Below are 132,713 nucleotides of genomic sequence, written 5' to 3'. Positions count from 1 at the left end.
CGATAGCTGAAAAGTTACGGCCGAAAAACTCATGATTTTCATCGTCATTTCTTTGCTGCTGGTCCTACGCTTATTTTGATGTGTTTTCTGAGTTCCTGGGGGTCGAATTACTCTGGAAATGGTCATACAAATCGATTCAAAGACGACAAATTTTCGGCTTCAAAAATGAGCAAAAAAGCAAGGCTAACCCCTTTGGATTTTTGGCCAAAATTTCGACGACTTTGGAAAGAGCTGCAATATAATAATTCAGGCCCTATTCCGACGTAATTTTGCGAGAGGAATCGATTGAGCGCAGTCCCAATACGCTGCGAGCGATAGCTGAAAAGTTACGGCCGAAAAACTCATGATTTTCATCGTCATTTCTTTGCTGCTGGTCCTACGCTTATTTTGATGTGTTTTCTGAGTTCCTGGGGGTCGAATTACTCTAGAAATGGTCATACAAATCGATTCAAAGACGACAAATTTCCGGCTTCAAAAATGAGCAAAAAAGCAAGGCTAACCCCTTTGGATTTTTGGCCAAAATTTCGACGACTTTGGAAAGTGCTGCAATAAAATCATTCAGGCCCTATTCCGACGTAATTTTGCAAGAGGAATCGATTGAGCGCAGTCCCAATACGCTGCCAGCGATAGCTGAAAAGTTACGGCCGAAAAACTCATGATTTTCATCGTCATTTCTTTGCTGCTGGTCCTACGCTTATTTTGATGTGTTTTCTGAGTTCCTGGGGGTCGAATTACTCTAGAAATGGTCATACAAATCGATTCAAAGACGACAAATTTTCGGCTTCAAAAATGAGCAAAAAAGCAAGGCTAACCCCTTTGGATTTTTGGCCAAAATTTCGACGACTTTGGAAAGTGCTGCAATATAATAATTCAGGCCCTATTCCGACGTAATTTTGCGAGAGGAATCGGTTTAGCGCAGTCCTAATACGCTGCGTGCGATAGCTGAAAAGTTACGGCCGAAAAACTCATGATTCTCTTCGTCATTCCTCTGCTGCTGGTCCTACGCTTATTTTGATGTGTTTTCTGAGTTCCTAGGGGTCGAATTACTCTAGAAATGGTCATACAAATCGATTCAAAGACGACAAATTTTCGGCTTCAAAAATGAGCGAAAAAGCAAGGCTAACCCCTTTGGATTTTTGGCCAAAATTTCGACGACTTTGGAAAGTGCTGCAATAAAATCATTCAGGCCCTATTCCGACGTAATTTTGCGAGAGGAATTGATTGAGCGCAGTCCCAATACGCTGCGAGCGATAGCTGAAAAGTTACGGCCGAAAAACTCATGATTTTCATCGTCATTTCTTTGCTGCTGGTCCTACGCTTATTTTGATGTGTTTTCTGAGTTCCTGGGGGTCGAATTACTCTAGAAATGGTCATACAAATCGATTCAAAGACGACAAATTTTCGGCTTCAAAAATGAGCGAAAAAGCAAGGCTAACCCCTTTGGATTTTTGGCCAAAATTTCGACGACTTTGGAAAGTGCTGCAATAAAATCATTCAGGCCCTATTCCGACGTAATTTTGCGAGAGGAATCGATTGAGCGCAGTCCCAATACGCTGCGAGCGATAGCTGAAAAGTTACGGCCGAAAAAACTCATGATTTTCATCGTCATTCCTTTGCTGCTGGTCCTACGCTTATTTTGATGTGTTTTCTGAGTTCCTGGGGGTCGAATTACCCTAGAAATGGTCATACGAATCGATTCAAAGACGACAAATTTTCGGCTTCAAAAATGAGCAAAAAAGCAAGGCTAACCCCTTTGGATTTTTGGCCAAAATTTCGAAGACTTTGGAAAGTGCTGCAATGAAATCATTCAGGCCCTATTCCGACGTAATTTTGCGAGAGGAATCGATTGAGCGCAGTCCCAATACGCTGCGAGCGATAGCTGAAAAGTTACGGCCGAAAAACTCATGATTTTCATCGTCATTCCTCTGCTGCTGGTCCTACGCTCATTTTGATGTGTTTTCTGAGTTCCTGGGGGTCGAATTACTCTAGGAATGGTCATACAAATCGATTCAAAGACGACAAATTTTCGGCTTCAAAAATGAGCAAAAAAGCAAGGCTAACCCCTTTGGATTTTTGGCCAAAATTTCGACGACTTTGGAAAGTGCTGCAATATAATAATTCAGGCCCTATTCCGACGTAATTTTGCGAGAGGAATCGATTTAGCGCAGTCCCAATACGCTGCGTGCGATAGCTGAAAAGTTACGGCCGAAAAACTCATGATTTTCATCGTCATTTCTTTGCTGCTGGTCCTACGCTTATTTTGATGTGTTTTCTGAGTTCCTGGGGGTCGAATTACTCTAGAAATGGTCATACAAATCGATTCAAAGACGACAAATTTTCGGCTTCAAAAATGAGCAAAAAAGCAAGGCTAACCCCTTTGGATTTTTGGCCAAAATTTCGACGACTTTGGAAAGTGCTGCGATATAATAATTCAGGCCCTATTCCGACGTAATTTTGCGAGAGGAATCGATTGAGCGCAGTCCCAATACGCTGCGTGCGATAGCTGAAAAGTTACGGCCGAAAAACTCATGATTCTCTTCGTCATTTCTCTGCTGCTGGTCCTACGCTTATTTTGATGTGTTTTCTGAGTTCCTGGGGGTCGAATTACTCTGGAAATGGTCATACAAATCGATTCAAAGACGACAAATTTTTGGCTTCAAAAATGAGCAAAAAAGCAAGGCTAACCCCTTTGGATTTTTGGCCAAAATTTCGACGACTTTGGAAAGTGCTGCAATAAAATTATTCAGGCCCTATTCCGACGTAATTTTGCGAGAGGAATCGATTGAGCGCAGTCCCAATACGCTGCGAGCGATAGCTGAAAAGTTACGGCCGAAAAACTCATGATTTTCATCGTCATTTCTTTGCTGCTGGTCCTACGCTTATTTTGATGTGTTTTCTGAGTTCCTGGGGGTCGAATTACTCTAGAAATGGTCATACAAATCGATTCAAAGACGACAAATTTTCGGCTTCAAAAATGAGCAAAAAAGCAAGGCTAACCCCTTTGGATTTTTGGCCAAAATTTCGACGACTTTGGAAAGTGCTGCAATATAATAATTCAGGCCCTATTCCGACGTAATTTTGCGAGAGGAATCGATTGAGCGCAGTCCCAATACGCTGCGTGCGATAGCTGAAAAGTTACGGCCGAAAAACTCATGATTCTCTTCGTCATTCCTCTGCTGCTGGTCCTACGCTTATTTTGATGTGTTTTCTGAGTTCCTGGGGGTCGAATTACTCTAGAAATGGTCATACAAATCGATTCAAAGACGACAAATTTTCGGCTTCAAAAATGAGCAAAAAAGCAAGGCTAACCCCTTTGGATTTTTGGCCAAAATTTCGACGACTTTGGAAAGTGCTGCAATATAATAATTCAGGCCCTATTCCGACGTAATTTTGCGAGAGGAATCGATTGAGCGCAGTCCCAATACGCTGCGTGCGATAGCTGAAAAGTTACGGCCGAAAAACTCATGATTCTCTTCGTCATTCCTCTGCTGCTGGTCCTACGCTTATTTTGATGTGTTTTCTGAGTTCCTGGGGGTCGAATTACTCTAGAAATGGTCATACAAATCGATTCAAAGACGACAAATTTTCGGCTTCAAAAATGAGCAAAAAAGCAAGGCTAACCCCTTTGGATTTTTGGCCAAAATTTCGACGACTTTGGAAAGTGCTGCAATATAATAATTCAGGCCCTATTCCGACGTAATTTTGCGAGAGGAATCGATTTAGCGCAGTCCTAATACGCTGCGTGCGATAGCTGAAAAGTTACGGCCGAAAAACTCATGATTCTCTTCGTCATTCCTCTGCTGCTGGTCCTACGCTTATTTTGATGTGTTTTCTGAGTTCCTAGGGGTCGAATTACTCTAGAAATGGTCATACAAATCGATTCAAAGACGACAAATTTTCGGCTTCAAAAATGAGCGAAAAAGCAAGGCTAACCCCTTTGGATTTTTGGCCAAAATTTCGACGACTTTGGAAAGTGCTGCAATAAAATTATTCAGGCCCTATTCCGACGTAATTTTGCGAGAGGAATCGATTGAGCGCAGTCCCAATACGCTACGAGCGATAGCTGAAAAGTTACGGCCGAAAAACTCATGATTCTCTTCGTCATTTCTCTGCTGCTGGTCCTACGCTTATTTTGATGTGTTTTCTGAGTTCCTGGGGGTCGAATTACTCTGGAAATGGTCATACAAATCGATTCAAAGACGACAAATTTTTGGCTTCAAAAATGAGCGAAAAAGCAAGGCTAACCCCTTTGGATTTTTGGCCAAAATTTCGACGACTTTGGAAAGTGCTGCAATAAAATCATTCAGGCCCTATTCCAACGTAATTTTGCGAGAGGAATCGATTGAGCGCAGTCCCAATACGCTGCGAGCGATAGCTGAAAAGTTACGGCCGAAAAACTCATGATTTTCATCGTCATTTCTTTGCTGCTGGTCCTACGCTTATTTTGATGTGTTTTCTGAGTTCCTGGGGGTCGAATTACTCTGGAAATGGTCATACAAATCGATTCAAAGACGACAAATTTTCGGCTTCAAAAATGAGCAAAAAAGCAAGGCTAACCCCTTTGGATTTTTGGCCAAAATTTCGACGACTTTGGAAAGAGCTGCAATATAATAATTCAGGCCCTATTCCGACGTAATTTTGCGAGAGGAATCGATTGAGCGCAGTCCCAATACGCTGCGAGCGATAGCTGAAAAGTTACGGCCGAAAAACTCATGATTTTCATCGTCATTTCTTTGCTGCTGGTCCTACGCTTATTTTGATGTGTTTTCTGAGTTCCTGGGGGTCGAATTACTCTAGAAATGGTCATACAAATCGATTCAAAGACGACAAATTTCCGGCTTCAAAAATGAGCAAAAAAGCAAGGCTAACCCCTTTGGATTTTTGGCCAAAATTTCGACGACTTTGGAAAGTGCTGCAATAAAATCATTCAGGCCCTATTCCGACGTAATTTTGCGAGAGGAATCGATTGAGCGCAGTCCCAATACGCTGCCAGCGATAGCTGAAAAGTTACGGCCGAAAAACTCATGATTTTCATCGTCATTTCTTTGCTGCTGGTCCTACGCTTATTTTGATGTGTTTTCTGAGTTCCTGGGGGTCGAATTACTCTAGAAATGGTCATACAAATCGATTCAAAGACGACAAATTTTCGGCTTCAAAAATGAGCAAAAAAGCAAGGCTAACCCCTTTGGATTTTTGGCCAAAATTTCGACGACTTTGGAAAGTGCTGCAATATAATAATTCAGGCCCTATTCCGACGTAATTTTGCGAGAGGAATCGATTTAGCGCAGTCCTAATACGCTGCGTGCGATAGCTGAAAAGTTACGGCCGAAAAACTCATGATTCTCTTCGTCATTCCTCTGCTGCTGGTCCTACGCTTATTTTGATGTGTTTTCTGAGTTCCTAGGGGTCGAATTACTCTAGAAATGGTCATACAAATCGATTCAAAGACGACAAATTTTCGGCTTCAAAAATGAGCGAAAAAGCAAGGCTAACCCCTTTGGATTTTTGGCCAAAATTTCGACGACTTTGAAAAGTGCTGCAATAAAATCATTCAGGCCCTATTCCGACGTAATTTTGCGAGAGGAATCGATTGAGCGCAGTCCCAATACGCTGCGAGCGATAGCTGAAAAGTTACGGCCGAAAAACTCATGATTTTCATCGTCATTTCTTTGCTGCTGGTCCTACGCTTATTTTGATGTGTTTTCTGAGTTCCTGGGGGTCGAATTACTCTAGAAATGGTCATACAAATCGATTCAAAGACGACAAATTTTCGGCTTCAAAAATGAGCGAAAAAGCAAGGCTAACCCCTTTGGATTTTTGGCCAAAATTTCGACGACTTTGGAAAGTGCTGCAATAAAATCATTCAGGCCCTATTCCGACGTAATTTTGCGAGAGGAATCGATTGAGCGCAGTCCCAATACGCTGCGAGCGATAGCTGAAAAGTTACGGCCGAAAAAACTCATGATTTTCATCGTCATTCCTTTGCTGCTGGTCCTACGCTTATTTTGATGTGTTTTCTGAGTTCCTGGGGGTCGAATTACCCTAGAAATGGTCATACGAATCGATTCAAAGACGACAAATTTTCGGCTTCAAAAATGAGCAAAAAAGCAAGGCTAACCCCTTTGGATTTTTGGCCAAAATTTCGAAGACTTTGGAAAGTGCTGCAATGAAATCATTCAGGCCCTATTCCGACGTAATTTTGCGAGAGGAATCGATTGAGCGCAGTCCCAATACGCTGCGAGCGATAGCTGAAAAGTTACGGCCGAAAAACTCATGATTTTCATCGTCATTCCTCTGCTGCTGGTCCTACGCTCATTTTGATGTGTTTTCTGAGTTCCTGGGGGTCGAATTACTCTAGGAATGGTCATACAAATCGATTCAAAGACGACAAATTTTCGGCTTCAAAAATGAGCAAAAAAGCAAGGCTAACCCCTTTGGATTTTTGGCCAAAATTTCGACGACTTTGGAAAGTGCTGCAATATAATAATTCAGGCCCTATTCCGACGTAATTTTGCGAGAGGAATCGATTTAGCGCAGTCCCAATACGCTGCGTGCGATAGCTGAAAAGTTACGGCCGAAAAACTCATGATTTTCATCGTCATTTCTTTGCTGCTGGTCCTACGCTTATTTTGATGTGTTTTCTGAGTTCCTGGGGGTCGAATTACTCTAGAAATGGTCATACAAATCGATTCAAAGACGACAAATTTTCGGCTTCAAAAATGAGCAAAAAAGCAAGGCTAACCCCTTTGGATTTTTGGCCAAAATTTCGACGACTTTGGAAAGTGCTGCAATATAATAATTCAGGCCCTATTCCGACGTAATTTTGCGAGAGGAATCGATTGAGCGCAGTCCCAATACGCTGCGTGCGATAGCTGAAAAGTTACGGCCGAAAAACTCATGATTCTCTTCGTCATTTCTCTGCTGCTGGTCCTACGCTTATTTTGATGTGTTTTCTGAGTTCCTGGGGGTCGAATTACTCTGGAAATGGTCATACAAATCGATTCAAAGACGACAAATTTTTGGCTTCAAAAATGAGCAAAAAAGCAAGGCTAACCCCTTTGGATTTTTGGCCAAAATTTCGACGACTTTGGAAAGTGCTGCGATAAAATTATTCAGGCCCTATTCCGACGTAATTTTGCGAGAGGAATCGATTGAGCGCAGTCCCAATACGCTGCGAGCGATAGCTGAAAAGTTACGGCCGAAAAACTCATGATTTTCATCGTCATTTCTTTGCTGCTGGTCCTACGCTTATTTTGATGTGTTTTCTGAGTTCCTGGGGGTCGAATTACTCTAGAAATGGTCATACAAATCGATTCAAAGACGACAAATTTTCGGCTTCAAAAATGAGCAAAAAAGCAAGGCTAACCCCTTTGGATTTTTGGCCAAAATTTCGACGACTTTGGAAAGTGCTGCAATATAATAATTCAGGCCCTATTCCGACGTAATTTTGCGAGAGGAATCGATTGAGCGCAGTCCCAATACGCTGCGTGCGATAGCTGAAAAGTTACGGCCGAAAAACTCATGATTCTCTTCGTCATTCCTCTGCTGCTGGTCCTACGCTTATTTTGATGTGTTTTCTGAGTTCCTGGGGGTCGAATTACTCTAGAAATGGTCATACAAATCGATTCAAAGACGACAAATTTTCGGCTTCAAAAATGAGCGAAAAAGCAAGGCTAACCCCTTTGGATTTTTGGCCAAAATTTCGACGACTTTGGAAAGTGCTGCAATAAAATCATTCAGGCCCTATTCCGACGTAATTTTGCGAGAGGAATCGATTGAGCGCAGTCCCAATACGCTACGAGCGATAGCTGAAAAGTTACGGCCGAAAAACTCATGATTCTCTTCGTCATTTCTCTGCTGCTGGTCCTACGCTTATTTTGATGTGTTTTCTGAGTTCCTGGGGGTCGAATTACTCTGGAAATGGTCATACAAATCGATTCAAAGACGACAAATTTTTGGCTTCAAAAATGAGCGAAAAAGCAAGGCTAACCCCTTTGGATTTTTGGCCAAAATTTCGACGACTTTGGAAAGTGCTGCAATAAAATCATTCAGGCCCTATTCCGACGTAATTTTGCGAGAGGAATCGATTGAGCGCAGTCCCAATACGCTGCGAGCGATAGCTGAAAAGTTACGGCCGAAAAACTCATGATTTTCATCGTCATTTCTTTGCTGCTGGTCCTACGCTTATTTTGATGTGTTTTCTGAGTTCCTGGGGGTCGAATTACTCTGGAAATGGTCATACAAATCGATTCAAAGACGACAAATTTTCAGCTTCAAAAATGAGCAAAAAAGCAAGGCTAACCCCTTTGGATTTTTGGCCAAAATTTCGACGACTTTGGAAAGAGCTGCAATATAATAATTCAGGCCCTATTCCGACGTAATTTTGCGAGAGGAATCGATTGAGCGCAGTCCCAATACGCTGCGAGCGATAGCTGAAAAGTTACGGCCGAAAAACTCATGATTTTCATCGTCATTTCTTTGCTGCTGGTCCTACGCTTATTTTGATGTGTTTTCTGAGTTCCTGGGGGTCGAATTACTCTAGAAATGGTCATACAAATCGATTCAAAGACGACAAATTTCCGGCTTCAAAAATGAGCAAAAAAGCAAGGCTAACCCCTTTGGATTTTTGGCCAAAATTTCGACGACTTTGGAAAGTGCTGCAATAAAATCATTCAGGCCCTATTCCGACGTAATTTTGCGAGAGGAATCGATTGAGCGCAGTCCCAATACGCTGCCAGCGATAGCTGAAAAGTTACGGCCGAAAAACTCATGATTTTCATCGTCATTTCTTTGCTGCTGGTCCTACGCTTATTTTGATGTGTTTTCTGAGTTCCTGGGGGTCGAATTACTCTAGAAATGGTCATACAAATCGATTCAAAGACGACAAATTTTCGGCTTCAAAAATGAGCAAAAAAGCAAGGCTAACCCCTTTGGATTTTTGGCCAAAATTCCGACGACTTTGGAAAGTGCTGCAATATAATAATTCAGGCCCTATTCCGACGTAATTTTGCGAGAGGAATCGATTTAGCGCAGTCCTAATACGCTGCGTGCGATAGCTGAAAAGTTACGGCCGAAAAACTCATGATTCTCTTCGTCATTCCTCTGCTGCTGGTCCTACGCTTATTTTGATGTGTTTTCTGAGTTCCTAGGGGTCGAATTACTCTAGAAATGGTCATACAAATCGATTCAAAGACGACAAATTTTCGGCTTCAAAAATGAGCGAAAAAGCAAGGCTAACCCCTTTGGATTTTTGGCCAAAATTTCGACGACTTTGGAAAGTGCTGCAATAAAATCATTCAGGCCCTATTCCGACGTAATTTTGCGAGAGGAATCGATTGAGCGCAGTCCCAATACGCTGCGAGCGATAGCTGAAAAGTTACGGCCGAAAAACTCATGATTTTCATCGTCATTTCTTTGCTGCTGGTCCTACGCTTATTTTGATGTGTTTTCTGAGTTCCTGGGGGTCGAATTACTCTAGGAATGGTCATACAAATCGATTCAAAGACGACAAATTTTCGGCTTCAAAAACGAGCGAAAAAGCAAGGCTAACCCCTTTGGATTTTTGGCCAAAATTTCGACGACTTTGGAAAGTGCTGCAATAGAATCATTCAGGCCCTATTCCGACGTAATTTTGCGAGAGGAATCGATTGAGCGCAGTCCCAATACGCTGCGAGCGATAGCTGAAAAGTTACGGCCGAAAAAACTCATGATTTTCATCGTCATTCCTTTGCTGCTGGTCCTACGCTTATTTTGATGTGTTTTCTGAGTTCCTGGGGGTCGAATTACCCTAGAAATGGTCATACGAATCGATTCAAAGACGACAAATTTTCGGCTTCAAAAATGATCGAAAAAGCAAGGCTAACCCCTTTGGATTTTTGGCCAAAATTTCGACGACTTTGGAAAGTGCTGCAATAAAATCATTCAGGCCCTATTCCGACGTAATTTTGCGAGAGGAATCGATTGAGCGCAGTCCCAATACGCTGCGAGCGATAGCTGAAAAGTTACGGCCGAAAAACTCATGATTTTCATCGTCATTTCTTTGCTGCTGGTCCTACGCTTATTTTGATGTGTTTTCTGAGTTCCTGGTAGTCGTATTACTCGAGAAATGGTCATACAAATCGATTCAAAGACGACAAATTTTCGGCTCCAAAAACGAGCAAAAAAGCAAGGCTAACCCCTTTGGATTTTTGGCCAAAATTTCGAAGACTTTGGAAAGTGCTGCAATAAAATCATTCAGGCCCTATTCCGACGTAATTTCGCGAGAGGAATCGATTGAGCGCAGTCCCAATACGCTACGAGCGATAGCTGAAAAGTTACGGCCAAAAAACTCATGATTTTCATCGTCATTTCTTTGCTGCTGGTCCTACGCTTATTGTGATGTGTTTTCTGAGTTCCTGGGGGTCGAATTACTGTAGAAATGGTCATACAAATCGATTCAAAGACCACAAATTTTCGGCTCCAAAAATGAGCTAAAAAGCAAGGCTAACCCCTTTGGATTTTTGACCAAAATTTCGAAGACTTTGGAAAGTGCTGCGATAAAATCATTCAGGCCCTATTCCGACGTAATTTTGCGAGAGGAATCGATTGAGCGCAGTCCCAATACGCTGCGAGCGATAGCTGAAAAGTTACGGCCGAAAAACTCATGATTTTCATCTTCATTCCTTTGCTGCTGGTCCTACGCTTATTTTGATGTGTTTTCTGAGTTCCTGGGGGTCGAATTACTCTAGAAATGGTCATACAAATCGATTCAAAGACGACAAATTTTCGGCTTCAAAAATAAGCAAAGAAGCAAGGCTAACCCCTTTGGATTTTTGGCCAAAATTTCGACGACTTCGGAAAGTGCTGTAATAAAATCATTCAGGCCCTATTTCGACGTACCTCTGCGAGAGGAATCGATTGAGCGCAGTCCCAATACGCTGCGAGCGATAGCTGAAAAGTTACGGCCGAAAAACTCATGATTTTCATCTTCATTCCTCTGCTGCTGGTCCTACGCTTATTTTGATGTGTTTTCTGAGTTCCTGGTGGTCGTATTACTCTAGAAATGGTCATACAAAACGATTCAAAGACGACAAATTTTCGGCTCCAAAAACGAGCAAAAAAGCAAGGCTAACCCCTTTGGATTTTTGACCAAAATTTTGAAGACTTTGGAAAGTGCTGCAATGAAATCATTCAGGCCCTATTCCGACGTAATTTTCCGGAAGGAATCGATTGAGCGCAGTCCCAATACGCTGCGAGCGATAGCTGAAAAGTTACGGCCAAAAAACTCATGATTTCCATCGTCATTTCTTTGCTGCTGGTCCTACGCTTATTATGATGTGTTTTCTGAGTTCCTGGGGGTCGAATTACTCTAGAAATGGTCATACAAAACGATTCAAAGACGACAAATTTTCGGCTCCAAAAACGAGCAAAAAAGCAAGGCTAACCCCTTTGGATTTTTGACCAAAATTTTGAAGACTTTGGAAAGTGCTGCAATAAAATCATTCAGGCCCTATTCCGACGTAACTTTGCGAGAGAAATCGATTGAGCGCAGTCCCAATACGCTGCGAGCGATAGCTGAAAAGTTACGGCCGAAAAAACTCATGATTTTCATCGTCATTCCTTTGCTGCTGGTCCTACGCTTATTTTGATGTGTTTTCTGAGTTCCTGGGGGTCGAATTACCCTAGAAATGGTCATACGAATCGATTCAAAGACGACAAATTTTCGGCTTCAAAAATGAGCAAAAAAGCAAGGCTAACCCCTTTGGATTTTTGGCCAAAATTTCGAAGACTTTGGAAAGTGCTGCAATGAAATCATTCAGGCCCTATTCCGACGTAATTTTGCGAGAGGAATCGATTGAGCGCAGTCCCAATACGCTGCGAGCGATAGCTGAAAAGTTACGGCCGAAAAACTCATGATTTTCATCTTCATTCCTCTGCTGCTGGTCCTACGCTCATTTTGATGTGTTTTCTGAGTTCCTGGGGGTCAAATTACTCTAGGAATGGTCATACAAATCGATTCAAAGACGACAAATTTTCGGCTTCAAAAATGAGCAAAAAAGCAAGGCTAACCCCTTTGGATTTTTGGCCAAAATTTCGACGACTTTGGAAAGTGCTGCAATATAATAATTCAGGCCCTATTCCGACGTAATTTTGCGAGAGGAATCGATTTAGCGCACTCCCAATACGCTGCGTGCGATAGCTGAAAAGTTACGGCCGAAAAACTCATGATTCTCTTCGTCATTCCTCTGCTGCTGGTCCTACGCTTATTTTGATGTGTTTTCTGAGTTCCTGGGGGTCGAATTACTCTAGAAATGGTCATACAAATCGATTCAAAGACGACAAATTTTCGGCTTCAAAAATGAGCGAAAAAGCAAGGCTAACCCCTTTGGATTTTTGGCCAAAATTTCGACGACTATGGAAAGTGCTGCAATAAAATCATTCAGGCCCTATTCCGACGTAATTTTGCAAGAGGAATCGATTGAGCGCAGTCCCAATACGCTGCGAGCGATAGCTGAAAAGTTACGGCCGAAAAACTCATGATTTTCATCGTCATTCCTTTGCTGCTGGTCCTACGCTTATTTTGATGTGTTTTCTGAGTTCCTGGGGGTCGAATTACCCTAAAAATGGTCATACGAATCGATTCAAAGACGACAAATTTTCGGCTTCAAAAATGAGCAAAAAAGCAAGGCTAACCCCTTTGGATTTTTGGCCAAAATTTCGAAGACTTTGGAAAGTGCTGCAATGAAATCATTCAGGCCCTATTCCGACGTAATTTTGCGAGAGGAATCGATTGAGCGCAGTCCCAATACGCTGCGAGCGATAGCTGAAAAGTTACGGCCGAAAAACTCATGATTTTCATCTTCATTCCTCTGCTGCTGGTCCTACGCTTATTTTGATGTGTTTTCTGAGTTCCTGGGGGTCGAATTACTCTAGGAATGGTCATACAAATCGATTCAAAGACGACAAATTTTCGGTTTCAAAAATGAGCAAAAAAGCAAGGCTAACCCCTTTGGATTTTTGGCCAAAATTTCGACGACTTTGGAAAGTGCTGCAATATAATAATTCAGGCCCTATTCCGACGTAATTTTGCGAGAGGAATCGATTGAGCGCAGTCCCAATACGCTGCGAGCGATAGCTGAAAAGTTACGGCCGAAAAACTCATGATTTTCATCTTCATTCCTCTGCTGCTGGTCCTACGCTTATTTTGATGTGTTTTCTGAGTTCCTGGTAGTCGTATTACTCGAGAAATGGTCATACAAATCGATTCAAAGACGACAAATTTTCGGCTTCAAAAACGAGCAAAAAAGCAAGGCTAACCCCTTTGGATTTTTGGCCAAAATTTCGAAGACTTTGGAAAGTGCTGCAATAAAATCATTCAGGCCCTATTCCGACGTAATTTCGCGAGAGGAATCGATTGAGCGCAGTCCCAATACGCTACGAGCGATAGCTGAAAAGTTACGGCCAAAAAACTCATGATTTTCATCGTCATTTCTTTGCTGCTGGTCCTACGCTTATTGTGATGTGTTTTCTGAGTTCCTGGGGGTCGAATTACTCTGGAAATGGTCATACAAATCGATTCAAAGACGACAAATTTTTGGCTTCAAAAATGAGCAAAAAAGCAAGGCTAACCCCTTTGGATTTTTGGCAAAAATTTCGACGACTTTGGAAAGTGCTGCAATAAAATCATTCGGGCCCTATTCCGACGTAGTTTTGCGAGAGGAATCGATTGAGCGCAGTCCCAATACGCTGCGAGCGATAGCTGAAAAGTTACGGCCAAAAAACTCATGATTTTCATCGTCATTTCTTTCCTGCTGGTCCTACGCTTATTGTGATGTGTTTTCTGAGTTCCTGGGGGTCGAATTACTCTGGAAATGGTCATACAAATCGATTCAAAGACGACAAATTTTTGGCTTCAAAAATGAGCAAAAAAGCAAGGCTAACCCCTTTGGATTTTTGGCCAAAATTTCGAAGACTTCGGAAAGTGCTGCAACATAATCATTCAGGCCCTATTCCGACGTAATTTTGCGAGAGGAATCGATTGAGCGCAGTCCTAATACGCTGCGAGCGATAGCTGAAAAGTTACGGCCGAAAAACTCATGATTCTCTTCGTCATTTCTCTGCTGATGGTCCAACGCTTATTTTGATGTGTTTTCTGAGTTCCTGGGGGTCGAATTACTCTAGAAATGGTCATACAAATCGATTCAAAGACGACAAATTTTCGGCTCCAAAAATGAGCAAAAAAGCAAGGCTAACCCATTTGGATTTTTGGCCAAAATTTCGAAGACTTTGGAAAGTGCTGCAATAAAATCATTCAGGCCCTATTCCGACGTAATTTTGCACTAGGAATCGATTGAGCGCAGTCCCAATACGCTGCGAGCGATAGCTGAAAAGTTACGGCCAAAAAACTCATGATTTTCATCGTCATTTCTTTGCTGCTGGTCCTACGCTTAATTTGATGTGTTTTCTGAGTTCCTGGGGGTCGAATTACTGTAGAAATGGTCATACAAATCGATTCAAAGACCACAAATTTTCGGCTCCAAAAATGAGCTAAAAAGCAAGGCTAACCCCTTTGGATTTTTGACCAAAATTTCGAAGACTTTGGAAAGTGCTGCGATAAAATCATTCAGGCCCTATTCCGACGTAATTTTGCGAGAGGAATCGATTGAGCGCAGTCCCAATACGCTGCGAGCGATAGCTGAAAAGTTACGGCCGAAAAACTCATGATTTTCATCTTCATTCCTTTGCTGCTGGTCCTACGCTTATTTTGATGTGTTTTCTGAGTTCCTGGGGGTCGAATTACTCTAGAAATGGTCATACAAATCGATTCAAAGACGACAAATTTTCGGCTTCAAAAATAAGCAAAGAAGCAAGGCTAACCCCTTTGGATTTTTGGCCAAAATTTCGACGACTTCGGAAAGTGCTGTAATAAAATCATTCAGGCCCTATTTCGACGTACCTCTGCGAGAGGAATCGATTGAGCGCAGTCCCAATACGCTGCGAGCGATAGCTGAAAAGTTACGGCCGAAAAACTCATGATTTTCATCTTCATTCCTCTGCTGCTGGTCCTACGCTTATTTTGATGTGTTTTCTGAGTTCCTGGTGGTCGTATTACTCTAGAAATGGTCATACAAAACGATTCAAAGACGACAAATTTTCGGCTCCAAAAACGAGCAAAAAAGCAAGGCTAACCCCTTTGGATTTTTGACCAAAATTTTGAAGACTTTGGAAAGTGCTGCAATGAAATCATTCAGGCCCTATTCCGACGTAATTTTCCGGAAGGAATCGATTGAGCGCAGTCCCAATACGCTGCGAGCGATAGTTGAAAAGTTACGGCCAAAAAACTCATGATTTCCATCGTCATTTCTTTGCTGCTGGTCCTACGCTTATTGTGATGTGTTTTCTGAGTTCCTGGGGGTCGAATTACTCTAGAAATGGTCATACAGAACGATTCAAAGACGACAAATTTTCGGCTCCAAAAACGAGCAAAAAAGCAAGGCTAACCCCTTTGGATTTTTGACCAAAATTTTGAAGACTTTGGAAAGTGCTGCAATAAAATCATTCAGGCCCTATTCCGACGTAACTTTGCGAGAGAAATCGATTGAGCGCAGTCCCAATACGCTGCGAGCGATAGCTGAAAAGTTACGGCCGAAAAACTCATGATTTTCATCGTCATTTCTGTGCTGCTGGTCCTACGCTTATTGTGATGTGTTTTCTGAGTTCCTGGGGGTCGAATTACTCTGGAAATGGTCATACAAATCGATTCAAAGACGACAAATTTTCGGCTCCGAAAACGAGCAAAAAAGCAAGGCTAACCCCTTTGGATTTTTGGCCAAAATTTCGAAGACTTTGGAAAGTGCTGCAATAAAATCATTAAGGCCCTATTCCGACGTAATCTAGCGAGAGGAATCGATTGAGCGCAGTCCCAATACGCTACGAGCAATAGCTGAAAAGTTACGTCCGAAAAACTCATGATTCTCTTCGTCATTTCTCTGCTGCTGGTCCTACGCTTATTTTGATGTGTTTTCTGAGTTCCTGGGGGTCGAATTACTCTAGAAATGGTCATACAAATCGATTCAAAGACGACAAATTTTCGGCTTCAAAAATGAGCGAAAAAGCAAGGCTAACCCCTTTGGATTTTTGGCCAAAATTTCGACGACTTTGGAAAGTGCTGCAATAAAATCATTCAGGCCCTATTCCGACGTAATTTTGCGAGAGGAATCGATTGAGCGCAGTCCCAATACGCTGCGAGCGATAGCTGAAAAGTTACGGCCGAAAAACTCATGATTTTCATCGTCATTTCTTTGCTGCTGGTCCTACGCTTATTTTGATGTGTTTTCTGAGTTCCTGGGGGTCGAATTACTCTAGAAATGGTCATACAAATCGATTCAAAGACGACAAATTTTCGGCTTCAAAAATGAGCGAAAAAGCAAGGCTAACCCCTTTGGATTTTTGGCCAAAATTTCGACGACTTTGGAAAGTGCTGCAATAAAATCATTCAGGCCCTATTCCGACGTAATTTTGCGAGAGGAATCGATTGAGCGCAGTCCCAATACGCTGCGAACGATAGCTGAAAAGTTACGGCCGAAAAACTCATGATTTTCATCGTCATTTCTTTGCTGCTGGTCCTACGCTTATTTTGATGTGTTTTCTGAGTTCCTGGGGGTCGAATTAGCCTAGAAATGGTCATACGAATCGATTCAAAGACGACAAATTTTCGGCTTCAAAAATGAGCAAAAAAGCAAGGCTAACCCCTTTGGATTTTTGGCCAAAATTTCGAAGACTTTGGAAAGTGCTGCAATGAAATCATTCAGGCCCTATTCCGACGTAATTTTGCGAGAGGAATCGATTGAGCGCAGTCCCAATACGCTGCGAGCGATAGCTGAAAAGTTACGGCCGAAAAACTCATGATTTTCATCTTCATTCCTCTGCTGCTGGTCCTACGCTTATTTTGATGTGTTTTCTGAGTTCCTGGGGGTCGAATTACTCTAGAAATGGTAATACAAATCGATTCAAAGACGACAAATTTTCGGCTTCAAAAATGAGCAAAAAAGCAAGGCTAACCCCTTTGGATTTTTGGCCAAAATTTCGACGACTTTGGAAAGTGCTGCAATATAATAATTCAGGCCCTATTCCGACGTAATTTTGCGAGAGGAATCGATTGAGCGCAGTCCCAATACGCTGCGTGCGATAGCTGAAAAGTTACGGCCGAAAAACTCATGATTCTCTTCGTCATTCCTCTGCTGCTGGTCCTACGCTTATTTTGATGTGTCTTCTGAGTTCCTGGGGGTCGAATTACTCTAGAAATGGTCATACAAATCGATTCAAAGACGAAAAATTTCCGGCTTCAAAAATGAGCGAAAAAGCAAGGCTAACCCCTTTGGATTTTTGGCCAAAATTTCGACGACTTTGGAAAGTGCTGCAATAAAATCATTCAGGCCCTATTCCGACGTAATTTTGCGAGAGGAATCGATTGAGCGCAGTTCCAATACGCTGCGAGCGATAGCTGAAAAGTTACGGCCGAAAAACTCATGATTTTCATCGTCATTTCTTTGCTGCTGGTCCTACGCTTATTTTGATGTGTTTTCTGAGTTCCTGGGGGTCGAATTACTCTGGAAATGATCATACAAATCGATTCGAAGACGACAAATTTTCGGCTTCAAAAATGAGCGAAAAAGCAAGGCTAACCCCTTTGGATTTTTGGCCAAAATTTCGACGACTTTGGAAAGTGCTGCAATAAAATCATTCAGGCCCTATTCCGACGTAATTTTGCGAGAGGAATCGATTGAGCGCAGTCCCAATACGCTGCGAGCGATAGCTGAAAAGTTACGGCCGAAAAACTCATGATTTTCATCGTCATTTCTTTGCTGCTGGTCCTACGCTTATTTTGATGTGTTTTCTGAGTTCCTGGGGGTCGAATTACCCTAGAAATGGTCATACGAATCGATTCAAAGACGACAAATTTTCGGCTTCAAAAATGAGCAAAAAAGCAAGGCTAACCCCTTTGGATTTTTGGCCAAAATTTCGAAGACTTTGGAAAGTGCTGCAATGAAATCATTCAGGCCCTATTCCGACGTAATTTTGCGAGAGGAATCGATTGAGCGCAGTCCCAATACGCTGCGAGCGATAGCTGAAAAGTTACGGCCGAAAAACTCATGATTTTCATCGTCATTTCTTTGCTGCTGGTCCTACGCTTATTTTGATGTGTTTTCTGAGTTCCTGGGGGTCGAATTACTCTAGAAATGGTCATACAAATCGATTCAAAGACGACAAATTTTCGGCTTCAAAAATGAGCGAAAAAGCAAGGCTAACCCCTTTGGATTTTTGGCCAAAATTTCGACGACTTTGGAAAGTGCTGCAATAAAATCATTCAGGCCCTATTCCGACGTAATTTTGCGAGAGGAATCGATTGAGCGCAGTCCCAATACGCTGCGAGCGAGAGCTGAAAAGTTACGGCCGAAAAACTCATGATTTTCATCTTCATTCCTCTGCTGCTGGTCCTACGCTTATTTTGATGTGTTTTCTGAGTTCCTGGGGGTCGAATTACTCTAGGAATGGTCATACAAATCGATTCAAAGACGACAAATTTTCGGCTTCAAAAATGAGCAAAAAAGCAAGGCTAACCCCTTTGGATTTTTGGCCAAAATTTCGACGACTTTGGAAAGTGCTGCAATATAATAATTCAGGCCCTATTTCGACGTAATTTTGCGAGAGGAATCGATTGAGCGCAGTCCCAATACGCTGCGAGCGATAGCTGAAAAGTTACGGCCGAAAAACTCATGATTTTCATCGTCATTTCTTTGCTGCTGGTCCTACGCTTATTTTGATGTGTTTTCTGAGTTCCTGGGGGTCGAATTACTCTAGAAATGGTCATACAAATCGATTCAAAGACGACAAATTTCCGGCTTCAAAAATGAGCAAAAAAGCAAGGCTAACCCCTTTGGATTTTTGGCCAAAATTTCGACGACTTTGGAAAGTGCTGCAATAAAATCATTCAGGCCCTATTCCGACGTAATTTTGCGAGAGGAATCGATTGAGCGCAGTCCGATTACGCTGCGAGCGATAGCTGAAAAGTTACGGCCGAAAAACTCATGATTTTCATCGTCATTTCTTTGCTGCTGGTCCTACGCTTATTTTGATGTGTTTTCTGAGTTCCTGGGGGTCGAATTACTCTAGTAATGGTCATACAAATCGATTCAAAGACGACAAATTTTCGGCTTCAAAAATGAGCAAAAAAGCTAGGCTAACCCCTTTGGATTTTTGGCCAAAATTTCGACGACTTTGGAAAGTGCTGCAATATGATAAATCAGGCCCTATTCCGACGTAATTTTGCGAGAGGAATCGATTGAGCGCAGTCCCAATACGCTGCGTGCGATAGCTGAAAAGTTACGGCCGAAAAACTCATGATTCTCTTCGTCATTCCTCTGCTGCTGGTCCTACGCTTATTTTGATGTGTTTTCTGAGTTCCTGGGGGTCGAATTACTCTAGAAATGGTCATACAAATCGATTCAAAGACGACAAATTTTCGGCTCCAAAAACGAGCAAAAAAGCAAGGCTAACCCCTTTGGATTTTTGGCCAAAATTTCGAAGACTTTGGAAAGTGCTGCAATAAAATCATTCAGGCCCTATTCCGACGTAATTTTGCGAGAGGAATCGATTGAGCGCAGTCCCAATACGCTGCGTGCGATAGCTGAAAAGTTACGGCCGAAAAACTCATGATTCTCTTCGTCATTCCTCTGCTGCTGGTCCTACGCTTATTTTGATGTGTTTTCTGAGTTCCTGGGGGTCGAATTACTCTAGAAATGGTCATACAAATCGATTCAAAGACGACAAATTTTCGGCTTCAAAAATGAGCGAAAAAGCAAGGCTAACCCCTTTGGATTTTTGGCCAAAATTTCGACGACTTTGGAAAGTGCTGCAATGAAATCATTCAGGCCCTATTCCGACGTAATTTTGCGAGAGGAATCGATTGAGCGCAGTCCCAATACGCTGCGAGCGATAGCTGAAAAGTTACGGCCGAAAAACTCATGATTTTCATCGTCATTTCTTTGCTGCTGGTCCTACGCTTATTTTGATGTGTTTTCTGAGTTCCTGGGGGTCGAATTACCCTAGAAATGGTCATACGAATCGATTCAAAGACGACAAATTTTCGGCTTCAAAAATGAGCAAAAAAGCAAGGCTAACCCCTTTGGATTTTTGGCCAAAATTTCGAAGACTTTGGAAAGTGCTGCAATGAAATCATTCAGGCCCTATTCCGACGTAATTTTGCGAAAGGAATCGATTGAGCGCAGTCCCAATACGCTGCGAGCGATAGCTGAAAAGTTACGGCCGAAAAACTCATGATTTTCATCGTCATTTCTTTGCTGCTGGTCCTACGCTTATTTTGATGTGTTTTCTGAGTTCCTGGGGGTCGAATTACTCTAGAAATGGTCATACAAATCGATTCAAAGACGACAAATTTTCGGCTTCAAAAATGAGCAAAAAAGCAAGGCTAACCCCTTTGGATTTTTGGCCAAAATTTCGAAGACTTTGGAAAGTGCCGCAATGAAATCATTCAGAACCTATTCCGACGTAATTTTGCGAGAGGAATCGATTGAGCGCAGTCCCAATACGCTGCGAGCGATAGCTGAAAAGTTACGGCCGAAAAACTCATGATTTTCATCTTCATTCCTCTGCTGCTGGTCCTACGCTTATTTTGATGTGTTTTCTGAGTTCCTGGGAGTCGAATTACTCTAGGAATGGTCATACAAATTGATTCAAAGACGACAAATTTTCGGCTTCAAAAATGAGCAAAAAAGCAAGGCTAACCCCTTTGGATTTTTGGCCAAAATTTCGACGACTTTGGAAAGTGCTGCAATATAATAATTCAGGCCCTATTCCGACGTAATTTTGCGAGAGGAATCGATTGAGCGCAGTCCCAATACGCTGCGAGCGATAGCTGGAAAGTTACGGCCGAAAAACTCATGATTTTCATCGTCATTTCTTTGCTGCTGGTCCTACGCTTATTTTGATGTGTTTTCTGAGTTCCCGGGGGTCGAATTACTCTAGAAATGGTCATACAAATCGATTCAAAGACGACAAATTTTCGGCTTCAAAAATGAGCGAAAAAGCAAGGCTAACCCCTTTGGATTTTTGGCCAAAATTTCGACGACTTTGGAAAGTGCTGCAATAAAATCATTCAGGCCCTATTCCGACGTAATTTTGCGAGAGGAATCGATTGAGCGCAGTCCCAATACGCTGCGAGCGATAGCTGAAAAGTTACGGCCGAAAAACTCATGATTTTCATCGTCATTTCTTTGCTGCAGGTCCTACGCTTATTTTGATGTGTTTTCTGAGTTCCTGGGGGTCGAATTACCCTAGAAATGGTCATACGAATCGATTCAAAGACGACAAATTTTCGGCTTCAAAAATGAGCGAAAAAGCAAGGCTAACCCCTTTGGATTTTTGGCCAAAATTTCGACGACTTTGGAAAGTGCTGCAATAAAATCATTCAGGCCCTATTCCGACGTAATTTTGCGAGAGGAATCGATTGAGCGCAGTCCCAATACGCTGCGAGCGATAGCTGAAAAGTTACGGCCGAAAAACTCATGATTTTCATCGTCATTTCTTTGCTGCTGGTCCTACGCTTATTTTGATGTGTTTTCTGAGTTCCTGGGGGTCGAATTACCCTAGAAATGGTCATACGAATCGATTCATAGACGACAAATTTTCGGCTTCAAAAATGAGCAAAAAAGCAAGGCTAACCCCTTTGGATTTTTGGCCAAAATTTCGAAGACTTTGGAAAGTGCTGCAATGAAATCATTCAGGCCCTATTCCGACGTAATTTTGCGAAAGGAATCGATTGAGCGCAGTCCCAATACGCTGCGAGCGATAGCTGAAAAGTTACGGCCGAAAAACTCATGATTTTCATCGTCATTTCTTTGCTGCTGGTCCTACGCTTATTTTGATGTGTTTTCTGAGTTCCTGGGGGTCGAATTACTCTAGAAATGGTCATACAAATCGATTCAAAGACGACAAATTTTCGGCTTCAAAAATGAGCAAAAAAGCAAGGCTAACCCCTTTGGATTTTTGGCCAAAATTTCGAAGACTTTGGAAAGTGCCGCAATGAAATCATTCAGAACCTATTCCGACGTAATTTTGCGAGAGGAATCGATTGAGCGCAGTCCCAATACGCTGCGAGCGATAGCTGAAAAGTTACGGCCGAAAAACTCATGATTTTCATCTTCATTCCTCTGCTGCTGGTCCTACGCTTATTTTGATGTGTTTTCTGAGTTCCTGGGAGTCGAATTACTCTAGGAATGGTCATACAAATTGATTCAAAGACGACAAATTTTCGGCTTCAAAAATGAGCAAAAAAGCAAGGCTAACCCCTTTGGATTTTTGGCCAAAATTTCGACGACTTTGGAAAGTGCTGCAATATAATAATTCAGGCCCTATTCCGACGTAATTTTGCGAGAGGAATCGATTGAGCGCAGTCCCAATACGCTGCGAGCGATAGCTGGAAAGTTACGGCCGAAAAACTCATGATTTTCATCGTCATTTCTTTGCTGCTGGTCCTACGCTTATTTTGATGTGTTTTCTGAGTTCCCGGGGGTCGAATTACTCTAGAAATGGTCATACAAATCGATTCAAAGACGACAAATTTTCGGCTTCAAAAATGAGCGAAAAAGCAAGGCTAACCCCTTTGGATTTTTGGCCAAAATTTCGACGACTTTGGAAAGTGCTGCAATAAAATCATTCAGGCCCTATTCCGACGTAATTTTGCGAGAGGAATCGATTGAGCGCAGTCCCTATACGCTGCGAGCGATAGCTGAAAAGTTACGGCCGAAAAACTCATGATTTTCATCGTCATTTCTTTGCTGCAGGTCCTACGCTTATTTTGATGTGTTTTCTGAGTTCCTGGGGGTCGAATTACCCTAGAAATGGTCATACGAATCGATTCAAAGACGACAAATTTTCGGCTTCAAAAATGAGCAAAAAAGCAAGGCTAACCCCTTTGGATTTTTGGCCAAAATTCCGAAGACTTTGGAAAGTGCTGCAATAAAATCATTCAGGCCCTATTCCGACGTAATTTTGCGAGAGGAATCGATTGAGCGCAGTCCCAATACGCTGCGAGCGATAGCTGAAAAGTTACGGCCGAAAAACTCATGATTTTCATCGTCATTTCTTTGCTGCAGGTCCTACGCTTATTTTGATGTGTTTTCTGAGTTCCTGGGGGTCGAATTACCCTAGAAATGGTCATACGAATCGATTCAAAGACGACAAATTTTCGGCTTCAAAAATGAGCGAAAAAGCAAGGCTAACCCCTTTGGATTTTTGGCCAAAATTTCGACGACTTTGGAAAGTGCTGCAATAAAATCATTCAGGCCCTATTCCGACGTAATTTTGCGAGAGGAATCGATTGAGCGCAGTCCCAATACGCTGCGAGCGATAGCTGAAAAGTTACGGCCGAAAAACTCATGATTTTCATCGTCATTTCTTTGCTGCTGGTCCTACGCTTATTTTGATGTGTTTTCTGAGTTCCTGGGGGTCGAATTACCCTAGAAATGGTCATACGAATCGATTCATAGACGACAAATTTTCGGCTTCAAAAATGAGCAAAAAAGCAAGGCTAACCCCTTTGGATTTTTGGCCAAAATTTCGAAGACTTTGGAAAGTGCTGCAATGAAATCATTCAGGCCCTATTCCGACGTAATTTTGCGAAAGGAATCGATTGAGCGCAGTCCCAATACGCTGCGAGCGATAGCTGAAAAGTTACGGCCGAAAAACTCATGATTTTCATCGTCATTTCTTTGCTGCTGGTCCTACGCTTATTTTGATGTGTTTTCTGAGTTCCTGGGGGTCGAATTACTCTAGAAATGGTCATACAAATCGATTCAAAGACGACAAATTTTCGGCTTCAAAAATGAGCGAAAAAGCAAGGCTAACCCCTTTGGATTTTTGGCCAAAATTTCGACGACTTTGGAAAGTGCTGCAATAAAATCATTCAGGCCCTATTCCGACGTAATTTTGCGAGAGGAATCGATTGAGCGCAGTCCCAATACGCTGCGAGCGATAGCTGAAAAGTTACGGCCGAAAAACTCATGATTTTCATCGTCATTTCTTTGCTGCTGGTCCTACGCTTATTTTGATGTGTTTTCTGAGTTCCTGGGGGTCGAATTACTCTAGAAATGGTCATACAAATCGATTCAAAGACGACAAATTTTCGGCTTCAAAAATGAGCGAAAAAGCAAGGCTAACCCCTTTGGATTTTTGGCCAAAATTTCGACGACTTCGGAAAGTGCTGCAATAAAATCATTCAGGCCCTATTCCGACGTAATTTTGCGAGAGGAATCGATTGAGCGCAGTCCCAATACGCTGCGAGCGATAGCTGAAAAGTTACGGCCGAAAAACTCATGATTTTCATCGTCATTTCTTTGCTGCTGGTCCTACGCTTATTTTGATGTGTTTTCTGAGTTCCTGGGGGTCGAATTACTCTAGAAATGGTCATACAAATCGATTCAAAGACGACAAATTTTCGGCTTCAAAAATGAGCAAAAAAGCAAGGCTAACCCCTTTGGATTTTTGGCCAAAATTTCGACGACTTTGGAAAGTGCTGCAATATAATAATTCAGGCCCTATTCCGACGTAATTTTGCGAGAGGAATCGATTGAGCGCAGTCCCAATACGCTGCGAGCGATAGCTGAAAAGTTACGGCCGAAAAACTCATGATTCTCTTCGTCATTTCTCTGCTGCTGGTCCTACGCTTATTTTGATGTGTTTTCTGAGTTCCTGGGGGTCAAATTACTCTAGAAATGGTCATACAAATCGATTCAAAGACGACAAATTTTCGGCTTCAAATATGAGCGAAAAAGCAAGGCTAACCCCTTTGGATTTTTGGCCAAAATTTCGACGACTTTGGAAAGTGCTGCAATAAAATCATTCAGGCCCTATTCCGACGTAATTTTGCGAGAGGAATCGATTGAGCGCAGTCCCAATACGCTGCGAGCGATAGCTGAAAAGTTACGGCCGAAAAACTCATGATTTTCATCGTCATTTCTTTGCTGCTGGTCCTACGCTTATTTTGATGTATTTTCTGAGTTCCTGGGGGTCGAATTACTCTAGAAATGGTCATACAAATCGATTCAAAGACGACAAATTTTCGGCTTCAAAAATGAGCGAAAAAGCAAGGCTAACCCCTTTGGATTTTTGGCCAAAATTTCGACGACTTTGGAAAGTGCTGCAATAAAATCATTCAGGCCCTATTCCGACGTAATTTTGCGAGAGGAATCGATTGAGCGCAGTCCCAATACGCTGCGAGCGATAGCTAAAAAGTTACGGCCGAAAAACTCATGATTTTCATCGTCATTTCTTTGCTGCTGGTCCTACGCTTATTTTGATGTGTTTTCTGAGTTCCTGGGGGTCGAATTACCCTAGAAATGGTCATACGAATCGATTCAAAGACGACAAATTTTCGGCTTCAAAAATGAGCAAAAAAGCAAGGCTAACCCCTTTGGATTTTTGGCCAATTTCGAAGACTTTGGAAAGTGCTGCAATGAAATCATTCAGGCCCTATTCCGACGTAATTTTGCGAGAGGAATCGATTGAGCGCAGTCCCAATACGCTGCGAGCGATAGCTGAAAAGTTACGGCCGGAAAACTCATGATTTTCATCTTCATTCCTCTGCTGCTGGTCCTACGCTTATTTTGATGTGTTTTCTGAGTTCCTGGTGGTCGTATTACTCTAGAAATGGTCATACAAAACGATTCAAAGACGACAAATTTTCGGCTCCAAAAACGAGCAAAAAAGCAAGGCTAACCCCTTTGGATTTTTGGCCAAAATTTCGAAGACTTTGGAAAGTGCTGCAATAAAATCATTCAGGCCCTATTCCGACGTAATTTCGCGAGAGGAATCGATTGAGCGCAGTCCCAATACGCTACGAGCAATAGCTGAAAAGTTACGGCCGAAAAACTCATGATTCTCTTCGTCATTTCTCTGCTGCTGGTCCTACGCTAATTTTGATGTGTTTTCCGAGTTCCTGGGGGTCGAATTACTCTAGAAATGGTCATACAAATCGATTCAAAGACGACAAATTTTCAGCTTCAAAAATGAGCGAAAAAGCAAGGCTAACCCCTTTGGATTTTTGGCCAAAATTTCGACGACTTTGGAAAGTGCTGCAATAAAATCATTCAGGCCCTATTCCGACGTAATTTTGCGAGAGGAATCGATTGAGCGCAGTCCCAATACGCTGCGAGCGATAGCTGAAAAGTTACGGCCGAAAAACTCATGATTTTCATCGTCATTTCTTTGCTGCTGGTCCTACGCTTATTTTGATGTGTTTTCTGAGTTCCTGGGGGTCGAATTACTCTAGAAATGGTCATACAAATCGATTCGAAGACGACAAATTTTCGGCTTCAAAAATGAGCAAAAAAGCAAGGCTAACCCCTTTGGATTTTTGGCCAAAATTTCGACGACTTTGGAAAGTGCTGCAATATAATAATTCAGGCCCTATTCCGACGTAATTTTGCGAGAGGAATCGATTGAGCGCAGTCCCAATACGCTGCGAGCGATAGCTGAAAAGTTACGGCCGAAAAACTCATGATTCTCTTCGTCATTCCTCTGCTGCTGGTCCTACGCTTATTTTGATGTGTTTTCTGAGTTCCTGGGGGTCGAATTACTCTAGAAATGGTCATACAAATCGATTCAAAGACGACAAATTTTCGGCTTCAAAAATGAGCGAAAAAGCAAGGCTAACCCCTTTGGATTTTTGGCCAAAATTTCGACGACTTTGGAAAGTGCTGCAATAAAATCATTCAGGCCCTATTCCGACGTAATTTTGCGAGAGGAATCGATTGAGCGCAGTCCCAATACGCTGCGAGCGATAGCTGAAAAGTTACGGCCGAAAAACTCATGATTTTCATCGTCATTTCTTTGCTGCTGGTCCTACGCTTATTTTGATGTGTTTTCTGAGTTCCTGGGGGTCGAATTACTCTAGAAATGGTCATACAAATCGATTCAAAGACGACAAATTTTCGGCTTCAAAAATGAGCGAAAAAGCAAGGCTAACCCCTTTGGATTTTTGGCCAAAATTTCGACGACTTTGGAAAGTGCTGCAATAAAATCATTCAGGCCCTATTCCGACGTAATTTTGCGAGAGGAATCGATTGAGCGCAGTCCCAATACGCTGCGAGCGATAGCTGAAAAGTTACGGCCGAAAAACTCATGATTTTCATCGTCATTTCTTTGCTGCTGGTCCTACGCTTATTTTGATGTGTTTTCTGAGTTCCTGGGGGTCGAATTACCCTAGAAATGGTCATACGAATCGATTCAAAGACTACAAATTTTCGGCTTCAAAAATGAGCAAAAAAGCAAGGCTAACCCCTTTGGATTTTTGGCCAAAATTTCGAAGACTTTGGAAAGTGCTGCAATGAAATCATTCAGGCCCTATTCCGACGTAATTTTGCGAGAGGAATCGATTGAGCGCAGTCCCAATACGCTGCGAGCGACAGCTGAAAAGTTACGGCCGGAAAACTCATGATTTTCATCTTCATTCCTCTGCTGCTGGTCCTACGCTTATTTTGATGTGTTTTCTGAGTTCCTGGTGGTCGTATTACTCTAGAAATGGTCATACAAAACGATTCAAAGACGACAAATTTTCGGCTCCAAAAACGAGCAAAAAAGCAAGGCTAACCCCTTTGGATTTTTGGCCAAAATTTCGAAGACTTTGGAAAGTGCTGCAATAAAATCATTCAGGCCCTATTCCGACGTAATTTCGCGAGAGGAATCGATTGAGCGCAGTCCCAATACGCTACGAGCAATAGCTGAAAAGTTACGGCCGAAAAACTCATGATTCTCTTCGTCATTTCTCTGCTGCTGGTCCTACGCTAATTTTGATGTGTTTTCCGAGTTCCTGGGGGTCGAATTACTCTAGAAATGGTCATACAAATCGATTCAAAGACGACAAATTTTCAGCTTCAAAAATGAGCGAAAAAGCAAGGCTAACCCCTTTGGATTTTTGGCCAAAATTTCGACGACTTTGGAAAGTGCTGCAATAAAATCATTCAGGCCCTATTCCGACGTAATTTTGCGAGAGGAATCGATTGAGCGCAGTCCCAATACGCTGCGAGCGATAGCTGAAAAGTTACGGCCGAAAAACTCATGATTTTCATCGTCATTTCTTTGCTGCTGGTCCTACGCTTATTTTGATGTGTTTTCTGAGTTCCTGGGGGTCAAATTACTCTAGAAATGGTCATACAAATCGATTCAAAGACGACAAATTTTCGGCTTCAAAAATGAGCAAAAAAGCAAGGCTAACCCCTTTGGATTTTTGGCCAAAATTTCGACGACTTTGGAAAGTGCTGCAACATAATAATTCAGGCCCTATTCCGACGTAATTTTGCGAGAGGAATCGATTGAGCGCAGTCCCAATACGCTGCGAGCGATAGCTGAAAAGTTACGGCCGAAAAACTCATGATTTTCATCGTCATTTCTTTGCTGCTGGTCCTACGCTTATTTTGATGTGTTTTCTGAGTTCCTGGGGGTCGAATTACTCTAGAAATGGTCATACGAATCGATTCAAAGACGACAAATTTTCGGCTTCAAAAATGAGCAAAAAAGCAAGGCTAACCCCTTTGGATTTTTGGCCAAAATTTCGACGACTTTGGAAAGTGCTGCAATATAATAATTCAGGCCCCATTCCGACGTAATTTTGCGAGAGGAATCGATTGAGCGCAGTCCCAATACGCTACGAGCAATAGCTGAAAAGTTACGGCCGAAAAACTCATGATTCTCTTCGTCATTTCTCTGCTGCTGGTCCTACGCTAATTTTGATGTGTTTTCCGAGTTCCTGGGGGTCGAATTACTCTAGAAATGGTCATACAAATCGATTCAAAGACGACAAATTTTCAGCTTCAAAAATGAGCGAAAAAGCAAGGCTAACCCCTTTGGATTTTTGGCCAAAATTTCGACGACTTTGGAAAGTGCTGCAATAAAATCATTCAGGCCCTATTCCGACGTAATTTTGCGAGAGGAATCGATTGAGCGCAGTCCCAATACGCTGCGAGCGATAGCTGAAAAGTTACGGCCGAAAAACTCATGATTTTCATCGTCATTTCTTTGCTGCTGGTCCTACGCTTATTTTGATGTGTTTTCTGAGTTCCTGGGGGTCAAATTACTCTAGAAATGGTCATACAAATCGATTCAAAGACGACAAATTTTCGGCTTCAAAAATGAGCAAAAAAGCAAGGCTAACCCCTTTGGATTTTTGGCCAAAATTTCGACGACTTTGGAAAGTGCTGCAACATAATAATTCAGGCCCTATTCCGACGTAATTTTGCGAGAGGAATCGATTGAGCGCAGTCCCAATACGCTGCGAGCGATAGCTGAAAAGTTACGGCCGAAAAACTCATGATTTTCATCGTCATTTCTTTGCTGCTGGTCCTACGCTTATTTTGATGTGTTTTCTGAGTTCCTGGGGGTCGAATTACTCTAGAAATGGTCATACGAATCGATTCAAAGACGACAAATTTTCGGCTTCAAAAATGAGCAAAAAAGCAAGGCTAACCCCTTTGGATTTTTGGCCAAAATTTCGACGACTTTGGAAAGTGCTGCAATATAATAATTCAGGCCCCATTCCGACGTAATTTTGCGAGAGGAATCGATTGAGCGCAGTCCCAATACGCTGCGAGCGATAGCTGAAAAGTTACGGCCGAAAAACTCATGATTCTCTTCGTCATTCCTCTGCTGCTGGTCCTACGCTTATTTTGATGTGTTTTCTGAGTTCCTGGGGGTCGAATTACTCTAGAAATGGTCATACAAATCGATTCAAAGACGACAAATTTCCGGCTTCAAAAATGAGCAAAAAAGCAAGGCTAACCCCTTTGGATTTTTGGCCAAAATTTCGAAGACTTTGGAAAGTGCTGCAATAAAATCATTCAGGCCCTATTCCGACGTAATTTTGCGAGAGGAATCGATTGAGCGCAGTCCCAATACGCTGCGAGCGATAGCTGAAAAGTTACGGCCGAAAAACTCATGATTTTCATCGTCATTTCTTTGCTGCTGGTCCTACGCTTATTTTGATGTGTTTTCTGAGTTCCTGGGGGTCGAATTACTCTAGAAATGGTCATACAAATCGATTCAAAGACGACAAATTTCCGGCTTCAAAAATGAGCAAAAAAGCAAGGCTAACCCCTTTGGATTTTTGGCCAAAATTTCGAAGACTTTGGAAAGTGCTGCAATAAAATCATTCAGGCCCTATTCCGACGTAATTTTGCGAGAGGAATCGATTGAGCGCAGTCCCAATACGCTGCGAGCGATAGCTGAAAAGTTACGGCCGAAAAACTCATGATTCTCTTCGTCATTTCTCTGCTGCTGGTCCTACGCTTATTTTGATGTGTTCTCTGAGTTCCTGGTGGTCGTATTACTCTAGAAATGGTCATACAAATCGATTCAAAGACGACAAATTTTCGGCTCCAAAAACGAGCAAAAAAGCAAGGCTAACCCCTTTGGATTGCCGGCCAAAATTTCGAAGACTTTGGAAAGTGCTGCAATAAAATCATTCAGGCTCTATTCCGACGTAATTTTGCGAGAGGAATCGATTGAGCAAAGTCCCAATACGCTGCGAGCGATAGCTGAAAAGTTACGGCCGACAAACTCATGATTTTCATCGTCATTTCTCTGCTGCTGGTCCTACGCTTATTTTGATGTGTTTTCTGAGTTCCTGGGGGTCGAATTACTCCAGAGATGGTCATACAAATCGATTCGAAGACGACAAATTTTCGGCTCCAAAAATGAGCAAAACAGCAAGGCCAACCCCTTCGGATCTTTGGCGAAAATTTCGCCGATTCCGAAAGGTTCTGCTCTATATCCTTCGAGTTACTTTTCCGACGTAATTTTGCGAGAGGAATCGATCCAGCGCTGTCTCAATACGCAACGTTTCAAAAGTATCAGCCAAAGAACAATAGTCTGTATTTCGTCATTTCTCTGCCGGTGGTCCTTCAGTTGCGAATTCTGTGATGTTGGCGCTATGGCCATTCTGCCACGTTTTCTGTGTTCCTGGGGCCTATTCATCCAAGCAATTGTCAAACAAATCGATGTCGACACAAAAGATTTTGCCCTCCAAAAACGCAAGGCTAACCATGCTATCGACTGTACCACCTCAGGTGCTAGCACACGAGCCTCCGGAGTGGGAGGACTCAGGTTGAAGTCCCCGGCCCATTAATGAGGCCCCGAGCGGCAACTCGCAAAAAGTGTAAGACGGGCCACGCCGTTCAGGCGCTGAGTTGCCGGTCGGTGATTCTGAATCGGTTCCGGCTACGCTCGGGCAAGGTTCCCTGCTGTTTTTTTTTGTACTTTTCGCGAATGCGGGTTTTTTCAATTAACATTCTAAGTCGGCTTCAGGCGCACATCGGGGAATAGTTCTCTCCTATGCTTCGCACAAGCCATTAATGGCCTATGGAGACATGCTCCATTACTTATGGCAGCGACGGCAAGAAAACTAAACTAAACCAAACCCACCCGCTTGGATGTTTGGTCAAAACATTGACGCATGTCAAAAATGCTGGAGTTAATTTCCTGATGCACTATATCGACGTATTTTTGCGAGAAGAATCGATTGCGCACATTCTGAATACGCCGCGAGCAATGGATCAAGACTCACATTCGGAAAACGAGAAATCTTCTTTCTAATTCCTCTACTGGTAATCCTACACTCTGTAGATGTTTTTATTGCATCCCTGAGGGTCCAAGTAGTCTGTGAAGGGTCATTACAAACTATTTCGAGGCGAAAAGTTCTGGGCTTGAATAAATGCAAGGTTATATTTATATTTTTCACTTTTTTATTACATTGTGTACAGATTTTGAAAAATATCGAAATTAATTCATCTAGAAGCTATGTATATTATCATCACTCCTTACACAAACGCTAGAACCAAGTCACGCAGACGCGGTTATTAACGTTATTTTGCGTTCATAATCAATTGCGCGCGTAGTTCCACGGGTTCCACGTCTCTGCAGTCAACTGGCTTGAACTGCACTGTCTAAATGCGCATATTCGTCTCCTTCACTTCACAGATTTGGTGATTCGATTCTCTTTTCACTGGCCATGTTGTCAACTTCCGTTCAGAGGATGTCAATTCATCTATCTTATTTACGACACATTTTGAAACCTCGACTAACTACAGCTGCATAGGAATTACCAGGATCATTCTATACCTCCTGTACAACATTATGTATTTCATTGGTAAAAAAAACTCCATCTGTATCACCTAACAATTCATCAATAAAAAAATCGTATGCACGAGTATCGTAAACTTTATCTCATACAATGGCCTCCGTGGTCTCTTGCCGTTGCGGAACGAAGTACTTGAGTTTAGGCAAGTTTGACCGTCTCTTCACACGTTTCTTGCTGTACCAGATGCTGCATCCCACGATGATGACACACATTCCGATTAAAACTGCAATCGTTCAATTTATCGGGGTCATATTTCATGTAAATATATTAATGTATTTACGCTCCTACTCCATACTCACCATAAATTGTTGGCAGTACGTAGAAATGGCGTGTACTTTTTTCAGTCATATTCTCTCGTATTAAAAGGCTGTTGACAGGAGATCGAACTTCATTGACATCTCTTAGCGTTGCAGGATATTTACTCGGGTTAAATAAACTTTTCTGCTGTGCATCCCTATTTTGGACGGATTTCCTAATTGCATTTCCAGTTTCATCGTCCAGCCACCACAGATCGTCCATTTCTTCTGAGGAAAATAATAACACCGTTTCAAGTTAAGCAGTGATTTTCATCGTGAAATACTTTTCAACGTATTAAATAGTATCCTAAATATTATGATTGGATCATGAGATTAAAATAAATCTACGTAATTTAAGTTTCACTAAAATATTTTGCACCTTGAAATCGAAGTGTCAAATTCGCATATTGTATTCCAAAGTACAAATGACCAAATAAGCGTATCATGTGTTACCTCCGAAATTTCGATTCCACAGGACATCGGCAACCAGTGATTCTTGCTTGACTGGCAATTTGGCTTTTAACTCGATCTCATCGATGACTTTCAGTCCTGGGGCACGATCACCGGGTGGTGAATATGCCAGGTATCCTTCCGTCTCGGCATAGTCCAAGGTAGCGCTCCTCCTTCGATCGAGTTCTTCCTCGAGTTCGGAAACATCTTCAGGACTGTTTTTGAACAAACCAAAGCCTTCCATGATGTAGAGACTGTCTTCCGTCGTGATATTCTGCGTTTCAAACCTCGCCACTGGCTCATTGAGCTTCGGAACCAGTGAGCTAGGATCATCTTCTATTGCCCTGGCGACAATTTCACGGGAATTTACAGACGGTATAAAAACATTAAATGAAGACGTGTTGCAGTGTTCTTCGAGGCCTATGAACCCTGGGGAATTATCAACATCGACAACTTCTTCAAGAGCAGTCACTAACTCGCTAACTACTGGCTCGAAACTTTCCAAAACAATCACGTCCGAGTCAGGTAAACTTTGGGGGCCTCGGCGTTCAGGAGAGGAATAGGCCGGTTGGCTAGCTTTAGCATCTTCGTCGTGACTTCGATTTAGTGCAAACGTCGTATCGGCTTCTTCTCTCTCCTCGGGATTGCCGGGAATAATTGACGCCACAAGAGCCTCGAGGCGGCGTTCAGGATCGTTAATCAAATCACGGGGCATCGCTGACGAAGAGGACCGCGTCAAACAGTGTTCCAGTTTGGAAATGCTGCTTTCAGGAACTGCGAGCGTCACAGCACCAGTACGCTGTCCATCAACCAGGGTTTCCTTATCGACTCTCCGGACGTTTTCCGACCGCTCAGTCGAAGAACCCGGGGTGCATTTCGATGATAGATACTGGTCCAAATCGAGGGGTCCGTGATCAGCGTTTCTCTTTTTGGATACAATCTCCGGCAAAGAAGGACCACTAGAAGTCGTTGCTGATGTTTTCAACTGACGTGGAACTTCCACGTTCTTTTCTGCTGAATTGTCGCTCGTGCCAGCCTTGGCCATCGTCTCAATGTTCAAAGGAATCGTCAATTTCAGGGGCCCATCGATCGACATCCGTATCGGCAATGCGAATGAATCGTCGGCTGCTTTAAGCTCAGTATCGTTACGTTTCGGCGAATGCAGTCCAGCTCCTAACGAAGGCTGCAAAAGCTTTACAGACTCAGTTTGGAGTTTTGGCGAGGCATCGTCCGAGATTTCAGAGAATGTGGAATTACTGTAAGCATACGAATGACGAGCTTCTCGAGAATCAATGTGTTTCAGAGTATCGGCTACCTTCAAGAGAGTCAATCGATTCAAACTATCATTCACTGAGCTCAATGAATATCCGTTGAAGTCAGGTCTGTCGTGACTCGAATTCTTTGCACTTTCAGCGACGGAATCGGTATCTGACCCATTACGAACCACCGAAATTCTCGAGCTCGTATTATAGGAGGTTTCCAACGTAGACGAATCGCTTCCTCTTGTTGTCGAAATTCCTGAGAACACAGAATGTAAATGTAGAGTTGGTTATTTTACTAAGTAGATTGAAAATTCTGATTATGAATATTTCACCTGAATGATCCTTCGTCAGGTTATCGCCAGGCGTTCTAGTCGAGGTAAACGATTCGTTGGTTTCACGGGCTACATCTCGATTTTCCTCCGAGTGAACACTGTATACAAAACCATTATCGTCTACATCACGTTGTTTCGCAGCTCTCTGCACCGGTTGACTTCGATTGATCATCTCGACACTGAATGGGCGACCAGAATTGGATTTCGACATGTCAAAAGATCGATCCGAGACTTGAGTCGCTAATCCTGTCGTTGTGGAAGACGAAGGAATCGCCGCAATTGATGAAGATGCCACGTGACTTGAAGTTGTCGAAGCAGACCTGCGAAACTCTTCAGCGCTTTCGAATCCGAACGCCATCAGCTCGACGGATGACGCAGTTTCGTTAATCGTAGACTCCGCTGACGACGATGACGACGAGGAGAAGTTGAACCAATTTTCAGTCGAACCTAAAGCGGTGTTTTAATGCGTGATATTCAATCCACGTTCGTTAAAAACTGGTTGACGCACCTGATCCTTTAGCTAGTTTGGAGGACTCGTCTGATGATTTATCTCGAAGAACTTTGTTTTCATCTGTAGAAAGAAGAGTGGACGGAGTTGAATCATTGCGGCTCACAACGACAGAATTCGGCGCCGATGTGGTGTTGGACGTTTTTGAGGTGGAGTCCAAGAGTTTGGCTAATCCATTGTTCCGTTTTGGGCCCCGGGGGGGATCCTGATATAGACCGCCAGACTTTTCAATGCCGGAGAGTGTCTGAATCGGACTCGCAGCATTGTTCTTCGTCAAACTTCCACGCGACTTCACTTTGCTTTCTCTTCGGTACAATTTCGACCGCCGCGAGTGTCGCTTCGAGTGCGATTGATCGTGGGTAGAACCCAGTTTCCCGACGTTTGATACTGAAACCGGAAAGTTATTAGAAAATTAGTCCTTACTAACAATAAGTCATTGTTCCGATGAATTGGTGAATAAATAAACTCGTCTTCACCGAAGGTGGCGCTCCCGTTTATACTTGTTGAATTTGCTGCTAGGTCAATAGTGGTAACACCTGGACTCGCAGGCCGCACTTGATCCTGATTATCTTCTTCTGCATGCTCCTCAGCTGGTCGCATTTTGCTGTCTGAATCCGCATTCAGTAAAGGGATCGCGTCATTTTCCCTTGATTTTTGGGAATAGTTCTTCCCGTGAGCTGGCTGCTCATTCATCGATGATGCTCGACGCGCTGATAGCCCTAAATCGGATGCAGGAAGGATGAACAGTTATTGGGTTGAATTTCTCGAATATGCGAGATCATGAAAATTGTTTGACTGAATTTTTCACCTAAATAAAATTGCTTCAATATCATCATTGCTTGGAGGGTGATCGATTTATTATGGAATGGCTCATACAATATCTCGTGAACAACGTAATTATAACATATTATTATCAGTCAGACGGCAATTATCATAATATACAGAGTTTCGATAACAACATCCAACCGAACTGTACATTGATTATTTAATTTATAATTTTGGAGATCATTGAGTTTTTCTCATGATTGCCACGGCATGTGGGGATTAGCAAATATGCCGATTCGTTTTACGGAAATGTAAAATATGTTCATACCTAGTACGACGACAAGGCATAGAAGCCATTGGCAGTTCAACATGATCGTTCCGCAGCATCCGTTTACGGTTAATTTCCTCGATCGTGTTTAACTGACGTGATTGAATTCAAATTCCCACGGTGGACCATTTCGTGTTAAACATGAACGTATAAAACTTATTGGACGTCCACGTATCGAGATGAACGAAAACGTGATTTCATACGATAAAATAAAGTTTGTTTATAAAACAATAGTTTGAGGTGAATAATTGACATGCGACTGGTCGTTCAGCTTCTACCCTGTTCCCTTACTTTTCTCATTCAATTATTTGATGCAAGTATATCTACCTCGGAATTTGTCACATTGCTTCGATTTCTCAAGGTCAATTTTTTTCTGAACAGCTGATTTGAATATATAGAATGAATGTATATTTATACGCTGTAGTAATCTTGTTGTTCGGTCGGCAATCGGTCGATGTGGAAGCAACCCGAACTGCACGAGGCGAGGATATTATGTAAGACATTATCAAGAGTGTTTCCATATCAAATGTATTGAAAAAACAATCCGCTACAATAACAGCAGATATACTACAGGAGATATCCAAGCGTAGCTATGTGAACTCGTTACATGCTTTTGGTTTTTAAACCTGACCTAATATTAAAAATTAGAGAGCTGGCTGTGTCGTATGATCACATTTTTCGCAGTAACGCGTTATCCAAGACATGTATACTTTTTGGCAAAAAAAGAAAATTTCAAAAACGAGTAAGAGAGCACGAAACTCTCGCTCTTTTATAAATAAAAAAAAGACTTGTCAAATTAACTATCGAGCGGAATAAATTGAAAGTGAAAGTTTCGTCGAGGCGGCTTGTTTGGCTTCAACGTTATAGTAGCGCTAAGCAGCCTGTGAAAAATAATATTCCCATTTGCGATTCGTCTTGAGTTATCCACATTTATAAATGCTATATTAAATTAACAGCACATTGAGTCTCAAGATAACCTGGAAGACCTTGCGCGATATATATATATGTACTTGAATATTCTTAATTTGCAATCATAAAATGGTGATATTTCACAAGAAAGACTTACGTATTTTACGAATTTAGAACTCATTTTAGATAAGAAATCTCCGTCACCAATCGACCTCAAGTTTATGAGCAAAGTTTATGCAACACCAAAAACCAAAACGATCCGTGCTGATACGGTCAAATATTTAAATTTTGAGAGGCTTCTTTTCATCGATGGTGTAACGAAAAAACGAGTATCTGCATGCAGTGGAACTGACGTAAGGAAACAAACCCGACGAACAACGAATAAATGAAAAAACATTTATATGCTGGAATCAGTTACATACAACGCTGGCAGGCCCAGTTGTGTCGAGTTTCGGTCTTTCATGTGCGGTGCTGCCTAGTGTATGAAACACTGCGCAGAAGTGGTGGAAACGGGGTCTGCAGCCGCTTTAACACATCACCGTGTATATATATATACAGATTCGCGGTGTAGCGACGCCAGTCGCGTAAAGAATTCCGCGAGTCTAGTCCGTCCACGATACTGACTGATCCTCCAAGTGATTATCCGAGAAGCCCGTTTCCACTATTTCCGAAGAAATATGGCTTCGAAAACTGAAAAGATTGGAATCATCGGAAGGTAGGTGCATCTAATTATAGTGACGGAATAATCTCCTCCATTTGCTACGTCTCGGCTCAACGAGTGGCTCGGAACCGCGTCTCGTGTTAATAAGTATTGTACCTGAGGACTGTCCGTGTGACGCGTAACACTGATAGCAGTCAACATGTTGTCAGAGCTCGCATTGTGCTAGTCGTTTGAAAAGGGAAGTCGGAATCGCGTTGCGTAACATGGTATCGTATCTTACTTATTACTCGAGATACCCATTCACCTGGCACTTACTTGAACAGCGCTTAAAGCCAACGCTAACTAGGTGTATGAAATGGGAAATAAAAGAAAATAAACGGCAGGTTTGGTATTCTCAAATCACTTACCTATGGCTGTACATTTTCCAACAATCATTACACCATTTCCATTTTGAACTGTATTCCAACGATCCAAAACCCGGTCTCAGCATGAGACTTGGCTGTCAAGTGATTTAGGTCACCCAGTTTGATACAGGGCAATGGTCCCTCGTCGATCATGTCGGTAAAAATTCAGACTTTCTGATTTTTCATTTCAGCTTGGAGGATCCTTTCCATCGCCCAGACTGATAATTAGTAAATAAACCTTCTTAGACGTTCATTATAAGAAAGATCTGCTGACCGTCAATTCGAATACCTGGCAGCTGAAGCTGAAACAAGGCCATAACATGTTCTTATATTAAAATTCTATCAACTTCGATTTCATTACAGTGGCCTGATTGGACGTAGTTGGGCAATGCTATTCGCTGGTGTTGGCTACCAAGTAACCATCTACGATATTGTTCAGCAACAGATTACAAATGCTCTAGAAGACATTCGTAAGCAACTCGACACTCTGCAGAGCAATGGCCTCTTGCGCGGAAATTTGGACGCTGACAGTCAGTTCAAAGCCATTAAAGGTCAGTGTAGTGTCACAACATACATAGTAGGAGGGTTGACCACTTGCGTGCCAGTTCAGCCATCTCCGGAAGGTACTTAACACCGAATTAAATTTTTTCAACCAGGTTCGACTAGCCTGGAAGACACCGTCAAGGATGCCAAATTTGTCCAGGAATGCATTCCCGAAAAGCTGGACTGGAAGATCAAGCTCTACACTGATCTAGACAAGGTCGTTGACGACAAGACCATTCTCTCGTCTTCGACGTCCACTTTCCGCCCCTCACTCTTCTCCGAAAAGATGAAACACCGGAATCAAGTCATTGTTTCCCATCCCGTAAGCATTTCTCTTGTATTTTTAATTTTTCGACGTTGCAATCAAACTTGAATGATAACGTGGCGATAAATAAATCGTCGACTGATGTAATACTGGTTTATCAACTCTGTTGAAACAACGTGAGAAGATAGTGAATGTTTACAATTTAATCTCAACGATTGGCTGAGTGCACTTTACAAGATACGCCATCGTGACCTGAAACATTTAGAACAACATGCAGGACGGTAATTAAACGCATTTATTTCAGGTAAATCCACCATACTATGTGCCCCTCGTAGAGATCGTACCCTCTCCATGGACTCGTCCAGAAATTGCAGTTGCAACACGAGCAATCATGACCGAAATTGGTCAGGCACCCGTTTCGCTCAGCCGTGAAGTCGACGGATTTGCGCTCAACAGAATACAGTGAGTACCAATGGTTATAACCGCAGTGCTTAATTGCCAGAAATAAAAGATACCTGTCCGAATTACCCGCTGAGATAAGTAGAAGTCCTATGTAATAATTTATCGGAAGGAATCTGATTCTTGTCTACACTCTTGATGAATAAATCGCGTCCAATGAACATATATTTGAACGCAGATACGCGATTTTGAACGAGGCGTGGCGAATGGTGGCTGACGGTGTTTTGGACGTGAAGGATATGGACTTGGTGATGAGTGAAGGACTTGGCATGAGATACGCGTTTTTGGGCGCCTTTGAAACGGCTCATCTGAACGCTGAGGGTGAGTTTACCAGGAATCTGACTAAAGGAGAACAAGTGATAATAAAATTTTCGCGCTTTAGGAATGAAGAAATACTGTGAAACCTACAAAAACACCATATACAGCGTCAGTATGACGATGGGAGCCGTTCCTAAGTTCGAGGGTGAAGTCGCCGACAAGATTTCCAACCAACTGAACGCAATCACTCCCATCGATAAACTGCCAGCCAGAAGAGCGTGGCGTGACGAAGCTCTGACCAAGCTTTCGATACTGAAAAAAGAGCTTGACAGTAAATGGAAGGACAGTCAATAATTTTTCTGATAGTATTTCACGCGTGACATTGACAAAAGAAACAATTTTCAAAGCGATTATACGGTTTCACGTTTAAAGATTGTTTTCACAATTTATACTTTTTATTTTGTTCTTGGATTTCATTCATTTCATGTCGACTGATTTTCAATTAGACCCCATGTAAATAAAAATATATTTGCATCACGCATTCGTTTTATATTTATTTTTAAATTGTCGGCCTAATATCAGTGCGAACGGAAGCGAGTGCAGATACAAGTATGATTGTGCTGGGAGATCAACAGCGTGATTTCAGTGCTAGAATATAAATATAATGGTTATAAGGTTCTGCCTTACACAGAATGCATGTACACAGAGAAATAAAAATTGTTTTCGCTAAACATTAGTCATTTTTTAAATTGATATTCAAGATTTTTATTAAACGTCTGAATTTGTACTCTTTAATATTTACAAGTCATGCAAAAAATTCTTGTTCGTCGTGTCTCTCATCGTAAAAAGTGCCTCATTTTATGGGCTAGGGAGAATGATTTCTAAAATGAAATTTCACTGGACAAAGGAGAAAAAATTTCACCTACCAAGCAGCAGTGTGATCACCGTTCTGGCAGGAAGGAAGGACAGCTTGTTCCTTGATGAAGGTTGGGATGATGGGGATTAGTGGGCCTGGTGCCAGTGGCGTACAGCTGTTGTTGAAAGTTATGATACTGCTGGGCGTAGTTAGGGTCTGATGTAGGTGGAACGGCGCCAGCGATAAGCGGGCCGCCTTTAAAGCCGCCACTAGCCATCTCCATATTCGGATGTATTGGATGACTAGGCCCCCGCGGCCTTATCCGCATGACGACACCCGGGTTCCCAGGCACATTATACATCTGCGGCTGGTTAGCCTGATTCGGCATAACGTCACAGCCGAATTGCTTGTTGCCAAAATCCACCCGACTTCCGCTAAACAAACCGGCAGGCCGCACGTGCATCGCGAGGTTCTGTGCCTGATGCATGGGTGGTCGCATTTGACGGTAGTTTCCAGGCTGAAAGCCAGTCGGCCTCTGAGGCCTCCCAACCCTCGGATAAAAATTCTGCAAATTTTGTGGGTTGCTGGGCAGGAAGCGCTGATTCTGGGGGTTCACGAATCCCTGGAGGAAGTCGAGGCTCGGTGGAGGCCTCGGGCCTCCTTGGCAAGGATTTGGCTTCGCAGCCGGTAGGTACTGGATCGTGTTGGGAGCCCCGGGTTTCACATGAACATTTGTGCGTGTGTTGCTGGGATCTGCTAATCTGGGTACGCCGCGGGATTCCCCGTGGCAAGTCGAGGCCGGACGCATTGCGGCATATCCAATCGTACGGTCACCCGGCGCTCTGTTGGGAATCCCCAAGTTTCCTGCAGGCCTGGGTGCAGGAGCCGGGTTATATCCGGCTGGTATGCAGTTGGTGCACTTGGTGGAATCCCCATACTCCTCTTCCGACGATGGGGCGTTCATATTTTGCATGGGATTCGCGCAGCCCTGCGGGAGCTTCTGCGTTGGCATGCGGACCGGCTTTCTGGAGCACCTCTCGCCCGGTTTGCTGTTTGGTGTACCGTTTGCTAGTAGCTGGCTCATTTGAGCCAGTGATGTGATCGGGTCGAAATGGCCCGTACTTACGGACCCCGGAGTATTCAGCTGACAGCCATTGACGATGTTCGGGTTAAGTGGAAGGTTTTCGTGCTCCCCTCTGATGTGCATGTGGTCTCTACCGCTGCCGGAAAAGTCCGGAGCACTCGACTGCGATGGGGTTTTGGGCTCGTTTGACTGCCTTTTGTTCGAGGAAGGAGAAGAGTTCTGCGGCTTCGGAGATTCCGGTACTGCCCTCGACCGCCCCATGCCGTCAATTAGACTTTGGCCGTAAGGTGTTACTGGGCTGTTCTGACTGCTCGGCATTTTCCCATTGCCAGCCTGCATGGTGGTCGAAGATTCGAAGCCCCTGTACCCCGGGTTACTTGTGGGAGTACGAGGAGTCCGAGGGCTCAGGAGTGGACCGGCGAATCCACGATCACTCGTCTCCGTCAGAGGACTCGCCACCTCCGACATGCCGATTGTGGAGCATTGATTGCTATCGGTATCTGACAGCATTCGGGTTTTGCCGGTGTTACTGGAAGAGGAGTAAATTGTTCAATGATCACCTCATTTCCAACTATTATCACTCTTATGAAAATTTGATGCACTTACGAAGACGAGTTGGTATCTTTCAGGCTTGTGTTCGGCTGCTTTTGTATGTTCAGCTCCTGGTCCTGGAACGTATTGAGGTATTGTATTTGTTGGGGGACTGGCACTGGCATCAGATTTGCTTCCTTGGTACCCGCAGCAGACCCAACTTTCTCCCGCTGTTCCTGACTGACCGATTGTAAAGTCTGACAGAGTATGTCATCCACTGTGAATCAAAACGGACATATGAGAGAAGGGAAGAGACGATTAAACATTCAGAATTTCGAATGACTTATATTCGATATGCGAATGAACTTGCAGTGAACTTACCGCTCGGTGAATGGCCAGATGAAAAGTCGATGGAGTCTTCCTGCGTCGAAGTTGGACCAGGACTGAATGCCATAAGGTGCGGGTAAGACGCCGGTGTTCCAGGGTTACTGTAGTTGAAAGGTTTGCCAATAGTGGGGCGAGCATTGCCAGCGTCAGAATTCGGGGGCTCCTGAGTAATCGGACTCTCTGCTGGTAAGAATCCTGACCTTTGGCTAACGGAGGGAATATACCTGCCGCAATCGGCTGGTGAATTGACACCTGAGTAGCCGCGAGGTGAGGGGAGAGATAAAGTGCTGGTTGGGTTGTTAGGGGACGATGGGTTTGAACTTTGCAAGGTGATAGGCACGCTCGCTGGTCTCGTTGATTGATGGTAAGGGGGCGGAGGGCCCTGACCTCTTGAACTGGCTGTTAGACTTCCATCATTCGATGTCACTGCAGTAAAATTGTCAGCCGCTACCTGAACGGCGTTATTAGTTTGGGCTCAAACATGTTTTCATTCGATCCAAGAAAATGTCAAATATTACTTTACCTTAGCCTTCGGCTCGAAAAGCTGGCTTTGAATCTTGTCCCAGTCGACACTGGACGCAATCTCATCCAGGGAATTGTCGGATGACGAATTTTCGCCACTATGTCCGAATGGCTGCGGCTGAGTGCTTTGCGCTGAGGCCAAGGCTGATCCATCGGTCTCTTCCTTCCGATCGGAAAATAGTAAAATTTGCATCTTTCGTATCGTGGCCAACTGCTCTTCTCGATGCTGACGTTGTTGCGGAGTCAAATTTTCGTCGGGTACTTTGACTCCGTGCAACGAAGGCTGCAAGCTGCTAGGACTTGAGCAAACATTGTCGCCGACCGAATGGGGACTGGGCAGAGAATTCACTGGATCAAATAAAAGCCGAATGTTTTAAATTTACAAATTAAATTTACACCCTGTAAGCACGTAATGTGGTGATAGAGCTGGATATTCAGATAGACAACAAATTCAAACTTCAGCCACACGTACATACCTACATTATTGATGGTATCGTCGATCGATGATTCGGTATTACCATATATGGTATTACCTAAGGATTTTTCACTGTTCGAGTTTCGAGAGTTAGTTGCAGACTGTTCGTTCCGAAACGGTGAACGACTCAGATTTTGATCTGCCAATTCTGGAGTTTGGCGGGTCAAGCTGTTGGAGCAGGTTTGTTGATTTTTTTGACTGTCCGTAGGAGCATTGAAGTTAGTAAGCCATTCAGGAGGTTGTTCAGCCTTGTTTCCCTTGCTTGGATGTTTCTGAGGTGGAAAAAAATGAAGAACGAAACACTTTTGCGATACTCTGCGGATAATGTAACATTTGGAAAAAAAAACTCCATAATCATACCTCGAGAAAGTGTTTTGTCCCCGTTTGTGCACAGTGGTAAGCTACAATTGATGAAAACTGGCCTCGCAGAACAGCTTCGGCACTTTTATTCGCCATCATCGTAGAGAAAACAAATATCCGACTCTGTTGTTGCATGAATTGGGATTCCCCTATATCAGAACCATCGCGATCATACCATCCCCCGAGCGTATTGGAATCCGGCTTCGGCGCAGAGGGTTCTTATAAAGAAAAGATTGAACGACGCGATATTAAAAATTGCAAATTAGACATGGTAGGCACTTACCACTGGATAATTGGCAACTACAAGGAAAAGCACCGTTTTCTTCTTTTTTTGGAATCAACACTTGTTGATTATTCGTTCTGTTTGTGCTTTTTCTAATTTTTTTATCTCCACTTGAGTTTCCAGAAATTCCGCATGATTCTCTGACGCAGTGTTTGGAATCTTCATCAGACCTTTCTATGTTGTTACCGCTGGAACTATTTTCACTCATCTTGCAAGAATCTGCACATGGCTCTTCTTTCAAGATTATTTTCTGCACGCAATTCAAGTCGTTGACTTTTTTTTCTGATTTCATTTTCGCACCCCGTGACCTGTGAATCATCGCCAAGCTGAAAATGTCAAACGTGGGCGGGAAATTTAATTTACTTCCGACTCAATGATAATGTTAACTTTTTTGACCTGATAAGCGGAAGAAATAATTTCAGCGACGTTTCAAAATTTAGCTGTGCACATATCAATTGATTATCACGTGAATTTTTGCTATCATTGCTAATATAGAATAAATATTCGGCAATTATTTTTATTATACTTCCATAATTATTTTCATAAATAATCTCTGTTCTGACGTCCACGCACAATGTTGCAAAAAATATCGAGTCCCACTTTTCAAGTCAATAATGTGGCCGGAATTTAGTAGTTGGAAATAAATAATTTTATTTAATTGTTTTAATTGAAGGAGTTTAATTGAAACGACAACGTCAACAGGTTGTACACAAATTGATTGATACACATGCTTCTAATAAGGAAGCGGTAACAACAATCATTGTAAAACTTATTTTGGACTGATAGGGACGGTTCTTCATGAATCCTTGTAATTTTTCACCTCGCTGACAATTAATTTAAGCATCTCATTACATCTACATGATTGATTGAACTCAGTAATCCTTGCGAAATTGTTTGATGAATTATGCATAGAATTAATTTCAGGAATCAAGATGTATGATATAGGTTTATTCCACGAAAATGTGTCACCTTTGAAACAGTATAGAAATCAAATTCACACAGCAAGTTGTATCTGTTTGTAAACACGTGACTTCAAGGGTAACGTACCTTTGACATTTATCGACCGTGAGAGTTTTTTATGGTATTTATGTGTAGATACATATGTGGATGATTTCGTTGATATGTAGTGAATTATTAAAAATATGTAATTAATATTCCCTGATAATATCAAAATACGTATAAGAAAGGTGTAATTATTATTGTAAAAGAAATAAAGCCCCGAAATTGAGACGTATAAGTTTATTTTCACACGGTCGGGGTACACAACCGCCGCGGTAACCGTTGACACAAAAACTGAAAACCTCGGCTCTCGGGTACCGTCTACCCAACAGGTATGCATGTGGTTTTAGACCTGGGTTAGCCCAACGTCTTGTCATTGGCGGGGTCTCCGGGAGGGGATAAACTGGAACCCCAAATTTGGCCAATAGGGTAATGGGTAATCCTCTCATTAGGGGTAGCCGAACCGACCGATTCTAGGAATCACAGTAGTGGGGCACCCTTACTAGAAGTCGGTTGCAAAAAATTTTCTTTCAAAAATCGAACGCAACGGTTTTCGACACTCCAACATTTTCATTACTCTTACTTCCAATAATCATTTCTGCGTGGTTGAAAATACTGGCAATAAATTCCTCGTAAAACTGTGCAGAAAATTCATAACAATAGACATGCTCAAGTTCGTGGAATATCATTTACAGCTCATTATTTTCAGCGCCTTATGATTCATCGAGATTATCTTGTGCATTGGTTATGAAATCTCTTCTTAAGTTCTACTGATACGCAATAAAGTCAAAGAAAATGTGAGGAAAATGAAATTATAAAAAATGTATTGTACACAAACCAACGTTGTATGACGTTTGACATGCATACCACTAATTAATGGTCACTTTTGTCAAGGGTTGCGGGTTGGCTGATTTTCGGTTTTAAAAGTAAATTCTTTTCAAAGTCAATCGTACATATCTAATTAATTTCCCAATATTTCAATTCATGAATTCATTTTGTAACGATTGTAAAAAAAATATGTTATTCTATCTATAATTTTTCGCGGTTGATCATGAGCTTAGATATGATTATATTAGGTCAAGCAACTTCAGCGCGGTTTATTATTCCATCTAAAATCATTACAAACCATGCATGTACCACGTGACTATTTAATTAGTCATAAATATGACCGGAGTGTGCCGTTGCCTTTATGCCTTACCTCGGGAAGCCTCATCGAATGCACGCGCACACAACCAAGAATAAATTTGAACACGCATCATGTGCGCGCGCCTGGCTGCGTGGACACAAGATCAAGAAGGATGGGGGAATTCCCCCGTCCTTCTTGGAAATCGCTCCCCGTACCACGTGACCAAAATGGAGGGAATCGAAGCGAGCTGATTGGTCCGTATCCTCGGGGAAGAACCCGGAGTGCAGAATCAAGGTTATGTCGTTGACGTATGCGGAAAATATTAGTTAGTTGATAAACGGTGAGTACCACATTCAAGTCTGTAAAGTTGAAGTCAAATCGGGCATCTTTTCTTTCGTTAAAAATAATCACCGCGTTAGTTTCGTTTCTACCTTGCGCTCATGCGCCTAGGGAATAGCTCACGTTTTTTTTGTGTCGTGGATAAACGGTGTAAACGACGCAGTTTCTTTCGATTATATGTAGTGCAATCGGTGCCGCGTTCGCGTATCAATTACAATTAACCACAAAGACAAACAATCCCAAATAAACATGCCGGAAGTTTACGAAAGCTGGGACGTCTTCCAGAACTATAATCAACAGGAGGAACAGATTTGTCAGTTTCCTGATGGTAATTAGCTGAAATTATTTTTCAGATTTTTTATCATATTTTCACGACGCTACTGGGTCCAATCTTGCAACCATTCCCTAATTTCATTCTCTTTATTCATTCATTTCCATCAATTTCGCTTCGGGTTATACGAACTTGAAACTCGTTTCGTTACTCAAAACCTCTTATGTTTTCAGCCAATGTTTAATATCATGTTACTTGAATATTTCTGCTGGGATTCGTTGCTGAAATTTAGAACAAAGCTCTAACTTCAGTTTAATTTGCATGATTGATAAAAATCTGCATTTGTTCTAATCTGACATGTATATGAAAACCATTTCCTGAATACAGAAATATCTTCACCATATGCATCCACACAATGGCATATATGATCGTGCTAACAAATTCTTAATAATTCCTGGGTTACCATCTTGGACTTTGTTAGAGTACAAATTGTACAATTTTGTTATGTGATTTAGACGCAGGGTTGCGTTTCATTATTTCAGTAATAAGTGATGGCCCAATAATACAGGTACTGAGACCCATGATTCTATTAGTTCAATATCATAAAATCACAATTACCACAAATCAGACAAGACAAAGTGTACTTCGATATACCTTAGCGATTAGTTTACTGCTGATATTGTCATATGTTGTATATACAAGTTTACATCGACTGATTTATCAACAACAATTTCAAATAAATTGCCTATGATTTGTACGAAATCAAATGATATCTTGATGCAAAAATTTTAGAATTATTTGATCTGTTTTTGTGCAGTTATGATGAATAATCTAAGCTTGTTGAGTCCGAGCAACAGCTCAGTGGATTCACAATTGACCACCAGCAGTCCGTCACCGATGTCCATATTAGAATCGCCAAACCACACAATGTCGTACTTCACACTGAATAATGTGACGGGCACGAGTATGTATATCTTTTTGGCTATTTAATTCATTGGTTTCATAATATTTTATCGAAATGTGATGACATTGCTGTAATTGTACCTTCGCAGTGTTGGAAGACCGGTACATAAAAATTATCGAACAGCCGATTGACAAGTTTCGGTTCCGTTACAAATCAGAGATGATGGGAACTCATGGGAGCCTTGCTGGCGCTAACAGCTCCAACAGTCGCAAGAAGCAAGCACCTACTGTTGAGGTATAAAAAAATAATAAAGTTGCATTGCATGTGCCTGAGGAAATATTGGAATTGATCGTTTTTGCCCTCCTCATCTTTGTCATAAACTAATTATAACTCTTTCACTGATGTTCTAGCTAAAAAATTATCCAGGCAGCGCAGTTATTCGCTGTACCCTTGTAACGGCAGATCCAGACCGCAGGGGACCGCACGCTCATCGTCTGGTACGCCGGGTCGGCAATTCAGACGAAGATGATCCGCACGAGCAAAAGGTTTCACCTGAACAAGGTTTTACAGTCTCGTAAGTGAACAGTTGGATTTTTTTATTCTTAAGAACAATAGTATTTATCTTCGTTATTGTTAGAGTGTGTATTAATAAAACTTACTCTTGAATCTAGGTTCCATGGAATGGGGATCATCCACACTGCTAAAAAGCACATAAAAGATGAGCTTGTTAAAAAGAAAAGAATTATTGCTTTAGAAGAAGAAAAACGCAAAAATGTTAATGTCACATCACTGAGCACCTGCAAGGAAGCAACGGTAGTACATTTACAATTGTATAATAATACATTACCGACACATTTTATTATGTTATTCTGCACGCAAAATTATTTCCTTGAATTAGTTTACTCAACATTAAACGCAAAATTTCTGTTAAAGATTAAAATGGAAGCAGAATCTGCTCAAAAATGGATGAGCCTGAACAGTGTCGCATTATGCTTTCAAGCATTTGCCCCAAATGCTAATGGTGTACTTTGTCCTATCACAGAACCGGTGTATTCGAACCCAATTAATAATCTCAGTGAGTAAAAGTAACCATTCATTTATCATTTGGATACCAGAATTTTTTTTTATTGCTACTTTTTTTTGTTACAGAAAGTGCCCTTACGGGAGAGCTCAAGATATGCAGAATAGACAAAACTGCAGGATCGTGTGACGGTAACGAGGAAGTTTTCATGCTGGTAGAAAAAGTGGGAAAAAGTAAATATCGTCACTTATATAACTCATCCTGTAGTTGTAATCAAAATAGTGTAGAAATTGAAGTGAATGAAATTCTGAATTGAAAGATTAATCGAATTAATATTATTGTTTTTTATATATATATTTATATACATATATATTCAAATTCTCGTTTCTATGTTACAGAAAATATCGTAATCAAATTCTTCGAAATGGATGAAAATGATGTAGAAATTTGGAGCGCTTTAGGCCACTTCACAGAATTAGATGTACATCATCAATACGCGATAGTGTTTCGGTCAGTATGAACACTCAATTACTACAAATTAAATATTGATAGAATATTACCGTCAAGTTCTAAATATAAGCCAAGGTTTTTGTTATCATTGACAGCACTCGCCAAAATAGTTCTTTTTTTTTATATGTGTACCAGTCTTATGTACAGGTAACTAAGAAAAACACCCTGAACTACTATCTGATAATTGAGGGTTGGCTTTTAATTGGAACAATGCGGTATATTCATTTTGTAAATATATCACTTGTGTTTCAGAACGCCACCGTATAAAGACAAAGATATAACTGAACCGAAAGAAGTTTTTGTAAAGTTATGCAGACCGACTGACGGAGAATCCAGTGACCCTTTACAGTTCACTTATAAACCAAACAACCGCATCGGTAAGTTGCATTTGCAAGCAATATATATCAAATATATTCACTTTCATTCCCAGTCAAAAGCATTGACATGTGCTGATTCATTAACAGGTAGGAAGAGGCAGCGCATGTCTTGCGAAAGTACCGAATTGCGGACTCTACCCTCAACCAATTGCATGCAATCAGCTGAAGCCGCATCTGCTTTCAACGTACATAATTCAAATGAAATCAAGAAATTGTTGAGTGATCAGTGCCCGTCAAACGAGTTCCGGGAGTTCTCTATGAATCTTTTGGATGATGGAGGTGAATACTTGAACACCGAGACACATTATTGCTATATTCACATGTTTCAAAGATTTTTCTATCAGTAGAAATGGTGAATAAATGATGAGTTGTATATAAAATGTATAAAACTGTGTTTATCACAGAATACCGGGATTTGCTGTCGAATTTGGTAAATGACAATGAAGAATTAAAACTCGATGGACCCTTGAGAAAAAAAGTAAGCCACATTTAATTAGCCGGCTCAAAACGATAGAGAAAAAACAATTGTATAATATTTACATGGTTTCAGGAAAAGATTTCGTTTGCGGAAAATATTGTAAGAGAAATTCGGAGTATACTTAAGGGAAGTGATCCAAATGGAAAGGATCGCATACTAGCTTTGCTCAAAGAGCGCACAGTCTATGGAGATTCCCCTCTCCACTCCGCGCTAAGACACGGACAACTGAATTTGGTCAAATATATTGTAATGTTACTTGCAAACTATCCGGATTTCAAGCAAGTTGTCGACACTCAAACAAGTTCTGGTCGTGTAAGTTTCATTACAATAAATCCGTGGAAATGTTGTATTTTCAATTCACTAATATTGTTCTATATTTTAGACATGCCTAGATTACGCCGTAGAACAAAACCAACCCGCAGTAACAAAGGCTCTGCTCTTGCTTGGAGCAGATGCGAACGCGTGCGATGATCACGGTTTTTCACCGCTTCACAGGGCGGTCAAAAGTGGGTGAATTGATGCAATAATTTCTTCCCATCGAATGTGGTAATTGTTGTATACTAATCGATTATTTATGTCCCATACAGTACCAGAGGCGGGCCACTGTGTGGACGCACTATTAGAAGGAGGAAATATAAGTATCGAAACACGAGATGACGCTGGATGGACCGCTTTTCACCTAGCTGCTGAAGCCGGATCGCTACACGCTGTTAAATCTCTTGTCAAAGCTGGCGTTGATGTTAACAGCACTGATATGTCTTACGGACGTACAGCACTCCACATCGCCGTTGAAGGAGGCCACAAAGAAATCGTTGAATTCCTGTTGAAAAAGGTAGGTGGTGTTAATTTATATTGTGAGGTAAAAATAGTCGTTGAAAATCTATTTTATGCTTCTTCTAAACACTTCGTATGTCAATTCTCTACAGACCAATATCGACGTAAATAGGCGGAATTTCAGTGGCAATACCGCACTGCACAGTGCTGTTGTTAACACCGGCGAACGAGCTGAGGAGCTTTGTAAGCTTTTGCTGAATCACGGAGCGAATCCCTCGATACCTAACCATAATCGCGACTCGTCAAAAGTGAGTTTACTTTTTTTCTTTGAGAAATCTTTTGCCATCAACTAGGCTGTCAAAATCGATGAGATTACCTTGTCCCTTCGAATGTCGCGTGGCCTCGTAGATAAATATACTTTAATTGTATAAATGAAAAAACTTCTCATTTCGTCCTGTTGATCAATTTGTAGGAGTTGCGAATGACAACTGTAAAAGATGAAGCAATATCGGATGATGAAGATGATCAAGAAAGTGGTCAAACTTCGTTTGACCTCGCATCCAATAAACCCGAGGTAATTGTGTTCTCTGGAAAATTGTACGCTCTTGTGCGTGTAAAAAATTACACGGCTCTTCTAACAGCCCACTAATGGTTCACTGTCACGGCAATTATTACAGATCTTACAATTGCTTTCTGCGAGTAATATCACAATAAAAGAAGAAGTTGAGGACGAACCCGAGGAAAGTGACAGTAGTTTGTTGGACGAAAAATCCATGGCTCTTCTAGCTCCAATACTCGACGAGTCAAAGGCATGGGAAAAAATCGTCACATCTTTGGGATATGATTTTTTGCAGTCTTCGCTGAAATCTTCAGGCCCCGTCAGTCCATCGCGGATGTTATTCAACTACTTGGACGTAAGTATTTCATGACTTTATTTATCTTTGGTTTTGGCATTCGAATTATATGCAAAAATTGTATTAATTTTTCAGATACAAGCTGAAGTTTCAGTCGAGAAATTACGAACATTATTGGTTGAATTAAATGAAACTAAAGCTGTTGATATAATTGATGAGATGATTTTGAGACGGAATACATCAAGTAAAAAATAAATTTCACATCAATAACATATTGCTATTTTAAAATCAGCTAATTATTCCAAAAACTTATTTAGATAATAATAAAAGCATATCCCACATGCTGTTTGTTATAATTTCGCACGATTAATCTAAATCACTGATTAATTGATTACAATACAAAACAGTGCTAATATTGTATATACACTCAGGTTTCGCATGTGTAAGTACAGAAACAAGATATGTTAATTAAATAAAAACGTAAAATTTATATATGCCGGAGTGTGGACTGAAAAATTGAACTTTGAAAGTTATTTATAGTCTGTCAAAGTTTTTATGATTTCGAACCAATCGATGTTTCTTTTAAGTGATAAATTATCATTTTACTATTTAAAATAGCCGTATGTATAAATATTTTACTGTCAACGTATGACAACATTATTGTAACTCTTATTATTACTACATATATAGAAAAAGATTTCAAAATGATTTGCATTTAACTTGAAAATATGTAGTCCTGTCATTTATTATAAAATGTATGATGTAAGTATCTTATCATTTTTATTTACAGATCCAACGTTCGTAATTAAATATACCATTTTAATTATGTAAGAAGTGTACGAATCTCATGTACGATTTATGTACGAAAAAAGTTAAGCCGCTGTTATTATCAAAAGATTTTAGTAAGCGGTATTCCAATGTAACCAAATGATGACTTGTATTTACGCGAAAGAAAAAAAATTTGTAGGATATGTTTACAAACACTCGGCCGAGTTTCGTCCCGAAATTTACTTGATAAAAATACTATTATTCAATCTCATGAATAATGTATCATTGATATTCTAACGGAATATTGTATATCTACGTCATATGACATTGAAAATACAGAATTTTATTTTACAATTTAAGTAATCGGTCCCGTTATCGAATATGACTCCCCCATGTTTATATGTCCTTTTGAAAGTGAGTTTCTAGTTTCACCCTTCTTCGAAGCTAAAGTAAGATAAATCGCAAAACAGTAAATTTTGGCAAATCAACATCTTCTGGCCGATAATATAAACTACGTCAAGCGCGTATTATCGACTGTTGACCTCAGTTTTCGAATAGTATAGGGTACAATTACCTTATCCAATCATAATGCAATTAAAAAATTCATATCGCTCCAAAAATTGATAAGAGTAATAAATTGTATTTAAAATCTTGTAAGCAGTAAAGTTGACAAGTCATTGATAGTAACAAAATAAATTAGATGATAAGCTTTGCAAAAACACTGTGATACTTTACTTATGTTACTTGAATCAAGGAACATTTTCAACTCATTATAAGTACTAATAATTTTCATCCCGGACGTCGTTCCACCTGAAATGTAATTATGTCGAGTGAAATTACGCAATATACGAAACGCTTCCGAGTCATTCTCCTTCATTCATCATCCGAATTGATGATTTGCGCAACTTTGGTCAACATCGCTGCTGCAGACTGACGTTATTTCACTCGTAAATTCGAATTTCTTTATCACGAAAAATTACTGAAGTACAGTATCATGGCAAGCTTCTTTTTGTCTGTCCACCTGATCGGTCATTCAGGCTACTGGAGACAAATGAAATTCATAAGTTTCAAAAATGTACAGATCCCAATGAAAGATGCAAAAATTTTATACCGAGAAACCATGTTCGAGGGTAAGTCGATCGGTTCTGAATAAAAACTTTGGAAAAGAAAAAGAACCGTTCGAAAAATCCTCAACTATTATCGATGATACTCAACGCGACTACTACGCCGTAGAAATGAATCTCAGCAAATTAGAATATCTCAAGTCAAGATATCAACAGTTTGTATTATTTAAATTGGTTCAGATTCATTATTCTACGACATCGTAGGGATAATATTTCACTCGTATCCACCGTCGATGGCGCAGGAGACTAAAATTGCTGAAGATTATTGAAAACGTTTTTTTTTTTTCTCCTTTTCCTTACTTTCGATTCATCTTGAGAACAGGATCCAGTTCCTATGCACACACATACCGTTAAATATCTTACGCAACGTTTTCGAAAGTATCCAAACGTTACAAGTTTACACAAAACACATAGACAGTCTAATTTGTTACCTCGAAATCGCTTCATCACGTAGCACACGTAATCTGTTTTGTTTTTTTATTGTTAGTGCAGATCCAGGAATTCCAGTGTTGAGTACTCATATAAATCATCGGTACGCACATTGTGCAGACTACAAATTTTTCGAACGTCGTAAGGAGAAGTTGTGATAGATACTAAGGTTGGATCGTCTTCACGAAAATGCCGAAACCGAATCCGAAACAAATCGTGACTTACACACAGGTGAGTTCAATTTGGGAATTTATGTTTCACATCCGCGTACGTGGTTCAGGAATTCATAACGGATCATGCAATTACGAATTCGACTTTTGACATAACAGAGGTTCACACCACTATCTATGTTCTTCGGAAGTGATTAGGTGTAGAAAATGGAGATTAAAAGTACACAACGTTGCGAAATTTCATTGCGTAATTCTAATCGCAGCAATGTGTCTCAAGTGTTCTTTGATTACGAATGACTACTTAGTAATCAATATTTAACTTACAAGTATAGGACGCTGATCGATAAACCGATTACGACGATCAGCCGGGACGACTTTCTGATAGAAATAAAACCTATCGATCCACTTTGAAATGAGAAAGAATAAATATTTTGACACATTATTATACCCCAATGACAATTAAGCCGAAACAATAAGAAGAAGAAGATTATTAGCGACGATGAGCTTTATTTAACTTTGAAAATACAAAGATGAGGTATATATTTTTGAACTTGATGTATTTTTTCTCTTGTGGAAGATCGGTATTACGTTGAAAAATTACACCACGAGTTACGTTTTGTACGGCACATTGCGTAATGCTTAAAAATATCTCACGATCATCATGACCTTAGCTAATGTACGTGCACATACATCGGCAAATAATTTATAGCTATTCATCAACAACGAATGGATCCCCGCAACAAGTGGCAAGAAATTTGCCACCACCAATCCAGCGAATGGACAAAAAATTGCTGATATAGCGGAAGCCGGCGAGGTAAGTGTTTATTCTAACGATTAATTAAAGATGAAAAAAAGATATCTAACTACAAATATTTCGACCGTCTCGATTTTTGTGTGCATAGACATAACCGGTAAAAATGCCTGTCACTCGACACGGGAAGTCTTTTTCTTTCATATTACGTAATAGTTTGAGAAAAACAGGCTGCTGATTCTTGATCCTTGTGTAAATGATCTTGAATCGAGTATTTAATTTTCAAAGGTGGACGTCAATAAAGCGGTTGCAGCAGCTAAGAAAGCATTTTCTCGAGGTTCAGCCTGGAGGAGCTTAGATCCTTCAGCCCGTGGAAATCTCTTACACAAGGTTAATTTCCCTAAAAATTTTTGACGTAAGATAATACTATACTTAATTTTGTGACCGATCGATGTTACAATCTGCGTTTTTTGCCTTGTTCCACAGTTGGCTGATCTTATCAACGAAAATGACGATGAATTGGCCAACCTGGAATCGCTGGACAATGGAAAGCCCTTCGCTAACGCTTACGCGGAAGTTCATGCCTGTTCTGCTATTATCCGCTATTATGCCGGCTGGCCTGATAAGATCCACGGGAAAACAATCCCCGTCGGCAAGTTTTCAGGATTTGATAATTAGAATCTTCCCCTAAAAACATCTCATGACAGTCGTAATTATTGGTTTCATTATAGACGGAAAAGCATTGGCCATGACGAGGAAGGAACCGATCGGCGTCGTCGGTCAGATCACCCCATGGAACTACCCCATAATTATGATGGGAATGAAGATCGGGCCGGCATTGGCAGCTGGTTGCACGATAGTGTTGAAACCAGCCGAACAAACGCCTCTCACCGCTCTTCGAGTTGCAAGTCTTGTTAAGGAGGCCGGATTTCCTCCCGGAGTCCTCAACGTTGTTCCAGGTTTTGGTTCCACTGCTGGAGCCGTGATTACCGAGCATCCCGACGTCGCCAAGGTTGCATTCACCGGATCTACTGAGGTAATCCTTCGTTTTTCTCGCTGATGATCCGGGCGGTAAGACTATCGGTTGCTCTTTGCACAGCACAATATCATTTCAAGCGTTAAAATTTCAGTTTCAAAAATTATCGTTTCAACAGGTTGGTCACATCATCATGCAAGCCGCGGGAAAAACGAATCTGAAACGCGTCACGCTGGAGTTGGGAGGAAAAAGTCCCTTTGTTATTTTTAACGACGCTGACCGTGAGTAACAATGAAGCATTTTCCAATTACTCGTTACATTGCTCAGCGCATTCAACATCATTATTGTGACGGTTCACAGCTGCGCAATGCTACATATAACATTATTTTCCTGCAGTTGATGAGGCCGTACAAGTCGCTCATGATAATTTATTTTCAAACTCTGGGCAAACTTGTCTCGCACCAACGCGAGTCTTCGTACAGGCTGGAATTTACGACGAGTTTGTTAAGAAATCGACAGCTTTGGCTCAGGCGAGAAAAGTTGGCGATGCCTTTGATCCAAATGTACAGAATGGTCCTCAGGTGAGCGATTAGAATAAAGATAATGAGAACTATAAAAATAAGTTCTATCTACATGATGTTACGATAGCAAATTGGCGAAACATGTAATTGCAGTGCAATTTTAGATCGACATGGCAAGCTTGGAGAAGATTCTGGCTCTGATCGAATCTGGCAAGAAACAAGGCGCGAAATTGCAAACTGGCGGAAGTCGGCTTGGTAAAGTTGGCTTCTTCGTCCAGCCTACCGTGTTCTCAGACGTCACTGACAATATGAGAATCGCCAAGGAAGAGGTGAGGCTGAAACCATGATCAATTACCAATCAGTAAACCGATTTCATACAATTCGCGACGTAATGATCTGCAGATCTTTGGACCGGTACAACCAATCTTCAAGTTTGATACCCTGGAGGAGGTGATCCAAAGAGCGAACAACACCAAATACGGATTAGTAGCCGGTGTCTGCACTAAGAACATCGAAACCGCACTAGAGTTTTCCAAGGCCATAGAAGCCGGTGTCGTGTGGTGAGTAGAGACAATCTAAAGATGAATGGATTGAGAGCATTTAGAAGAAATTTATTAACGAGTGGCACGATCATATTCTCAGGGTGAACCAATGGGGCGCTTTGGGACCGCAAGCGCCTTTTGGCGGCTACAAAGAATCTGGCATCGGAAGGGAAATGTAAGTCAACCGATTTACCTAACTTGAAAGTAGCTAATGATGCTCAAACGCGCAAGTATAACACATTCGTATGTTCCAGGGGTGAAGAAGCTTTGAGCAACTATCTCGAGACCAAGACCATCTCAATTAAACTACCCTCGAATAATTGAGCTGTTCCAACGTTGATGACATATCCGATAGAGAATAACTTCCATATCGCCAGACTTCAATTTTTTTCTACTTAGGTCATTGTACTACACCGTTTGGAATGTAATTAGAAGTAGAGCGACACGTGATATTTCCTAAATTCTGAACTTTATGCTAGTTTTCAACCCACAGTCTAGAGTAACATATCTACTATGTACTAGCTAATGTATAATATTTGGTGATTTCGATTTCATACTAATTGTCAGTGAAATATTATGCGAAATATATCTTTTAAATAAAAATTAAAGATGATATTACTTGTCTAGAAATAATACTTACCCACATTTCCCTTTTGAAGTATACAATTTCAGGTTCCGAACATTTCATCAAATGCGTAGATGCAGAAAGTATTCATCCAAGCAGAAACTGAAAGTTATTAGTTCAAAGAAATACGCACGTAACACAATGTAATGTTAATGTGCAATTATTTATGATCATTTATTTCATATCGCTATTACGGGGGATAAGACGAAGTAAGATCAGTTGTTTGGAAATTTTCCAAGACGCTATAATTGTCTCGAGTTATTTATGCGTTTTTAAAGAAAGCGATAAGAAATAATCGACGAACAGAGTTGAAATCGAGTGAAATTTCCATTAAAAAACCCGCAGACGAATTCAAGCGATAAATAACAATGCAGTGAAGGAAAACCCGTTTTTCTTCAATTTTGTGTTTAATTTGTGGTTACAGGCACTTACAGTCTGTTTTCGTTCTCTTCTTAACTTTTAAGTATTTGAGCTAAGCTTGGACCGTTTATCTTAGTTTCTAAATATAGCCGGGTGCATTGCAAGAGATATGATATTACCAAATAAATGAAGTATTCTCTCCCTAAAAGTTCTCAGCCTTCCACATACGAGAAAATGGTCATTATGCTATTTCAAGGTCATACGAGAGCGAGAGCGGCATCAGTAATAGTAAAAAGCGCAATTCCGCAGACCTCGAAATTATTGCTACCATTTAGCTCTAACCATTCAAACGATGAATTGCAGAATTTTTACTGACGCTACAGAATACACAGACTTATGTAATGTACCATAATCATTATCGCCTTGGCAATCTGAAATCCATGCGAAATTCTTCGAAGTCAATTCAATCTGTACATGACCTGGAAAGTTAAAGTTTAAATTTCATGAAGCAGTCCTCATGCCCGACACTAACTGTAGAGAAATTTGCTACAAGATAGCGTAGAAACTAAAATACGACGAGTCCACGCCCGGTATTATGATACAGATGTGAAACTTTTTCTGTAGTCGACAATTTTTCTTCATATATTATTCTACCACAGATTAGCAGTTGCTATATCTATGATTTCTTTGATACGATACTGCCGCTCGCATTGGCTAGTAATCTCGGTTGGAACAAATACATAAGAGATAATATGGAGGTACATTGTCGAGAGAACGTCTCACCAACACATCTCGACTACCAACTTCGACGCGTAAATCCTCGGCAAACAATCAGTTCTCTGTTTCAAGATCAGAAGAGTCTGAACTGCCGGTAAGCGACGTTGCCAGAGATCAATTCTTACCACGAAAATGGCGAAGCCGAATGCGAAGCAACCTGTGACTTACACCCAGGTAGATTTACAATTTGAATTTTCAACCGTAATTTTAAGGGATGACTTTGGTGAAATTTCAGTAATATCGAGTTTTCACATCTTTTTTAGACGTTTCAGAAATCAAAAACTCGCTATTGTCAATATTTCAGTGTAGTCCCCCCTTAAGGGGAATCTTTCTAATCTACAAATTTAAATTGCGGCCGTTTTTCGGGCTTGATTAAAAAAAAATATCGGTATATATTTTTAGTATCTATTTTTTTTTTTTTTTTTTTACTCTTTATATTGATGTTTCAAGACTTATAAAAAAAATTTTTATTAAAAAAGGTATGCACCTCTAAATATGGTTGTGAGAAAAAAAAACAGATTACAGTGCTCCCAATCATCGGAAAGCAGGAATAAAAACAATTTTCTTGATCAATGAAAAAGTCATTTGGTCAGAACTAAAGTGAAAGAATATTTAAAAAATTAAACGAATGGTGACTATCTAAAGAAAAAGTTAATTTTTACAAAGAAATTGACACATATTTCACTCCGAATAAAAAAATTTGTGCCAACTTTATAACGCTTGATGCAAATCTTGTACGAATACGTATTAAGACGGAAATTGAATCAAGAAAATTTTCGGTTGTGCTCCAAGTCGTGTGAAATTTTATACAAAATAAACTCCAACTCTATAACAGTATACGCGAATAATAGAAGCCCAGAACGTATTAAGAAACGAACTTCCTATCATATTTTGTTATTTTCCTACCGACTATCACTACAGCAGCGGTGTGATTTTAGTAGGCGTATACGACGATAAAAGTTATCTTGTAAGTACGCGCTGCGAAGAAACTAAAAAATACACTGGATAGAGCTATCAGTCGATACAATTTCTTGATAAGATAGCAAAATTATTATAATTATCATCTAATTGGTGAAAGACGAAGAATTTCAACTTTCGTCAACGTAAAAATGGAGTTAAAATAATTCAAGATCAGTTGGAGAGATAATCAAAGTTCTAACATTGACTGTCTAAAATATTTACAGCTATTCATCAATAATGAATGGGTCCCCGCAGTGAGTGGCAAGAAATTTGCCACCATTAATCCAGCAAGTGGAGAGAAAATTGCCGACATAGCCGAAGCTGACAAGGTAAAAATTTGTTCGATACTAAGAAGTGTGCAAACATCTTCTTTCAGTATCTAATTCGCAAAACCATTTCTGCTATTACACTATAGTCCTATAAGTTGAACATCGTTTTATTTTTCAATGCATAACCTTCTACAAACGTAAGATAAAAACGACAGCCGCCCCATATTAACTCTAAGTACCTTATAAATTCTACAGATCGACGTTGACAAAGCGGTTGCAGCAGCCAAAAAGGCATTCGCTCGAGGTTCCGCTTGGAGAAGTTTAGATGCTTCGGCGCGTGGAAATCTATTGAACAAGGTTGATTCTTTTTCCGTTCACTATGGCCTACTTTCGTAACTGACCTTACATGACACGTTCTGTTTGCTCGACAGTTAGCCGATTTGATCATCAAAAACGTCGACGAGTTGGCCAGCTTGGAGTCGATCGATAATGGAAAACCTTACAAGGAAGCCTACGGGGAAGTCCACGGTTGTGCTGCTTTTCTCCGTTACTACGCCGGCTGGGCCGACAAGATCCAGGGGAGCACCATCCCCGCTGGTAAGTTTTCTAAACTTGATCTGAATTTGAATTGAACTAATCGTCGCGATTGCTGGTTCCGAAACAGACGGAAACTCATTCACCTTAACGAGGAAAGAGCCGATCGGTGTAGTCGGTCAAATCACCCCATGGAACTACCCGATGATTATGATTGGACTCAAGCTCGGGCCGGCATTGGCAACTGGTTGCACGGTAGTGTTGAAACCAGCCGAACAAACGCCTCTGACCGCTCTTCGAGTTGCAAGTCTTGTCAAGGAGGCCGGATTTCCTCCCGGAGTCCTCAACGTTGTTCCAGGTTTTGGTCCCACTGCTGGAGCCGCGATTACCGAACATTCCGACGTCGGCAAGGTTGCATTCACCGGATCTACTGAGGTAATCCTTCGTTTTGCTCGCTCATGATCCGGGCGGTAAGACTATCGGTTGCACTTTGCACAGCACAATATCATTTCAAGCGTTAAAATTTCCGTTTCAAAAATTATCGTCTCAACAGGTTGGTCACATCATCATGCAAGCCGCGGGAAAAACGAATCTGAAACGCGTCACGCTGGAGTTGGGAGGAAAAAGTCCCTTTGTTATTTTCAACGACGCTGACCGTGAGCACACATTTCATAAGCATGTTATTCCGCAGTCTTAGGGCATTCAAAATATACCGGTTAAACCTGTTTTATACCGCTGGTAGATGACCTGGAATAGATGAAAACGGTCAACTAACAGCAATTTTAATATTCTGATTAACAACACGAGTCGGTGAAATAAAATAAAATATTTAAAAGCCATTGGAGGCTCCTGAACAATTGTTTCAATCAAACGATTGCAGAGGTAAAATTACATTTTTTTCACAGTTGACGAGGCCGTAAAAGTTGCCCACGATAATCTGTTCCAAAATGCTGGGCAAACCTGTTGTGCACCAACGCGAGTCTTCGTGCAGTCTGGAATTTACGAAGAGTTCGTTAAGAAATCGACAGCTTTGGCTGTAGCGAGAAAAGTTGGCGATGCCTTTGAACCAAATGTACAGACTGGTCCTCAGGTGAGCTAATAGAATTTAGATAGGGAAAGATCGTTACCCGCGATAATGAAAACTACAAAAAAAAAAGTCCCACGTACCTCATGTCACGATAGCAAATTGATAAAGAAGTTAATTGCAATGTAATTTTAGATCGACGGGAAAAGCTTCGAGAAGATTTTGGATCTGATCGAATCTGGCAAGAAACAAGGCGCGAAATTGCAAACTGGCGGAAGTCGGCTTGGTAAAGTTGGCTTCTTCGTCCAGCCTACCGTGTTCTCAGACGTCACTGACAATATGAGAATCGCCAAGGAAGAGGTGAGGCTGAAACAATGATCAATTACCAATCGGTAAACCGATTTCATACAATTTGCGACGTAATGATCTGCAGATCTTTGGACCGGTACAACCAATCTTCAAGTTTGATACCCTGGAGGAGGTGATCCAAAGAGCAAACAACACCAATTACGGATTGGCAGCCGGTGTTTACACTAAGAACATCGAAACCGCACTAGAGTTTTCCAAGGCCATAGAGTCCGGTGTCGTGTGGTAAGTAGAAACAAAATCTGAAGCCCAACGGATTGAAGGTCTTTGGGAAAAATTTATTAACGATCATGTTCTCAGGGTGAACCAGTGGGGCGCTTTGGGACCGCAAGCGCCTTTTGGTGGTTACAAGGAATCTGGCATTGGACGGGAAATGTAAGTCATTCAAGTTACTAAATTTTGAGACTGAGCTAATACGCTAGATGGCACTACTGTAACTCATTTGTATGTTTCAGGGGTGAAGACGCCTTGAACAACTATCTCGAGACCAAAACCATCTCGATCAAACTACCCTCGAACCATTAAGCTTACCCAACGTCGCAGATACACCTAAGAAAAAGACTTACCCAGAATAATAATAAAAGTGGGTTATAGTAGTAATCGATCTACAGTCTACACTAATTACTACTCCATGAAAATCGATGTATACTTTGTAACAATCTTTGTACTTCTCAATAATGAACAATAAAAACTAAAACTTAACGTTTAGAAATAAGTCTCGAGCTTATTAACCTAGACTGAATTATTCTATCAATACGATCCAAATTTTCTAGAATTTTTCGATAAACTGTGTTATGTGAGTACTTCTTAAAACGCTTGCAATAGTAATTGGATTCATTATACAGCTCTCCGAAAGATTTTATCGAAGGATATCGTAAAACAAATTGTTTCCAAAGATCCTAGCTGCAGCTTGTCAAAGCACAAAATCAAAACCAGAGTCTATCTATACTAATCTATATGACGACATTCACTCGGTGATGCAAGCCACATATTTTAGCAATGTCGTTTGTGATAATTATGGCTAGTTTACAATAAGGCAAACATTTACGTAACATGACTCCCGGACCGTGGAAATAATAACTCAACTACTGATAACTCTGGAGATCAACTTTCGTGCGAAATAATTTATCACAGAATGATGGTCAAGACAATTCTTTTCTTTTGTCAACGGTTTTTTCCTAATAATTCATGGATTTATGTACCTACCTGTGTAATCGAGTTTCATGAAACATTAGATAAAATTTAGGATTTTAAAACAAAATCCACAAAAACTGTATTCGACATCTTATTGTTTAATTATTTTTTCAAATTAATGGTCAATTTAAGAGATAATGAAACTAATGCGAAATGTACGGACGCTATTTAGCACTCTGATAGAAGTGCCAGAGATAAAGTGCACGAGATCAAATTCGACTTACCAAACACCGAGGCTTTAAAACAAGAACCCGGACTCGCGAGCATTTAGTGATTTTCGAACGTCTGCGTAACCATCTCTACAAACATGTCCGGCCCACTTGATCCACCGAAGGGGAACCCAAACACAAAAATAAACTACACCAAGGTGCGATATCACATTTTTTACAATAGTGGAAAACTAGCGGAAGTAATATGAAAGTTTTTCTATAAATACAAATCTAAATCGTTGCTCGTAGCTTACAAATAGAATAATTTTTGGATGGCGGCGAAGTTTCAACGGGATGAAAAAAATTAGAAAAGCATACTGCGCTATGATTTTCCACACACCTACATGATTAATATATGCAATTATTTTCATCAGCTGAATAATTAAAATCATAGATTTTCTCAGATTTTCAAATAGCATTCTCCTGGCTGCAAAATCAAACTTTTTCGACAAACAGTAATTTTCCTCTGTTTAATATCAATCAACCTATAATAATATGTATACTATGAAAAAAAGTATACTTTACTGGATTTGCCTTCTCCCGATGACGATTTATTATATTAGTTCTCCAGATGATTATCATCCTTCGTAATCGTTGTATGGTATGCAAATGACGATCTAAAAATTTAGGAAAACAACTTGCGCGGGTCAGAGGTTAATCTTATTTTCGTGATATGCTATCGCAGTATCTATAATTAAGCATTCATTAAACATTATGAAAGTTTCATATTCAATTAAACTGCACAGATTTTCATCAACAATGAATTCGTCGACGCGGTAAGCGGTAAGACATTTCCTGTCTTGAACCCTGCAACAGGAAAAATAATAGCTCAAACGGCCGAGGGTGACAAGGTGAGTTGAATTTAAGTCGCGAATTTAACTTCGACGTTATAGGTCATTCCGCGTAATATAACCATTCAATTTTTCACCCATAGGCCGATGTAGACAAGGCAGTGGCGGCAGCAAAGAAAGCTTTCGCCAGGGGATCGGTATGGCGATCGATGGATGCCTCAGCCCGTGGAGCTCTTCTTTACAAGGTCGGTATCCCAGCGACACGGTCAGTGTGACTCATTCATCAAATGTGATCCACTATCGTATATCACAAAGGCTGGTTTTTTTCTGCTTTTGTGCAGCTAGCCGATCTGATCGAAGAAAATGTGAACGAATTAGCAAACCTGGAATCAATTGAGAATGGGAAACCCTTCCTCATGGCGTACCAGTTCACAGCAATGACAGCTCATTTTGTACGCTATTATGCTGGCTGGGCGGACAAGATTCACGGAACGACTCTTCCCGTCGGTGAGTTATGTGAAAAACAAGTTAGAACAAGTTCGATTAATTCAAATTCGACGATAATGTGAACAACTGCTTCGCTGCAGACGGAAATTCGTTCGCTTTAACGCGGAAGGAACCGATTGGTGTCGTCGGGCAGATCATCCCCTGGAATTACCCGATCCTGATGTTCGGATTCAAGCTGGGACCTGCATTGGCAGCTGGCTGCACACTAGTCGTAAAGCCGGCTGAACAAACACCTCTGACTTCAATTCGGCTGGCCCAGCTCGTCAAGGAGGCCGGATTTCCTCCTGGAGTCGTCAACGTCGTTCCAGGTTACGGTCCTACAGCTGGGGCGGCGATCAGCCACCACCCTGACATCGCGAAGGTCGCATTCACCGGTTCATCAGAGGTGATTATTCGGCCCAAAAAATTTCCCGTCACCTGAAACTTGAACCATTGTAACAAACACTGTCTTACTATTTGAACAACGTCGATCGACAGGTTGGACACATCATATTGCAAGCTGCTGGGGAGAGTAATTTGAAACGTGTAACCCTCGAGCTGGGAGGAAAGAGTCCTCTTGTTATCTTCAACGACGCTGACCGTGAGTTAGAGGGCGTTAAAAATCCGCATTTCCAAGTCTTTGTTACTTATACTTAACAGTTTCCATTTCAATGCAGTTGATGCGGCTGTAGAAGATGCTTATAGTCTGTTCTTCAACGCTGGTCAGACGTGCATAGCACCGTCAAGGGTCTTCGTTCAGTCTGGTGTTTATGACAAGTTCGTAAAGAAAGCCGTCGCCGTGGCTTCCGCGACAAAAGTTGGAGACGCTTATACTCCCGGGTGTCAGCAAGGTCCTCAAGTAGGTGAAATATCTGAATAACAGATGACGCTTACAGCTGTTGCTCTGCCGAGAATTATCTGATGCAATTCGCTTTCAGATTGACTTGGAGACTTTTGACAAGGTTATGGGATTGATCGAATCGGCGAAGAAAGAAGGCGCGAAACTGGAAACTGGTGGAAAACGGATAAAATCAAACGGGTATTTCATCGAGCCCACCGTGTTCTCGAACGTAACTGACAACATGCGAATCGCCAAGGAAGAAGTAAGTCTAATTCGTGATTTCGGTAAAATCTGGCTGATTTTTAATTGTAATTTTACGTTTTACAGATATTTGGACCGGTGCAGTCCATTTTCAAATTCGACACTCTCGAAGAGGTTATCCAAAGGTCAAATGAGACTAATTATGGCCTGGCAGCCGGTGTCTTCACCAAGAACATTGATGTTGCCCTTGAGTACGCAAAGGCCGTGGAAGCAGGAACCGTGTGGTAGGATCAAATTTCCACGACAGCGATGTACAAAATCATGTCGAAGATTTGCAAACTATTTAATGGTACTCTTATATTTTTAGGGTGAATCAGTACAACGCTTTGGGCCCCCAAGCACCATTCGGTGGTTACAAAGAGTCTGGCATAGGGCGCGAAATGTAAGTTGAATTGTCCAGCTGTATTGATCCAGCAATCTCGTCATTTACAGACTCGCCAAAATAAGAAAATTTCCTTTTCACAGGGGCAAGGAAGGGTTGGATGCCTATCTCGAAACTAAAACCATTTCAATCAAACGGCCATCCAATCATTGAGCTGACTTCGAAACCTATGGTTGAGACTGATGGTTTCGATTTATCTCCGCTGGCACATGTAATTTTTAATAAAATTTGAATACAAATATATAGAAACAAAAACACTTTATGTTGTTAGGAAAACAAATTAATTCCACTGACCTATAACAAGTGTTTTCGTAACACATGTTTATTAAAAATCGTTTGAGATAAGGTGAAAACCAAGCTAGGCATTTAGGATTTAGTCCTTAAACCAAACGAATAAGGGACTAGATTCTAATGTATATTAGCTTGATACCTTGAATCGAAATGTGGAAATGAATGAATGAATGAATGAAAAGAACGCGCATCTGCTTTGCGTAATGCTACTGTAGGTACGACAATAATTATACGAAACGCTTTCTGTGATGTGAGCAATGTTTTTTCAATTATTTAGGTTCTGATAAAGCGTTCGTTCGGCCATGCGATAAGATTAGAAATGAAGCTGTTTCATCCATACTTTACGGATGCTTATCCCACGATCATCTTCCAGTTATCGATGCGAATGTGTTTCGGTGATGATTAGATTTGTAACCGTTAGGCAAAGTAGTCTTATTTTGATAAGGAACCAGAATTGATAATTGTTTGAAATTGAATTTCTTTTCCGAATACACTGAAGTCAACCTGATACTGCATTGAGTTATCTCGACGTACACGCTTACGTAATCCCGCGATATTAGAACCCGTCAATCCCACTTCAAGGAACATAAAATGCCGGGAGAGCAATTTCACGACGTCCGTACGGGTCGAACGTATCACCTGCGCAGTTTCTTCGATAAATATGATACCGCCTAAGAGAACCCCGAATCCAGAAATCAAGTACACGAAGGTGCAAATCAATTTTTTAAACTATGCCTTCTTAATTTTCATGGTACCAAAAAACCGGATTTGATTTTTTCTAGATTGTCATCGACAATGCATTCGTGGACGCAGAAAGTGGAAAGACGTTCGCAACAATCAATCCACGCACCGAAAAACCGATTGCAGAAGTAGCGGAAGGTGAGAAAGTGAATCGAACGATAAAATAATTATCAATTGGATTTGTTAGAACTTGCAGTGGCATCGGCAAAGAAGGCTTTCGCAAGAGGATCTGCGTGGAGATCGCTGGATGCTTCGGCCCGTGCGGCGCTAATTAACAAGGTCATTATCAATCCATGACCTACGCGTCTACAGAATTGACGCCACTTCGCTCTGAACACTCGAATTACTCATACCAGAGTCTATTTGTTTATTTCACAACATCCAGCCGATCTTTTTAAAGGAAATGTCAACGAATTAGTACAACTGACATTATTGTAGAAACAGTCTTGTTTCGGACGTTAAACTGAAAACACGCATATTTTCAATGAATGAATTTCTCCCTCACATTTCATTCAGTAACTCGCAGTTAGTTATAGTAATGAAATTTTCTAGTAAAGTACGCAGGTGTTTTTGAAAATGTTAATTTATACAAAAATGATGTCAATTTAAAGAACAAGGTGTTTTCTCTTATGAAAAAATCGCGCCCAAATCGGTTATAAAATTGTTCAATTTCAATCAATTGAAAAAATCCTTAGATAAATTGGCGAAAATGATCCTTGATTTATTTTACACGAGGTGGTATTACTCCTTGAAAAGGAACTTTTGATCCAGTACCGTTGAAGATAATCCAGCTAATTCAAAGTCAACATGATACAGCACAAAGGTACCTCATGATATACACTTACGTAAGTACGAGAGATTAGAGACCATTTGTCACGCCTGACGCGCCCATAAAGTGCCTGGTGAACAATTTCACGACGTTAGTAGAGGTTGGACGCTTCGCCTACAAAGTTTCTTCCGTAAATATGATACCGCCTAAGGGTAACCCGAATCCAGAAATCAAGTACACGAAGGTACGAATCAATTTTTTGGCTATGCTTTCTATACCTCGTAACTTTCATGGTACTAAAATACCAGATTTGATTTTTTCTAGATTTTCATCGACAATGAATTCGTGGACGCAAAAAGTGGAAAGACGTTCGCGACCGTCAATCCACGCACCGAAAACAAGATTGCTGACATAGCGGAAGGTGGCAAGGTGAGTAGATCGATAAAACGATCGATAAATCTCAACTGGATCTGCTGAAACTTATACTGCACCGTCAAAACATGATTTACATCTTCAAATTGGAACGTGAATTTACGAAGTTAATCCATACGTGCTGGTTGTCATGCCGAGAGTGTTGCGTTCGTTCGGTGTTACATAACTAAGTATTCTTGTGTACCTTGTAGGCTGACATAGACAAGGCAGTGGCATCGGCAAAGAAGGCTTTCGCAAGAGGATCTGCGTGGAGATCGCTGGATGCTTCGGCCCGTGGGGCGCTAATTAACAAGGTCAGTGTCAGTTAATCTGCGCATCCAGCAATTTCACCTCACCTTGACTCGTGGTATTCGATTTGCGCATACCGGATCCTATTTGTTTGTCTCACCACAGCTGGCTGATCTTTGGGAAAAAAATGTCAACGAATTAGCGAGCTTGGAGTCACTCGATAACGGTATGCCGTTTCTCATGGCTTACGGAATGATCCTGAAGGCTGCTCATCACTTGCGATACTTTGCTGGCTGGGCTGACAAAATTCAGGGCTCTACAATTCCCGCTGGTAAGTCCTCTACAGTCTGTTTTTGCAATTTAAAGTATTCCAAATTCAAAGTCTCTGTACTCCATATGATGTACGGTATAATCAGATTAGTAAAACAGAGTTTTTATGCCTTCCCAAGATGGTAACTCGTTCGCCCTGACGAGAAAGGAGCCCGTTGGAGTCGTGGCCCTGATTACGCCCTGGAACGTCCCAATCGCAATGTATGGATTTAAACTCGGGCCCGCATTGGCAACGGGTTGCACAGTGGTACTAAAACCAGCGGAACTCACGCCTCTATCTGCACTTTTCATCGCTAGCCTTGTCAAAGAGGCCGGGTTTCCTCCAGGAGTTGTTAACGTTGTGCCAGGTTACGGTGCAACGGCCGGAAGTGCACTCAGCCTGCACCCCGATGTCGCCAAGATTTCCTTCACCGGTTCTTCTCTGGTAATATAAATCGCTATTGCAGATTTTTGTCACGCTTCTTCCACAAATTTTCGAAGCTATAGATTGCGATGCCACTATTCAGGTGTCAATCCTTACTTGATGGCTGTTTTAAAATTCATCCCTCCATCTTCTAGGTCATCTAAAGTTTTCATCCGTTTTATTATCAGGTGGGACACACCATTCTGAAAGCTGCAGGCGAGAGTAATCTGAAACGTGTTACACTCGAATTGGGAGGGAAAAGCCCTTTCGTTGTTTTCGACGACGCTGACCGTAAGTAAGAATCGTTGGGTCTGAATCTTTCGACAAATTGAATGCATGCTAATAGTTTGCTTTCTTTATCCAGTCGATTTAGCTGTTCAAGAAGCTGCCGTTATATTTTCGCATGGGGGTCAGATGTGCACCTCGCCATCGCGCGTATTCGTCCAAGCTGGAATTTACGACGAGTTTGTGAAGAAGGCCGTTGCAGTGGCTTCCCAGTTGAGAGATGGAGACGCCTTCACTCCAGGATGTTGGCAGGCCCCCCAGGTACGCGTTACCTCCTCGATGAATTAAATGCGTTGAGAGAATTGCAGTATGACTAGAGAGATTTGTAAAATAATTTTTTTCACTAATGAAACTTGCTTAATTCGTTTCCAGATCGAATTACGGGCCGTTGAGAAGATCATAGGACTGATCGAATCGGGGAAGAAAGATGGGGCAAAATTACAACTTGGTGGAAATCGCCGAAACACGAAAGGTTATTTTATTGAGCCCACCGTGTTTTCGGAAGTGACTGACGACATGCGAATCGCCAAGGAAGAAGTACGCATTTTGACTAGAATTTTAGCGAACTTTAATATTCAAATCACAAGTACCAATTCCAGCAATTCCGTGTTTCATAGATCTTTGGACCGGTGCAGTCGATCCTGAAGTTCGAGACTTTTGAAGAAGTTGTCAAGAGATCGAACGACACTACGTACGGATTATCAGCTGGCGTCTTCACCAAAAATATTGAGACTGCTCTCGAATACGCAAAAGCGGTCGAAGCCGGCAGCGTGTGGTAAGATCGTAATCCTTAAACTACGACGTAAAGATTTTTTTTTAGATGTCTACTAACGAATACTGCTGTTTTTTTCAAGGGTGAACCAGTACAATGCCCTATGTTCGCAAACACCCTTTGGTGGTTTCAAACAGTCCGGCTTAGGACGCGAGTTGTGAGTTTGTTTTCTTTATATAGCTAATGTATTTCTGTATGCATTTCGGTCACAGGATTGAGAACACTTCAAATACTGCTGAGCAAAAGCTCGCATTTAAAGAGCAGTAACATTTTTAGGCTTGAATTACAATGGAGTTTCGATTCTCTTGTTTCAGGGGTAAAGAAGGGTTGGATGCCTACCTTGAAACCAAAACCATTTCGATTAAATTGCCAACCAATCATTGAGCTAACTTCGAGCTACTTATCAGGAGTGATAAATTTTGTCTGAGTGGCTACTGAGAGTGAGCACGAAATGCAATAATCAATCTTTTTAATAAAAATATTGTAAAATATAATAAAAATATTGTTATTCAACTGTATAAAATACACGCGTTTTACTCTCCTACCACTGAGTTGTCGATTCATGTCTGATTGTATCAGCGAAGAAGCGAGTACAGGGCAAAGAAAAATAGCAGAAAAGCAATTTTTGAAAATTGAAAATCTTGACAATAAAGGAACGGAAGTATAGGTACCTGATTATACGTCGTTCAATAATACAACTTCTTCATTGTCCTAAAATGTTTTTAAACCGTCCATCAGGCATGAATATGTTGGCGCAGCCAGTTTTCCGTTGAAACAACTTTATTCAATATAGCTTTGATTGCGCAAAACTGGTGCATTCTCTCTCTTCGATTTGCAACGATTCGATGGTCCTGCGATTTCTTTTATTGCAGCAAGTACGTCCAATGGAATATTTCGTACCTTTGCGGACAGAATGCGTTTACTTCAGCATTTTCATTGCGTTCTAATATTTTGCATTTCGGTCTGTACTACAGCGCTGACGGCGAGTAACTGCATGATGCTGGCAAACGTTGGCTTTGCTTTTGGGGGGGGGGGGGGGGGGGGGCGAAGAGCTGCAAAAACTTACCTACGGGAAAGCCTTGTAGGATAGAGTCATAATACCAAAAAGATAGATAGATAGTATGGCTAGTATTCTCTAAAACATACCATATGTCATTTATAAAGATTAAAAACAGAAGTGGACCGGTGACTGACCCCTGAGGAACTCCGGAAAGATTTTGTAGAAAACTAGAGCAGCCACCAACTAGATCCTGAACTGATTGCATTGTACACGTAAGGTATGAGTGGAACCATTTTATCGCATTATCACAAAATCCACAACGCTTGAGCTTCGACAGCAATAGCCGATGGTTGATACTGTCAAAGGCATTGCTGAAGTCGAATAACAGAAGGATGGTAATGCACCTTTCACCAATAGCTCGTCTTACACATTGAGTACTTTAAGCAATGCTGATTGAAAAGATCAGAGAGCTAGAGCATTAACGTACCGGGAGCTATATTGTATACCTGGAACTGCTATTTTAGAAAATTTACTTTTTAACTCCATGGGAATTATGGGCTGATTATGGGCTAATTATGGACCCGAATCCCGATTTTTGGGCTCTTTTATTTAAAAAAAAAAAAAAAAAACTGTGACTGTGCTAGATCCAACAAAAGCCAGAACCACCACAACGGAAAAAATGGGTATAAAATTTGGCTTCGAACTGGAATTATGGGCTTTTTATGGGTTTTCAGATACCGATGACGAAAAAAAATCCGCATTCAATCTCGAAAAATACAAAATACATTTTTTTTCTCGATTTCGAGTAGAGTTCAGAAGTCGTAGTTTAATATCTAGAGAGCCCATAATTCGCCCTATCATTTAAGCTTCTGAACGTTCCGAAATTCCCATCCGTTCACCTACAGTAGGGTAGTATGGCCCCTTCATTTGAAACAGTATGACCCCTGTATTCACTTTTTTTCATGACAATTAGGTACTCATAAGTTTTGAATCCTAGAGTAGTTTGAAATTCTCGAAAAATAACTATGCATACTTCAAATTTCGCAAATTTCGAAAAATTGGTAAGAAAAATTCTTTTATAAATGGGGCATTTTCCGTCAAAACGTAAGGGAAGAATAATTCCAATTTTTCATTACATCATAATTTTCACGGGTGGTCACACCTCATGAGGGGAGCTTAAATAATTTTTTTTCGAAATTTTTCATTCATCGGTTTTCGAGATATGAATTTTGTAATTTTTTTTTCGAAAATTCATAACTTCTCGAAAAATTGTCCAAGTGATGTGTTTGTTTTTTGGCTTTCAATTTTTGATTCCCACTATACTTTATGGACAAACGCTACAAAGAAAGTGATTCTTGCCAATTGCGGTATTTTTTTTCATTTGAAGCTCAAACTGTACGATGTCGAGAGGTTGGACTCTTTTTTTTCTGAAAAAATTCTCATCGAAAATATTATTTTTTTTACATATTTCGCCGTTGGATTCATCCTAGGGCGGCATCTCATACTATCTTTATTTTTTCAAATCGAAATTTTTTTCCGCAGGGTAATGCTTATGCATTAAATCAGACAGGAAGATTTCGTTAAACTTTTACTCCCCCTGGAACTCGTTCACTTAATTTTAATATTTTACTATATATTTTCTAAAGGAAGGGGCCATACTCAAATTGTGGGGCGAATTATGGGCTCTTCAAATATTAATCGACGATTTGTGGACTCGACTCAAAATTGGTGAAAAAAATACTCAAAATTCCTTGTCGACATTGACCACAAGAGTAAAGTAGGCGAGCGGATGTGAATTTCAGCACTTTCGCGGGCTCAAATTGTAGGGTGAATTATGGACTCTCTAGATATCAAACGACGATTTTGAACTCGACTCGGAGTCGAAAAAAAAAATTTATTTCATTTTTGTTAGCCGTTGAATGTGGATTTTTTTTCGTCATCGGTATCTGAAAGCCCATAATTCCAGTCCAAAGCCAAATTTGATACCCCTTTTTTTCTATTGCCGTGGTTTCGGCTTTTTTTCGACCTAGGATCGCCACAGTTTTTTCGAAAAATGATGGAGCCCAAAAATAGGGATTTGGCCCATAATTAGCCTATAATCAGCCCCTAAATCCCATGTAGTTGAAAAGTAAACTTTCCGAAATGGCGGTTCCAGGTATATATAGCTATTGTCACCCGATCAACTCGTGACTTTAACTGTAACTTTGTATTGTTACAAAGGGTGAGATCACCCGTTCATCCCCCTCTTTCTAATGATCTCGCAGTCGGCATAAATAAGAGAAATTCAACAGTTCGTTTGTCACAAAATAAAGAAGGTTACTTCGTCAACCAGCATTATTGTAAAAACAGTCTTGTTTCGGACGTTAAACTGAAAACATGCATATTTTCAATAAATGCGTTTCTCCCTCACATTTTATTCAGTAATTTGCAGTTAGTTACAGTAATGACATTTTCTAGTGAAGTACGCAGGATTTTTTGGAAATATTAATTTTTACAGAAATAGTGTCAATTTGGGTGAAAACAATTTTTCTTATGAAAAAATCGCTCCCAAATCGGTTATAAAAACATTGAATTTCAATCAATTGAAAAAATCCTTAGATAAATTGGCGAAAATGATCATTGATTTCTTTTATACAAGGTGGTATTACTCCTTGAATCGGACTTTTGATCGAGGACCGTTGAAGATAATCCATCTAATTCATACTCAACATGATACGGCATAAAGGTATCTCATGATATGCGATTACGTAAGTGCGAGAGATTAGAACCCGTTAGTCACGTCTCACGTGCCCATAAAGTGCCTGGTGCACAATTTCACGGCGTTAGTAGAGGTTGGACGCTTCGCCTACAAAGTTTCTTCCGTAAATATGATACCGCCTAAGGGTAACCCGAATCCAGAAATCAAGTACACGAAGGTACGAATCAATTTTTTGGCTATGCTTTCTATACCTCGTAACCTTCATGGTACTAAAATACCAGATTTGATTTTTTCTAGATTTTCATCGACAATGAATTCGTGGACGCAAAAAGTGGAAAGACGTTCGCGACCGTCAATCCACGCACCGAAAACAAGATTGCTAACATAGCGGAAGGTGACAAGGTGAGTTGATCGATAAAACGATTCTCAACTGGATCTGCTGAAACTTATACTGCACCGTCAAAACATGATTTACATCTTCAAATTGGAACGTGAATTTACGAAGTTAATCCATACGTGCTGGTTATTCATGTTTGTCATGCCGAGAGTGTTGCGTTCGTTCGGTGTTACATAACTAAGTATTCTTGTGTACCTTGTAGGCTGACATAGACAAGGCAGTGGCATCGGCAAAGAAGGCTTTCGCAAGAGGATCTGCGTGGAGATCGCTGGATGCTTCGGCCCGTGGGGCGCTAATTAACAAGGTCAGTGTCAGTTAATCTGCGCATCCAGCAATTTCACCTCACCTTGACTCGTGGTATTCGATTTGCGCATACCGGATCCTATTTGTTTGTCTCACCACAGCTGGCCGATCTTTGGGAAAAAAATGTCAACGAATTAGCGAGCTTGGAGTCACTCGATAACGGTATGCCGTTTCTCATGGCTTACGGAATGACCCTGAAGGCTGCCGAAAATTTGCGCTACTATGCTGGCTGGGCTGACAAAATTCAGGGCTCTACAATTCCCGCTGGTAAGTCCTCTACAGTCTGTTTTTGCAATTTAAAGTATTCCAAGTTCAAAGTCTCTGTACTCCATATGATGTACGGTATAATCAGATTAGTAAAACAGAGTTTTTATGCCTTCCCAAGATGGTAACTCGTTCGCCCTGACGAGAAAGGAGCCCGTTGGAGTCGTGGCCCTGATTACGCCCTGGAACGTTCCAACCGGAATGTATGGATTCAAACTCGGGCCCGCATTGGCAACGGGTTGCACAGTGGTGATAAAACCAGCGGAACTGACGCCTCTAACTGCACTTTTCGTCGCCAGCCTTGTCAAAGAGGCCGGGTTTCCTCCAGGAGTTGTTAACGTTGTGCCAGGTTACGGTGCAACGGCCGGAAGTGCACTCAGCCTGCACCCCGATGTCGCCAAGATTTCCTTCACCGGTTCTTCTCTGGTAATATAAATCGCTATTGCAGATTTTTATCACGCTTCTTCCACAAATTTTCGAAGCTATAGATTTCGCTGGCACTATTCAGGTGTCAATCCTTACTTGATGGCTGTTTTAAAATCTATTCCTCCATCTTCGAGGTCATCTAAAGTTTTCATCCGTTTCATTATCAGGTGGGACACACTATTCTGAAAGCTGCAGGCGAGAGTAATCTGAAACGTGTTACACTCGAATTGGGAGGGAAAAGCCCTTTCGTTGTTTTCGACGACGCTGACCGTAAGTCAGAATCGTTGGGTTTGAATCTTTCGACAAATTGAATGCATGCTAATAGTTTGCTTTCTTTATCTAGTCGATTTAGCTGTTCAAGAAGCTGCCATTATATTTTCGCATGGGGGTCAGATGTGCACCTCGCCATCGCGCGTTTTCGTCCAAGCTGGAATTTACGACGAGTTTGTGAAGAAGGCCGTTGCAGTGGCTTCCCAGCTGAAAGTTGGAGACGCCTTCACTCCAGGATGTTGGCAGGCCCCCCAGGTACGCGAAGCCTCCTCGATGAATTAAATGCATTGAGAGAATTGCAGTACAACACGAGAGATTTGTAAAATAATTTGTTTTACAAATGAAACTTGCTCAATTCGTTTCTAGATCGAATTACGAGCCGTTGAGAAGATCATAGGACTGATCGAATCGGGGAAGAAAGATGGGGCAAAATTACAACTTGGTGGAAAACGTCGAAACATGAACGGTTATTTTATTGAGCCCACCGTCTTCTCGGACGTGACCGACGACATGCGAATCGCCAAGGAAGAAGTACGCATTTTGACCAGAATTTTAGCGAACTTTAATATTCAAATCACAAGTACCAATTCCAGCAATTCTGCGTTTCATAGATCTTTGGACCGGTGCAGTCGATCCTGAAGTTCGAGACTTTTGAAGAAGTTGTCAAGAGATCGAACGACACTACGTACGGATTATCAGCTGGCGTCTTCACCAAAAATATTGAGACTGCTCTCGAATACGCAAAAGCGGTCGAAGCCGGCAGCGTGTGGTAAGATCGTAATCCTTAAACTACGACGTAAAGATTTTTTTTGAGATGTCTACTAACGAATACTGCTGTTTTTTTCTAGGGTGAACCAGTACAATGCCATATCTGCACAAACACCCTTTGGTGGTTTCAAACAGTCCGGCTTAGGACGCGAGTTGTGAGTTTATTTTCTTTATACAGCTAATGTATTTTTATATGCATTCCAATCACAGGATTGAGAGCACTTCGAATACTGCTGAAAAAAAGCTCGCATTCAAAGAGCAGTAACATTTTTATACTTGGATTACAATGAAGTTTCGATTCTCTTGTTTCAGGGGTAAAGAAGGGTTGGATGCCTACCTTGAAACCAAAACCATTTCGATTAAACTGCCGACAAATCATTGAGCAAACTTCTTCGTGGATACTGAGAGTGAGAATCAACTAAAATAATCAAATTACAAAAATGTTGTTAATTAACTGCGTAAAATACATGCGTATTGCTCTCCCAAGATTAGTTGTCAATGTATGTCGATTGTATTAGCGACGAAGCGAGTAGAGGAGAAAGAAAAAAAGCAGAAAGGCAAGTTTTGAAAATTGGAAAACTTGATAATAAAGGAACGGAAGTATTGGAAGGCACTTGATTATACGTCGTTAAATAATACAACTTCTCCTTTGGTGTAAAATATTTTCCAACCGTCTATCAAATATTAATTGGTTGGCGTAGCCAGTTTCCTGATAAAGCAATTAATTTTGACCTTGTTTTGATTGCGCAAAACTGATGTATTCTTCCGTCTTTTCGGCCACAGATTAAATAAACTCACTAAATATATGAAGACAAGAATACTTTATACGTATGGTCGAAGATGTAGATTTACTTTTCGGAGGTGAGTATTTCAAATGTAGTTTCATTTATGTAACACATGTTATGCAAAGTGATCTGCGTTAAGGTGAAAAATAGCTAGACATCCGATAAGAGAACCTAAGTTCGATCGATCAAGATGATTGTCTAATCAGTCCGTCATCTTTCTGTTCTCAATTTACCGGGTCCGATAGGACTAACGATGTAATAATGAATTGACGAAGAGTAAAATTATTCGTTCTCATCACGTTTTTTAAATCAAGGTGGCAGCTTGTTCCCAGGAACGACTGATATAGTTGTATAGAATCAAAATGGCCTCTACATCAATAATGGGTTATCAAGCAGTGATAGGATCAGTCTAACTAACGAACACTCTCGAATGCTTTCGACTCCCTCTCTCTCTCTCTCTCTCTCTCTCTCTCTCTCTCTCTCACTCTGTCTAAAATGTAGGAAAATCTTTTTCCTTATACCAGAAGAAGTTTTAAGTTACGATGTTACAAAGTTGTGAAACATCTGGATAGTTGTGAATTCGGTTGAAGAATCGGAATGTCATTTCGATTGTCATATCACTATTCAAAAAACCTTATATTTTCACGTGGGATTATCAAAGCGATCAAAACTAGGCATGAGCCGATCAATAACAAAGTGATCAGTAAAACTGCAGTTCATATAATCTCCATGAAACGGGCTGAGATTTCTGGGGAATTTGTAAGGCGGGTTATTGCAGTGAATACTGACTTTCTTTTCTGGATCTGGTGACGAGTCAAAGAATAAATATCAGCTGCTTTGTAGGTATAAGCAAAGCAAAAAGACCCAACTCAGTAACCGTACGAATATGTTTGAGTCCAATACTCATTTTCCAGGACAAAAAAAAACCAAACATGCCGCATGGCTTTCGTAATCCTATCGTGGTTCTTCGACGAATTCAATTTCACTTATGCGAGTCCGAAGCTCCCCCCCCCCCCCCCCCCCCCCACCAACCCATAACTATAAAACGAGTCATTAAAAATGTCGCCACAAAAGTACAGCATTAGAAAAACAACTGGCACGTTTTTTCGTAAATATGAATTCGCATAAAGGAAACCCGAATCCAAAAACCAGGTACACGAAGGCGCGGAATATTGTTTGAAAAACAAATGTTCAGCGAATTTTTGAAGAGATGTACTAACGAATACTATTGTTTTCTTTACAAGTGAACCAGTACAAAGCTATGACCGCACAAACTACTTTTGGTGGTCTCAAATAGTCTGACGTAAGGTGCGAATTGTAAGTTTAATTTGTTCGATTAATGTATTTGTATAAGTATTCCGGCGCCAAAATTGAGAAAACATAGAATACTATTGAAAAAAAGGTCGCATCTGAAAAGCACCAATATTTTTATACTTCGATTACAATACAGTTTCAATTTAGTTATTCCAAGGAAAAGGAAGGATTGGATGCCTACCTTGCAACCAAAACTATTTGTGAAATTCTATATTCAATGTCGTGACACAACTTAAACTAAAAGCATAAAGCTTCATGATGTTCTATTTTCGAATTTGTATGATCATGCTGAAACGGACGTTTCCTCGATGACGATGCAACTTTTTTCAAATATCATCGTATTTCGCAATTAGCATGATAATCAAAAAACATTCATTAATTATATTATATGATTTCTGTACCCTAAAAAATGGAGAATTCAATTCTTGCGCTGTTCATCGTTAATATCTTATAATCTCTCCGTAATGTTCTTAACATTCGTGATCCCACAATGATGAGGATTAACATCTTTAGAAGACAACGGATAAATCATACAACTCGATTAATTAGCACACGCCAGTATGTGCAGTTGAAAATGTGAATCAACGGAAACTAATGAGTGACAGATATTTTTTGCTTGCAACAATGATCAAAAAATTTACTTAACCAACGAGCAAAATAACGTACATTCACATTCCAATACAGAATCACGCACTTTAAACCGTGAGGCAAATACTGATATCGATAAGTGCTATCAAATTTCGTTGATAAGCACGATCTCGCGCAATCCTCACGGCCCACATATATGAAGACTGTCCAACTGATTCCGAGCAGTAAGTGCTTTAGGAAAATCGTCGTAACTCCAAATCTAAACATGTCAGCTGTAATAGAACCGCCAAAGGCAGACCCAAACATCAAAGTGAAATATACCCAGGTACCTTATAATTTTGAAAGCTATTCATCCACAATCCAACAAAGCATAAATAAACCATTTTTAAGTTCATTCGACTGTTCGATTCGTGCGAATAAATAAAAAGGAATATAAATCTGTGAATCAGATCAACGAGCACTTAACTGCTCTATATATATCCATTTAGGTATAGTGTAAGTTTAGTGGATTATTCACATATAACTTTACTTAAATCTTCTCACGATATTGAAGATCCAGTGATCCTTTAACAGATTTTCATCAATAATGAGTTCGTCGATTCGGTAAGCGGAAAGAAGTTCGCCACCGTCAATCCGTGTACGGAAAAGATAACTGCCGAAATATCCGAGGGAGACAAGGTCAGTAGAGCACAGATCGGTTTAGTTTTTTTCGTGGTTCATCGACTTTTCGAGGTGATTGCGTAACATCGGACGTTCCCAACAGGCTGACATAGATAAGGCAGTAGCGGCAGCAAAGAAAGCCTTCGCCAGAGGGTCGGAATGGAGAAAGTTGGATGCTTCCGCACGTGGGTCATTACTTCGTAGGGTCAGTGTATAAAAAATTTCGTTTACAAACCATTTATTGAGTTCCATTTTCACTGCATCCATATAAAAGAGCGAGTTATGATATTTCCATGTCCTACTAAACAGCTGGCAGATCTCATCGAGCAAAATATCAACGAATTTGCGAATCTAGAATCGCTCGACAATGGAATGCCCTTCTTCATGGCATACCACTCAGTTGGAACTGCTGCGAAACACCTGCGCTACTACGCTGGTTGGGCAGACAAAATCGAAGGCTCAACCATCCCCGTTGGTGAGTTGAAAATGCCGATACTTGATAGAATCTATGTTGAAGTGACGAAGTCATGACGAGTCAAATTTTTCGTTTTTCTTTTCTTATTCCTCTAATCAAGATGGTAACTCGTTCGCCTTGACACGGAAGGAACCTGTCGGCGTAGTCGGACTGATCGTACCTTGGAATGGACCCATGGGGTTGTATGCAATGAAACTTTCGCCAGCATTAGCAGCGGGTTGTACCGCGGTGATTAAACCAGCTGAGCAAACACCCCTGACTGGTCTTCTGCTCGCCAGCCTCGTCAAAGAGGCTGGATTTCCTCCTGGAGTCATCAACGTTGTACCAGGTTACGGGGCAACAGCTGGTGCCGCTATTAGCTCACACCCAGAAATCGCCAAGGTCTCCTTCACCGGATCTTCTGAGGTAATCTGCAAGTTTTTTTATCCACTTTTACAGTTTTAAGCCACACGAGGTTTGATACGTGTAAGTGCAGCGTCACAAACTTGATATCAACCACTTTGGTCCTTGCGATGATTCCACTCTCTTACCTGCATCTGAATATCATGAATAGGTGGGGCATGCAATACTGAAAGCTGCAGGTGAGAGCAATCTAAAACGTGTCACACTCGAGCTGGGAGGTAAAAGCCCTTTTGTCGTTTTCGACGATGCCGACCGTAAGTAGAACGAGTACATTGAAGAAAGGTACTCTAATCGCTTGTTCCATCAAGTTAATATCCCAATAATTCACCTGTTTGCCATGCAGTCGATTTGGCCGTTCAAACAGCCGGTTCTTTATTCGTACACGCGGGTCAGATCTGTATCGCACCGTCCCGCGTCTTCGTTCAAGCTGGAATATACGACGAATTCGTGAAGAAGGCGGTTGCCGTGGCTGCTGCGACGAAATTTGGCGATCCCTATACTCCTGGATGCATACAAGGTCCCCAGGTACTCAAAACTTCATTCGCGTTATCTGAATGCAAAGCTAAGCCAATTTGATTGTATTTCAGATCGAGTCACGGGCCGTCGATAAGGTCATGGGTCTGATCGAATCAGGAAAGAAACAAGGTGCCAAATTACAGATTGGCGGAGAACGCCACGGATCAGTGGGCTACTTTATTAAGCCCACCGTCTTCTCGGACGTAACCGACGACATGCAAATCGCCAAGGAAGAAGTAAGCATTGCACTAGAATTTCACGAGTCTTAATAGTCAGATCTAAAGTACCAACTTTCACTGGCAATTCTGTTTTATAGATCTTTGGACCGGTGCAATCGATTCTGAAGTTCAACACCTTCGAAGAGGTTGTCGAGAGAGCCAACGCCACTACTTACGGTTTGGCAGCCGGCGTCTTCACTAAGAACATTGAACTTGCTCTGGAATTTGCCAAGGCTGTAGAAGCCGGCAGCGTATGGTAAGATAGAAATTCTAAATCACCGCCGTGTAGATCCTTTTTTGAGACTAGCTAACTAGAGGCGCCATCTTTTCAGGGTTAACCAGTACAGCGTATTGAACCCGCAACAACCTTTTGGTGGTTACAAACAGTCTGGCTTGGGGCGTGAATTGTAAGTTAATTATAGTACTCATCTTTTACACCTCTGGTTTCGAATAATACACTTATTCAAAACGTTTTAGGGATGTTTAAGATGATCCGTGATAGACAGTTTTCGATTTAGATTACACCTAAGCGCTAATTTCTTCGTTGTTTCAGGGGCAAGGAAGGTTTGGATGCATACCTCGAACTAAAAACTATCTCCATCAAAACGCCAACCAACAACTAATCCATCTTCAAAGAGCTTTACGACGGTGATGGATGCCACATATCTGACTACTTGTACCAAATTGAATAAATTTCTTTATTAATTCAAGTTTGATCGTCGAATAATTTGAATTGATGTAAATTTTTATGCAGTACCGTTCTTATGGTATCATTGTATGAATCAACGTCAGTAAAATAATGTATAATGATATCTGTCAAGTCCACACAGATCAAAGATTTCTATATATGCTTGGTTTGGATTTAATCTTTGGTGTATTTCATTTTTTCAAGACCAAAAAAAAAAAAAAAAAAAATATTGAGGTATGGGTTCATTTCCCTTTGATTTCTTTGTATAAAAATATCTCACAACCAGAATGTGATGAATAGTTAAATGAATTTCGAAAAGATGTTTGAAATCTATTCCAGCGGTCACCTCACGTGATTCTTCTCAGATTGCGTAACAGAAGGTAACGTGTAGAGGTAGACTGCAGACATAGCGTGTTGGTAAGTGTCGTTACCCAGTCAATAATTTATCCAACCACTGCAATACCAGCGTCACTTCGTCAATAATTCATGCAGTGACTGTAACACAATATGCGTGTAAACAGAGCAAGTGCGTGTGGTGATCAGTGCTCTTGCGCTCTACAGTTAAAACGCACCGCGCAGGCGTCCCTCGAGTAAAAAAGAATCTCCAAGCCAGACGACCACAGTTGCCGAGAGACCTCAAACTGTATCGTTAGGGAAATGGCGAACCGTAATCCTACCATCAAGTACACCAAGGTAAATAAGTGGATCATCTTATTTTCAACTTGTTAAGAAACCGATACCATCCGATCTGGTTTATGGTAGAAAATTGATTTCAAATGTGTTAGATCAAAGTTAGATAGCGACTACTTATATTTGCAATCTCTAAGCACCCAACACTGATGGAATACAACACTTTCTTCCATATATCAGTGTATGGATAAGCTCCTGTACAGTAACTCGGCGATATGAGATCAAGAAAAAGTAAATGAATATGAGCAGAGTATTTTTGGTTACTTTTAACTTTTGAGAAAAAAGAAAACAATTTTTATGCGAAAAATGGAGAATTTTTTAAAATACCGGTTACAAAAGTGAACACGAAATTTCTATTCACCATAAAAATTCTTGTCCCTTTTAGGGTGGATATTAAAATTTAAAAAAGAATTGTCTCGATTTTTTGGAGCCTCTACATGGAAAGAAAATTTTTTTTTTTACTAAAAAGTTTGTATTATCGATGAAAAAAATGTAAATAAAAACTATTCATTCCGAACAAATGACTCTAATTGAGCAATTACTGATCAGAACACGTAACGTATACACAGCAAATTTTGTTCCTTACACTATTCGAAACTAGTTACTAGCTGGACCGGCATACGAGTCGTAGATGCATGATTGAAGGGGAGTTGAATTGGATAAACGCTGAGTTAAACATGCGTACATGATAATAGAGAGATAAGAAAAATATCGAGTATTCAAAAGAGACTCTGAGAATCTGACTGTCTCATACTATGTCATGGAAATGTATTTGTACAATTTCACTGTCACTTATAATTTCAATAATTATGAAAAACCAAAGATAACGTTACAGAACGTTATCCTCAAATACCTTGTTGCCAACTAAATTGTCCGACAAAAGTTTGATGAACTTATTTGAGATATTGGAATTACAAAAACGATAGATAATCGGCGTGAGACGTTTTATAACGATTTGGATATGCATATTGCATTTCAGTATAACTCGTGAGAAGTGTGTAATATCTTAGTTAGCTTATAAATAACTTATCACGTCGCAGTTGTTCATCAACAACGAATGGGTGGATGCAGAGAGTGGAAAAAAATTCCAGACCATTAATCCTGCAACCGAGACTGTCATTGCAGAAATTTCCGAAGCTGACAAGGTACGCTGCATGATCGGTCTAAGTGTACTAACTTTAAATACCGTAGCAATTGTAAGTAGGTATAATGCAATGAATGAGGCGGTTTAAATTAGCGCACATTTCAACCTTGAACAAATAAATGACATTCCGCAGTCGGGATAAAGTAATTGCAGATAAAATGCATAACACCATCGGTTAACATAATTGGCAATTATCAGTTAGTAAACAGCACATGCGTCATAGCGGCTAAGTGGATGAATTGCGTCTCGTTTCGTTCAAATAACTAATATTATAAGTTTTTAAGCCAATGCATGTATCCCAATTGTTTTAATAATTATTTATCAACGCAGGCTGACGTTGACAAGGCAGTTTCAGCAGCTAGAAAAGCATTTGCAAGAGGTTCGCCATGGCGAACAATGGATGCTTCGGCCAGAGGAAATCTCATGAATAAAGTTTGTGATCGAATTTCAAGTTACACTGGATGAAAGTAACGTCGATTTTTAACACCGATTTCATTTTATTTTGTATTTAAAAACAGCTTGCGGATTTAATCGACAGAGACAGCCAACATCTGGCGAATTTGGAGTCTTTGGATAACGGCAAGTCCTTCGCCGCTTCTCTTTTCGACATACAGATAAGCGCCACAGTTTTTCGTTACTACGCAGGATGGTCCGACAAGATTCACGGAAGCACTATACCCGCGGGTGAGTAATCGAAGATGATTTCAAAAAGAGTGCGATGATCAAGCAGACGATAAATTACCGAACGACCCTCTTCCCAGACGGCAACTCGTTCACCCTGACGCGAAAGGAGCCGATCGGGGTTGTTGGACAAATCATACCCTGGAATTACCCGCTACTAATGCTAACGTGGAAATGGGCACCGGCCCTAGCAGCAGGATGTACAATCGTCCTGAAACCCGCTGAACAAACACCCTTGACCGCACTACACGCTGCAGCACTGGTAAAGGAAGCCGGTTTTCCTCCAGGAGTTGTTAACGTCCTTCCAGGATACGGGCCAACCGCAGGAGCAGCGATAGCTGAACACCCTGACATAAATAAAGTCGCTTTCACTGGCTCCACGGAGGTAAGAAAGAATTGAAGTTTTCAATGCGAGAGTTGCTTGTAAGAATGCGAAGTGATTTTTGACGTTTTCGAAGGTTGGCCATTTGATCCTGGCCGCGTCGGCGAAGTCAAATTTGAAACGAGTCGGCTTGGAACTCGGAGGAAAGAGCCCGGTGGTCGTTTTCGACGACGTCGATGGTTTGTTGTGTTTAAAATTTTCAACTATCATTACATGCACGGAATTATGATCGATTGTTATAAATATTTTTTAACCTTTTTCTAGTCAACGAAGCCGCGGAAATTGCTCACGTGGCACTATTTGATAATCATGGACAAAGCTGCTGCGCCGGTTCGCGGACTTACGTTCAGTCCGGTATTTACGACGCGTTTGTAGCCCGGGCTAAGGAACTTGCCGAGAACAAGAAGGTCGGGGATCCGTTTGCCCCGGGAACTGAGCAGGGACCGCAAATCGACAAGGAAATATTTGACAAGATTACAGACCTTGTAGAGTCCGGCAAAAAGGAGGGAGCCGTTTTGAAAACTGGAGGAGAACGCTTAGGAAACGTTGGATTTTTCTTCAAGGTACAACTCGGAACCCAGCATATATGTTCATTAGGGTGGTCCTTGATAGGGTTGATTTTTAATTTTTATGCTTTTAATGGTTAGGATTAAACGCTTTGAATCAAATTTTAAGAATTTGAGCTCTCTATACCAATTCTGAGATAGTCGACTTTGTGATCGAAGTATCTTATGGAAGTAACATGTGAAAAACTTTGTTTGCTCCTTGAAATTTTATAAATCGTTGACGAATGTATCGACAATAATGGAAAATACGTATATCTATAGAGAATTAAACACTCTGCAAAAAGGTTCTGATGCAAATTCGTAAATAAAAGAGTTAATTCATGTGTTAATCAACATTCAAAGCTTAATCAAATTCGTTAATTAACGTATGAACACTTTCACTTACGAATTTAAATATTTTTATCATTATCTGTTCTTCAGCCCACCGTATTTGCTGACGCTACTGACGATATGAGAATCGCGAAAGAGGAGATATTCGGACCTGTCCAAACGATCTTAAAATTTGAAACGCTTGAGGAAATTATCGATCGTGCAAATAACACGACATACGGTCTCGCCGCAGCTGTCCTGACAAAAGACATTGACAAGGCTCTGACTTTCGCGAAGGCGGTCGAGGCTGGAAGCGTATGGTAAATATACTCGATTCGCCATTCGGTATCAAATATTTTATCGAAAAAACTTGAGTAACTCATTATTGTTGCAGTGATTTATTCACTGTTCATTTAACACGGTAATAACGAATTTTTCTTAATAATCTATGCATTTCACTTTCAGGATCAATTGTTACGATGCTATTACACCTCAAACCCCGTTCGGTGGTTATAAGAAATCCGGAATCGGACGAGAACTGTAAGTTAGGCAATTTGAGTTGACACAAAGTATCAAATGAAAATTCATTCGTATAACTATAAGTATAATGTATAATTCGCGTGTGTTTTTTGACCGATTGATTTACGCAATTTACAGTGGAGAAGATGGACTACAAGAGTATCTCGAAACCAAGACGATTTCAATCAAGACATCTACCAAAAACTGAAACTACCAAAGACCATATATTATCTACAAAGTATTTAACATAAATATACATATATTTTGTAATACCAACCCCTAAACCCAAACCAATAAACATCAGATATATTGGCAATAAAATATTGTTGAATACGAAGAGTTACAAAAATTACTCGAAACCCGCGGAAAATTAAACCATCGAATTTTTTTTTCGATTAATAAGTTGATCATGAATCTCCATCAGCAATGACAAGGATATTTTTAGCAACGACTAATGACAAGTTAAAATCAAACATTTTAGTCATTGGTACCTACTTATTCACTCTTCACATTGATGTTTCGGTAATGAAGTGACTATACAAAAACGTCTGGCGAGTATAAAAATACCACGAATTATGAAACCTGTAAACATCTGTCGCAAGTCAGGCTTGGCTACGATTGCGAAGTAATACTACATACACTGTAATTTTAAACAGTCATTCGTTTTAATATTTTGCTGAGATATGAATATTACGAGATAATTTCCAAGCTTATCGCATAATGATATATTCAATTTTTTTTTGTACTGATTATTCCAATCATTGAGGGAAACCAATTAAAAATTCTTTCATTCTCAGTATATAAGCAACCATCCCAGATGTTTTCTCCAAATCTCAATTACATCAGTGGTACGACACAAGATAGCATGCACTAACCCTTTGGAAGTCGCCTAACAATGACAATTTAATGTTTTAAATAAACAAAACAAAACCTAAGGTAGGTACTAAAGCATTTACCCATAAGCTCACCATGAAAGAATGGATGTTTTCAATCAAATGCAATCTACGTGCGTTTTACCCGATTTCGGAAAATAAAAAATTCAAGGGTGTATTATATGTGCACCTTGGATTTCAAATTCTCTTAGAATTTTCGGAGATTTATGCATTTTCGAAATAACAGCTTTCATGGCCACCCGTCTGCACTCATTTAGTATTTGAGTAAATAATAAATTTCGTTGAAAATAAATTTGATCGATTAGCTGATTCACTTACAAGAATCGTTTTGATTAAAAAAAAATTCATCAATCCGACACTTCATTCTTCCTCTTCTAAATTTATTAAGATGTCAATAATATTCTAAATAATAATAGACATATTTCACAGTTTCACATTTATCGATACGTGATTGAAATGAGGCTCCCAAAAAATTGTAGCTTTCCATGGCCACAAGATCGCAAGATGAAATATTACAAGATACTAGATGCACTTTTCACTGTTAGAATTTGCTTATACCGGATTCTACAATGAAGTTATTAAATAATTCGAATGATTATTCGTCAAATTAAAACATTGAAACCTTATGAGAAACATCAGATAAGTGGATTTTGCTTCTTAACAGGGATGTAAATCGCAAGTGCATCACATTCACAATTGATAATAGAAAAGGTGGTTTACACAAATACCTCAAAAGCACAGCTGCGATAACCATCAAAACACCTGAGATATTATTGCCACTGTCCAAATTGTAATCATCGATGACATCTGACGGCCTGAGTATTTTTTGTAGTACCAATAAATATTCCCGCTTATCTCTGATACTCTTCACCTGCATCATTCTAACTAAAAATAGTAAAAGTTAGTGTACCATAAACTGTACGTGCATCCAAGTAATCTGACCTCCGCTGACGTATGCATAGAAATATCCCCTGTAGAGTTGTTTTTATTAATACATTATATTACATGATAGCATTATTAAATATGGTTACAATTACAAGTGCTACTCCTGAATTGGCTCCGGAATTTTTTCATCACAATTAGGATTTTCAAATCTTCTAACGAATCCGACGACTGATATTTTTCAAAACGTGAACAATAACGTACCGGCTTTGTCCACACTTTAATTAGACGTCAACATCGTCCGGAGGTATTCCTAATTCCTCATCGGTCCATTTCGATGGATCAGGATATTCGAACTCCCCCTTGATAAGCAAAAGCGATAAAAGTGAGTATTAAGTGTGAAGTTGAAATTTGAATCACAGCAAACCAAACAGGAAACCTGAGATATATTAACAAAATTTCCAGGTACAATTATTGGCTAATTGAACAATAAAGCGCTTACGGTAATGTGCTCGTAGTCGTGCCATAGATGCCAAAGAATCCACCACCACGCGATTCCTGCGACTACTTCTGTACTTATGGTAATCTTCTTATGCGGCGTAGGTGCGGGTAAACGGTAAACGACCCCTCTAAAATGCAAGAGAGCCAAAATTTGTATTGTATACATAAGTCGAGAGCATAGCTTATCATGTGGACACATTCGAAATTTCTTATTTAAAAATTTCCTCTACGCAAGTCTGCTGCGTAGCAATTGGTGATTACTGTAGATTCTATGTACATTCTAAATAAAACAAAGGTTTCAAATTTCAATGACTTTCTTGGGAATTCCCGCTACACGAAAAAAAACAGAAGGATAGCTGCAATACGTAATGCACATAAACGCTTTTCTTCACGGATATTCTAACCTAAAAACATTTCATAGTTCGACGTTACATAACCCGTGAACAACTCACCCGTGCCCATTTCGCGTCTGTTGCAAGTTGTGATTGCGGTTTATTTTCGAGACTTGTCTAACGAATCTCAACAAGTTTATACCACGAGACGTCGACATTTTTTATAACAATATTTAGTCGATTATCATCCGAGCCAACCTCACAGGCTCAACTGCTTGAGGATCGAACCCGAGCCATCAACGTTAAACGTAACCCAACGCGAACAGCGAGTTTAGTGCGCACTTTTTTGGCGCAAGCTCTCTGGCTTTACCACGGACGTTTGACACGAGCCTTTACCCAATGAATTCCATACGCGAGATGCCGTTTTGCAGGCGTTAAGCGTATCGCAATTCCTCCTTGAGATTGGCAACTGGCGACAGGAAGTAGATTGGTTCAACTTTTTGAGTGCAACATTTGATCATTCTATTTTTAAATATATTTCGGGTGACAACGATTTGCGAATCAGGATTTATCAGTATGAAGCTGTTTGTTCACGTGCAGCAACAGCAAAATGCTCTCAATAAGTGCTTGCTACGTATGTGTTGAGAGGAAGGGGAGGGGGGGCTTCTGCTGTATGCAGCTAAATCAACTGTTGTAAAAAATAGGTTCATTTCTACTCCATAGAGCAGTTTTCATGTACAGCAAGATGCTGAAGGAAACGCTAGAATCATTGACCAATCAGAGCATTTTTGCTGCTGTTGCATGCAGCCATTTGCTAGACGTGATAAAACAGCTTAAGAATCACTTGGCACCAGCATTCTCTGATTGGTCAATTCACCAAAATCACCATTTGGTAATGTCTCACCAAATTAGTGATTTTGGTAAATGGATCAATCACAGCGTGCTGCATTCGGCTGTTTGGTGCACGTGAAAAAACAGCTTCATTACCCTGGCGCGTCATGTTAGGCGTAAAGTTATTACATGTATGTTGAGCTGATATTTCTGAACTCCGATTTTCGCAGATATTTTTAGAAACTGTATGGATGTTACTTCGTCAAAGATTTTGTTATTTTGCATGAATATTCGAATATTCATTATTTGTATTTAATAGTTTCGCTATATTTCAGTCAACTGAATAACTTTGAGCTGCCTCCACAATAGTAAATTATAGAAAGGGAATAGAGTGGAAGATTATTCCCGCGGGTGGATTTGCTGCCTGAGCGAAGCGAAAAGCAGAAAACGGAAAAAGTATATGATATGGGATCATATGCTACTTTTCGTTCACTTATCAGGTCATAAAAGTGATCATTATAGTTCAATCGGGAATAATAGTACATTGTACATCAAGTGCGGAATGTAGGATTTTCCTCACGAGTGCGGAGCTTGTTGCTCGGGCCTGGAGGGGGGACAAAGCCGTCCACCCTAGGGAAGAAAAACTTTTTACTCTACGAAAGCAAAACTTCACTTTGTTTCCTCACTGCAGAAAGCAAAATCAGCCCTGATTAATTGAGTTTGTCTTTTTGTCTGGCCCTCAACTTATTGAAGGCACGAATACTGCAGATCAACAACTTGTAGAATACAACTAATACAAAACTTAAAGTCACGAGAGATCCGGCGGAAATTATGAAAATAATGTCCATATCTTGACGCTGATACCACGGCTCGTCAGCCGTAGTGGAATGCAAATGTGGAGCTCCCTTGTGACGTATGACGTGTTCCGTCCACCAAATAGCGTTCTCTAAAGAATCGTAGGGTTTATCTTCAAGCAAATTCCGCAAGTTCATCATCCGTTTCTTGTCGCTGGAAATGGAAGCATTCAAATTTATACAATAGACGTAGTTACACAACTAGACAACTAGTATCAACTATTACGCAACTGGCAATGTTATACCTTGTATCAAGCACAACGGTGCGTATTGCTTTGAGTATGTCATGCCTGTTGACGAAATGGATGTTCAACTTTATTCCAACACCCAGACTGGCCATTTTGTTGGCGTGCACATACTGGTCGGTGAATACTGGTAATCCAATTACAGGAATGCCATGAGAAACCGCTTCCTCTGTGCTTTGAAGTCCTCCTTGGTATATGAAAACTTTTAGATTTGGATGTGCTGAACAGACAGAGTAACCAAATAAAACTTGAACTTCCAGACGTTATTTGTTTTCTTCTTTTGCCAGTATTAATATATAGTTACCCAGAATCGATTGCTGCGGAGTCCACTTCATAATTATGACATTTTCTGGCTTATTTGCAAGAAAATCGTCCTCAAATTTCCAAATAACAGTGTATGGCAGTTCCGAAAACGCGGCGACGAATTCTCCACGCGCTTCATCACTCAACATTATACTTTTGATATTTGATCCAAGGCTCATGTAAATAAAGCCTTGCATCGAATCGTCCAAAATTTTTTCAAGATCCTGCGTGCAATGGCAAAAATTGAGTACGTGTTCGATTTAGTCTACTAATGACGAAATTATCCAGTGATTGAAGTACCTAAGCACTACCTTCGGAAGAGGCTTGATTTCCCTTGCGATGTGAAATCCACCAATGTCTATGACTTTAGGAATATTTGGTCTGACATATGAAATCGGTGTTTGCTGGTTGACGAAAACCAAACTGACGTTCCGCTCGATATCGCTGATATCAGGAATGTCGTTTCCAAAATATTTTCTCGCCATTGCTTGTTGCGCCGGCATGTAACGAGTTCGGTATTTATATAAAAATTTCCATACCCATACAAAACTTTTTAGCCTTTGCCAAAGTGTTGCCTCGCCAAAAATCCTTTCTTCTGTATCCCAATTCGATGAATGAGAATGGATGATAGGATTGCCAATCGCGTAGTGAATACTCAAACTTAGACCCAGAGATGTTATACCTTCAAAGAACATTATAGACAATTTAGATAGGAAACATAATTCTAAGGAACGCTCCAATTCGGAAGGCGGATATTATTATGAGACTCGTGTCCACTTGATTCATGGACACTCAGTAATAATTAACGAAATACCATTGTGACAGATAAAAACTCACTCACCCACAACCGGAACATCGAATCGCGTGGCGAGAGGTAATAGAGCAGGATAATACAGCATCTCAATCATCATCAAGTCGAACTTTTCGCCATTGTTTGGTGCGTACAGCTTCCTCAGTTCAGGATGATCAAGGATGAGTTCGGTTTGTGACAGAACCATCGACAAGTAGGCATCCTGGATATCGGTCCACCTTTCCTTCGCCAAAGTCATAATCCAATTCTCACCATCGTCGGAATCAGGGTAGAGAAAGTGAAGATCAATCTCCGTGTAGTTGGTCAACATTGGATCGTTGACAGGATCAGGTGTCACAACAACGAGTTCGTGACCTCGTTCCCTCAACGCAAGGGTGAGGGCGCGAAATACTATTTGATGACTGATCGAAGGGGTTGGAAATACACCGAGTATCCTCGAAGCACATCCATAGTGCCACAAACTGACCAGCACAATCAGTGTAGCTGACACAAAACGCATTAACATTTTCGTTCGATACAAATGCCACTGGTTTATGTGTAGATGACTGTCCTCTGGAAGTCGAAAGCCAACTGTTATGCTGTGATTAGTTTACTTGCACGATGGCCCGCACGAAGAAGACGTTATTGAGAATTGCTTCATTCACTATGCTACGTTGTAAATAATTGCGAAAAGTGTCGTAATCGTGCTGGATGTTCTAATGTTGCTACACCTAGTGGCTAGTGTAAGCGCATATACGTGGTGTGTGGCCAATCGCATGAGATAAGATTTTCTCGATCATCAATAAGTCGGAAATACCTGAATATCTTGCATTTACGCACCTCTCGTGGCGATAGTGCCGTATCTTGAAACAACTACGTAATCTGTCAAGTTCCCCCTACTCGAGACACTGTGACCTCCATTTATAGATGTTCTGGCTCGGTAATGGATCTCAAGAACCTTGCTTTTAGTTGGATCATGGCTTTCGTGTATGACCTATTCGCCACGCACGGCACCTCAAAACCAAAGAGACAAGTTGTAGTAGATGAATAATCACAGTCTTTCATGAACTTTCGGATAAAGCGTTTCTTTGAATAATATTTTTGACTGAACTAAAAGGGCCGGATAATAGAAATCTGCAATACGATGTCCAGTTATCGATATTGACTATCGACTCGTTTATCCATGAACGGAATATCGATATTCCAAGCTATCGCAAGGTAAAGAATCATTCAGTCGCACTCGTGGCCATTTTTCAATAAGCGAGTCTGTATAAATAGTCACACAGTCTGAATCAAGTTAAATTCCTGTGAAATTCATTCGTTTAAGGTACACGTAAAGGTTACGTAGAGACTAATGAGTATCTCAATACTTGAAATTTACCCATATATATATACTTTATCAATTGTATACCCACGAATATTATTAATGAAGGTATTCAGGTTCGACCTGAAGATATTTCCGTTCGATGGATGAAAAGATTCTGTAATTTCAGATAGTTATAACAAGTTAAAAATTCAAGGTATAACGGATTGTTTATAATTTATACGAAATTTTCGAAATATCGATTATACTTCTAGGTGTCTCGTAAAGCGTCATGTTTCTTTCTATTATTGCTGTGTGATAGTATCGACGTTTAAGGTGTTTCACTATGAGGATTGGCATCACGGTACCTACTGGTTGTATCTCGTTCAGATGTGTCGTGCAAATGGATCTGTGATATTGATTGCGAACACAACTGCGTGAAAATAGATGTGATTTGTTGAACCTGAGGCACTGTGTCGTCATATATATCGAGAGGTCCAGGCCTTATGTTTCGAAGAACAAATTGACGGTTAAAAATAACATAAAATATTTATAATTTATACACGTGTCATACCTATTCACAATACGTTAACACTTCTCGTAATCTACAGCAACAATTACCAAAATAAATTAATTGAGTTTGTCTTTTTTGCTGGCCGGCAGCTTATTGGAGGCAGAAAAACTGCTAATCAACAACTTGTAGAATACAACTAATACAAAACTTAAAGTCACGAGAGATCCGGCGGAAAGTATGAAAACAATGTCCATATCTTGAAGCTGATACCACGGCTCGTCGGCCGTAGTGGACTGCAGATACGGAGCTCCTTTATGACGTATCACATGCTCTGTCCACCAAATCGCGTTCTCCATCGAATCGTAAGGTTTGTCTTTGATCAAATTTCGCAAGTCCATCATGCGTTTCTTGTAGCTGAAAATACAGAGTTTTCAAATTTCCACTACAGACTTAGTTGCAAAAGCAGTTTCAACTATTACGCAATTGGAGATGTGTTACCTTGTGTCAGAAACAACAGTGTTTATTGCTTCAAGCAACTCGTCTCTTTTGACAGTAAGAATTTCCAACTTTATCCCAACACCAAGAGACGCCATTTTGCCAGTGTTTACGTCCTGGTCGGCAAATACTGGAAGCCCAATTACAGGTACGCCATGAGATACTGCCTCCTCCGTGCTTTGCAGTCCTCCGTGGTATATGAAAAGTTTCAGGTTCGGGTGTGCTGAACGGGCAGAGTAACCATGCAGATATTTAAACTGAACGACAGGACCGTGTCTGTTTTATTAGTCTACCATGACTGATGTGTAGTTACCTAGGATGGCCTGCTGTGGAGTCCACTTCATAATTAGGACGTTGGGTGGTTGATTCGGAAGAAGCTCATCCTCAAATTTCCAAATAACAGTGTATGGTAGTTTCGCAAAGGCAGCGATGAATTCTGCTCGCCTTTCATCACTCAACATCGCACTTTTCACTTTTGACCCGAGACTCATGTAAATGAAGCCTTGCGTCGAATCATCCAAAATCTTTTGAAGATCCTGTGTGTGCAGAAGTGTGAATTCAGCATCTTTTCCATTATATCTAATAACACCGAGATTATTCAGTGAACGGAATATCTCAACAATACCTTTGACATAGGCTTCATTTTCTTTGCAATGTGAAATCCACCGAAGTCTATCATTTTCGGCACATTTGGTCTAAGGTACGCGATCGGCGCTTGCTGGTTGACCAAGACCAAGCTGATGTTCTTCTCGATTTCGCTGATATCAGGAATGTCGTTTCCAAAATATTTACTCGCAATAGCCCGCTGCACTGGCATGTAAGTACGACTGTAGTCGTACAGATATTTCCATGTCCATGCAAAGTTCTTTATTCTTTGCCAAAGTGTCAATTTACCGGTAAATTTTTGTTCCGGATCCCAATTTGACGGATGAGAAGGCATAATAGGATTGCCAATCGCGTACTGAACGTTGAAATTTAGACCCATAGACGACACTCCTTCAAAGAATATTGGAGAAAATTCAATTCAATACAACATATTTATAATCCTCGTCAAACGGTTGCAAGTACAGTAATCTTTACAATCTTCATTACTTGGAACGCCAAGTTTATGTATCCCAAACCTTCATGAGAATTAGTTGGCATAAACTTTTCGTTTGGCAAAAAAATCACTTACCGATAATCGGAGCCTGAAATCGCGTAGCGAGAGGATAAAGGGAGGGATGATAAAACATCTCAACAAGCAACAAGTCAAACTTTTCGCCACTGTCCGGCGCGTAAAGCTTTTTCAGTTCAGGATGGCTGAGGATCCCTTCGCATTGTGCGTGAAACTGCTCCGAGAAGGACTCGAACGTGCTAGAAGTCACTTTTTTTTCTCGATTCACAATCCAATTCACATCCTCGAAATTGCCATAGAGAAAGTTTACATCTATCTCAGTGTAATTAGCCAGATTTGGATTGTTGACAGGATCTGTGGTCACAACAACGAGCTCATGACCCCGTTCCCTTAACGCTAGGGTCAACCCACGAAATACTGATTGATGGCTCATGGAAGGTATTGGAAATACTCCGAGTATCCTCGAAGCACATCCATAGTGCCAGAAACCGATCAGCACGATCAGTGTAGCTGACACAAAACGCCCAAACATTTTTGTCCGATGCCAAATCCCGCTGGTCCTGAATAAGTGTCTGTCCTCTGAAAGTCGAAAGCCAACTGTTATGCTGTGATAAATTTTTTAACACGATGGCCCGCATCGGTTATTCCGTAATGGTATGTGAGTAGTGTTATATAATGTGATTCGAAGATGCTATCGAGTCTCGTTGTATTTACCATGGTACAGTGTAGATAATGGCGAAAAGTTTCTTAATCGTGTTGGATATTCTGATGTTGCCGCCCCTAGTAGCTAGTAGTGTAAACGCATATGTGTGGTGTGGCAAATCACATCAGATAAGAGTTTTTCTGTGAGTAGTTCATTACAACGGTACTGATGATCTTGAAAAACTTCCAGTCAAGTCGAGCCAAATGACAAATGGCTTTGAATAATCATTGCTGTTTCGTAACTTTAAAATTAACCATGTAGTGTAATTTTAGACCTTCATTCTTTTTAATATTTTTGTTGAGATATGAATATCACAATATAATTTCCTAGCTTATCTCATATTGATATAATCAATAATTTGTCGTGCTGATTATTTTAATCACTGAATGAAGCTAATTAAAAATTATATAATTCTCAATAAATCCACACGCATCCCGGATGTTTTCTCCAAATCTCAATTACGTCAATGGTACGGCACCCAAGATAGCATGGAAGTTGCCTAACAATGACAATTTAATGCCTCAAATTAATGAAACAAAACCAGTTTCAGCAGGTACAAAAGCATTTACCCACAAGCTATACGTTTTCGAAATGAGAGCTTTCGTGGCCAACCGTCTGCACTTGTTTAGTGTTTGAGTAGATAAAAAATTTCGTTGGAAATAACTTTGATCGGTTAATCATCATCATCAATCCGACACTTCATTCTGCCTCTTCCAAATTTATTAAGATTGCAATAATATACGGGTCAATCCACCAATTTTCAACTAATGATCTGGACGTCAAAAAATTGATTTTTCTGAAAAATTTTTCTCCTTTAGTGTGTACTAAGGTTAGAAACTTCACTAAGTTTTAACGATCTAGGACTTACATCGTCCGGAGGTATTCCTAATTCATCATTGGTCCGTTTCGATGGGTCAGGATACTCGAACTCCCCCTCGATAAGCAAAAGCAATAAAAGTGAGTATTAAGTATGAAGTTGAAATTTGAATCCCAGCCAACTAAATTTACCATGGCATAGAAGTATAAGAAGTGGGAAAATCGATCGAGAAACATTCGATGAATTTGTGTTATTCAATATATGATGAGTTGATATTTTTGAATTCCGAATTAATTAATTAATTCCTAAATTATGCGGGAAAGGAATAGAGTAGAAAATTATTCCCACGCGTGGATTTGCTGCCTGAGCGAAGCGAAAAGCAGAAAACGGAAGAAGTATATAATGGGATCATGTGCTACTTTTCTTCCGCTTATCAGGTCATAAAAGTGAACATTATAGTTGAGTCAGGGATAATAGTACATTGTGCATCAAGTGCAGAATGTAGGTTTTTCCTCACAAGTGCGGAGCTTGCTGCAGGGGCCGGAAGGGGGGACGAGGCCGTCCACCCTAGGGAAGAAAAACTTTTCACTCTAGAAAAGCAAAACTTCACATTGCTCCTTCGCTGCAGAAAGGAAAATCAGCCTTTCTGTGGACACATCAAATAACCTTCCTTTCCTATGCACATGCGTTTCTATAATAAGCTTTTCCACAGAACAACACAAAATTTTTATCGTGGTGATTTACCAAAGTGATTGAAGTGAGTCAAAGGAATAACTCGAATCTGGAATAAGGAGGATGGATCCATACATGATTAACCCCGTGTATATTTAATATTTTGCTATTTCGCAGAATATTGAAATACCGTCTTTATTCATCTGCAATAATCACGAGGTCACGTCAATTTAGTTTAACCTTCTGGCTTCCTGAATGATTGATTGCACGAATACTATAAAGTAGCACCTTGTAGGATACAATTAATGTCAAACATGAAGCTGAGAGAGATACGGCGGAAATTATGAAAATAATGTCCATATTTTGATGCTGATACCACGGCTCGTTGACCGTAGTGGACTGCAGATACGGAGCTCCTTTATGACGTATCACATGCTCTGTCCACCAAATCGCGTTCTCCATCGAATCGTAAGGCTTGTCATTGAGCAAATTTTGCAAATCCAACATGCGTTTCTTGTAGCTAAAAATGCAGAGCGTTAAAAATTTCTGATACAGACTCAATTGCAAAAGTAGTTTCAACTACTTGTTACCTTGTGTCAGAGACAATTGAGTGTATCGCTTCAAGCAACTCGTCTCTTTTGACGGTAAGAATTTCTAACTTTTTACCAACACCAAGAGACGCCAGTTTGCTAACGTGTACGTCCTGGTCGTAAAGCACTGGAAACCCAATTACAGGTACGCCGTGAGATACTGCCTCCTCCGTGCTTTGCAGTCCTCCTTGGTATATGAAAACTTTCAGGTTCGGGTGTGCTGAAAAGACACGAGTATCCAGATATTAAACTGAACTACCAGACCGTACCTGCTTTATCAATCAAGCATAATTGATATGTCGGTACCTAGGATGGACTGTTGTGGAGCCCACTTCATTATAAGGACATTGTCTGGTTGATTTGGAAGAAATTCATCCTCAAATTTCCAAATAACAGTGTATGGTAATTTCGAAAAGGCAGCGATGAATTCTTCCCGCGTTTCATTAGGCAACATCACACTTTTCACATTTGATCCGAGGCTCATGTAAATGAAGCCTTGCGTTGAATCGTCCAAAATCTTTTGAAGACCCTGTGTGTGCAGAAGTGTGAATTCAGCATCCGTTCTATTAGATTTAATAACATCGAGATTATCGAGTGATCGGAATATCTCAACAGTACCTTTGACAGTGGCTTGATTTTTTTGGTGACGTGAAATCCACCGAAGTCTATCATTTTCGGGACATTTGGTCTAAGGTACGAAATCGGCGCTTGCTGGTTGACAAAAACCAAACTGACGTTCCGCTCGATATCGCTGATATCAGGAACATCGTTTCCAAAATATTTTCTCGCCATCGCCTGCTGCGCTGGCAGGTAACGGGTCCTGTATATGTACAAATATTTCCATGTACGTATGAAGTTCTTCATTCTTTGCCAAAGTGTCAATTCACCAAAGATTTGTTCGTCTGTATCCCAATTTGATGGATGAGACGGCATAATAGGATTGCCGATCACGTACTGGATGTTGAAACTTAGACCCAAAGACGCCATTCCTTCAAAGAATATTGTAGACAATTTAAATTTCCACAGTATATTTATAATCCCTGTTAAGCGGTTGCAAATACCGTAATCTTTACAAATGTTGTAACTTGGAACGCCAATTTCATGTATCGTGAGGTTTGCGCCGACTATATTCGTAGACAGTCACTAATGATCTATGAAAATTTAATAAGCTTTCGTTTAGCAAAAATATCACTCACCGATGACTGGAACGTCAAATCGCGTAGCGAGAGGCATAAGAGATGGATAAAAAAGCATCTCAATCAGCAACAAGTCAAACTTCTCGCCACTGTCCGGCGTGTACAGCTTTCTCAATTCAGGATGACCGAGGATGTTGTCGTATTGTGACTCAAACTTCAACATATAGCTATCGAATACTTCAGACCACGTTTCTTTCTCTCGACTCGCAATCAAATTCGCATCCTTGGTGAAAACATCGTAGAGAGCATGCAGATCTATCTCTTTGTAATTGGTCAGATTTGGATCATTGACAGGATCTGTGGTCACAATAACGAGCTCATGACCCCGTTCCCTCAATGCTAGGGTCAGTCCACGAAATACTACTTGATGACTGAAGGAGGGTGTTGGAAATACACCAAGTATCCTCGAAGCACATCCGTAATGGAAAATATCTACGAGTAAGATTACCACGAACAATACCAAATACCGTGACATTTTCGTGTACTCTCAATCCCGCTGATGCACAAAGTCTGCCATTAAAGTGTGAAGTGTAAAGTGTGAAATAGAAGTGTTCAAATTTGTACAAGAGGCACGGTTACACAACTGGTGTCAACTTTTGCGCAGCTGGCAATATTACGCCTTATGTCAAGAACAACTATGCGTAATATTTCTAATATCCTGTTGTCGGAATGAATGTTAAACTTCTTCCCAACACCCAGACTGGCCATCTTGCTGGCGTTTACGTCCTGGTCCGCAAACACTGGTAAATCAGATCACAGGAATACCATGAAAAACTGCTTCCCCTGTGCTTCAAAGTCCTCCTGGGTACATGAAAACTTTTAGGTTCCGATTCGTTGAACAGACAAATAACTAAATAATACTTAAGGTTCCAGACCTTATTTGTTTCTTGGTTTTGTCACGATTAGTAGGTAGTTATCCAGAATCGACCGCTTTGGATTCTATTTCATATTTACGATGTTTGCTGGTTTATTTGCAAGAAGATCGTTCTTCAATTTCCATCTAACAGTGAGTGGCAGTTTAGAAAAGGCAGCGATGAATTCTTCTCCTGTTTCATTAGTCAACGTTTTATTCTTTAAATTGGTCTGAAGGCTTATTTAAACGAAACCTTGCCTCAAAGCATCCAAAATCTTTTGCAGCTCCTGCGTGGAATAAAAAAGAATCTATTATCTATTCCATTTGATCTTACAACAGCGAGATTATTCGGTGATCAGAATATCTCAAAATACCTTTGCCGAGAGGTAGTACACATTCAGAGTACATTACAGACGATTTGGATAGGAACAGTGATCCGAACAAATGAGCTAACTCGCAAAGTCGACATTATGACGAGACTTCTGTCAACTTTATTCATATTCGGTAGGTAGTAATAATCGAGAAGTGTTTTTACAGACAAGAAATCACTCACCCACGACAAGAAAGGCAAGAAAGCAGGACAAAAGGTAGCCGTTCACTGATGGCAGATAGAAAATATAAACAGCGAACACTGATCGTGAATCTGCACAGTTTCATTTTGGGGTCAGCAGGCGATTTGTGAAAACGTGACATATTTTGCCATTTATTTAGACGTATCACTAATTACCAAAGCTGACAATACTAATGAAACTGTTGCGTTATATCGCTGCCAAATTATCTACTGTTGAATAAATATAACTAAGTACTGTGTTGATACAACTTCAACCTCTTCTTTTTGTTAATTATTATGCTCAATTTTATGAACGAAGAATATCAGTAATATTGAAGAATTACGATAAGTTTAATATCGAAAGTATCCCAAGATATTATTTTCGGATCCTTTGGATCCGATCTCGTTACTGCTCTCAACTCGACGAATGGAGCACGGAGTAAGCAATGACGTAAGAAATGTTTATCATTGAATGTATAAATGGTTCATTGGAATAGTGAGGAATGTAAATGTGTGGTTGAACGAAGTGGATTCTGGAATAGGTAAAGTGAATGCGTTTAATGTTGGAATTAAAGTATATTTGATGAAAGATGTATTAGAAGTTAATCGGTTGGAGACAAAAGTGCGGATGTCGGAGAAGTCGGAAAAATGCAAGAAGGAAGGGTACACAAGTAGCTGAGTAAGAGTCATGGCAAATGGCGTAAGCTCTCGAGAGTAGCTAGCTTGAGACTGGATGAAAACGGGAGGACAGAACAGACTGTAAGGTTACTGCAAGGAATGTGGAAAGTCAGCAAGTAGAAGTAATAGATAACGAATGATTGGAGAAGATGGGAAATACGTGTGACTGGCAGGCCAGATGTAACAACAATATGTCTATAATTTGTAAAAAATTTTATAAACACAATAATCACACTTTTGGGGGATAGATTATTACGTGAAGCATCACGTTTCTGTCTGTTATCCATGTGGTATAATGTCGACGTTCAAGTTGCCTGACTGTGAAGCAAGGCATCACGGTACTGGTTGTATCCCGTTCAGATGTGTCGTGCAAATGGATCTGTGATATTGATTGCGAACACAACTGCGTGAAAATAGATATGATTTGTTGAACCTGAGGCACTGTGTCGTCATATATATCGAGAGGTCCAGGCCTTACGTTTCGAATAACAAATTGACGGTTAAAAATAAGATAAAGAATTTATAATTTATACACGTGTCATACATATTCACAATACGTTAATACTTCTCGTAATCTACAGCAACAATTACCAAAATAAATTAATTGAGTTTGTCTTTTTTGCTGGCCGGCAGCTTATTGAAGGCACGAATACTGCAAATCAACAACTTGAAGAATACAACTAATGTAAAACTTAAAGCTACGAGAAATCCGGCGGAAATTATGAAAATAATGTCCATATCTTGACGCTGATACCACGGCTCGTCGGCCGTAGTGGACTGCAGATACGGAGCTCCTTTATGACGTATCACATGCTCTGTCCACCAAATCGCGTTCTCCATCGCATCGTAAGGCTTGTCTTTGAGCAAATTTCGCAAGTCCAACATGCGTTTCTTGTAACTGAAAATGCAGAGCGTTCAAAATTTATGATACAGACTCAATTGCAAAAGTAGTTTCAACTATTACGCAATTGGCGATGTGTTACCTTGTGTCAGAGACAACTGAGTGTATCGCTCCAAGCAACTCGTCTCTTTTTACGGTAAGAATTTCTAACTTTTTACCAACACCAAGAGACGCCAGTTTGCTAACGTGTACGTCCTGGTCGGCAAGCACTGGAAACCCAATTACAGGTACGCCGTGAGATACTGCCTCCTCCGTGCTTTGCAGTCCTCCTTGGTATATGAAAACTTTCAGGTTCGGGTGTGCTGAAAAAACACGAGTATCCAGATATTAAACTGAACTACCAGACCGTACCTGCTTTATCAATCAACCATAATTGATATGTCGGTACCTAGGATGGACTGCTGTGGAGCCCACTTCATTATAAGGACATTGTCTGGTTGATTTGGAAGAAATTCATCCTCAAATTTCCAAATAACAGTGTATGGTAATTTCGAAAAGGCAGCGATGAATTCTTCCCGCGTTTCATTAGGCAACATCACACTTTTCACATTTGATCCGAGGCTCATGTAAATGAAGCCTTGCGTTGAATCGTCCAAAATCTTTTGAAGATCCTGTGTGTGCAGAAGTGTGAATTCAGCATCCGTTCTATTAGATTTAATAACATCGAGATTATCGAGTGATCGGAATATCTCAACAGTACCTTTGAGAGTGGCTTGATTTTTTTGGTGACGTGAAATCCACCGAAGTCTATCATTTTCGGGACATTTGGTCTAAGGTACGTAATCGGCGATTGCTGGTTGACAAAAACCAAACTGACGTTCCGCTCGATATCGCTGATATCAGGAATGTCGTTTCCAAAATATTTTCTCGCCATCGCCTGCTGCGCTGGCAGGTAACGGGTCCTGTATTTGTACAAATATTTCCATGTACGTATGAAGTTCTTCATTCTTTGCCAAAGTGTCAATTCACCAAAGACTTTGTCGTCTGTATCCCAATTTGATGGATGAGACGGCATAATAGGATTGCCGATCACGTACTGGATGTTGAAACTTAGACCCAAAGACGCCATTCCTTCAAAGAATATTGTAGACAATTTAAATTTCCACAGTATATTTATAATCCCTGTTAAGCGGTTGCAAATACAGTAATCTTGACAAATGTTATAACTTGGAACGCCAATTTCACGTATCGTGAGGTTTGCGCCGACTATATTCGTAGACAGTCACTAATGATCTATGAAAATTTAATAAGCTTTCGTTTAGCAAAAATATCACTCACCGATGACTGGAACGTCAAATCGCGTAGCGAGAGGCATAAGAGATGGATAAAAAAGCATCTCAATCAGCAACAAGTCAAACTTCTCGCCACTGTCCGGCGCGTACAGCTTTCTCAATTCAGGATGACCGAGGATGTCATCGCATTCTGACTCTAACTTCAACATGTAGGTATCGAATACTTCAGACCACGTTTCTTTCTCTCGACTCGCAATCCAATCCACATCCTTGGTGAAAACATCGTAGAGAGCATGCAGGTCTATCTCCTTGTAATTGGTCAGATTTGGATTGTTCACAGGATCTGTTGTCAAAATAACGAGCTCATGGCCCCGTTCCCTCAACGCTAGGGTGAGTCCACGAAATACTACTTGATGACTGATGGAGGGTGTTGGAAATATACCAAGTATCCTCGAAGCACATCCATAGTGCCAGAATCCAGCCACCAGAATTAGTGTAGCTGGAAGAAAATGCCGTGACATCCTGGTCCGATGCAAGTTCCGCGAGTCTGTTTACTGTGCTCTCAAACTTCGCAGTTAACTATTATATCGAGAGTGACCTAGTTACACGGCCCAATGGTATCCGTTTTTTAGTCTCGAACCCATGAGAGGACAGCATGAAATGGCTAATCTGTCGTAATATGTGTCCATGTATAATTAACAAGCAGATTAGTGACAGACGCTGTATTAACTGTATCGAAGTTTAGATAACCGAGAAAAAGCGCTCATCCGTAAGATGTTCAAACGTTGCTTCATGCCCATGACGAGCGCGTATGACTAGTCTGTGGTGAATCACGTGAGGTGAGATTAGTTGAATGATCCGTGACTCGGAAATACACGTTTTTCTCCACTCACTCGCCCCTTGAAAGCCGTGATCGTGTCGTGTCTCAGGACAATTACACAATACGTCTAGTTACCCCCACTTGAGGTATAGTGTTAACCCCTTTAGTATCTACCCTGTACATGTACGATGCTCATCACCAGAAGGCTGACACCGCAAAACCCGTTTTATTAGGTTCGCCATTTGAATGAAGTAAGAAGAGAGCATTAATAAACTGCACACAGATTTCAGTGAAACACGCCAGATGCAATTTCACTATTCATCGACGGTATGAAAATAATGCAATTCATCCTCTACAGTCAGCAAATCAGAAGTGAGGACCTTGTATTTTATCAGGTCATTAATGCAATGTGCCAGATATTTATATCGGCTTTTGTATAATAGCTAAAATTTCGTATTCATATATAATTAATAATTATAAATAATCATGTAATGCTGAGTGCCGAGTCTTTTTGTAAAAAAAATTTGATACAAGAGTACACGACTCCCCAGTTTCTTCCAGTTCTGATAATATGGTAACCGCAACGCCTCCAAAAGTAGACAGATGAGTTACGTTATCCATATCTCTGGAAAGAATCATTTAAAATCAAGAAAATTAGTAGCGTTAGATTCAGTATAATACTGGGTTTGCTCCGAACTACAATTAATAATTTTGGAACATAATTTACAAAAAAAAGACGGACTTTGTGTAGAAAAAAAAAGGGCATCTTTTTGGTGCTTTTGCTATAAAAAATATAATAAAAATGAAAATTTTGAAATGAATGTAGTTCGGAGCGAACCCACTATTACACTCAATCTAACGCCACTAAATTTTTTTATTTGAGATGATTCGTTCCAGAGATATAGATAACGTAACTCATCTGTCTATTTTTGGAGGCGTTGCGGTTACCTGTAATTATGATGTACAGGAAATGTTAAAAATGAATGTACTTCGGGAGTCTATTTAAGCCCAACCATTTTCTGGTTAGATAAAAATTCTTAAAAATAGTGTTTTGTTTTTTCAAGCGTACCAAGTAGACTAATCCCTTAAAGAAGATAAATGGCAGATCCTACGCCGAATCGGGTGCTTTTTTGTAAACACTATTTATTGTATAATAAAGCAGTTTCATTCCTCATATGAGACTTTGATAAATTTATTACCGTTAATTGCAAACATGGCAAATTACTGCATGACTTCCGCGAGTCTATATACCTAACTTGAGAAGGTTCTCGTTCCATTTACACGACACGTGATAACATTGGTCATATAAAATCCGCTCGTGCCTCGCATCGCCTAACGCAAATGGGACGTATATATATATATTATAAACAACGCTCACTGATTTCGAGAATGACACTGTAGAAATAAGCGTAATTTCTTAAATCTGAGTAAATATCATTTCATTTATTTTATCACGAGGTCGAGACTTAATTAACGTAAACTTATCTTTTGCTACATTACCAGACGTTTCACTGATTACTAAAATTCATCGCAATAACTTCTCGATGTTACATCATCACTGGGAAATGATCCAAACTTGTATGAAACAATGCAATTGCAATATGCTTTGAATTTTTATTTCACTTCAAATAAGCCTCGTACGTACCTCTAACTGACATATTTGACACTGTATAATATTCATTTTGTTTTGCTTTCTTTTTCTTTTTTCTTTTTTTTCACCTTCCTGCACGTAACTTTCAATACATATCGCGAATTACACTGATACTCATTATTGCACAGTAACGATCCGAGGAATAAAATATACATGCAAATGAATTGCATTTTATAAATATTATCATTTATTATTTTCTTTTTTTTTTTCTATTTTTTTCTCTTTATTCTTCCATCACCGTCATCGCCATTGAGATTATTATTATCATCATTAATATTATCATTATTATTATTATATTATTATTATTGTTGATGTAGTTTTTGTTGTTGTTGTTGTTAATAGTAATTTTCTTCTTCAACATTAATCCTATATCCAATCAAGATATGTATGTACACAATGCGTACCATATAAGTTATACATGCATATCTTACACAACATTGCTTATACAACATTATTTCAGTAATTTTCTCATAACATTCCTTTGAAGATGGTAAATATAGTCCAAGAGCACGTAAAAGACGTACATAATATTACTTTGATAAGCCGCGGTAAAAAATATTTCGTGACTCATTGTGACCGGATTCGAGGTATTAACAATTTGGTAAATTGATCAGGAATTTCACTGTCAGGTGTAAAACGGAAAATTGACTTGCCGAATTGCCAAAAATTGGCAAGACAAGTGTGCTCTGATTTTGCACACCGTTGGTATTGAATTGCCGATGCGTTATATTCGGCTGGTCATGGAAAAGCCGCCAGCCTCTGTATCTATAATAATTAGCTCCCATTTCCCTCCGAAATAATGCAACCGCGTGAGGATTGATTGAAAACCAAAAGATTGGCATGTTAATTAGCGAATCAGTACAGAGAATATTTGATATTGAATATAACAGTGCTGGACAATTCAACTGCAGGTTCAACCAGCCTAGACTTGTTAAAATAGTCGACGTGTGATTTTAACAGGATAACCGATTGGGGCAGCCTGTTTCAATGAACCATTTTAACCGGTAAACTTTCAGCTAATTAACACCAAATCAATTCTCTGGCCCAATCGAGCATACAGGTTGAATACTAGGTTATAACTGTATAATAAAGTTTTCAGGATTGTGTAACAATTAAAGACGAATATTATCATGAGCGGGAATTTTTAAGTTACTTCATTATCAGTAGTACCATCACTATATATTCCTTGTCGTGTTATCCGTAAATAGTCGCAACGCTGTAAACGACGTGGTTGGTATTCGGATATCTCGAATCCTACTTCGCCTCGTAGTCAGCGGAGTTTCCATTGCGGTAAGAGGCCAGCTGCGGGATGAATAAATCGATCAATCAATACGTGCGATGAGTAAGAATCAGGGATGAAAAAAAAGTGACGAAAGTCCACGGCAACCCACCCATTGCCTGATGAACGGGGATAGATTATAGCGAGGACGCTGCTCCTGCAGGCTGAGGACCTGCGGAGGCTGGAAACGGGGCATCGGACGATCCTGGTAAACCTGACCAGCGTCGGCTAAGAGGATTTCCCCACCTCCTCTCAGGCTCTCGTATTCCTGATGGCCTTCCTGGTTCAGACCCGAATCATCGACGACTTCCTGAAGACCGTCTTCGATGCGGTCGGAGGGTCCCGACCTCTTCCCGTGTCCTCCGAAGCAGGAGTGACCGAAAGCTGAGCAGCCTCCTGAAGCAAGGATCAAGACGATCCGAGGAATCGCAAAATTTTTTTTAGATTTTAGTCAAGGTTCGAGAATCGATACTCTTATTAATTTTACCACGCGATAGTGTAGAATTAGTGAAAATGAGAAATTATTTAATCATTTCGAAGCACCGAAGCGCGTGTGTGTTTGTGTCTTGTTATGTGAACGGTAGTATGGATTTAATTATTCAATTCAACGACGATATGTGCTCGTTGAGTACGTCATGATACCACCTCGTTACGACAGATCACCGACGTTATTCGGTCGTAATAAGTTCCTGGATTGTATTGTGGACAGTGCAGATTTGAATGTCGTTAATAATGCCGGTGTACTCGATCCGCTGCTTTATCCATCGCAACTTTAACAGCAGTTGCTACTGTTTAATTACCTACAATATATGTATAGTATAATCGGTTGTAGCGTGGAACAGAATGTAGAATCTTAATTAATATTAATTACGGACTGGCGAGATGCACGTGACCGTTAAATGATGATAATGATGGTCAATACATGCTAAGTAACCATTACACGTGTACTAATTAAACGTCAAGCACAATGACGCCCGTTTCCGTTTTAAGCTTTGTACAAAAGTCTACCGACGCCGCCGCGTAGATATTCTCAGAGTAAATTAAACGAACACGATAACGCGGCGTCCAAATAAACGGCACACCTGAATTGACAAAATGGGCCGAATTAGGGTTTTTCAAAGCGCCCGATGAGGAAAATGGAACGTCGTGAACCGTGGAGCTGGTTCGTTAGAAGCTTTGTTCCAAGATGCCGATACCTAAATTTCCATAGAAACATTTCTGCCGGGGATCGTAAGCGGTGTTCTGTTTATTTTCCATTCACCGAGCCGTTCCGACAAATTGCCCCCGAACAACGAGCTTCGCGATATTGAAAACGTACGGTATTATTGTTTCATCGCGTGTAATTACGCGAATCATGAAGCATTTTGCGAAAATCATTTGATTTGAATATACGTAACGTGGATGTGAGTAACGTGCGTAAAGCAAGTGAGGGAAAATGACAGGCGAATGAATAAATGAATGATTGAATAAATTTCTAGGGTGAAAATTGTCAGGTGAGGGAATTTCTACGCAAAACGAAACTTTTTCAAGCCCCTAATCACCCCTCTCTTACGCAACGATAATTGCACAACCCTTGCCTCTCATTTGCCAAATTAACAACGTATATTCTCAACTCACTTCGCGTTGCTTTACACGCAGAATCGGTATATCTTGTATGTCGTACGTCATAATTGCATCAATTAACAAACACGCATATAAGTATATATTATATAACATTTAGATTTATCCTGGATGAAAATATGAATGCGTAAGCTTTTTAAATGTAAATACATATATCGCAATTATATAGTTTGATTTTGAAACCAATTAACGATAAAATGGAATACACCCTTCGCTCGGCACATGTTTTAATCACACTGTTACCAGTGAAGTGGCGACATTTCCTGCTTATTTTTTTTTTCTTCTTCTTCTTCTTTGCATGTTTTTTACGTCCAATGGACGACGTTGGTAATAAAACTCCGCATCCGGCGGAAAAACTTCGTTTCCATGTTGAATAAAACGAGAATCTTGAAAGAAGTGGGTAATAGAGAGAGTAACGACGCGGAGAGAAAGAAAAAAAAAAAATTAAGAGAATTCGTTTATCAGTAACACAGTGTAAATTTTTCTTCCTATATGCATACACATACACATACGTGTATAAATAAATATATAACCGAAGAGAAAGATCTTTGAAATAAGCTTGTTGAAATAATATCGTTATATTAATCAAACGCCCTGCCTTTTGTTCAACTCTTCCTGCATGGGGTCGAGAATTATATTAACCCACGAATATTTGCAAGGGAAAATTTAATGGAAAAAAGGTGAAAAGGGTTTAACTCGCATAAAAAACACGCCACGGCTTCCCCTTATATATGCCATGAGGTATTTGCATATGCCGCCCGCGATTCTGAGAGACGATATCGGTGTGTGTAAGTGAATTAAACTCGTTCCCTCTTCCCCTCCTCGTCATTCTTCTTCTTTTTCTCCCCCCTATGAATTCGAGATTCTCCCATTACACGTACTCTGCTTTCCTTTACCGCGTAATATCACCGACATTTACAACGTTAAAATCTGCAATATTATATAGACTGAAACTAAACTATCGACGACGTGAAACCCCGCAGATACCACGCGTGGCTTTCCGAGCCACAGAAGGGGGGAGTCGTGAACGCAAACATTAACATATGCATATGTGTATTAGAGTGGCGCAAATAAACCGACTATTTTTTTTTTTCTGAGTCTTGTGTGACAAAATGTTAGTTTTTCATGTTTTAAGAGCCCACTCCAAAGGGCAGTTTAAAAAAAAAATTTTAAGAAGTCGCTTCACATTTTTTAAAACGTCAGAAATCGTCAAAAATCGATTTTTTTTTTTTTTAGTTTTTTTTCTCGTGACGGTATAATTTCATGGAGAAAAAAAAAATGAGTTTCCGAAAATTTCAGTTCAAATTTAAATTTTGAAAGGCCGCTCATAATTTTTTTTCAATTTTTTGCTGCATTTCTTTAGATCTTTTCGAGCGACCTTTTAATATTCATATTAAAATTTCATAAATTTTTTTTCTTCAATTTAGTAAGAAAGAATCGATAACAATACACCGCGACATGAATTAAAAATCAAACAAAATACTGAAAATATAATTTTTTTAATTTAATTTTTCGACGATTTTTGACGTTTAAAAAAATTTGGAGCGACCTCTTAAAAATTTTTTTTTTTTGAGCTGTCCTTTAGAGTGGGCTCTTAAAACGTCAAAGACTAACATTTTGTCACACGAGACTCAAAAAAAAAATAGTCTGTTTTTTTGCGCCACCCTAATATGTATACATATATACGTATATACCTATACAACATGAGAATAAAGCACATTAGAAGCGAACCGAAGACATTAATTCCGACATTTATGGAATCAATTTCCTTATTCGACGACCCTGGTCGAGCCTCCCTCTCGTTCCTCATTCGCGAGAACGGAAATATATTGATTATAGGTCAAGGATATTCGTTGATACTGCAGAGGTGAAAGTTTCGCTTAACCCTTCGCCCCCTCCCCGGTTGATCATAAAGCAACGATGTCAATGAATCCGAGAATTTCGACCGCGACGATTCCAGAGTGCAAGAAATCAGACTTCGGAGACAAAACCTACGAGCAGCTGTTCATCGCAGCTTGCGGAAAACCCTTCAATAATGAAATAAACGCCACTCCGGTTCCGATCTAGAAGTAACAAGCGTATCGAGAAGAATGGATTTACGAAAAGCGATACTTTCGAACTCCTTTGACGCTGTCGTGACAAGATCCCGAGAAACGTATGAGAACAATGCGGCCGTCTACTATTTTCCGATATCAGGGTACTTGCGGTTGACAAGAGGAGTGAGAAAAAGGAAAAGCCAATTGCGGCTGCATTTCGAAATAAAAAAAACATCGATACCCGAGATAGACGAGAACGGTTATTGAAACGTGCCGATCGACGTCGCACGTTCACAATCACCCTCGCGGGGGGTGAGAAAGAAATAACTAATTTCACCCGGATTTTACAGCCGTAGCTAAGTAAGACAGTCTTTCAATTATTTGTAATCTCCAATTACGCGAAAGAATAAAATGACATCGAGGCATGTTGCATCGAGGGGGTGAGGGGTGGAAAAATAATTTTCGTACCAAGCGCGACTTGCATGATTTCATCGCAAAACTCGTAGCCTGAAATTGTCCCGAGTCAAAACATCGAATAATTGTATTACCGCATATCGATTAGCGGACGTCGTTCCTATTGTGCGATTAATCGCCCCCCGGAGGGTGATTATCAAGGGTAAGCCGATCGATGGATATACAAGGGAAAAAATTTCCAGCAGATAATGTCGGGGGATGACGACTAATGTTTGGGAAAATTTCAAACACGTTGTGTCTCTTGGCCGAAAGTCAATTCTCAGGGATGAACCGGGCGGAAGTTGGGTCAATTTGTCCCCTGTCAACAACGAGCTATGCAGAAAGGGTGCGAACCAACCGCGGCTCCGGATTTGCACGACTGATGAAATTATACTGGTGGAAACTTGATACCGTGAATATTGATGACCGATTGCCCAGCAGAAGTTTCACGCACCGCAGTGAGAGGCGGATATTTATAAATTAATGAATAACCAAGGTGGATTTGAGCGTGAAATGTCGCACTCTCGTCTAAGAAGATTATACGAGGATAACGAAGAGTCGCTAGGATATCACGTGCAGTTGCACTTTCGGATATTGACTGGGAGAAAGGATCGCGTCGAGGGATCACGGAATGGATTTACAAGTCCTGCTGTGGATTTCTTGGCAGCTTGTAGCACCGTGTCGAATCGTAAATACGCGATAAAGTAGAATTGTGTAACGCTTTTGTTGCCTTACGAGTGCACCTGCGGTATGAGAGAGAGAAAAGTTACGATAGAGAAAAATTCGTGAAATTTGAATATACTCACGCAGTCTGGTTTATTCAATGGAGGTGAAAATATGTAAAATCTAAACTAAAGAAAGATGTTTCAAATTCGATGTTTCAAATTTTTAATTATCTCATTCTTGAACTTTCGGAACTTTGAGCGTCGGGTTTCGGACCATTCAAAATTGTTGTTTCGTGAAATTTTGATTCCTTTGAAAATAATTCGGAATTAGGTGCTTTCGGAAATTCAATCCCGCCCCGACAGAACAAATGTCGAACTATTTTTCACCTCTGATTGCTAGTTGCATGGCTGATTAACTTGCATAAATGATTCGATTACAGCGAAACGAGTAGGTATAAGTTAATCATCACAAGGATTCGAATTTTGAACGAAGCCAAGAAGTCGCCCTAACTTATTGTTAGCCGTTGAAAGCGTTTAACACGGCTAATCGGCTGCGATCCCCGGGGCGTTTTAATTCTTCAACAAGGTTTAATAATAATATACCGGCCGTATCTTCGAAAATTATTTCTCTGAGATAGGTAGGTATATACCTTGTGCAGGTAGGTATATACATATGAATAATTAACAGGGTGAGCTGACAACAACGGCCGCTCAGATTCCCTTTATACATATTTACAAATATTCAATTTTGCGCAATAAATAAATAAAAGTCGGGAGCTCCGTGTCTTAATTAACTCGAAACATTGAACGAAGCTTCTCGTGTATAAAAGAAAATTCTTCCATTCGACGCAAGCATAATAATAATAATTCCTTCTTATTGTTAGTAGTGAAAAGAAGAGAAAAAATTCACCTGCATCTAGATATACTGAGCAATTCATTAATTTTTGAAAATAGTTTGTTGCTTAACGAATCGACGGGGATTCCCCGCGATTGCATAATAATATCGATCGAAAAGTTAGTCATTGTTAATTATATTTAGCAAATTAACAGCTCGGGTAGGTAAATTTGATTTAATGTTGAGGAAATGCGCGTCTCTGTTACAAACTCGATCTCAGTGCCTTCTGCTCCTCGGCAATTACGGCAAAGTAAGCATAACGCAGTGTCAAACATCGACTTCTGGACGAGCGGCGATGGCAGCAGGTGTTTGCCCGATCGATCAACCCTCGAGGATGAGATTGGCTATCCCGGGGGTCGATAAGGGGGGCGATAATCACACGGACGATCGGACTAATTCTCTGCACAGGGACGAGCCGAAGCAGCTCCGAATCGACTTGATCTTCGAATATGTTGTGACGCGTGTCGATCATTGTGTAAAAGAGCTCGCGCCGGACTCAAAGCGTCGATAATTTGATCAGTGAATTATTCCAAAATAAATCAAAAAGCAAAATAAAAACAACCACGAGGTCGTTGATCGTCGCTTGTATGACTTTACGTGGAAATAAAGAATTTTTGTTGATAAGAAATAAAGTTTTCAAAGTGATAAAAGAATAGAAAAGAAAAGAAAAAAGAGACGAATCTCTTAAAAAATGTTCGCTTCAATGCCACCCTTTGTTACCCCGCCCATTTTCCGTGACCAACTACGAATGTATATATAAGCAAATTTTCTTCATTTTTGCTAATTTTCTTCTCACTCACTGAAGCGCGCATTTTTACTTTGTTTTAAGAATACGGGAGGTTTCCAGAGCGTAGAGGGAGGTGGTTCAGAAATAATGAAAATGACGTGCAGGAAAGTTGGCGGAACACGGTATGAAGAAGTGAAAATCGAAAAGGTGGAAATTACGAGTTTCTTCAACGGCCAAGAGCATGAAACGAATCGCTAATTATTCCATGCCGTATATTATAATATTTCCGTTCAACGCACACCGATTTCTCGTTTTTTTTTCAACCCCCGCAACTCTGCAAGATTCGCGTTGCAGAGGGGAAGAAATATGGCACGAAAAGACACGTGGATTTCAAAAAGAAAATTTTTTCTCCAAACAAGCGACCGTCAAAGTCCTGTCATTTTTCTTTTTTTTCTCATTCACCATACGGAATTATACACGCCAACCCTTCGTCAATCACCCGGAAATTTATTCGTCCAATTCTCACGTCGCGTCGCACCGCGTCGTCGAAATCTCAGTCAACATTTCCCTCGACACCTGCATCAAGAAATTCGATCAAATTCGAGTAACACCTTATACCTACGATATAAGACACGGTATAGATCCGTGCGAATCCGAATACCGATATTCCCTACGTCACGATAATCCGACTTTGCAACACGTGTTTCATGAAACCGAGAAAAGTTCGCTTGACTTGATAATAACCGATATTCTCCCTATATATATAACTAATATAATTATACACCAGAGTTTCAATAAAGAGTGACCGCATAAAAGGAAAAATTAAACCACTTTAACCGGCTTTCGAACGGTGTAGAAACTTCGGCAGGTATATCAAATGGCTCAAAGCTACGGTATTGGCAACGTGCCAACCGGACACCGAATTCTCGTCTCTGGGGGGTTAAATTCTGTGGTCGCGAGATAACAACAAGTGTCAAAATCGCGACAGTGTAGATCGTACACGTCGGTCAGTTCATCGAGTATAGAGAGCATGCAGGGCGGCCGCTTTTCCGCGTCCCGAATCTCAAGAGGGTGAAAATTATTGTCGTGATCCCAGTGAGACTCATGGACGGAGGTCGACGCGGGTTTCGTAAATGGTGTAACGAGGGTATGGGGTGTGTAGGGGGGTGACGAGTGTTGCGCTGCAGCAGTCAGCGTGTGCGAAATTACGTGAACGAAATGCGGAATACGGAATCGGGTTGTAGCCGTAAATCCGGGAGCAATTCAGGCACCGCGAACTTCATCCATCGCGGCTTATCCTCGTCGTTAGGGTTGCAAACTCTTTTTGTAACCTCGTCCGCGAAAGGGTGGAAGGCGGGAGGGGCGGGGATTTTCCCGGTTATAAAGATACGTAGATATATTGTATAAATCGGGTCATTTATGCGTGCATACGTACCGCAAACCCCAAATTTACCCTTATTTTGGGATTTTTTATTCCTGTATTATATGTATGGAAAAAAATTTCACCCTTCTTACGTTCGTCGCTCTTTGTTTTTTGTTTTTTTTTTATCCTTTTTGTTACAGTCGGGATGCCGGTTAAAATAGAGTGTCAAATATTTGCTTAGATAGGAGGGAGAAACGGGAGAATAATAAGGCAGGAAGGAAGGGACGGGGGGAGGAAACTAGAGGGCAAACGATTTCTTACCCAACCCCTCTAACAATAAGCCAGCATCTGAAACCCTCGGGCAAAGCATTGATTTGAATAGAGCTCTGAATCTCGGCTTATCATTATCACCCACTCCAGGGCACGATAGTTTCACCCGCAATCTGGGCACCATTTTCTACCAAAATTTACAGGATTATTCCGATTGGCTTTGGTTCTTTCAATCGATAATTTGAATTTTTTTTTTCCCATGAACAGACGAGGGGGGACATTAAACAACAAAACTTTGTACTACAATATAGGTATTATAGATATAATGTAACACGTGTGTGAAGTTTTTATTTATTTTTTCTTCTACTTTCTTTCATTTCGTTAAATTATACTCAAGTTATAAAATTCCATCGCACGAATGAAAATGATTAGTATACATACAACAGAGTATAAAATCAATACTACAAATATAGTGTGTTTAAGTACTGTATACATAAACACGGTCACTGAATATTATTATTATTATTCCGAGTAAAACAAATTGAGTTCGTTTGTCCACAAGCTACAGCAACAGCAACAGCAGCAGCGAATGTTATCGGGCTTTCGTCACAAGCAACAAGTTTCTGTTCTGGCGTTAAGAGCTTTCCACAAGCACACATATATATAGACACAGAGTAACACGTGCATTTTCAAATTTACATACCACGTTTGTGTATTTGCAACCGCGGAAATAGCTGCACGCAGCTGCAAGTATGCATACATTTATCTGAGTGTGCGAATCTGTGCTGAAAACTTGCGGTTTCATTACACTGCGGACATCTGTTGACGCGCAGTAATTTCCCACGGTGAGTTTACCGTTCACCCGTTATACTTTTCAACTTTACAAACTTTAGCACATACATTTTCACAACTTGCAAATTGTACTTCGGTTATAATTTATAAGTTTTATACTTTTTCAGTGACTGTAGGTACGTTTTCAGGTTTGAATAAAATGCACAAAATTCGACGAACTGACTCGGAGACGTGACGCTATTTTTGAGCACTCTCCAGAGGAATTTTTCAAATTTATGAAACACCGTTCGTCCCAAGGTTTCCCTGTTATTTTTTTTTTTTTTTTTTTCAAGGCAAAGGAAACGAGATACCTACTCTACATGTAAAGAACCCGGGTTACCGCTCAATCGAAATTTTTTATTTCCTTATCTTTATTCCATTTCGCTATGTAAGCCTCTCCCCATATTTTAATAACAAACAAAAAGAAAGAAAAGAAGAAGAAGAAAAAAAAAAAAGAACAACATACATACGGTTCGGCATCGATTTGCATACTTATATGACACGAAACTGCATAGAGACGAAAAAATGAAATTCTTTTCACAAGTATTATGATTCGAAATTATGCGGGACGCGATAGATAATATTTAAAATTTATTGCGAGTAGACGATGATTTTATCAACACCTTGTCAAATCCCTTCGCAAACGTGTCAAAGTTTTTCCACCGTATAAATTATTATACTGAATTAACTTAAATTCCTCAAATAGGCGGATAAAAATTCTCTCCACAAAACTTGTCGCCTCTTAATAAAGTCTACGGAAAAAAACTTTGTCAGAGGATATTTCATGTAATTTTACGAATTCTTGATCAATAATTCGTAACACAACGATATATCGGTATGTTGTATACTCTTTAATCTTCGATCCGATTCAGGATTCTTTTGGAAAGTTGAGTAATGACAATATCGAACGTGTCAGCAATATCCTGCGTCCGGTTCCTCGCGAAACCTTGAAAATATTATACATTAATAAAAAAAAGCAGCTGTGGTGGTGGGCCGTGAAAGGCTTTGGAATATCGCGTATCGCGAGTATTTCGGTTTGATTATAATTTATACTTCTCCGGTCGATTAGGGCATTAGAATTGCGAACGGTAGACCGTGTATTTCTCTCCGTTCGAACATCTCGGGGATCCTGAGCAGGCACTAAAATCAAATTTATCGCCGAGTAGGTACGTGATAGTGAAGGCGCAAATATGACACGAGGGTGAATGTTGTAAACTGTTTTGCCAAAATCACACACATGAGAGTAATAATAATAATGATACACCCACACTGCCGGCAGAAGGGCTTTCAGAATTTTCTTAAACTCATTTGAGCCCTTAAAAAAAGTTAAAATTAAAAGGCGAAGAGTGTCGTCCTTCGTTATTTTAATGTAAACAGGTCGAGTCGAATTTCTCGAAATTTCATCTCGAACGACGGAGAAATTATCATCTATAATTCCCGGATTAGGTGATCGTTGATTTGTTACGTATAGAAGAATAAAAGCAGAAAATCTTTATAACAAGTTGATCAGAAAGGACGTGAAGGAAGAAGTGGGAGGAACAAATGCAGTATTATATGTATACGCAAGTAAATTCGTTACCGACAAAATATGCGAACGTGAGGGTTTTCTGCCGAGTTAAACGGTTTTCGCTGAAAGCTTATGGCGAAGTCGTGATGTAATTTTGTACAGCCATTTCAGGCAACAATAGCCGAATGCGTTCAAAGCAAATTCCGCAAATTCAAGTCGCTTCAAGTGCTTGCTGACAGCTGTGTATGAACGATGAATAACCGAACTTTTGTACGCTCGGCAAAGTGCAAAAAGAATTTTACGCAAACTTTGGCACTGAGGAAAGAAAGAATAAACACAAACGATATTTTCAGCTCAAACAACTTTCCGGAATGTTAAAGAAATTCCTCTTCTTTTCGTCTATCATAATTGGTGAAGCTTATTTTCCATAAAATTCAGGGGAAAGTGGGGATAATTGTCGCTAAAAACGAATTAATCTACAAGTTTGCTAAAAATGATACATGACCTGATTATTTGTTCCTGATTTATTATTTTAATTCGTAAAGCAAACTACATGAATTAAAATATCCTCTATAAACTCCTACAACTGCACGGCTTATATATACTGTCAATTATTCGAGGGGTAAGTTAGATGTAACCTGAGAAGGATTCCAGAATTGAAAATTCAATATTCTCGGCGAGATATCACCGCTGGTTTCACCTGCGTTTCCTTTTTCTTTTTTTTTTTTTCTTTTTTTCTTTTGTTCCTGTTTCGTTTTAATTAAAATTACGCATTCCTCCCAAGTGAAAAGAGTTATAGGCTGGAGATTCGCTTACATATTTTAACGGGCAGTTACGACAACGTCTTACAATCCGTGATTTTTATTTATTTCTTTCACCTAACCATTCGTGAAGTAATCAACACTGATAAAAATTCAAATCCGTTTCAAGCTACAGACCCAATTTGTAAATTTCTTTGCGCATGCATACGTTGTACGCGAAATTGGAATCTCCTATTTAAATGTGTTTATACATATATATATGTATATACAGATATATATATATATATATATATATATATATATATATATATGCCACGCTGCAGGTCGTAATTTGCGGTATCTGCCGCTGACCGATATGTCAAGTGCAAGCGAATTGATATGCGTAGGTAAACATACAATTAAAATGAGATAGCAGACGAATTATTATCGTTTTGGGCGTTCCAATCTAACCGATAACATCTTTGCAATAGTTACAATATTAGCTGGTCTTAATTAAATTGCATCCGTGCCTTGACCGATTTATATTCCACAGATTAGTTCGTGGCATTTCGTATACCTATCCCTATCGGATAAATGTAAATTTTTAATTGGTTGTGCGATGTTTTTTGTTTGTTGTTTTTTTTTTTTTTTTTCACCTGCGCAATATTTTCATAAACATGCATAACAGATCAGATATTTATCATTTGTTTCTCTGAGATTATTTTCCATCCTGTTTACATTATACAAGTTGTACGCACAATAACTTGGAAACTTTTATCATCCCGCGTGGGATTGGTATCGAGATACGTAGAGAGAGAGATAGAGAGAGAGAGAGAGAGAGAGAGAGAGATAAAAAAGTAAGTCCTTGGGTTGATTTGAATTTCGGTGCCACGTGCGCGTCCGCTTTTTCCTACTTGCTTAAACGTTTATTTAGTAAGTCTGTAGACTTCCATGACGTACATACGCATGTATATATGTAATCGTATATTATACAGTGCAAAGGTTATTAAGATAATTAAGAAAAGCGAGGGTTTATGAGACAAAGAGAGAAGAGAAAAAAGAAATATGTATATATAGACACACACAATCTCGCAAAAAGCTACGGAATTATATACCGTTTGAAAGAAAATGAAAAATTCACCCGTCTTGAGACGTGAGGTTGGAAGCTGCAGGTCAACAGAGTAAAACAAAGACGGGAGTAAACTGCTTCGTCCAATAATATCTAGATAAAAATCAATCCACGGGATTGCCCGGGCTAATTCAAGACTCGCAAAATCAAATCAAGAGTGTCCTTTTCTTTCTCTCGAGCCAATTATCATTAGCGAAGAAGCGAAACTCGGTATCAAGGAACCGCGAACGTCGCTTGAAATAAAGATGAGAAGAATAAAAGAAAAAGAAGAAAAAGTGCATTTTATCGATGCCATGAAACAACGAGTTGCTGGCTTATCGTGTGTCAATATATCTATACATACTACACCTGCGATTTTGTAAACATTTTGAATCGTCAAACTTTTCGCAACTTTTCAAAATTCATGAGCCATTATCATATACTTTACGTGATACTTGAATACATGATACATTTATATATCATATGTAGTAGAAAAAGATGATCGTTTTATGCGGAATGAAGTACGATACGCGAGTGATCGCTCAAAGACTTTTAAACTCAAGTTTAACCGAAGCGCGGGCGGAAACAACTCACGCTAAAAAAATCTTTCGTGGTGGAAGGATATAAAATAGGTTTAGACTTGTAGCCTGACTTAAGCTTACGCGTATGAAATTCATTTTAAAAATTCAAGTATAAAATAATAGTTTTAAAAATTCACATCTATTTTTACAAATTGTTAAACTTATGACACTTTGAGCAGCTAACAGAATTATCGACGAGCTTGCACTTTTCACATCGTGAAATTAAAAAAGAAAAAACAAAAAAACAAAACAGGGTTTTGTTCGAATGAAACGGTTCTGAAGTTATCCAGCAAAGAGTGTACAAAAACGAATAGAATGAGCGAAAAGTTGAACAATTGTATATCATTTTTCAAATTTCAAAACGCAACAAAGAAATGAATTCAGCACCTTTGAGTCGTATTTAATCGTTGATTATTAGCAAACTTTTCCCGCATATATGCAATAGCAGCTGTTCAAAGTGAACTTGAAAATGAAGCGGGAAAATGTGATACTTACCACCCCTTTTAACACAACGTAACCGAAGAAAAAAAATTCGCATGCAACACTGGAATGAAATTTTTAATAAAACGGTATCGATACTTAAATCAAGTGGCGAAAAAAAAAATTCTATACGCTATTAAAAATTTCGACTACTTATCGCGATAAATCTCACATGCGTTCCGGTAAAAAAAAAAAACAAGACCCGCAATTTTTTTGATTTAAGTCAAATCCGTTGAACACGCATTAATGAAAATTTTTTTAATCAGAGTGCAAATTTATGTAAATTTCTAGAAAGAATGCTCGAATAAAATTTACACATGCAAGTCTGTACAATAAACTTGTATTACAAATTACACAAATCGTCGACAAGAATTTTCAACAATGCGTGAAGTAAAAATCGAGTGAATAACAAATTTCCTCGACTAAAATATAATACCTATAGTTAAGAAAAAAAATACGAAAAGAAAAAAAAGAACGTCATCTGCACAAAGTATAACGAATTCATGACTTGAAAAAAAAAAAAATGGAAAGTGAGAAAAAATATTGCTAATAATTGTAGTATAGAAATAAATTTCGACTCACTTTTGGCGGAGACTTCAATGGCGAAGCATAAAACGAAAAGTATAAGGAGGCCGACGAAGGGTCGAGAGGAAGCCGTTGAGAGGATCGACGTCTTCATGGTTCTTCAGGGAAGCGCGAATCGGCTTACGGTTAGGGGAGGTCGGTGAAAAGTTGCACTGATTGTGAGATGCTCGTCGTTCTCTTCGGGGCTGCGACTCGTAGTAGCTACCAGCTTCGATACTCAGGGTGCTTCTTCGGCGAGCAGGTGGTTGGAAATGAATGAGCTCACCGCCGCGCGCTCGCTCTTTTACAGGGGCGGAACGAAGCGCGCATCTGGTGCCCCGCGGCCATCAGGCGAAGGGGGATGCTGGGTACAGGTGGGCAGGGTGGTTCCCGAAAAGATGGGGGGGTGACGATTGGCCGCTGCTGACCGAAGACACAGACGCTGCACGTGATCGATGCCGGCTCGAAAATCGAGTCAACTTTTGTCACGTTGAGGGTGAATGGATCGAGCGAAACTTGATGTGTTTTTTATTTTTTGCAACCGGTTTTTGTGCCGCGAATATGTTTTACCGTGAGCTAAAAAAGCTGACTTGGTAACGCATTTATTATACTGAATGTATAAGGGGGTGGAGTTGAAGTTCCGAATTGGAAACCTTTCGAAAGCACCTAATTTTGAATTATTTCGTAGCGAAAGTTTTGAAGTAGAGAAATCAAACTTTTATGGAACAACGAAGTTTCGACTCGTCGATAACTCCGACGAAGCAAAATGACGAAAAATAAAGTTTCGATGGAGCTGAATTCTGAAAATTAAAATACACTCACGCAGCGTAGTTTACTCAAGTTTATGAGTGGGTGTAAAATATCAGAAAAAACGAAAATCAGAATGACCAGGATTTTGATCGTAAAAATATGGGAAATCTTCGATCATTCGGAATTTTGATGTTTGAGATTTTTCAATTTTTGTCATATTCGCACTTTCGAACCTTTGATTTTCTGTAGTTACGTCCTTTCGGCATTTTGTCTTCTCAAAAATTTGAGCGTCGGTTTTCCGACCATTTGATACTTTGTCGTTTTGGTAAAGTTTTATTTCTTCACTTTAAGTTCCCGCTACCAAAAAATTGGGAATTTCGCGCTTACGGAACTTTTCAAATTCAGAATTTCAACCCCACTCCCAGGGGTTGATTTAAACATAATATGTAACTTTCGTAAAAGTTACGAAATAAATGTAGGCTCGTAAGCAAAAGGAACGGACTCAAATGCACGGCAAAAATAAAGCTAACAAAAAGACTTTTATTTAGCGATACATGTTTTCGGTTTAAAGTCTGAAACAAGACTGTTTTCACAATAATGTCGGTTGACGCAACAATCTTCTTCATTTTGTAACATAAGAAGTCTTACGTGTCTTTTATCTGTGATGACTACTAGATCATTCAAAAGGTGGGTAAAACGGGTGATTTCGCCCTTCGTAACAATATGGTATAAAGAAATTGATCTTTCTCAAACACTTTTGAGATAGTTTTTTCATCTGAAGCTGAAAGCTTCTATTTTTCGATCGAGAGTTAATTTTCATACGACTTTTACGTAGTAAAAGTATTAATCGTTCGATTATCAATCCACATAGTGATGATATTTATTTTTTATTTTTGGGTTATTTTTTATTTCAAGACGGACGAAAAGTCCGTTTTATACTAAATTACACATTCACCGATTTTCGGCGAGGAATTTAGTGTTAAATTGCTTATTCAATGCTGGTGCGTGAAAGTGAAATTTATTATACGAGGTAAGAGGACTCGTTAAAGTTCTTTTAGAAACCGCGTCGATTAAAATAAAAATCGTCATACCGTCACTACAAAGTGATCTAATGAGTGATAAAAAAGTTCCATCGTATCTTGCTTTCAAAAAATAATCGTTCAAAAGCTGTTATACAACATGCTGAAGTACCGATTTGCCAAAAAACAGACTGCGTCGATTTGAGATTAGAAGAATAATAAAAAAAAAACAACTTTGCTAATAGAACGCTTCTGGTCTGGAATTTAATACAATTTGCTAAAGTAATTAATATAATTCACAGATGCAGAAATATTGAATGGAAATATTTAAACTGCAAACAGAATGAAATTTTAAAAAACTTTTATCCGAAATTAGCTAAAACTCAAAAATCAGCGATAAATATTGAGAATGTGGAATTGAAATTGCAGGTCACGAGGCACCGTCACCGCCACTCCATTGTTGGTCAGGTTTGACACGTTTGCATAGAATGAATTTAGCTATGCAAGGCGGAAAAAGTCAGACAATGCAGGGTGAATCGTTCCAACTGAGATCTATAGCTCGTGTCTTGGCAAGTGATTTTACAGCTCAGCAAACCCTGGGTACATATTTTGAATAAATTTCCGGCAGGGTAGTGAAATCGATAAATTATAACAAGAACGGGGGCTTTATAAAATCGCTTGTGCAATAAACACATTGAATGCACGATGCGTGCGCTTTTGATCGGCTCAACGAGTCTCTGCAGCTAATCTGATTTACAAAATTCTCCGCGTTTAATTATCGTCGTCAATATTATACAATATAATACGCAGTTGAGGTTAGCGTGTAAAATCTGAAATCATGGTTGAATGCAGTTACTGTAATTTATACCTTAAGAAATATTGCGCAGGGCGCAAATTTAAGATATTATATGAGCAGGTGAAAAAAGAAACACCATCGGTGACGAAAGAGGGAATTATCATCTTGCAAACTTACTCTTTTACGTTAGCTGACAATATGTGGAGCGGTGTTGAAATTTCGAATTAAAAAAGTTCCGAAAACAAATGCCAAATGCTTAGTTTTTTGGCGGCGAAACTTGAAGTAAAGAAATCAAACTTTGACGAAATACCAAAGTTTCGAATAGTCCAAAACACGACGCTCATAGTTCCGAAAAGGCGTAACTCCGGCAAATCAAAATTTAGAGACAAAGATTTTAAAATTTGGAAAACCGAAATTCCGAATGCTCGGAGATTTTCACTTCCGTGAATTTCTAGCTCGATAAAATTTCACCAATTTGATCTTTCTTTGTTTCGGATTTTCCTGATCATTCTGTTTTTCTCATTTTTTACACTCACTCGTTGACTAAACTACGCTGCGTGAGTATATTTTAATTTTCCGGAATTTTATTCTATCGAAACTTTATCTTTCGAAATTTTGATCGTCACTTGAATTTACGAAATCTTGTATTTCGGAACTTTGAGCCGCCGAGTTTCCAACCATTCGAAACTTTATTGTTTCCCGAAAATTTGATTTCTTTACTTTAAGTTTCGCCTCCAAATAATTCGGAATTAGGCGTCTTCGGAGCTTTTCAAATTCAGAAAATCAGCCCCACCCCGACTATTTCGTCAAAAAAACGATGAAACGCGAAACTAAAACTGATCGACTTCAAGTGTTAACGTCGAACGATTAACGACGAAATGCAATAGGGGATGAAATCACAGCAAGCCAAGTTCAAAGCACTCGAGTATAGAGATTGCGAATAGATTGGCAAAAATGCGGAGGAGTCCGTGCTCGATTAATTTCCGGGTTTAAAAATGGTGCCTGATCGCCGAGAGAAATTCACTCTTCAAATTTTCAATCCCTGCAGCATGCAGCTAGATTGAACGGTGCAAAAAGTAATGACAGCAAATTATAACTTCTGAGGAATTAATCGGTGAGTTAAGTAAGTAAGTTATTTCCATATTCGTAAATTATTGTAGATAACTTTTGAAGAAGAGTTCATGGTAACATATTTCTGGTGGAGCGAGTTGTGCAGAGAAAAGCTGCCTGCAAGACGTCGTGTCAGGGCTTTCACAAACAAATTGTATTACTAAGAAAGTACTCCTCTCCACCCCCGGGCCTCGCCGTCGGTTAACTCGTAGCAACGGAGTCGAGCCCTGCAACGTCGTTCCGACGGATTTAAACGCTTCTACGATCTATCATTTTTATTTTCATTCGCTGCCTTCCTCTTCTCTCACGGCCTCGAGTCGAACCGTTTATACTTCTAATTGTGATCTAATTTTTCGGTGCCAATCAATCGTCGCGTGTTTTGATCTTTACTCGAGAAAGTTGGTTGATCGGAATCGATACGTTTTATAATTAATTTTATACCGAGTTTGTCGTACGTTTGGTAATAGCCAAATTATCGTATTCGTGAGCTCGGAAATTTTTGTAAAATTAAAAATACGGAAGATATTAAAACTGAGAAGAAAAGCGTTCAATTTCATTCTACACTGGCACATTTTATTCTATAGAGTAAAAAGTCTTCTGTAAAAAGTTACTGGAACAGATTTTTCATTTTTTTCTCTTTTTGTTTTTTTACATTAGTCAATTCGATATTGCCACATCTGGATGATGATCTTTTTTGTTTAAGCTATTGGGAAGTTGAATATTTAACAATGCCAAACACGATAAGAAAAAGTGTTTCAGTGAATTTGGAGAAAATAGTCTTAGGATAAAATTGAAACGAAATCGAAGAAATCGCCTAAATTTTTAATCATTTTGAAGAAATTTGAAACGACGCATCGATATCTAAACTTCTGCTTCAAATCCTAGTATATTTAATTTCTGTATTTTGAAAGAAATATTTCATAGCTTAGGAATACAGGAAAATAAGAAAAAGTAAGTAAAAAATCATTTCTTTCACGAGCTGGAAAAAAATAAAATCGTATGTAAAATCCTTAGCGACAGATTTGTTCGAAATGCTTTATTCATCCGCTAGACTGAAGGAAAGTAGGTATTATACCTACGACAAGGTAACTAATAATTCTAAGATCTTGTCGCCGATAGAAAAGCACTCGGTAGAAACTAGGGCAATTGAATTCTAGTCGTTACCGATGATTCGTCGATGAATAGTGTGAAAAGTTTTACACGTTGTACCGCGTTATGTTCTCACGTTTGAGTGAAACTCCTGTTGAATTAACGCCGCAGCAGAAGCTGTACGTTAAAACCATTTTCCACCTGCAGGATGGAAAGGAAGAACCGGAGGTGCAGCGACCAATAATCGTTTTGCTAAACTGGATGCGAGTTGAGAGCGGCGTATTTCTGCGACTAGATAGTCAGAAAGGAGACACGATTTTCTCTCATTTCCACTCTCATCACATCCGAGGCCTGTGCGAAGGGCGATTTTAAAAGTGAAAATCCGACCGAAACCGAGCTCAGAACGACGTGATATTATTCTCGAAATCGCGCAATTTGTGGACGTAAAATTCTCTCTGTCTGTCTGCGGCAATAAGATTGAAATTACTGAATAAATATTATTCTTGACGAAAAAATTTCGTTGATATGTTAAAAAAAAGTTATATTTTCCGTAAGTTGAAAACGACAGGCTTTGTGTACGCAGCCGGTATGACCTGCTGATATATATATATATATATTACGTTTGCGGAGGTATACCTTGTAACTTCGAATGCTGTCAGGTGTATAAATACGTTCAGTTCTGTTTTGAAAACGCGGAAGAAATACGCCTGAAAAAGCTTAACGGACACGTGTAAAAATTAATAAATGATAAAAAATGAGAAATAAAAAATAAAAAATTGAAGGCTTTTAGCCGGTAGTCACGACAGGTTAGAATCATTCTCTTATATAAATATATATGTATAATGTACGGACGAACTGGTTTAGCGATACGGATGACTGCGTGTGGAAAAAATTAATATATAAATATACAACGCAAATGTCTCGTGCCACGACTGAATAAATATAAATCTTTGTCTCGTTAATTTGTATTAATTACAAGAAAAAGAGCAGAGTTTCAATGCAATTTAGACGCAAGAGGGATGAACGGGGTTTGAGATGAATAAAAAGAAAGAAATCAGGCGTCACAGGTGCTCGAAATAATTCGTATACGAATGTAAAAGCGTAAAAGTACGAACAATACGTTAATTTAGATTCTTTCCCCCATAAATCCGCGACGTCCTTTTCAAGCACGTGTGTAAATCTCGTTACGTGTACCTATGTAATACAACACACAGTTCCCTAATTTTCATAAGTTTGTCAGGGGTGTTAAGAATAAAATATACAACCCCTTTTATTACCCCAGCGAATAAGGTGTTGTTTCAAGAATTTTGCTTTGGGAACAAAGGCTTGCCTTAAGGGAATAAAAAATTCATCATTATTTACTTTTTTCGGCTCCACGTGTAGGTAGTGGAGAAAGAAAAAACGAAGAGTAAAATTTAATTCCTACATGTCATACCTTGTAACATATTTTTTCAAATTTATCATACCTGAGACAAAAAGTTTACGGAATATAATATAAACTAAACCTGCAGTTTTTTTTTCATCATATACATACATATATACTCAGTTTGATTTATTTTTCCTACAAGAACTGTATATATAAATGTTCGCAATCACGAATTGCTTACGCGTCGATTTCCCCGTCTTCAAAAAGTCTGCGGTCAATCGGTGATAAAATTGGATGTGATTGAAGCGTGTTACTTGAAAAGGATCATAATTTTCCCCTATTTGGATATATGCTTGAAATCGCAACAATTTAGGGTAACTGAATGTTGGTGTTATAGAAAATCATTGAAAGCACGATGTGACATTCGATTGAATTATTTATCGAATAAACGTGCACGTTTCATCTGCCAATAATAACAACAATAATAACAACGAATCTCTTATCTGAGAGAAAAAAAAAAAAACAAATCTCATACGCATCCATAGTTACGTATAACATGATTAATTAGCATTTAATTCTAGCAGCCTTTTCTTCTCCTTTGAGACAACACAAATTACCTCCAATTATTCCACCGTAGTTATTATATATGTATGTATGTATGTATATGTTACTGTAGTACCTACGCAAATCGCCACTGTATGTTTACAATTATTATTCCCAATGAACCCCTTTCGGAGAGTTCCTCCGAATCCCCTGCGTAGGCATGGAATAAGGGTGGTTGCGTTTTTCGCGACCGATGATAGGGGATCGGAATGAATATCTCGGGTCGTTAGAGGGGCAGCTCTTTCGACCTTTAACGCACCGTTGGAGGGAAAAAGTTCCAGCAATGCGTGACCAGCAGCGTTCCTGAAACCGGGCTGAAACCGTTCCGGGGAAGAGCTTTTCCGCGATGGAAAAGCCGCGCAATTCCCAACGGAATTTTCGCCGCCCGATTGGTACGGAAGAAAAAGGCGCAAGGTAAAGGTGAAGTTTCATGAATTGAGGTGATCACGTGAAGGCAACTGGCTCTGCTGGACCTCCGCTTTACGCACAATTTGGAATCGAATTATCGCAAAATGTGTTTTCACCGGAGCGTGAATATCGTGCCGCGGACGTGATAAGTATAATAGGGTGATCGGAATCAGTTTAAGGAAGATAAAGCCGATCCAATATACCGTGGGAAATTTCCGCCTGTATATTAACGCACTTACGTTTTTACAGTTAAGATTATAGAGCGCGAGGCGAAAAACAAAAACCAGCAAACATTTACTCTATCTCGTGTCTATATGTGCATGGGTATCTTGATTGTTCTCGGATGTTGTCGTTTTTTTTTTTTTTTTTTTTTTTCATTAGAGTTGATTATTATCGTTGCTGTAACGATTTTTTATTTTTTATTTTTGATTTTTTTTATTTTTTTTTTTTTTTTATCAAAACGATAGGTCTTATCGCTCTATTAAAGTATGAAAGAATGATAAGCGGAATAAGAAATATTTCCTTCCTGGTACGTTATCGATCATGCGATTCGGGTGTGATTATAAAATTAGCAATAATTGCTTATTGTTTATCCTTGTAGGAATTAAACAGATACGAGATATTACGACCTCTTCTATAGATCACCTTCACCGATATAATTACTATTCATACAATCGGCGATTTCGTACGATATCAATGTATCAATATATCAATATATATATAATACGGTTTCGGAATTTACGAAGCCACATATCGTTACCGGAAGTCACAGATTACCGGGTATCGTTTCTACAGCTAATGAAATTGACGCTGGCTCACACCACATGGTATTTAATATCGCAGCGTAAGCCGGACGGTGGATAATTAACCGAGACGTTGATTCCCTGTAGATTTGAAAATTTCTAAAAATAAACATAAAGACAAACGGCGGCCAGGCGAGAAATAAAAATGGTCCTAAGCTGCGATAAAACAACAGCAATGCCATGTAAATATAAATAATATATGCAACGAACAAAGGCATGCGGGGAATAACGTGAGCGGTCACATTGCAGGTACATGTAATTTAATAATCAGCCCCCCCCCCCCCCCCCCTCCCAGCCTATAAGCGAAAGCCAATTTCTGGGGCATTGAAAATTCTACCGATAAGATCCCACTCGATTGTTCAATTCGCGGTCATCAACAGGTCCCATCGAATTTGCTGAAATTGTAATTAAAGTCTCACGAGTTAATTGCCTGATCGGTGAAAACATATTCATTTTCCTTACGTAAAGACGCCTCAACGACTGGTCGTAATAAATGTATGCTGTTTTAAATGCCTGGAAGACTGGAGTGAGTTCGAGACACGTGTCAATTGTTATTCTACATTATGTGCTAAGATAAAATTACGCAATTAGGTATTTTCCACGATGATTAAAATATATGACAGTGGGGTGGGGGGGTTGAAATTCAGAAATTAAAAAGTTTCGACAGCGCCTAATTCCGAATTATTTGGTGTCGAGACTTGAAGTGCAGAAATCAAACTTTGACGAAATAACAAAGCTTTGAATAGTCGGAAACCCGACGGCTCAAAGTTTTTACATGAAGATTCGATAGAGTAAAATTCCGAAAAACTCACACAGCGTAGTTTACTCGACGAGTGTGTGTAAAAGATCAGTAAAACGGAAAACCAGAATGACCAGGATTCCGATCTTGAAAAACTCGAAAATCCAAACCAAAGAAAGTTGAAATTGTTGAAATTTCACCAATCCAAAAATCCCTGGAACTAAAAATCTTCGATCGTTCAGAATTTCGATCTTTCAGATCCTCAATTTTTCTCATATTCATATAATACCTACCTATTAAGCTATGCTAACTGCGAATTCAGATTTTCTTACTGGGGTGTATAAAAAAGATGATCCTAAAATGAAACACGTAAACCGCGTTCGGTTTTCGAACCGAATCATAACGTTATAATCGAGTATGAGTGAAACGATAAACAGCGAATTATCCTCGCGGCATGCGTGCCGAGAATTGCACGCTCCATAAATTGCAATCGTGTAAAGAGGACAAGACGCTGTAAATAATAAGCGTAGAAAAATCCACGGTTGCAGGTTAAACGTGATGCAAACTGCAGCGGAATAATTTCGCCTGCAGAGTGCCGCACGTCTTCTCTCTCCATCTCTCGTCTTTCGCCTATCCATACCTGCACTAATATAATTACGCAGGATACGTATATAATGTATTACATGTATATACATATACATATGTATATATATATATTAGGGTGGCGCAAAAAAACCGACTGTTTTTTTTTTTTTTTTTTTTTTTTTGAGTCTCGTGTGACAAAATGTTAGTTTTTCATGTTTTAAGAGCCGACTTCAAAGGACAGTTCAAGGAAAAATTTTAAGAGGTCGCTCCAAATTTTTCAAAATATCAAAAATCGTCAAAAAATTAAATTAAAAAAATTATATTTTCAGTATTTTGTTTGATTTTTAATTCATGTCGCGGTGTATTGTTATCGATTCTTTCTTACTAAATTAAAGAAAAAAATTTCTGAACTTTTAATATGAATATTAAAAGGTCGTTCGAAAAGATCTAAAGAAATGCACCAAAAAAATTGAAAAAAAATTATGAGCGACCTTTCAAAATTCAAATTTTGAACTGAAACTTTCGGAAACTTATTTTTTTTTTTGTCTATAAAATTATACCGTAGCGAGAAAAAAAATTTACAAAAAAAAAAAAATCAAGTTTTGACGATTTCTCACGTTTTAAAAAATGTGGAGCGACCTCTTAAAAATTTTTTTTGGCGTGGGCTCTTAAAACATCAAAAACTAACATTTAGTCACACGACACTCGAAAAAAAAAAAAAAAAGTCGGTTTTTTTGCGCCACCCTGATATATATATGGTGTGTGTGTGCGTGTGACTAGATATAACGTCTACCCATATTCATTATAGGTATAATTTTCACATATTATAGGCGCTGCGTACTTTCTTCGCCTCTGCAATTTCTCTATACATATACGTATAGTTGCATAAAAATGAATATTCAAGATAGATACCTTACAACCACAACCTTACACCCACCGCATGGTGTGCAACAATCAGCTCTCCGAGGTAAATTTTTATCGCAGTTGCAACAGATATGAAATATCTCTACAAATTTTCACTTCTCAACCGCATATGTCAGACAAAATTCCAAGTTTTTATCACTGGATTATGTTTGTTAAAGAAATAATGAGTCCTCGGAGGCGAGGTAGACGATATTCAGACCGACTCAAATCTCCTCGCCATTCGTTCCTTTGATATTTAATATTAGCAAATGAGTTTTACAGCTTATACCTGCGTGTAACCGCGTATTCTCTTATTCTATTATCATTATTATTATTACTATTATTATTGTTATTATTACTATATTGTTACTGCAACAGATGCGTTACGTCAAATATCCAACGTTGAAAGATAGAACTCAATCTATTTAAGTGGCATTTGCAAATGCCTTCGCCAACTTTCGCTGCATATTTCTAATATAAATTGCGGGATAGTTTATCTCCTGCGATTTCGCCCCCGCAAATTTTCGGTATTACAAAATCTGCTCGTAAGCGGAGAAACGACGTTTACATTATCATATACGAGATTTTTGCACAAGCTCTTCTCATTGCCAATGCAACATTTTTTTAACTCTTTTTACAAGACAACGTTTAAAGAAACTTGGCGTGATCATGACTTTAAAAAAAAAATAAAAAGCAAAAAACAAGTCATACGTAATACACGAAACACACGTGAATACGCATATGTATACATATATACCGTATATTCTGTCCTTTGTTTCTATTAGGTAACGAACGGTGTAACAACGATTATTCTTTTCAACAGTTTCATATGAATTCATTCATGCAGCAGCAGCCTTCGGTTACAATTAATCGGAACGATGAAATATTTCCACTGCACGCATCAATATGGAGCAAATTGAATAGAAGACTCGACGGCGATTTTTTTTTTCCTTCTTTCTTTTATGTTTTATGCCAAAAGCTTATCCGCAGATCGAGAAACGCGCTTGCAATAAATTTAGCGATGGACACTGAGCTGAAAATAATCGATTCATCGATTAATCGAGTTCAAAAAATTAATCGATTCATCGAATATTTTGTGTTTTTTTTTTTTTTTTTTTTTTTTTTTTTTTTTTTTTTTTTCGAAACAGCGCATATATGAAACCAAAATTTCGTAAATTTCAGTATGTAGTCCTAGTGGCCGTAAAGTTTTTTGATAATTTATGGTTTTGATTGAAAATATTTTTCAATTTCAA

At 40.0% G+C, this 132,713-nt stretch overlaps 15 protein-coding genes across 20 annotated transcripts; 7 read left to right on the top strand and 8 right to left on the bottom strand.

Annotated features, from left to right (window-relative positions):
- Positions 1-32,137: 32,137 nt before the first annotated feature.
- Positions 32,138-38,199, bottom strand: LOC124404934 (serine-rich adhesin for platelets-like). 2 transcript variants are annotated; one of them, XM_046879455.1, is made up of 7 exons: positions 38,126-38,199; positions 35,510-35,752; positions 35,034-35,420; positions 34,526-34,972; positions 32,935-34,449; positions 32,485-32,706; positions 32,138-32,408 (listed from the first exon to the last, which is right to left on the bottom strand). In XM_046879455.1, exons 1-7 carry the CDS (start codon positions 38,184-38,186, stop codon positions 32,272-32,274), a joined length of 3,012 nt encoding a protein of 1,003 aa, XP_046735411.1. In that variant the 5' UTR covers positions 38,187-38,199; the 3' UTR covers positions 32,138-32,271. The 2 variants fall into 2 exon arrangements, with proteins under 2 accessions (XP_046735411.1, XP_046735419.1); XM_046879463.1 differs by lacking the exon at positions 38,126-38,199 and adding an exon at positions 36,127-36,430 and having other exon boundaries at positions 32,485-32,709.
- On the top strand, positions 37,576-40,108 carry LOC124404941 (lambda-crystallin homolog). The gene is made up of 6 exons (XM_046879479.1): positions 37,576-37,750; positions 38,464-38,651; positions 38,757-38,965; positions 39,213-39,370; positions 39,546-39,688; positions 39,750-40,108. The coding sequence occupies exons 1-6, from the start codon at positions 37,713-37,715 to the stop codon at positions 39,977-39,979; spliced, it is 966 nt and encodes a 321-aa protein (XP_046735435.1). The 5' UTR covers positions 37,576-37,712; the 3' UTR covers positions 39,980-40,108.
- A 270-nt stretch (positions 40,109-40,378) lies between these two features.
- On the bottom strand, positions 40,379-45,554 carry LOC124413447 (protein BCL9 homolog). The gene is made up of 8 exons (XM_046894059.1): positions 45,171-45,554; positions 44,124-44,449; positions 43,841-44,058; positions 43,482-43,752; positions 43,007-43,353; positions 42,478-42,934; positions 42,172-42,373; positions 40,379-42,094 (listed from the first exon to the last, which is right to left on the bottom strand). Exons 2-8 carry the CDS (start codon positions 44,440-44,442, stop codon positions 40,567-40,569), a joined length of 3,342 nt encoding a protein of 1,113 aa, XP_046750015.1. The 5' UTR covers positions 44,443-44,449; positions 45,171-45,554; the 3' UTR covers positions 40,379-40,566.
- A 941-nt stretch (positions 45,555-46,495) lies between these two features.
- LOC124405498 (nuclear factor NF-kappa-B p110 subunit) lies at positions 46,496-52,482 on the top strand. 2 transcript variants are annotated; one of them, XM_046880442.1, is made up of 19 exons: positions 46,506-46,588; positions 46,771-46,915; positions 47,676-47,822; positions 47,911-48,056; positions 48,173-48,336; positions 48,434-48,575; positions 48,696-48,837; positions 48,912-49,016; positions 49,182-49,293; positions 49,546-49,670; positions 49,758-49,949; positions 50,075-50,148; positions 50,221-50,460; positions 50,531-50,654; positions 50,736-50,980; positions 51,075-51,230; positions 51,395-51,496; positions 51,600-51,836; positions 51,912-52,482. In XM_046880442.1, the coding sequence occupies exons 2-19, from the start codon at positions 46,837-46,839 to the stop codon at positions 52,029-52,031; spliced, it is 2,652 nt and encodes an 883-aa protein (XP_046736398.1). In that variant the 5' UTR covers positions 46,506-46,588; positions 46,771-46,836; the 3' UTR covers positions 52,032-52,482. The 2 variants fall into 2 exon arrangements, with proteins under 2 accessions (XP_046736406.1, XP_046736398.1); XM_046880450.1 differs by lacking the exon at positions 46,771-46,915 and having other exon boundaries at positions 46,496-46,588.
- Positions 52,483-54,222: 1,740 nt separating this feature from the next.
- Positions 54,223-66,405, top strand: LOC124407059 (aldehyde dehydrogenase X, mitochondrial-like). The gene is made up of 22 exons (XM_046882872.1): positions 54,223-54,328; positions 60,004-60,108; positions 60,304-60,405; positions 60,480-60,645; positions 60,713-61,017; positions 61,136-61,238; positions 61,488-61,672; positions 61,802-61,966; positions 62,040-62,197; positions 62,273-62,347; positions 62,428-62,494; positions 63,444-63,533; positions 64,122-64,226; positions 64,310-64,411; positions 64,508-64,673; positions 64,754-65,058; positions 65,151-65,253; positions 65,330-65,511; positions 65,591-65,755; positions 65,821-65,978; positions 66,062-66,136; positions 66,220-66,405. The coding sequence occupies exons 1-22, from the start codon at positions 54,287-54,289 to the stop codon at positions 66,287-66,289; spliced, it is 2,994 nt and encodes a 997-aa protein (XP_046738828.1). The 5' UTR covers positions 54,223-54,286; the 3' UTR covers positions 66,290-66,405.
- Positions 66,406-66,972: 567 nt separating this feature from the next.
- Positions 66,973-77,071, top strand: LOC124406587 (aldehyde dehydrogenase 1A1-like). Of its 3 annotated transcripts, none has more exons than XM_046882032.1 (12): positions 66,973-67,136; positions 68,262-68,366; positions 68,561-68,662; positions 68,763-68,928; positions 69,047-69,351; positions 69,519-69,621; positions 69,695-69,876; positions 69,988-70,152; positions 70,233-70,390; positions 70,470-70,544; positions 70,702-70,833; positions 76,927-77,071. In XM_046882032.1, the coding sequence occupies exons 1-11, from the start codon at positions 67,089-67,091 to the stop codon at positions 70,769-70,771; spliced, it is 1,479 nt and encodes a 492-aa protein (XP_046737988.1). In that variant the 5' UTR covers positions 66,973-67,088; the 3' UTR covers positions 70,772-70,833; positions 76,927-77,071. The 3 variants fall into 3 exon arrangements, with proteins under 3 accessions (XP_046737988.1, XP_046737997.1, XP_046738006.1); XM_046882041.1 differs by lacking the exon at positions 68,262-68,366 and adding an exon at positions 67,210-67,314; XM_046882050.1 differs by lacking the exon at positions 66,973-67,136 and adding an exon at positions 68,063-68,181.
- LOC124406581 (aldehyde dehydrogenase 1A1-like) lies at positions 74,205-76,996 on the top strand. The gene is made up of 11 exons (XM_046882021.1): positions 74,205-74,302; positions 74,383-74,487; positions 74,685-74,786; positions 74,887-75,052; positions 75,171-75,475; positions 75,643-75,745; positions 75,819-76,000; positions 76,112-76,276; positions 76,357-76,514; positions 76,594-76,668; positions 76,826-76,996. Exons 1-11 carry the CDS (start codon positions 74,255-74,257, stop codon positions 76,893-76,895), a joined length of 1,479 nt encoding a protein of 492 aa, XP_046737977.1. The 5' UTR covers positions 74,205-74,254; the 3' UTR covers positions 76,896-76,996.
- Positions 77,072-79,424: 2,353 nt separating the features above from the next.
- Positions 79,425-82,128, top strand: LOC124406565 (aldehyde dehydrogenase 1A1-like). 2 transcript variants are annotated; one of them, XM_046882002.1, is made up of 11 exons: positions 79,425-79,525; positions 79,774-79,878; positions 79,964-80,065; positions 80,170-80,335; positions 80,436-80,740; positions 80,889-80,991; positions 81,081-81,262; positions 81,325-81,489; positions 81,570-81,727; positions 81,804-81,878; positions 82,025-82,128. In XM_046882002.1, the coding sequence occupies exons 1-11, from the start codon at positions 79,466-79,468 to the stop codon at positions 82,092-82,094; spliced, it is 1,491 nt and encodes a 496-aa protein (XP_046737958.1). In that variant the 5' UTR covers positions 79,425-79,465; the 3' UTR covers positions 82,095-82,128. The 2 variants fall into 2 exon arrangements, with proteins under 2 accessions (XP_046737958.1, XP_046737964.1); XM_046882008.1 differs by having other exon boundaries at positions 79,428-79,525; positions 82,002-82,074.
- A 593-nt stretch (positions 82,129-82,721) lies between these two features.
- LOC124406602 (aldehyde dehydrogenase 1A1-like) lies at positions 82,722-86,787 on the top strand. The gene is made up of 10 exons (XM_046882063.1): positions 82,722-82,852; positions 83,890-83,994; positions 84,324-84,425; positions 84,512-84,677; positions 84,755-85,059; positions 85,133-85,235; positions 85,321-85,619; positions 86,043-86,251; positions 86,397-86,471; positions 86,589-86,787. The coding sequence occupies exons 1-10, from the start codon at positions 82,817-82,819 to the stop codon at positions 86,656-86,658; spliced, it is 1,470 nt and encodes a 489-aa protein (XP_046738019.1). The 5' UTR covers positions 82,722-82,816; the 3' UTR covers positions 86,659-86,787.
- Positions 86,788-88,468: 1,681 nt separating this feature from the next.
- LOC124406609 (NADH dehydrogenase [ubiquinone] 1 beta subcomplex subunit 2, mitochondrial-like) lies at positions 88,469-89,379 on the bottom strand. Its single transcript, XM_046882076.1, has 3 exons — positions 89,179-89,379; positions 88,728-88,854; positions 88,469-88,587 (listed from the first exon to the last, which is right to left on the bottom strand). The coding sequence occupies exons 1-3, from the start codon at positions 89,274-89,276 to the stop codon at positions 88,510-88,512; spliced, it is 303 nt and encodes a 100-aa protein (XP_046738032.1). The 5' UTR covers positions 89,277-89,379; the 3' UTR covers positions 88,469-88,509.
- A 1,220-nt stretch (positions 89,380-90,599) lies between these two features.
- Positions 90,600-92,651, bottom strand: LOC124406531 (UDP-glucosyltransferase 2-like). Its single transcript, XM_046881970.1, has 5 exons — positions 92,133-92,651; positions 91,603-91,973; positions 91,293-91,515; positions 90,989-91,208; positions 90,600-90,897 (listed from the first exon to the last, which is right to left on the bottom strand). Exons 1-5 carry the CDS (start codon positions 92,605-92,607, stop codon positions 90,600-90,602), a joined length of 1,587 nt encoding a protein of 528 aa, XP_046737926.1. The 5' UTR covers positions 92,608-92,651.
- Positions 92,652-94,014: 1,363 nt separating this feature from the next.
- Positions 94,015-96,039, bottom strand: LOC124406554 (UDP-glycosyltransferase UGT5-like). The gene is made up of 5 exons (XM_046881992.1): positions 95,568-96,039; positions 95,019-95,389; positions 94,707-94,929; positions 94,397-94,616; positions 94,015-94,312 (listed from the first exon to the last, which is right to left on the bottom strand). The coding sequence occupies exons 1-5, from the start codon at positions 96,037-96,039 to the stop codon at positions 94,015-94,017; spliced, it is 1,584 nt and encodes a 527-aa protein (XP_046737948.1).
- A 1,885-nt stretch (positions 96,040-97,924) lies between these two features.
- On the bottom strand, positions 97,925-99,960 carry LOC124406542 (UDP-glycosyltransferase UGT5-like). The gene is made up of 5 exons (XM_046881981.1): positions 99,486-99,960; positions 98,908-99,278; positions 98,596-98,818; positions 98,290-98,509; positions 97,925-98,219 (listed from the first exon to the last, which is right to left on the bottom strand). Exons 1-5 carry the CDS (start codon positions 99,958-99,960, stop codon positions 97,925-97,927), a joined length of 1,584 nt encoding a protein of 527 aa, XP_046737937.1.
- Positions 99,961-102,117: 2,157 nt separating this feature from the next.
- On the bottom strand, positions 102,118-104,276 carry LOC124406520 (UDP-glycosyltransferase UGT5-like). The gene is made up of 5 exons (XM_046881960.1): positions 103,746-104,276; positions 103,168-103,538; positions 102,856-103,078; positions 102,550-102,769; positions 102,118-102,464 (listed from the first exon to the last, which is right to left on the bottom strand). Exons 1-5 carry the CDS (start codon positions 104,218-104,220, stop codon positions 102,167-102,169), a joined length of 1,587 nt encoding a protein of 528 aa, XP_046737916.1. The 5' UTR covers positions 104,221-104,276; the 3' UTR covers positions 102,118-102,166.
- A 3,051-nt stretch (positions 104,277-107,327) lies between these two features.
- Positions 107,328-121,567, bottom strand: LOC124414627 (neuropeptide CCHamide-2). The gene is made up of 3 exons (XM_046895668.1): positions 121,308-121,567; positions 107,562-107,845; positions 107,328-107,472 (listed from the first exon to the last, which is right to left on the bottom strand). The coding sequence occupies exons 1-3, from the start codon at positions 121,402-121,404 to the stop codon at positions 107,425-107,427; spliced, it is 429 nt and encodes a 142-aa protein (XP_046751624.1). The 5' UTR covers positions 121,405-121,567; the 3' UTR covers positions 107,328-107,424.
- Between the last annotated feature and the right edge of the window lie 11,146 nt (positions 121,568-132,713).

Source organism: Diprion similis, chromosome 1 (genome assembly GCF_021155765.1).
Source record: "Diprion similis isolate iyDipSimi1 chromosome 1, iyDipSimi1.1, whole genome shotgun sequence".
Taxonomy (NCBI): Eukaryota; Metazoa; Arthropoda; class Insecta; order Hymenoptera; family Diprionidae; genus Diprion; species Diprion similis.
Note: the sequence above shows the minus strand (reverse complement) of the source record. Positions and strands in the feature narration are given on the sequence as shown.

Bases quoted from the DNA above. Each gene is read 5' to 3' on its own strand.
- LOC124405498 (XM_046880442.1), top strand. From the start codon at position 46,837: ATGCCGGAAGTTTACGAAAGCTGGGACGTCTTCCAGAACTATAATCAA. The intron at 48,057-48,172 runs GTATAAAAAAAT...CTGATGTTCTAG, and splicing joins AGCAAGCACCTACTGTTGAG to CTAAAAAATTATCCAGGCAG. The intron at 49,017-49,181 runs GTAAATATCGTC...TCTATGTTACAG, and splicing joins GGTAGAAAAAGTGGGAAAAA to AAAATATCGTAATCAAATTC.
- LOC124414627 (XM_046895668.1), bottom strand. From the start codon at position 121,404: ATGAAGACGTCGATCCTCTCAACGGCTTCCTCTCGACCCTTCGTCGGC. The intron at 107,846-121,307 runs GTGAGTCGAAAT...TCCTTGCTTCAG, and splicing joins CATTGAAGTCTCCGCCAAAA to GAGGCTGCTCAGCTTTCGGT. The intron at 107,473-107,561 runs GTGGGTTGCCGT...TTCATCCCGCAG, and splicing joins CCCCGTTCATCAGGCAATGG to CTGGCCTCTTACCGCAATGG.
- LOC124406587 (XM_046882032.1), top strand. From the start codon at position 67,089: ATGATACCGCCTAAGAGAACCCCGAATCCAGAAATCAAGTACACGAAG. The intron at 67,137-68,261 runs GTGCAAATCAAT...GATTTTTTCTAG, and splicing joins CAGAAATCAAGTACACGAAG to ATTTTCATCGACAATGAATT. The intron at 70,391-70,469 runs GTAAGATCGTAA...GTTTTTTTCAAG, and splicing joins GTCGAAGCCGGCAGCGTGTG to GGTGAACCAGTACAATGCCC.
- LOC124406565 (XM_046882002.1), top strand. From the start codon at position 79,466: ATGTCAGCTGTAATAGAACCGCCAAAGGCAGACCCAAACATCAAAGTG. The intron at 80,992-81,080 runs GTAAGTAGAACG...TTTGCCATGCAG, and splicing joins CGTTTTCGACGATGCCGACC to TCGATTTGGCCGTTCAAACA. The intron at 81,263-81,324 runs GTACTCAAAACT...ATTGTATTTCAG, and splicing joins GATGCATACAAGGTCCCCAG to ATCGAGTCACGGGCCGTCGA.
- LOC124406542 (XM_046881981.1), bottom strand. From the start codon at position 99,960: ATGTCACGGTATTTGGTATTGTTCGTGGTAATCTTACTCGTAGATATT. The intron at 98,819-98,907 runs GTACTGTTGAGA...CTGCACACACAG, and splicing joins AAATCAAGCCACTGTCAAAG to GGTCTTCAAAAGATTTTGGA. The intron at 98,510-98,595 runs GTACCGACATAT...GTGTCTTTTCAG, and splicing joins TCCACAACAGTCCATCCTAG to CACACCCGAACCTGAAAGTT.
- LOC124406581 (XM_046882021.1), top strand. From the start codon at position 74,255: ATGATACCGCCTAAGGGTAACCCGAATCCAGAAATCAAGTACACGAAG. The intron at 74,488-74,684 runs GTGAGTTGATCG...TGTACCTTGTAG, and splicing joins ACATAGCGGAAGGTGACAAG to GCTGACATAGACAAGGCAGT. The intron at 75,746-75,818 runs GTAAGTCAGAAT...TTCTTTATCTAG, and splicing joins TGTTTTCGACGACGCTGACC to TCGATTTAGCTGTTCAAGAA.
- LOC124407059 (XM_046882872.1), top strand. From the start codon at position 54,287: ATGCCGAAACCGAATCCGAAACAAATCGTGACTTACACACAG. The intron at 61,239-61,487 runs GTGAGCACACAT...TTTTTTTCACAG, and splicing joins TATTTTCAACGACGCTGACC to TTGACGAGGCCGTAAAAGTT. The intron at 64,227-64,309 runs GTGAGTTGAATT...TTTCACCCATAG, and splicing joins AAACGGCCGAGGGTGACAAG to GCCGATGTAGACAAGGCAGT.
- LOC124404934 (XM_046879455.1), bottom strand. From the start codon at position 38,186: ATGCTGAGACCGGGTTTTGGATCGTTGGAATACAGTTCAAAATGGAAA. The intron at 35,421-35,509 runs GTGAAGACGAGT...TTCCGGTTTCAG, and splicing joins AAACGGGAGCGCCACCTTCG to TATCAAACGTCGGGAAACTG. The intron at 34,973-35,033 runs GTGCGTCAACCA...ACACCGCTTTAG, and splicing joins CAAACTAGCTAAAGGATCAG to GTTCGACTGAAAATTGGTTC.
- LOC124413447 (XM_046894059.1), bottom strand. From the start codon at position 44,442: ATGATTCACAGGTCACGGGGTGCGAAAATGAAATCAGAAAAAAAAGTC. The intron at 43,753-43,840 runs GTATGATTATGG...TTTCCACCTCAG, and splicing joins GGACAAAACACTTTCTCGAG to AAACATCCAAGCAAGGGAAA. The intron at 42,374-42,477 runs GTAAGTTCACTG...TTTGATTCACAG, and splicing joins ATCTGGCCATTCACCGAGCG to TGGATGACATACTCTGTCAG.
- LOC124406602 (XM_046882063.1), top strand. From the start codon at position 82,817: ATGGCGAACCGTAATCCTACCATCAAGTACACCAAG. The intron at 83,995-84,323 runs GTACGCTGCATG...TTATCAACGCAG, and splicing joins AAATTTCCGAAGCTGACAAG to GCTGACGTTGACAAGGCAGT. The intron at 85,236-85,320 runs GTTTGTTGTGTT...ACCTTTTTCTAG, and splicing joins CGTTTTCGACGACGTCGATG to TCAACGAAGCCGCGGAAATT.
- LOC124406554 (XM_046881992.1), bottom strand. From the start codon at position 96,039: ATGTTTGGGCGTTTTGTGTCAGCTACACTGATCGTGCTGATCGGTTTC. The intron at 95,390-95,567 runs GTAAGTGATTTT...TATTCTTTGAAG, and splicing joins ATTTCAGGCTCCGATTATCG to GAGTGTCGTCTATGGGTCTA. The intron at 94,930-95,018 runs GTATTGTTGAGA...CTGCACACACAG, and splicing joins AAATGAAGCCTATGTCAAAG to GATCTTCAAAAGATTTTGGA.
- LOC124404941 (XM_046879479.1), top strand. From the start codon at position 37,713: ATGGCTTCGAAAACTGAAAAGATTGGAATCATCGGAAG. The intron at 39,371-39,545 runs GTGAGTACCAAT...ATTTGAACGCAG, and splicing joins TTTGCGCTCAACAGAATACA to ATACGCGATTTTGAACGAGG. The intron at 39,689-39,749 runs GTGAGTTTACCA...TTCGCGCTTTAG, and splicing joins GGCTCATCTGAACGCTGAGG to GAATGAAGAAATACTGTGAA.
- LOC124406520 (XM_046881960.1), bottom strand. From the start codon at position 104,220: ATGTCACGGCATTTTCTTCCAGCTACACTAATTCTGGTGGCTGGATTC. The intron at 103,539-103,745 runs GTGAGTGATATT...TATTCTTTGAAG, and splicing joins ATTTGACGTTCCAGTCATCG to GAATGGCGTCTTTGGGTCTA. The intron at 102,465-102,549 runs GTAACACATCGC...CTGCATTTTCAG, and splicing joins TCAGTTGTCTCTGACACAAG to TTACAAGAAACGCATGTTGG.
- LOC124406609 (XM_046882076.1), bottom strand. From the start codon at position 89,276: ATGTCGACGTCTCGTGGTATAAACTTGTTGAGATTCGTTAGACAAGTC. The intron at 88,855-89,178 runs GTGAGTTGTTCA...CTTGCATTTTAG, and splicing joins CAGACGCGAAATGGGCACGG to AGGGGTCGTTTACCGTTTAC. The intron at 88,588-88,727 runs GTAAGCGCTTTA...TTGCTTATCAAG, and splicing joins ACGACTACGAGCACATTACC to GGGGAGTTCGAATATCCTGA.
- LOC124406531 (XM_046881970.1), bottom strand. From the start codon at position 92,607: ATGTTAATGCGTTTTGTGTCAGCTACACTGATTGTGCTGGTCAGTTTG. The intron at 91,974-92,132 runs GTGAGTGAGTTT...TGTTCTTTGAAG, and splicing joins ATTCGATGTTCCGGTTGTGG to GTATAACATCTCTGGGTCTA. The intron at 91,516-91,602 runs GTAGTGCTTAGG...CATTGCACGCAG, and splicing joins AAATCAAGCCTCTTCCGAAG to GATCTTGAAAAAATTTTGGA.